We start from the raw sequence: 144,179 nt of genomic DNA, 5'->3' as shown, positions 1-144,179 counted from the left end.
CTGATTTCATCTTGACAGTCTGGGTAAATCGCCCCAGGCAACACTGTAACTCACTTCCTAACCTGTTGACTCCGAAGCTTGAGGAGCCTAAAGTAGCTCCTCAAGCCACTTTTGTATTATGTCTCCTGGTGGCAGCATTTCTCCCTCTGGAACTAAGAACTCTAGGCAGCAGAACATAATGTCACTGGAACAAGAAGCAAACATTTTGCTAGTGGGTCACTAGGGGTGATGGTGAGTGGTGCCACTTCCACTTCCACTCCTTGATTCCTGGATCTGTGAATCCTGGCTATGGGAGAAACAGTACCATATACTAGACGCTGATTCAGAGCATATACAGCCTTCTGGAGAAGACTTCAGTCCTATAAAGTATTGTCACCTAGTTGGCATTGTAACTGCAACTTCAAAAAGCCATTCCGCCATTCTATCAAGCCAGCTGCTTCAGGATGATAGGGAATACGGTTAAGACCAGTGAATTCCATGAGCATGAGCCCACTGCTGCAATTCTTTGGCTGGGAAGTGAGTTCCTTCATCAGAAGCAATGCTGTGTGGAATACCATGGCAGTGGATAAGGCATTCTGTGAGCCCAAAGATGGTAGTCTTGGTAGAAGAATTGCATGCAGGAAAGTCAAATCCATATCAGAAATAACTGTCTGTCCCAAGGATAAACCGCTGCCCCTTCCACGATGGAAGTAGTTCAATGTAATCGGCCTATCATTAGGTAGTAGTTCCACTCAAAACTAGCAGCCTTTTGTGTCACTCAATAAATGGGCCAGAGTAACACGCCCAAATGAGGAATGTGTTGCCTTGAAAATACAAATAAGCTCACTAGGTGTTGCACCTCTTTCATAGTTGTAGGAGAGGCGAGATGCAACAATTTATCCTTCACCTTAGAAGGAATATCTCAACAGGCCCCACACCACTGGAGTCCTAGAAATTTCACTGAGGCAGAAGGCCCCTGAATTTTAGTCAGATTTATTTCTCACCCCCGATATGCAAATGTCTCACCAAATAAGGCCAGAGTGGTTGCTACTTCTCACTCACTAGGTCCAATCAGCATAATGTCAGCAATGTAATGAACTGGTGTGATATCTTATAGAAGGGAAAAGCAATCAAGGCCTCTGTGAACAAGATTATGACATACAGCTGGAATGTCAATATACCCCTGAGGTAGGACAGTGAAGGCAAATTGCTTCTGGTGGGCCTTATGGGCAGCAATGGAGAAAAGGGCATTTGCCAGATCAATAGTTGCATACCAGGCACCAGAGGATGTGTTAATTTGCTCAAGCAATGAAACCACATTTACTATAACAGCTGCAATTGGAGTCGCCACTTGGTTAAGCTAATGATAATCCACTGTCATTCTCCAAGATCCACATCTTCTGCACAGGCCAAATAGGAGACCTGAATGGGAATGTGGTGGGAATCACCACCCTCCGTGTTTCAAGTCCTTAATTAACTATTTTCCTAGGTAGAGGCATTCTTAATGGCTTCCATTTGGCCTTTCCCACTGTAATAGCCCTCATCCCACAGGCCAGGGAACCAATTTGGGAATTCTGCCAGCTACTAAGAATATCTTTTCCAATTACGCATTCTAGCACTGGAGAAATGACCACAGGATGGATCCAGGGACTCACTGGACTCGCTATAAGTCAGACCTGAGATAAAACTCTATCAATTATCTGACACCTATAAGCCCCTAGTCTAATTGGAGGGCCACAATGATTTTTTTTTTTTTTTTTTTTGAGATGGAATCTTGTTTGTCGCCCAGGCTGGAGTGCAGTGGTACAATCTCAGCTGACTGCAACCTCCACCTCCCGGGTTCAAGTGATTCTCCTGCCTCACCCTCCCAAGTAGCTGGAACTACAGGTGCATGCCACTAGGCCCAGCTAATTTTTTGTGTTTTTAGTAGAGATGGGGTTTCACCATTTTGCTCAGGCAGGTCTTGATCTCCTGAACTCAAGTGATCCGCCTACCTTGGCCTCCCAAAGTACTGGGATTACAAGTGTGAGCCACCATGCCCAGCCCCACAGTGATATTTTGGCTCCCCTAAAATCAATGACAGTTCAGAACCAGTATCCAGTAGCCCCCCAAAACCCTGATTATTTATTTCTTCAGAGCACAGTTACCCTGCTAAAAGGCCAGAGGTTTCCTTGAGGAAGGTTAGGAGAAAGATTAACAGTATAAATTTTCAGCAGTATAGTGGGGTCCTTCCTCAAGTGGACCTGGCCTCCCTTTCATTCAAGGGGTTCTGGGTCTATAAACTAGCTTGAGTCTGGAAATTGATTGAAGGACCATGATTCTCTGTTTTTATAATTCAAATTGGACTTTTGTTCACCTGACCTGGAAGTTTTCTGCTTATACAGATCAAGTAAGAATGTAGTAGGCTTCCTGTCGATTTCACTTCTAGGAATACAATGATAAATTAGCCAATGCTAGAGCTCTACAGGTTTCAGACTATTCTGATTGCTGTTTTGCTTCTGCTGTCCATTACTAACCATGCCCACCTTGCCTTTGATGGTTAAGTGCTGCCACTTGGCCTCTGCCACCTCGGGATCCAATTATTCCCATTGCATTTAAGTTTTCCAGTTGAGTGGCTGTGGTTCCCACTGTAAGATCTGACATACAGAGAAGAGCAATCAAAGAGCTCTTCAAGGATGCTGGTGCTCCCTTCACAGATCTATTTCACAAGGAACTGGTGAAAGGTGTGTCTTCTGGACCCTCCCAGTTGGGATGAGTAGGTCCTTACTGACAAATCCAAATCCACTCTAACATTCCAATCTCCCTAAGCCTTGGGATCCTTCCTCTACATTAAACCAAGGGAGATCAGGCATTTCCAGCTCACTCACAGTGGGCCATCTTTCGATCCATGTTTCAGCTAACCAAGCAAATAAACTATTAGAACCCTTTCTTAACTCCCTGAGCTGCAACATTAAATGCAGAATCTCTGTTTAGTGGACCCATAGGAATGAGTTCAGCCTGATCCAACTTTATGGTCCTTCCTCCATTATCCCACACTCTTTTTTTTTTTATACTTTAAGTTCTAGGGTACATGTGCACAACGTGCAGGTTTGTTACATATGCATACATGTGTCATGTTGGTGTGCTGCACCCATTAACTCATCATTTACATTAGGTATATCTCCTAATGCTATCCCTCCCGCCTCCCCTCACCCCATGACAGGCCCCGGTGTGTGATGTTCCCCATCCTGTGTCCAAGTGTTCTCATTGTTCAATTCCCACCTATGAGTGAGAATACATGGTGTTTGGTTTTCTGTCCTTGTGATGGTTTGCTCAGAATGATGGTTTCCAGCTTCATCCATGTCTCTACAAAGGACATGAACTCATCATTTTTTATGGCTGCATAGTATTCCATAGTGTATATGTGCCACATTTTCTTTATCCAGTCTATCATTGATGGACATTTGGGTTGGTTCCAAGTCTTTGCTATTGTGAATAGTGCTGCAATAAACATACGTGTGCATGTGTCTTTATAGCAGCATGATTTATAATCCTTTGGGTATATACCCAGTAATGGGATGGCTGGGTTAAATGGTATTTCTAGTTCTAGATCCTTGAGGAATCGCCACACTGTCTTCCACAATGGTTGAACTAGTTTATAGTCCCACCAACAGTGTAAAAGTGTTCCTGTTTCTCCACATCCTCTCCAGCACCTGTTGTTTCCTGACTTTTTAATGATCACCATTCTAACTGGTGTGAGATGGTATCTCATTGTGGTTTTGACTTGCATTTCTCTGATGGCCAGTGATGATGAGCATTTTTTCATGTGTCTGTTGGCTGCATAAATGTCTTCTTTTCAGAAGTGTCTGTTCATGTCCTTCGCCCACTTTTCCATGGGGTTGTTTGATTTTTTCTTGTAAATTTGTTTAAGTTCTTTGTAGATTCTGGATATTAGCCCTTTGTCAGATGGGTAGATTGCAAAAATGTTCTCCCATTCTGTAGGTTGCCTGTTCACTCTGATGGTAGTTTCTTTTGCTGTGCAGAAGCTCTTTAGTTTAATTCGATCCCATTTGTCAATTTTGGCTTTTGTTGCCGTTGCTTTTGGTGTTTTAGTCATGAAGTCCTTGCCCATGCCTATGTCCTGAATGGTATTGCCTAGGTTTTCTTCTAGGGTTTTTATGGTTTTAAGTCTAAAATTTAATTCTTTAATCCAGCTTGAATTAATTTTTGTATAAGGTGTAAGGAAGGGATCCAGTTTCAGCTTTCTACATATGGCTAGCCAGTTTTCCCAGCATCATTTATTAAATAGGGAATCCTTTCTCCATTTCTTGTTTTTGTCAGGTGTGTCAAAGATCAGATAGTTGTAGATGTGTGGTATTATTTCTGAGGGCTCTGTTCTGTTCCATTGGTCTATATCTCTGTTTTGGTACCAGTACCATGCTGTTTTGGTTACTGTAGTCTTGCAGTATAGTTTGAAGTCAGGTGGCATGATGCCTCCAGCTTTGTTCTTTTTGCTTAGGATTGTCTTGGCAATGCAGGCTCTTTTTTGGTTCCATATGAACTTTAAAGTAGTTTTTTCCAATTCTGTGGAGAAAGTCATGGGTAGCTTGATGGGGATGGCATTGAATCTATAAATTACCTTGGGCAGTATGGCCATTTTCACGATATTGATTCTTCCTATCCATGAGCATGGAATGTTCTTCCATTTGTTTGTGTCCTCTTTTATTTCGTTCAGCAGTGGTTTGTAATTCTCCTTGAAGGGTCCTTCACATCCCTTGTAAGTTGGATTCCTAGGTATTTTATTCCTTTGAAGTAATTGTGAATGGGAGTTCACTCATGATTTGGCTCTCTGTTTGTCTGTTATTGGTGTATAGGAATGCTTGTGATTTTTGCACATTGATTTTGTATCCTGAGACTTTGCTGAAGTTGCTTATCAGCTTAAGGAGATTTTGGGCTGAGATGATTGGGTTTTCTAAATATACAACCATGTCATTTGGAAACAGGGACAATTTGACTTCCTCTTTTCCTAATTGAATACCCTTTATTGCTTTCTCCTGCCTGAGTGCCATGGCCAGAACTTCCAACACTATGTTGAATAGGAGTGGTGAGAGAGGGCATCCCTGTCTTGTGCCAGTTTTCAAAGGGAATGCTTCCAGTTTTTGCCCATTCAGTATGATATTGGCTGCATTATCCCACACTCTTAATATCCATTCCCATACCTGTTCCCTGGATTTCTGCTCATGTAAATTAGAAAACTCGAGTAGTTGGAGCCAGCATCCAGTAGCCCCCAAAAAGTCTGATTAGTATTTGGAGCATAGCATGCCTTCTCATGAGTCATACCCTGAACCTCACCTCTAAGGGCCTGTAGGAACTAGAGTCCAGTTAGAGTCCAGAGGCAAGGACAGGTGGTGGGGATGGGTCCTGAGGAGAACCAGCATTGTCTTTCCTGGCAGCTGCCTCAAGGGAGGACATCCCTGTTTCCCCGGGCAATGCAGGGTTAATCTTAAAGATGGAAAGGCTGGTACTGGAGTGCGTGGGTAAAAGTATGTTGCCACTACTGGGGGTGGGGATGCCATTTCCTCTGGCAAAAAAGGCTCATTAGAATTTAGGAGTTAGGTGTCCCTAGCTTCATCAGAGTCTCCCATATTCCCATCCCAACTTACAGGGTCCCATTCTTTCCCAATCAAAGCCCTCCCTTTGACAGTAGACACTTGGTGAGGCTGAGCATGAACCTTCCATTGCAGGTCAGCCACTTGCATAAGAGCTTGTGTCTGATTTTCAGCAATTTCAGCTCTTTGTCCACAGAAGAGAAGATTCTTACCCAGGGCACCCTGAGAAACTTTTTGGCTATGTATGTGTATCTAGAACCAGGAAATAGAATCCCTCAGCTCATCCTTTTCGTTCATCACTTTGCCCAGTGAACTTAGGAGCAACCAGCCAACTTCATTATATTCCTTGGTTCTCCACAAATGTTCAAAGGTATCATATATAGAGTCACTAAACTCCTTGCCTCTTAGGAACAGGGAATCAGAAATATCAAATGCATTTATTTTGCGTAACTCTAAACAGTTCAAGCTAAGGACTATTAGTGCTGTCCATACTATTAGAAATAGAGTCTTTAGCATTTGGGTCTAATCAGATTAGATATCCAACTCCAGAAACCCCAAAACCGACAAAGGAAATTTATGCTTAAAATTATGTTCCTCTAGAACCACTCCTGATACCAAAACCTGTATTAGGTTCTCCACAGGGACAGAACCAATAGGATATATGTGTGTATATATAAAGGAGTTTATCAGGAAGAATTGGCTCACAGGATTATAAAGCGAAGTCCCATGACTGTCTGTCTGCAAGCTGGAGAAACAGAAGCCGGGAGCGTGGCTCGGTCCAAGTTTGAAAGCTTCAAAACCAGGAAAGCCGACAGTGCAGCCCTCAGGCTGAGGCCTACGGCCCGAGAGCCTCCAGGAGGCTGCCGGTGCAGGTCCCAGAGTCCAAAGGCTGAAGAACCTGGAGTCTGATGTCCAAGGGCAGGAGGAGAGGAAGCAAGCATCCTGCAGAGGAAAAGAGAGCACCGGAGAGGACCCAGGAAGTTGTTTCTTCCCCTTTTCTGCCAGCTTTGTTCCAGCCACTCTGGCAGTTGATTGGATGGTGCCCACCCACACTGAGGGTGGGTCTTCCTCTCCCAGTCCAGGGACTCAAATGTCAACCTCCTCTGGCAACACCTTCACAGACATATCCAGGAACAATGCTTCCCCAGACATCCAGGCATCCCTCAGTCCATTCAAGTGGACACCTAGTACTAACCATCACAGTACCTAATTCTAAACTCATAATTCGGCTGGGCACGGTGACTCATGCCTGTAATCCCAACACCTTGGGAGGCCGACGCAGGTGGATCACCTGAGGTCAGGAGTTCAAGACCAGCCTGACCAACATGGTGAAACCTCGTCTCCACTAACAATACAAAAATTACCCAGCCTGTAATCCCAGCTACTCGGGAGGCTGAGGCAGGAGAATCGCTTGAACCCAGGAGGCAGAGGCTGCAGTGAGCCAAGATCGCGCCACTGCACTCCTGCCAGGGGGACAGAGCGAGACTCTTATCTCTAAATAAATAAATAAATTCAGAATTTGTACTTTTTCTTAGCAAGAACTCATGTTCATCTCCCCTTTCTTTCTCCCATGATGTAAACTTCAGGTTTCGCAAAATTTGGAACTTGATTTACACTGAACCTGAGAGAGAGGGGGTGGGGTGGAGGCTGATCACACAGGAACTGGTAGACTTCGATCTGGATTTTGACTTACTCTTGAGTGAGATCCGATATTACTGGAGGGTTTTAAGCAGAGTAGTGACATGATCTGAATTGTATCTTTAAAGGACCACTCTGACTGCTGGCATTGAGAAAGACTGTCTAAAGCAGCACTGTCCAGTTGAAATATAATGTGAGCCACATAGGTAATTTTAAATTTTCTAGTACCCACATTAGAAACTGCAAAAAAGGGACAGGTGAAATTAATTTTAGTCATGTCTTTTATTTAACCTGATATGTCCAAAATATTATTTCAACCTATAATCAATGTAAAAAATGATTGAACTATTATTATACATTCTTCTTTTCATACTGTCTTTAAAATCTAGTGACTTTTTTCCACTTACAGCACATCTTAATTTGGACTAGCCACATTTCAAGTGTCCAATAGCAACATGTGGCAAGTGGCTTTAACACAAGTCAAAAGCAATGTGCCCTGGCCCCCAATCTAGAAGGTTGGAGGCACTCCTTACCCCAGCCTCTGGGCTGGTGGAACACTGTGAGGGCAGTTTCCAAAACCCCAAAGGAGTTAAACCTCCTCTGAATGATGAGGGAACATCGTAGGCTCCAATTTGAAGTTTAATAGTGATAATGTCTGATCTGTATATAGCACTTTCTGTTCTAAGTGCTTTACATATGTTAAATCATTTAATCTTTTTTTTTTTTTAAATAGAGACAGGGTCTCACTATTTTGGCCATGCTGGTCTCGAACTTCTGGCCTCAAGCAATCCTCCTGCCTTGGCCTCCCAAAGCACTGGAATTATAGATGAAAAATTATCTGCTTTTAAAGGGCTCCCCGATTGAGTTATGCTCACTTGGATAGTTTTACAGTCAACTGGGACTTTAATTATATCTGCAAAATCCACTCATAGTAATGCCTAGATTAGAGCTTTAATTAATAACCAGGAGATAAGAATCTTAAGAATTCTGCCTAGAGTTTTTCATCAAAAATGTTAAGTCAACTTTCCACAGATATATAACCTATGTTCAGAAAAGCACCCAAATCACATCTGAATAGATTAATTTTCACACAGTAAACACACCCATATTAACTCCTACCTAGATCAAGACTTTTAAAAGTTCTTTATAAATTCTTTGGTAGGCTGCCTCTGATGGCCCACCAATTACCCTGCTTCCTGGTATTTATGCTATCTGCAATCCCTTACCCTTGAGTGTGCACTGGATTTACTGATTCACTTCTAATGAATAGAATGTGGCAGAAGTAATGAGATGTCACTTTCAAGGTTAAATTATAAAAAGACTGTGGCTTGGTTGCTCATTCTATCTCAGGTTGCTTGACCTGAGGGAAATCAGCTGCCATGTCATGAGGCAGCCCTGCAAAGAGACCCAAGTGACAAGGGACCAAGGTCTGCCTACAACTACATGAGGAAGCTTGAAAGTGGATCCCTCGCTTGGGTCTTCAGATGAACCCACTGCCCTATAGCTGGCAGCTTAACTACAACCTCATGAGAGATCTTGTGCCAGAAGTACCCAGCTAAGTTGTACCGAGATTCCTGACCCACCAAGATTATGAGATCACTGTTTTGGGGGTAATTTGTTATGTAGCAACAGCTAACTACTATTGAATTCTAGATTCAAATCCTTTATCATCTACAGCTATTGTAAATATGCTGTACTACTCTGTGGCTTGCTTTATCACTCTCTTGATAGTGTCTTTTATGAATAGAAGTTCCTAATTTTAACATTCAATTTAACTACCTTTTTCTTTATTATTCTTAGTGCTTCGATTTTGTTTTAGTAATCTTTGCCTACTCCAAAAAGGGAGCTTTTCTATATTCACATTTAGTGCTTGCCTTGGCAGCACATATACTAAAATTCTAAATTCACATTTATATATAAAATCCATTTGGAATTGATTTTTGTGTATTGTTTAAGGTAGGAATCAATGTAATGAATTTTTTCATTATTGAAATCTGATTGACTCTCCATTTATTGCAAAGGCAACTCTTTCTTTGTTGCACAGAAATTTCATATTTGTCATAAGTGACTAAATATGTGTGGGTTTTTTTCCCCTGAACGTCTTTCTATTCCATTGGTCTATTTGTCCTCCTTGCAACAATATTATACTAAGTGATTGCAGTTTTACTGTAAGTCTTGATATCCGATAATGTAAATCTTTTAATTTTGTTCTTCTTTTAAGATTGTCCTAGCTATTCTTGGTCTTTGCATGCCTATATAAACTTTAGAAACAGTTTCTCAATTTCTTCATAAACATATCCAAATAAAAACCTACAGTTATTTTGATTGGGTTGCATTGAAACTACAGATAAATTTAGGGATAAATGACATCTTTCCAATACTGAATATTCTTGGTTTATTAACATGGTATGCCTTTCCATTTATTTTACTTTTCTTCATCTGAATAATATTTTGTAGTTTTCAGTGGAGAGGTTTTGCATATATTTCATTAGATTTATTCCTAGATTTTTGATAGTTTTGATCCTTCTGTAAATGATATCATTAAAACATTTTCTATTAGTTTGTTGTTGGAATATAGGCATAAAGTTGATTTTCTTTATATTGACTGAGTATTCAGCAATCTTATTAAATTCATCTATTTATCCTAACAGGTTATTTGCTTATTCTTTAAAATTTTCTATGTACATAATCATGTCACCTGCTAATGATGAAAGTTTTATTTCTTCCATTCCAATCTTCATTCTATCTATCTATCTATCATCTATCTATCTATCTATCTTATTGGTCTGGCTAAGACCTTCAAAGCAATATAGTACATGACCAGGCACAGTGGCTAATGCCTGTAATCCCAGCACTTTGGAAGGCTGAGGTGGGAGGACCTCTTGAGCCCAGGAGTTCAAGACCAGCCTGGGCAACATGGAGAGACCCCCACCTCTATACAAAGTTTTAAAAATTAGCTGGGTGTGGTGGTGCACATTAAGGGCATTCTCTCCTATCCCTTTTTTTTTTTTCTTTTAACAGTACTTTGAGTTGCTGTTTTATCTCATTCTTTTTTTTTTTTTTTTTTTTTTTTTTGAGATGGAGTTTCACTCTTCTTGCCCAGGCTGGAGTACAATGGCGCGATCTCGGCTCACCGCAACCTCCGCCTCCCAGGTTCAAGTGATTCTCCTACCTCAGCCTCCCCAGTAGCTGGGACTAGAAGCATGCTCCACCACGCCCAGCTAATTTTATATTTTTTTAGTAGAGATGGGGTTTCTCCATGTTGGTCAGGCTGGTCTCAAACTCCTGACCTCAAGTGATCTGCCCTCCTCAGCCTCCCAAAGTGCTGGGATTACAAGCGTGAGCCACCGCGCCTGGCTTTTGTCTCTTATCTTAATAAGCTAAGAGTTCTTACTACAAATGACTATTAAATTTTATCAAAAAATGTTTTATATCTGTGGAGATTGTCCCACAGTTTTTCCTCATTTATTTTATTAAGTGGAAAACACTGATTTTCAAATGTTAAATGAATCTTGCATTCCTGGAATAAACTCCTTTTATGAAGAGGTCTTATTCCTTTCATATTTCACTGGATTCAATTAGCTAATTATTTTCTTCAGGGTTTTTATGATAGAGACTAGCATGTAATTTTCCTTTCTTTTAATGTCCTTACATTTTGGCATCAAGGTTATGCTAAACTCATAAAATAAGTTGGAAAGTGTTCCCTCTTTTTCTACTTTCCAGAAGTGTTTGGAGAAGAAAGGTGTATTTCTTCCTCAATTGTTTAAAATGATTCACTAATCTGGCCCTCAAGATTTTTTTTTGTAAGAAGGTATCTTTTTTATCACAAATTCAATTTCTTTAATAAATAGAAAGTCTGGTTAGTCCTATTTACTTTCTGTGTCAGTTCTGGCAATTTTTTTTTTTAAGGAAGTTGTTTCAGTAACTTTGGAGTTATTTATAATATCCTTTTTTATCTTTCTAATGTAAGATCTGTAGCAATATCTTACAAACATAAGATCTGTAGGAATATCTCATTTTTCATTTCTGATACAGGTGTTTTGTAGACAATATTTTTCATAATCTATTATTGGATCAACTGATGAATGGATAAAATGTGGTATATCCATAGAATGGAATATTATTTGGTCATAAAAAGGAATAAAGGATTGATACAACATGGATACATCTTGAAAACATTATACTAAAAGAAGCCAGTCACGAAGGACCACATAATGTATGATTCCATCTATCTGAAATGTCCAAAATAGGCAAATCTATAGAGACAGCAGATTAGTGGTTGCCTGGGGATGGTAGGTTTGGGAGATGGGAAGGAGTGGGTGTGAGTGCCAATGAGTATGGGGTTTATTTGGGGGATACTGAAAATGTTCTAAAATTGATAGTGGTGATGGTTGCACAACTCTGTGAATATATGAAAAACTACCAAATTTTATGGCATGTGAATTATATCTCCATAAAGCTGCTTAAACAAATCTATCATTGGACAGATTAGATCCTCCTTCAGTTTTGTTCAAAACAAGTTGGAAACTACCTAACTTATAAAAGGTGTTAATCATTCATTTTTTTTCAACCTCAATATCAATATTTCAATTATCCCTTTCACTGGTATCCCAGAGGCTTTTCATTCTGGAACAATGCACAATACTACAGCAAAACACTTTGATTGCAATAGTTCTCAGGAAGATAAACTCTACGAAATATTTCATATGAGAATATGCCTGTGTATCCTTAGAGAAGTCTTTACATATCTCCAGGGATACTATTACCTAGCCTGAAGACCACTCTACTAGGCTACACTGCCTCTCGGTATAGGCATGCTGGGGAGGATTGTGCCCTATTATCTGCTAGCTGTGTGAAAATGTATTCCATGGGAAGGCCCTTTGTAAGCCAGTTGGGATCAGCATTTGAGTTGCTGACCCAGACATGGGTACTTCTAAGGTACCCATGTCTGGGTCAACAACCGTAATCCCAGCACTTTAGAAGGCCGAGTGACAAGGTCATTTCCAGCCCAGGATGTGTCAAGAGATACAGTCAGACAAGCCTATGACATCTGGAAGCCATAACAATGTAGAAAACAACCCAGATAACCTTGGTTTCATTTGGTGACAGTGAACTAAACATTGTGTAGTTCTCTACCTGAGGCTGCCTGAATGATTTCTGGCAATTAAAGGTAGACTTATATAGCTGGAAAACTTGATCCCTTGTCTTTCCCCTTTTACTTTTTCGTGGGTGCATTTCATCTTTGTACCTTCCATGTCTGCTGGGTGTATAATTAGCATCCTGACATCTGAGCAGCAGTGCTTCTCAGCTAGCTTTATTTAGGGGTGGAAATATTTTTTGCTTTGGATAAACTGAGGTACTGCTTCCCCCCAAAAAACTTCCTTGTTATACTGGACATGACAGCCTTTTAACCCTTGAAACATATCAAGGACACAGAAATATCTGTGTCTAGATTGCAGTTGGAGTTACCCTGTCCTTTAAGATATACAGAAATTGGCTCAACCCCTGTCACTCTCATTCCATGGGCTATGTTAAGGTCAATGTCCTCTTCACAATTTTCTGAAAATAACTGGGAAACATTGGTTCATATAATCACCTCTGACTTCAGCTCCTGTGAACTGTATTAGTTTGGGGATTGTCTCACTCTCTTCCCTGCTGTCCTTTCTCCCCCCAGGTCAACCTAGTCATGGAATTTAGAACTTGTTCTCTTTTGGTGGTGTGCAGGGCTGGGGAGGGATCCCCAAGTCATATGTGTCTAGCAGACTTCAAAGAAAGTTAGGTAGAAAGTAGGGATTTAATTCCAGGTAATGCAGGCAACATAAAATTGAGTATCAGATATCTGTGTTCTTAAAAGTTTTCCCATTTTTCCTACCTGCATAGGGCTCCAGATTCCTGCCTGGGGCTTGGCTGTCTCCTCTCTGTTCTGATTCCCCTATACATTGCAAAAGCTAACATCCCAACTTTTTAGGCAGAGTAAATCTTTTTTCCAACCATTCCCATGGGTCTAGGTTTCTGTCTGCATATCATATGACACAAAACTAAAGCTTTAAAATTAGTACTTAAAAGGATTCACCCCATTAAAGTCACAGACAACCATTATCCTCCTTCCCACTTTTATTTCAGAGACTAGGGGTGGGTATTTTGTTTGTTTTTAATATTAATCAGGAAGAATTCCTAGGAAAACAAAGCACTGCATATTAACTGAATAACAGGATGACGGGGAAAACTGAACCAGTCAACACTATTTATTGAGTGCCTAATATGTTCCAGGCACCAAGCTAGGCACAGAGGGAAACAAAAGACACAGTTCTGCTCTTGGGAAGCTTACAATGCTAATGGGAAAGAGAAACATCGCCCACAGAAGCAAAATGAAAATAGTAAGTGCCAAGCACCAGGAAGGTCAGATGCAGGTGCTATAAGAGTAATATGCGGCCGGGCGCAGTGGATCATGCCTGTGTTCCCAGCACTTGGGAGGCTGAGGCAGGCGGATCACAAGGTCAGGAGATCAAGAACATCTTGGCCAACATGGTGAAACCCCGTCTCTACCAAAAATACAAAAATTAGTTGGGCATGGTAGTGCACACCTATAGTACCAGCTATATGGAGGCTGAGGCAGAAGAATCGCTTGAACCCAGGAGGCAGAGGTTGCAGGGAGCAGAGATCGCACCATTGCACTCTAGCCTGGCAACAGAGCGAGACTCCATCTCAAAAAAAAAAAAAAAAGAGTAATATGCTACCTAGTGGGGAGGCCAGGGAAGGTTTCCCTGAGGCTGTGGCTATAGGGCTGTGATCTGAAGGCCCAGGAAGGGTTAACTTGGGGAGAGGAGAAAGAGCATTCCAGGCAGAGGGAGCAGGCCTTGCAAAGGCTTTGCGACAACAGAAAGCCCTGACAAAGGACTGAAAGAAGACCCACGTGGCTAGGGCTGCAGAAGTGTAGAGGAAGATTAGATTGGGAAGGTGGGTAAGAAATGACCATTAAGTTTCAAGCAGGGGGAACGTGAGACTCAAATGTGCATTTTGAAAAAAACAAAACACACAGACTCAGACTGCAGTATGGAGAATGGGACTGGAATGTTACAAAGGCTTGAGAGCAGCTGCTAACTGCCTGTAGCACCCATGGGGAGACACGCAATTGTTAAGATTACTCAGAGCAGCATCTTATCTGTGTGTGTGTTTTAATGTAATTTTTAAACTAAATGAATACACACAAATGGTTTAAAATGTAAAATAGTGCTAATACTATTAGGCTTATAAAAAATAGCGGTCCCCTGACCATCTGTCCCCACCCCCTTGACCCTTCTGACCCCTTCTTCCACTCTTAACTATTCATCTGGTAGTCTCTCCTCCCCACCTTCTGCTTTTCAAAAACATACTATGCTTAGAGTACTATTTGTTTTTCACTTTTAGACATTGTTTACTTCCTACTAAGGAAGAAAATAATTTTGCAATCTTACCCGCCTCCCCGCTCTATTCTTATCCTGCCAAGAGGGAACATTCAGAGCATTACCAGCGCTTCCTTTTTAGTCTTCCCATGTAAGAAAAATACTGACTCATTCATTACCTGAAAAATCCATCAATCAGTAAGGACAGAACCAGCACATTTCACGATAAATTTATACCTTTGTTAGTAAAAAAGTACCTTCACTGTACATCTATCATGGACATATTTGAAGCAGTAAGGATTTTTACCCCTAAAGTAAAAACTACCAAATTTTTAAGTTGGCATAAGAGTATTCAAGGAAATCACAATATGTCCTACTTGCAAGACATAACAAAGTTATTTGCACTGGGAGGTGAAAATAATCTTCATAGGACTAATGTCTTGGGGAAGAAGCGTTAGCAAGGTCATGAGCTGATGATACTCCATATCATCTCCAGATAGAATACCAAGACAGGCCACTCCTATTCACTGCTGCTAGGAGTGTAAAAGAGCATGGAAACCAGTGGGCAATTCCTACCCAGAACCTCCAAAAAGAAGTCAGATTTTCACCCTCAGAGAAATCAGTTCTAAGGAAGGAAATACTCAGAGATACAAGGATTTATGCATAAGAATATTCATGATAGTATTATTTATAATAACGGAAAACAATCTCACTGCCTCCAAATAAAAAAACGGTTAAGTGATACTGTATCTATAGAATGCAATAATAGAAAATCATTAAATTCATGCTTTCAGAGAACACTTAATGCCGTGGGGAAATCCTCATAATATGCTAAATGAGAAAAACAGTTGAGGTCAGCCTACATGTAAAAATATACAGGTGTACATGTGTATAATATACACACATACAAACATAGGTAGAAGCACATACAAAATATCTAAACACACGCAAAACTTTTAAAACGCATAGAATAGACAGTTTTTTTCTCCCAATATGGTCTGCCACTCATATACCTCAGAATCACCTTGGGGGCTTATTAAAAATGCAAATTCTTGGGTATTACCCCAGACGTTTGAAAACAGAGCCTAAGTCTTTGAAAACAGAGCCTAAGGATCGCTGTCTACCTATACACCCTGAGTAATTCTCACCCACCCCTCAGTTTGGGGACCACTGGATCAGAAATAACAGCTCTCTGTGGGTGAAGGAATTACGAATAATTGTCTTCTTTTATTGCATCTTAAAAAAATTCTCTACCAAACATACGCTGCTTTTATAATTCAAAGTTCATTAAAAGTGCATTAATGAGGCATTAGTATTAAACAGAGCTGATTTAGGGTCTATCTGGGCAAGTGTAAACAACTTTGGAGAATTAGAACGTGCACTTCTTTTTTCTTGCGACGGAGTCTTGCTCTTTCACCCAGGCAGTGCAGTGGTGTGATCTCGGCTCACTACAACCTCCACCTCCTAGGTTCAAGCGATTCTTCTGCCTCAACCTCCCGAGTAGCTGGGATTATAGGTGCCCGCCACCATGCCCAGCTAATTTTTGTAGAGATGGGGTTTCACCACGTTGGCCAGGCTGGTCTCCAACTCCTGACCTCAAGTGATCCGCCCACCTCGGCCTCCCAAAGTGCTGGGATTACAGGTGAACCATGGTGCCTGGCCACAAGTGTGCATTTTTTAAAATCTAAAATACAGAATGAGACTCTGTCTCAAATAATAATAATAATAATAAAATAAAATCTAAAATAAGTAGGTATGTATGGATTCCTTATAATTGAGTCAGTTTAGGACAAAGGAAGTAATACATTAAGTGTAGACATGGAAATCATTACCTCAATAAATTCTGCAGGTAAAAAATATAAATAGAATAATTTTGCAACGTATGGAGAATGACATTTCTAAAGTTCCAAGATCTTCCTTGGCAAAAAGAGGATTCAGTAATCAAATAAATTTGGGACACAATACATATTATGGTCACCCTCCCCACTTAAGAGTCAAATCCTTGGGTAGATTACAGGTTCCGAGAAGTCCAATATAAACTTCTTTCTTAATTCTAGCTCCACAAATTCTTAGAATGTCTCTATCACTGAAAACAAATTCTAGCCCAGAAGAGGGTCTAGAAAAAGTTCTCATCATGGACTGATACTCTACACTTGACCCAACATATCGTTTCCACATTCCCATGGCCTCTGAGGGCTTAGCCCATATGTATTTATAGAGCCTGATTCTAAGGGCATGGCTCAAGTCAGCTACCAAGTAATGCTCAGGAACAGCAAAATTCGAGTGCCCATGATACAAGATTAGAACATGTGAAGCAACTACAGATTTACTTTTATCTACTGGTCTCTTTCACTAGGCTGTGTGCTTAGGGCTGGAATTTTGCCATTTGTCTATTCATTTATATACTACCAACACAATAAAGTCTGGCACTTACTTAGTACTCAGTGAATGGGGCACCACCAAAGAGGTGGTGTAAATTCTTTCTGGTAAGTTCAGTAATGAAATGGGCTAGTTTCATTACCATGCACCACCACACCTAGCTAATCTTTGTAATTTTAGTAGAGACGGGGGTTTAGCCACGTTGCCCAGGCTGGTCTCGAACTCCTGACCTCAAGCAATCCATCCACCTTGGCCTCCCCAAGTGCTGGGATTACAGGTGTGAGCCACTGCCCCTGGCCAAGATGGAGTCTTGCTATGTCTCTACGGACTTGAACCCCTGGACTCAAGTGATCCTCTCACCTCAGCCTCCTGAGTAGGTGGCACTACAGGCACACACCACTGCACTCAGCTCTAGGTGGACATTTCTAAGGATGCGGCAGTGACTAAGACATAATAATCTCTATCCTCAGGGGCTTCATGCATTAGAGATACTCATCTGAGCCATTCTAGTCCTAGAGTCCTAGCCTCTGGCACAAGTTTAGGTACATTAGATGTCTAATTAATGCTTATTTGAATTGAATTTAGAAACCATGGCATGCTTTATGCATGATCAAAATTTGGCACTTTTTGCGGGCAGAGTCTATAGTAAGACAGACCATTCTAGAGACTGCATCAGAATGATCATATCTTAAGTAACCAGACCTATTTTGATCATTGTTTTTTGCTTTTTTTTTTTTTTTTTTTTTTTGAGAGAGGGTCTTGCTCTGTTGCTCAGGCTGGAGTGCAATAGCATGATCATGGCTTACTGCAGCCTCAACCGCCCCAGGCTCCCACCTTGGCCTCCTGAGTAGCTGGGACCACAGGCACACCACCATGCCTGGCTAAGTTTTGTATTTTTTGTAATGATGGGGTTTCACCATGTTGTGCAGGCTGGTCTGGAACTCCTGGGCTCAAGCAATCCGCCTGCCTTGGCCTCCAAATGCTGGGATTACAGGCATGAGCCACTGCCCCCAGCCAATCATCACTACTTTGGAGTCTCCACAACTAGCCAGGAGTCAAAAAATTTGGCCAGAGAAGCCCCAGAACCCAGAGGAAATTGAACAGTACGTACTACAACAGTGTTTCTAAATATGTGTACTGTAAAGCTCTCTAGGTTCCTGAGATGTTAACAGGTAGTACCTGGTGAAATAGGACTGAGAAAGGGGTTCAACAGAGCTGACAGGCCTCTGTACTGCAGGATTTCTCAACACCTTCAAGCAATGTGCTATGCTCCTTATATATGTTGTCTTGTTTAACAATCTATGACATAGGTCTTACTGTTTTTCCCATTTTTGAAATGAACAAGCTGAAGAAACTCAGAGAGTGGGTTACCTGCTCCAGACCACACAGAGGTACTACCACATATCAGAGAATGGGACTCTGGGATCAGGTCTTTCTGGCATCAAACACTGGTTTATGATCATTTGAAGCAATACTGTTTTTAGTATGTTGATGGACACTACACCACTCCTAGGAGGACAGACAGCAATAATGTGTTTCCTAAACTGATTTGACTGAGGAGCCCCTCTGAGTGAATCAGCACTCAAGGCTAGCTTTCCATGGAGCATGTTTTAAGAAACATTGTGGGGCAAATAACGTTTATTAATAGGGACACGTCAATGAAACCTCAGTTTAACAGATAAGCATTTTTTACCTCCAGGTTCATAAGCTTCACTTGATGGCTCATTTCTTTTGAATGTTATTTGGTATGACACTGCAATTCTAACACATTCACTCTTTAGGATTTGACTTACCTAGTAATTCCACTCATTATGTCACTAATTTTGGTAAACTATATTCACATCAAGAGTATAAACTAACTTGCTGTGTATCTCAATGGGCCTGCAATTTGCATTTCGGGGTGAGATGATTCTTTATTGTATATGACTGACCAAAACTTTGCAGGACAGCTAACATCCCTTATCCCTGCTGACTAAATACCAGTAGTAGTAGTACCACCACTACCACCACCGTACTCAGTCACTGTGACAAGAAAACATACCCATAATTTCAAACCTGCTTCTAGAGGAGCAGTGTCACCCCAGCTGAGAACCATGGGTTAAGACCCAAATAGAAAGTTTAATAAAATGTTAAAATAAACACCTAGCCAAACCCTGCATTCAGTATTCCAGCAAAGCTATGGTCATGCTATCATCAATCCTGCCTGTCCAATGTCTCATGACATTTCTCCCTCTTCTGTTAGTAACACAAACAGATTCAATACAAACTGCCAAAATACCATTTTTAGCCACGAGGGCTGAGTCCTGTGCTCTTTGCCAATAGCAGCAATAAAGCTGGGCAGAAGCTAAGCCCAGGACTGCATGGAATATTGGCTATCTGTGGTAGTAGCACAAAATAAGATGTATACCTGAATAGTCTATCATTTTGACAAATCTGGACTTCAAAAAGGATGCTGGGGTTTTTTTCTCTTAAAAAGATTTATTATCAAAAAGCTTGCTCCCTTTAAATACTGAGCCAATTCATCAATGCAGCTCCATTCTTTTTAGGATTATTAGGGCCCAAATAATTTCAGACTAAAACAAGAAATAAAAAAACTGGACTATAGGTTCAGTAACATATTCACAGACATGTCAGTGTGCACTCAGGAACACTGGTTTCATTTCTTGATTGGAATGCTTATCACCATAAAATCTTCTGCTAGAGTCACTTCTTGGAGATCTAACACTGATTCAGCTTGCTTTTTTAGTTCTGCAATGCCATCTGTTTCTCCTTCTCTGGCCAAGGCAACTGGTTTGTACCTCTGACTGAAGTGAGTCAGAACCAGCCTCTTTGCACGGCACAACTTTGCAAATGTTGCTGCCATCTGTGGTGTGCTGTGGCCATGCTCCTTTGCTTTGTCCATCTGGGCATCATCCAGGGTTGCTTCGTGGATCAACAGGTCTGCTTCCAAGCACAGCTTTACTCCTCCATCACCCACAACCCCAGAGCAGTCACCCAATATGCAGATTTTTCTTCCAACAATAGGCTTTTTTAAGACATCTTGGGGAGAAATTGTAACCCCATTTTCCAGAACAACAGAAATTCCATTTTTCAGCTTCCCATAGGCAGGACCTGGTGGAACACCTAATGATGAAGGCAGATAACATTACATCATAGGAATGGAATTTATGACTTTTCAAGAGTCTATTTTAACAACATTGCAAATAGCTAATGGAAAAGGCATCCATAATTGTTATAAATGTTTTACTACTTGTGGAAAACTGGATTTATACATTTTTAAAATTTCAGTGTTGATTGATATTAGCAATGCCTTAGTACTTGAAACATTTCCCATGCATACATGTCAGACAAGTTTTAGTCTCCTAAGTATCACTAGGACCTTATCGTAGTCACTGTAACATTCTTGATTCTCTGCTGTGCACAGAAACAACAGTTTTTGAGAGTGCTTTATTTAATAAGCTCACCTTTGGGTAAAATTTGAGAGTGCATTTAAATAGTGATATAGTCAGGCTGGGTGCACTGGCTCATGCCTGTAATCCTAGCATTTTGCGAGGCCAAGGCAGGTGCAGTGGTGCACACCTGTAGTCCCAGCTATATGGGAGGCCAAGGCACAAGAATTGCTTTAACCCAGGGGGCAGAAGTTGCAGTGAGCGAGCTGAGATCACACCACTGCACTCCAGCCTGGACAACAGAGTGAGACTGCCTCAAAAAAAAAAAAAAAAAAAAAAGATATAATCAACACCTAGTCAAAACAAGTACCTACAAAGTAACTTAATAAAAAAATTGTTAGCAGGATTGTTTGTATTACAAGATCAAGGAGCATTTTTTCAGGCAATTGTACATTATTAGTCTTCTTGGCAGACAGGGGCAGTTCCACATTTATCAAAGTGGGCTTAAATCTCGTATTAATTTAAAGTAAGACCTGATCATCACTATGGACAATACTTACAAACTAGTATAGTATGACCACCAATTCCAACACAGATCATGTTTAAAGTTTCCAAATATAATAGTATTTCCACAGGCTTTCAGGTAATAAAAATATCCTTGGCCTAAGTCACTTTTCCTCATTATCTAGCATTTTGTTTTAGTTGAGGAAGAGATCACATAAATAAAAAAACAAACACACACAAAATGCCACTGTGCTTTTTACAGGCACTGCCACAGCATGCCTGTGAAGGCAGTGACACTGGAGATATAATGTACCTGGACTCTACCTCGCAAGAGGTGCTGAAAAGATCCCCTCATGCATGCTGGCTTAGCGCTTAGCATGGAGGAGGTGTGAAGCCTTAGATGGGCCCCAAGCCCACCTCTGTATGCTTGCTTTCAACTACGATGAACCCTGATATCTAAAACTGGTTGAGGCACAGGGTTTTGAATACCAAATTAATTTAATCAAGGTTAAATTAGTAAGCAAAGTAGATACAGAAGTAAACTCTGAAAGCACATGGTTGCAGTTGTAAGGTTAGGAACGATGGCAAAAATTCTCAGACCGAAGATGTCATCAAAAACACGTATCAAAGGGGAGACATGAAAAAATAAAGCCTGGACCTAAAACCACCACCACTACCACCCAAATCACCTTGCCAACCAAGATAGTATAAGGTGAAGACAGACTAAGAATGTGGATCCAGGGAGATGAAGACAGGATTCAAATGTATACTTGGCTTTTGCTCTAAATAGCATTTTTTGGCCCCATGGATTTTCCTTAATAAGCAAACTTTGGGCAAAGGGACTAAGTGGAGAAAGTGTCAGTTTTAGGCCTGGGATAGAGGAGTGGAAGCTTACTATGACACTTTTTTTTTTTTTTGAGACAGAGTTTCGCTTTGTCACCCAAGCTGGAGTATAGTAACACTATCTTGGCTTACTGCAGCCTTGACCTCCCAGGTTCAAGTGATCCTCCTGCCTCAGCCCCCCAAGTAGCTGGGACTACAGGCACATGCCACCACACCCAGTTACTTTTTGTATTTTTAGTAGAGATGGGGTTTCGCCATGTTGCCCAGGCTGGTCTTGAACTCCCGAACTCAAGTGATCCTCCCACCTCGGCCTCCCAAAGTGCTAGGATTACAGGCGTGAGCCACCACTCCTGGCCTTACTATGACACTTCTTATAGCTTCAGTCAACAGGAGCCCTATTGATGAGAAGGGGGGAAAAAACAAAAAACAAAAAAAACACTTACCAAGGTCTTTAAGTTTCTGTGCATTGAGTTTACCTGGGCGTTTCTTTTCCACGACTGAAAACCCAAATGAGGGAATTCTGTGAAAGAGGCGAAATGCTTTTACAACAAATTGTTCATCATCAAACAGAAGGTATGAGTTTTCTTCTGAGTCTAACAGGATAGTTCTTCCTTGTTCCTCTTTGGGAGGACTGTCTGCTCTATTCACATGCGCAAATTCTTTTAGTTCTTCTGCAGGACATTGATCCGCTGTAGGAACCAGTTCATGAACCACATAATGGAAGACCAGCTCCGTGTGAGAGAGTTCCATGGTTCGCCAGATAAAGTCCCGAAGCCCTACAGGGCCATAGATTTCAATAGGCTGTTTGGACACCATGGAGCCACTCTGCAGGCTGATTGTGCAGAGGAGCCCAGGAAGGCCAAAGAAATGGTCTCCATGAAGGTGTGTGATGAAGATCTTGGTAATTCTCCCTTTTGATTGAGATAGAGAAATACGTTTGGAAATTTTTCATTAACTAAAAACCCATACAAAGCTATTTGAAACAAGCCTAACAATTTACATTAAAAATAATAAATTGAATTTAAAAGTTCTACTTATCATCATAAACTTATTCATTTACATTTTGCTACATGATTCCAAAAACAAGAAGACAGGCTTTATTTCACCAGGTGGTTTTTTGTTTGTTTGTTTGTTTTTAATAGTTTTTTTTTTAAAGAGACAGGTCTTGCTCTGTCATCCAGGCTGGAGTGCAGTAGTGTGATCATAGCTCACTGCAGCCTTGACCTCCTGGACTCAAGTGATCCTACTGCCTCAGCCTCCCAAGTAGCTAGGACTACAGACCCTACCACTATGCCTGGTTTTTGTTTTTTTTTTTTTTTAATTTTGTAGAAATGAGGTCTTGCTATGTTGCCCAGGCTGGTCTCAAACTCCTGGCCTTAAGCAATTATCCCACCTTGGCCTCCCAAAGTGCTGGGATTACGGTGCCTAGCCCCACTAGATGGTTTCAATAAGATATAACATTTTTCATAAGACATCTTCATATTACATAGTTTTAGAGCTTTCAGAGTATTTTCATACATTTTCTGTCACATAAAAAAACAAGTAGGCCAGGCGCGGTGGCTCAACGCCTGTAATCCCAGCACTTTGGGAGACCGAGGCAGGAGGATCACCTGAGGTCGGGAGTTCGAGACCAGCCTGACCAACATAGAGAAACCCTATCTCTTCTAAACAAAAATACAAAATTAGCCAGTCGTGGTGGCGCATGCCTGTAATCCCAGCTACTCAGGAGGCTGAGGCAGCAGAATTACTTGAACCCAGGAGGCGGAGGTTGCGTGAGTCAAGACTGTGCCATTGCACTCCAGCCTGGGCAACAAGAGTGAAACTGTCTCAAAAAAAAAAAAAAAAAACCAAGTAAAATATACAAGTGTACCAAAATAATTCACTTAACTATTAAATAGATAGGCCTCAAGTATTAAAAGCATCTAGCAATTACATTGCCCCCTACTGCTCCCTCTGAGAAAAGCAAACATATATTCCAGGAAAACAAAATGTTCCACTGGCTCCAACTGACTGGACCAGTGCCTGAACCCAAAATTGCCTTTTAAGGACTCCCTATACTGGACAGCAATTAACCAATCAAGTCACGGCCTGCTTGTCTGGGTGAGGTGGAAGAAGATGGAGAAAAAGGAAGAAGGGTGAGGAAGGGAGGGGAAAAGGAGGAGGGAGAAGGGAGGTAGGAGAGGGAAAAAGATGAAGAACTGAGAAGAAAGGTGGGCAACAGATGGCAGAATGCAGGAAGGCCGATCCCCTAAGCTATTATGTAAGGGTACTTGGGTCCATTCTTCCTTTCAGTCTGAACTAACACAACAGCTTTTTCAGTGCATATTGGCTTAGGTTATAACTTGGTTTAGCCAATGGTAAACTGAATTTATTGCTGGAATATGGCAGGATGCCACATCAGCATTTTCTGAGACACACCACATGACATTTCAAAAGTAACAACAAAAATTAACACATTTCTAGTGCAAAAGAGGCTTCTGGTCCTTTGCTCAAGGCCCACCTATTTTAAACATTTGATGCTATAAAAGTACAGAAACAGTTTATTGATACCATAAAAGAACAGGAATAGTTTACTGTAATGTGATTTGTTCTATAACATCAAGTGTTCTCCAAGCAAGTCTTCCCAGAATTACTACATCCAAGCCCAGCCAGCAACAGAGAACAACAGATTGGCACAGGCTGATTGTGGACTTTGCGAATCCCCAGGAGGCACTCTAGAAGTTTCCTCGATATGCTCCTTTTTGCTGTTTTTTTACTGCCTGAATTCCTCATTTCCCCCGTCTCCCTGTCCGGGTTGCCAAGCCACCTCCATGTGTGACCTGAGGACTCTGCAGACAAAAAAACTACAGCAATAGGGCCAGGTGCAATGGCTCATGCCTGTAATCACAACACTTTGGGAGGCTGAGGTGGACGGATCACCTGAGGTCGGGAGTTTGAGACCAGTCTGATCAACTTGGAGAAACCCTGTCTCTACTAAAAATACAAAATTAGCTGGGTGTGATGGCACATGCCTGTAATCCCAGCTACTCAGGTGGCTGAGGCAGGAGAATCGCCTGAACCCAGGAGGTGGAGGTTGTGGTGAGCCGAGATCACGCCATTGCACTCCAGCCTGGGCAACAAGAGTGAAACTCCATCTCAAAAAAAAAAAAAAAGAACTATAGCAGTCACTGAGTCCAGATCCCCCAGTGGCCTAAAAACTACCAATATCTGACTTTCTGGGCCCTTTCCCTATCCACTCTAAAACAAAGCCAAACTGAACACCAAAACAACCTGTGAACTCGAAGTGAGGCAAATTAAGTGAAAAACTGCTTCCTACAGTTATCACAGTTTCAAGGAGACAAATACTTCATTTTTCAAGAAACCTGATTTCAAAGGGAGAAGGAATGGCAACCACAATTATCAAAGGTATGAGGAAGCTTTCAAATGAAGACACAAAAATGCCTGAGTTCCCTTTCCCTTGGGAACAAGGAAGTTATGGGGGAATATGTCATCCACAGAGGAGTGGAATATTGAGCATTCTCTAAAAATGAAGACAGAGGTATATTGACTGGATTTGGAAAAGCTGCAATATATTGTTTGTATACATTGCTCAGTTGAAAAAAAAAAGCAGGTTATGCCAAGAGCAGTATAATTCTATGTATGCAGAACTATACACACACACACACTCCCATACTATCACCATATCTATGTACATAGAAAATTCACCTATGAGGGGAGACTTGGACTTTTCTTATTTACACTTTTCTGTTTTGTTTGAATTTTTACAATAAGCATTTATACTTTTTATATCATTTAAAAAATCATGCTCTTATAATACTTTTAATAATCATTTCATGTGTACACATAAGTATAGGGTGTAGAATAATATACATGGAAGACTTGGAAGAGTAGGAGGGTGGCGGGGGGTGGGGGGGTGTGGTGAGGGATAATTAGTTACCTGATGGGTACAATGTACATTATTTGGTCATGAGTACATTAAATCCCAGACTTCACCACTATGTAATATATCCATTATCCCTAGAGGTAGTACAAGCTCAAAGGGTTTCAATGAATCAAATAATGATAGGTCCATAATAGGTTATGGAGAGAAATTAGTATGTACTGAGGGTGCTGCATTCCAGTTTGAGACTAGGGGCATCTGAAGTACTAGAGAGTCACAGGTAATGCTCTAGGATTACTATCTCACCTTCCTCTCTACGGCCAGAAATTTTTCTTTTTTTTTTTTTTTCGAGATGGAGTCTCACTCTGTTACCCAGGCTAGAGTGCAGTGGCACTATCTCGGCTCACCACAACCTCCGCCTCCTGGGTTCAAGCGATTCTCCTGCCTCAGCCTCCCAAGTAGCTGGGTTTACAGGCACCCGCCACCATGCCCAGCTAATTTTTGTATTTTCAGTAGAGATGGGGTTTCACCATGTTGGCCAGGCTGGTCTCAAACTCCTGACCTCGTGATCCACCTGCCTCGGCCTCCCAAAGTGCTGGGATTACAGGCATGAGCCACCATGCCCAGCCTCAGAAATTTTTTTTCTAAGCGTATAGAAATGTAGTAAACTAAACGTTCCTTTGGGCTTTTGGGGTTGTGTTTTTTTTGTTTTCTTTTGTTTTGTTTTGGGTTTTTTTGGCCAAGATTAGATTTATCAATTGTATGTATGAATGCATGCATTTATGTTTATTTATTTATTTGTTGAGACAGGGTCTTGCTCTGTCACCAGGCTGGAGTGCAGTGGCTCAATCATGGCTCACTGCAGCTTTGACCTCCTGGGCTCAAAGGATCCTCCTGCCTCAGCCTCCCACTGGGACCACATCTGGCTTTTTTATTTCTTGTAAAGATGGAGTCTCTTTATGTTGCCCAGCTTGGTCTCAAACTCCTGGCCTCAAGTGATCTTCCTGCCTTGACCTCCCAAAATGCTGGGATTACATGCATGAGCCACTGTGCCCAACTCCAACTGTTTATTTAAATCCTATATAGACTGGGCACAGTGGCTCACACCTGAATCCTAGCACTTTGGGAGGACAAGGCGGGTGGATTGCCTGAGCTCAGGAGTTTGACATCAGCCTGGGCAACATGGCAAAACCCCATCTCTATTAAAAATACAAAAAAAAAATTAGCCAGGTGTCATGGTACGTGCCTGTAATCTCAGCTACTCAGGAGGCTGAGGCATAAGAATCACTTCAACCTGGGAGGCAGAGGTTGTAATGAGCCGAGATCACACCACTGCACTCCAGCCTGAGCTACAGAGCAAGACTCTGTCTCAAAAAAAAACAAAAAACAGAAAATCATATATAAAGGAACTGTAAAATATACTTGTGGTGGATACTTTAGGTGATCCCTGTGGCCCCTACCTCCTGGTGTTCACGTCCTACAATCCCCTCTCCTTGAGTGTGGCCGGAACTTGTGACTTGCTTCTAACCAGCAGAATATGGCACAAGAATGCAATGCGATTACGTTATGGGACATAAGACTCCATCTTGCTAGCAGACTTACTCTAGAGTCTCCTTCTCCCATGCTGGCTATGAAGAAGCAAGCTACCATGAAGCAGAAACCTACAATGCAGAGAACTCAAGGAGCTCAGGGTGGACTGTCCTACCACTGTAAGGGTTCTGCCAACAACCTGAAAGAGCTGAGAAGCAGAATCTTCCCCAGTTGGGCCTCTGATGAAATTGTAACCCCAGCCAACACCTAGATTGCAGCCTAGTGAGACCCTGAAGCAGAAAACCTAGCTAAACCAGGCCCGAACTCCCTAACCTACAGTAACTAGGAGATAATAAATGCAAATAAGCCACTAAATTTATAATCTGTTATGCATTATTAGATAGTATCAGATAACTAACACAAGTATTAAATAAAAAGATGTATCCCCACAGCCAAACCTCTGGTACTCACACTTAACAATTTCTTGTTTCTATTTCAGTACACCTTGCCACCTCAACTCCTACTGTCTAAAATGTTAACTATCAAGTCTCTACTCTGGCCTGTGCCTGTCCAGAGGGCTCTCATGAAGGTTCTCATGAAAGGAATCTCTGTACGATCCAAGAAAAGCAAAGAATAGCACCTGAATTATCTCAAAGTTTCAACACAAGACAGTATATAATTACAGTTCAATTTTACCTACCTGAAGGCCATATGTCCCAAACAATATGCATTAGCTCCTTCCTCCAACAACTCTTTTCCTGACTTCTTCTCTAGGTCCAGGACATCACCATCAGTAACTTGTATTAATTCTTCACTTCCTCACACACTAGACATTCAGTGACCATCTCCTCTTGTTTCTACAAGTATCTCTTAAATTGAATCTCTCATCTCCATCTCTATACTTCAATATCCTCATTCTCTCTCTCTCACACACACACACACATATACACAGTGATGATATGGTTTGTGTCCCCACCCAAATCTCATCTTGAACTGTAGCTCCCATAATCCCTACATCATGGGAAGGACCCGGTGGGAAGTAATTGAATCATGGGAGCAGGTTTTCTCATGCTGTTCTCATGACAGTGAATAAGTCTCACGAGGTCTGATGGTTTGATAAAGGGGAGTTCCCCTGCACATGCTCTCTTGCCTGCCACCATGTAAGACATACCTTTGCCTTTGCCTTCCACCATGATTGTGGGGCCTCCCCAGCCTTGCGGAACTGCGATTAGTTCATTAAACCTCTTTTTTTTTAAAATAAATTACTCAGTCTTGGGTATTTCTTCATAGCAGTATGAAAATGGCCTGATACAGTAAATTGGTACTGGTAGAGTGGGATAATGCTATAAAGATACCTGAAAATGTGGAAATGACTTTGGAACTAGGTAGCAGGCAGAGGCTGGAACAGTTTGGAGGGCTCAAAAGGAGACAGGAAAATATGGGAAGGTTTAGAATTTCCTAGAGACTTGGAGGGCTCAGAAGACAGGAAGACATGGGAAAGTTTGGAATTTCCTGTTGAATGGTTTTGACCAAAAAGCCCAGGCTGAGGTAGTCTCAGATGGAGATGAGGAACTTATTGGGAACTGAAGCAAAGGGATTCTTGCTATGCTTTAGCAAAGAGACTGGCAGCATTGTGCCCCTGGCCTAGAGATCTGTGGAACTTTGAACTTGAGAGAGATGCTTTAGGGTATCTGGCAGAAGAAATTTCTAGGCAGCAAAGCATTCAAGAAGTAACTTGGGTGCTCTTAAAAGCATTCACTTTTATGTATTCACAAAGATATGGTTTGGAATTGGAACTTATGTTTAAAGGGAACCAGAGCATAAAAGTTCAGAAAATTTGCATCCTGATGATGTAACAGAAAAGAAAATCCTATTTTCTGAGCAGAAATTCAAGCTGGCTGCAGAAATTTATGTAAGTAATGAGGAGCCAAATGTTAGTCACCAAGACAATGGGGAAAATGTTGCCAGAGCATGTCAGAGGTCTTCACAGCAGCCCCTCCCATCACGTGCCCAGAGGCCTAGGAGGGAAAAATGGTTTCCTGGCCTGGGCCCAGGGCCTTGCTGCTTCGTGCAGTCTTGGGACTTGGTGCCCTGCATCCCAGTGTGGCTTAAAGGGGCCAAGGTACAGCTCAGGCGGTTACTTCAGAGACTGCAAGCCCCAAGCCTTAGCAGCTTAGATGTGGTGTTGGGCCTGTGGGTGCACAGAAGTCAAGAATTGAGGTTTGGGAACCTCCGCCTAGATTTCAGAGGATGTATGGAAACATCTGGATGTCCAGGCAGAAATCTTCTGCAGGGGTGGAGCCCTCACAAAGAACCTCTACTGGGGCAGTGTGGAAGGGAAATATGGGGTGTGAGCCCCCACACATAGCCACTGGGACACTGCTTAGTAGAGTTGTGAGAAGAGAGCTACTGTCCTCCAGAACCCATAATGGCAGCTCTATTGACAGCTTACACTGTGTGCATGGAAAAGCTGCAGACACTCAACACCAACCCATGAAAACAGCCAGGAAGTGGGCTATACCCTGTAAAGCCACAGGAGTAGAGCTGCCCAAGACAATGGGAACCCACCTCTTGCATCAGCATGCCCTGGATGTGAGACATGGAGTCAAAGGAGATCATTTCGGAGCTTTAAGATTTGACTGTCCTATTGGATTTTGGACTTGCGTGGGGCCTATAGCCCCTTTGTTTTGGCCAATTTCTCTCATTTGGAATGGGTATATTTACCCAATGCCTGTACCCCCATTGTATCTAAGAAGTAACTAACTTGCTTTTGATTTTACAGGTTCATAGGTAGAAGGGACTAGCCTTGTTTCAGATGAGACTTTGGACTGTGGGCTTTTAAATTAATGCTAAAATGAGTTAAGACTTTGGGGGACTATTGGGAAGGCATGATTGGTTTTGAAATGTGAGGACATAAGGTTCTGGAGGAGTCAGGGGTGGAATGATATGGTTTAGCTATGTCCCACCCAAATCTCATCTTGAATTGTAGCTCCCATTATCCCCACATGTCATGGGAGGGACCCAGTGGGAAGTAATTGAATCATGGGGGGCAGGTTCTCTCATGCTGTTCTCACGACAGTGAATAAGTCTCATGAGATCTGACGGGTTGATAAAGGGCGGTTCCCCTGCATATGCTTTCTTGCCTGCCACCATGTAAGACATGCCTTTGCTCTGCCTTTGCCTTCCACCATGATTGTGAGGCCTCCCCAGCCATGTGAACTGCGAGTCCATTAAACCTCTTTTTTGTTGTTGTTGTTGTTGTAATAAATTACCCAGTCTTGGGTATTTCTTCATAGCAGTATGAAAATGAACTGATACAAGTGAACTGCAATTGCCTTGGAACTGGTCTCCCTGATGCTATTCTCTCTCTCCCAATACATGTGCCATCAGAAAACTCTGTCCTAAAACGCAAACGAGATTGCATTATTCCCCCTTAAAAACATGAATGGTTCCTTTTTCCCAGTAGAACAATAAAGTCTAAATATCTTACTATGCTACAGAGGACTTCACAGTCAGCCCTCACCTTTTCAGCATTCTTAGTTCCATCTAGCCTAGCCAAGTACTCAATGCTCCCCAACATGCCAGTTCTTTCCTGGAAACTTCCTTACTTGTTGCTCACTTTGTTGTCTGTTCCCTCAATGTCCATCTCTACCTCTCTCTCAGAAAAACTTCTATGAATCTCTTGGATCCTAGCTCAACTGTTAACAATCTCTGGGATGCCTTCTATTAATGAATGGTCAGTTACTTCCCCCTCCTTTGTGCTCCAAAGTACTTAGAAAATACTTCCATTATTCTACTTATCACATTACATGATTGATTACTGTCCGTTTGCATGTCAGTTTCCATCACTGGACCAAGAGATCCCTGAACACTAGAAGTATCTTTCCTTTAGTCACCAAGTGCCAGGTACTGTGAAGAGTTGTAGGAATAATGACTTCAATACTATTTATCAAGACCTAATAAGTGAGAGGCACTGTGCTAAGTTGCTAAACGTCTTATCCATTCACTAAAGTAAGTTCCATGATCATTTATATACTTAGTAGATGCCTAGTTGAACAGATATAACTAGGCATCTACTAGGTATATAAATGATCATGGAACGTACTTTACAGTATAGGGAGATAAAGAACACAGAAACAAACTAAATAACATAATTTCAGATACTGATGATGCTAAGAAGTCAATAAAAATAGGACAAAGTAAAGGAATGACTGGGGTGAGAGAGGAACTACTTAATCCAGGAGGATTTGGGAAAGCCTCTGAGAAGATGGCATCTGAGCTAAGATTTAACTGAGAAAGAGGCAATCACACAGAGAATAAATGATTACATGTAATTCTCATAACACCCTTTCTAAGTAGACTTTTTATCCCCATTTTCAAGATCGGGAAAGTAAAGTTGAAGTTTGCTGATATGCTAAGGTCACAGGCCCAAGACACAGCCAGGACTAGAATCCAGGTCTGCCTGACTCTGAGCTGAAGCTTTTCACCATTGGACTGGCTATCTCCCAGGTGCTGGCCTCTGCTCACTCCATTCCCCCTGATTGAAATGCCCTTCTTCTCCTCAGCCCTGAAATTCCTCCTCCTCCTTTGACAAACCACAGGTCAACTTCTCTGAGAAGTTTACCCTGATAACCCCAAGAGGAAAACAGCATCTCCCTCCTCCAAACATTTCCTACCCTTTGCATCCTCTCATGAAAACTATCTCCTGGTGGAGGTAAGTATGTACACTGCTTCCTTGCTAAGGCAGTGTTCATCTAATATGCCTGGTGTATCCCATGACATTTCCCAAACCTCAAGCCTACATGAATCCTTGCTTTCAGCATCTACAGGATAAATGAAAAGCAAGTAAATAAGTAAATGAAGTTCAGTGGACGTGGCCAGATGCCTGCAGGCCTTCCAAGTCTCACCAGGGTCTAGCATTGAAGTGGGATGCAACCATCAGGGCTGTTTCTAAACAAAATGTCCAAGGAGAGCCAAGAAAATGAAGCAGAACAACAAAAAAATCTTAATGAGATAGCTGAAGGCACACTAACCTGCTTTAAGTTGGCTTTTCATAAGCTGTGTCTGTGTTCCCTCCCCACAGTCAAAGAGCCAGCACTCGCCTTCACACCGAAGGACCACAGCAGAGGCACCCCGGGTTGGAGATGGGTATGCTGCACCCGTCCCCAGAAATGTCACATCCATAGACATCTTCCACCCTGCAACAGAAAGATCATCTGGGGATTATTTCATATCACTGTACCAAAAACATATTCCTGTAATATTTATCTCTATTATTACTTTTTGGTTATTTAGAACAGTCTGGATTCTTGGTCTCTCATAGTATTCCACACATATCCACAGTAAGGTTTTAATAACTTGGCTAAAACTACAAGTTAACAAATCTTGTATAATTGTTCACACACCCAAACAAACAAAAATAACCAAACCCAGGCAATTAAAAACTGTAGCTGAATTCTAACTATATGATGTTCTCAAAAAGGCAAAACTATGGAGACAGTAAAAATCGTGCTTGCTAGTGATACAGGGTGAGAGAAGGAAGAATGAACAGGCAGAGCACAGGGGATGTTTAAGGCAGTGAAACGATTCTGTATGATACAGTAAGACAGACATATGTCATTATACATTGGTCAACTGTACACAGAATAAACACCACTAGAGTGAATGAGCTCTAATGTAAACTTTAGTTGACAGTGTATCTGTATCAATATTGGCTCAACAACTGTAACACATGTAGCACATTTTTCATTTTTTTTAATGAGCCCTTAAGCTTCTGAACATATACCGCATTAATGCAAGATGTTAATAAGGGGAAACTGAGGGGTGAGGGATAAGACAGTATATGGGAACACTCTGTACTTTCTACTTACTAATTTTTTTTAAAAAAATCCTTCTAATAAACACTAAACAACAACAACTCTAGTTGAGATACAGGGCAAGAGATGGTATTTAATGATACTCACCATATGGTGTCTCTGATGCCCATAATGATCAGCCCTTTCCCTTTCTCTGAACAATCATAACAGTAATGCTCTATTATGCTCTATAGTCATGCTGATATTTCACAATAATGCTGAACAAATGTCTCACTCCCTACATGACATGGTCCATGACTCACAAGGACTTGGGACTCTGCTATTTTAAGTGATCAGCAACAACCTGTTGAATGTGCAGGTTTATTCCAACTCCTGGCACTATTCCTTTCACTATTTCTAGGTACATCTGACATCACTGATATACTTCTGAGATGGAAGATATGTATCAAACAGAATATATTAGAATGAACTGAAATTTATACATAACTGATTATAGATTATCCACATTGATGGCAGGGAAGAAAACAAATAAGCTTAAGAAAAACTACTGTAAGAGAATTTGACTGACAGCTAGATATAAAATATACAAAAACTTCAGTAACTCTTCTCAGTCTTAGCAATAACAAGATAAAAACAGAAATGGGGGGAAAACCCATTCTAAGAGCAAAAACAAAATTACCAGAAATAAAGTTAGCAGGAAAGGAACAGCACCCAAAAGATTCACACGAATAAAAGATACACATTATGTCCCTGATAGGATGACTTGATATCACAGAGATGTTCATCCTTCCTAAGCTAATGTAGATGTATTTGGTGGAAATTCTATCAGACTTCCAGTGGGATTTATTTTGGAACAGAAACAATCCAAAAATCATATGGAAGGAAAAATAAATGTCTGAGAAGGGACGAGAAAATTCCAAAAAGCAGTGAGTGGTGACCTGCTTTTCTAGGTATTAACATTTACTACAGCAATCTGACATAATTAAAACAGAATAGGCCGGGCACGGTGGCTCATGCCTGTTATCCCAGCACTTTGGGAGGCTGAGGAGGGTGGATCACCTAAGGTCAGGAGTTTGAGAGCAGCCTGGCCAAGATGGTGAAACCCTGTCTCTACTAAAAATACAAAAATTAGTCGTGCATGCTGGCGCACACCTGTAGTCCCAGCTACTTCAGGAGGCTGAGGCAGCAGAATTGCTTGAACCTGGGAGGCGGCAGTCATAGTGAGCCAAGATTGCACAATTGCACTCCAGCCTGGGTGACAGAGTAAGACTCTGTCTCAACAAATACATACATACATACATACATACATACATACATACATACATACAAACAATAATATTGGCACAAAAATAGAGGTAAAAGGGAAGGGAAAGTTCAGAAATAAACCAGCTACCTATCGGAATCAATACAGTATATAACAAAGGTGTAAAAAGTGTGGTTTCTTTAATGAATGGCACTGACATAATTGGCTATTCTAGCAGAGAAAAAAGCAAAGAAAGATGCTCACTTTGCATTGTATATAAAAATACACTTCACGTAGTTAAGAAATTTAAATGTAAAAAATCCAATAACGTGTTCAAAAAAATTAGGAGAATGTTTATACATTTAACTGTGGAGATGGGAAGCCCTTATTGGCAAGACATAAAATCCAGAAATTTTAAAAACAGACATTTTCACTAAATAAAATCTTTTATATATATTGAGACTCATAAAGTCAAAGGACAAGAAAAAAAAACCTGAAAAAAAAAAGTTTGGACCCCCTTATGACAGGGGGTTAATGCTCCTAAAAAAAAAAAAGTTTATGCAAATGCATTCAAAATACAAAAATACTTGTGCAACAGAAAAACAGACAAAGGATATATATATATACACACACATATATATACATATATACACGTATATATATACATAAATATGTATATATATGAATCACAGAAGAAATCCAAATGGCCTATAAGCATGAAAAGGGTTCAAACAACTATCGTGTATCTATTTAAAAAATTTAAATTAATAAATAAAAGATAAGGGTTCAGTCTCCAGGTAGTTAGTGGAATGCAAAATAAAGAACAAAGAGGCTGGGTATGGTAGCTCATGCCTTCAATCCCAGCATTTTGGGAGGCTGGGGTGGGAGGATCACTTGAGCCCAGGAGTTTGAGACCAGCCTTGGCAACATAGTGAGACACTGTCTCTACAAAAAAATTAAAAAACAAAAATCAGCTGGACATGGAGGCATGTGCTTATAGTCCCAGCTTTTCAGGAGGCCAAGGCAGGAGGATCATTGGAACCTGGAAGGTTAAGGCTGCAGTGAGCTGTGATTTCACTGCTGCACTCCAGCCTGCGTGACAGAACAAGACCCACTCTCACAACAAACAAAAAGAGAGACCATTTACCACACATCAGCTGGCAGGCAAATATCAATAGAGCAATGCTAGTCAGTGCTAACCAGGATGACGGTAAATGGCTACTGTCACAAACTAATGGTGACGAAGTTATGAATTGCGATTAGGCTTTCGGAGAATAATTTGGAATATATATTACCAGTAATAATGATGCTGTTGATAATTATATGCTTTCACCCAGTAATCCCATTTTTGGTAATCTACCCAAATAATAAAGAGCTATGTAAAATGACGTGTATTGTGTTGCTCTCAAGATGGCTAAAATATGAAAGCAATCTAAAAATGTCAATAGGAAAATGGCTGAATATTTTATTGTACATTTGTGCTATTATTTAGTCTATCAACTATTTATTCTGCAGCTAATAGAGTCTTCTGTAACTACTGTTGTGGAGGGATGACAAGGAGAAAAGTTACAGATGGCTATGGTATGATCTCGCTTTTATAACAATACCCCAAACCCCTCCATTTATGTAAGACAGAGAAAGTCTGATGTGGGAGAGGATACACACCATCCTGTTAATATGGGTTATCTCAGGGGTAATTAAAGTGATGGGGTGGGGGCTGTGCGGGGGGTTAACTTTTCTTTTAAATTTATTGCATTATGTTTCAATGAATGGCATTTTATTTATTTTTTTTAATTTATATTTACTTAATGCTGATGATTTTTTTTTTTTTTTTGGAAATGTGTCATATGGCCAAACATGCTTCTCTAACTACACACTACCTAGTCTTCCCTTCCATTTTGGGAAACAGCCCCTCCCCATATTTCCTGCCCCCAACCCTCATACATAAGGTGGTGCATCTCTACCTTAAGCACAGCGTTGAGGTTATTGCTAACATCCCTTTCGTGTGTTACTCTACATTATCACCTCCAAGATCAAGTCTTCCTCTGATAAGAAAGGAGCTTTATTTGCAGAGGCTTCCTTATTGATTTGCAAGATAGGTAAGAATAAACAGAATGCAGAAAGTTAACATTTGTAAAGGCAAATTAACTGCAGAAGGAATAATAGAATATAATCACTTTGTCATCCCTAACAAATAATGGATTTAGATCAGTAGTACATAACCCCGGGGGCATATTAGAATCACCTGGAGAGCTTTTAAAACATATCAGTGAAGGTCAGGTATGGTGGCTCCTGCTTGTAAACTCAGCACTTTGGCAGGCTGAGGTGGCAGGATGGCTTGAGGCCAGGAATTCAAGAGCAGCCTGGGGAACGTGGCAAGACTCTGTCTCTATAAAAAAATTAGCCAGGCATGGTGGCATACACCTGTAGTCCCAAACAAAACAAAAAACCCTATCAATAATTGGGCTCCATCCCAGAACATTGAGATAGGAAATTCTGCAAGTGAGACATGTTTTAGTATTAAAAAATAAATAAATAAAATAAAAAGCCTTCTCCTGTGATCCTAACATGGAGTCCGATTTGAGAATCACTTAGTGAAAGGCTAACAGAGAACTGCAATGTATGGATCAGGTTGACCTAAACTCACTACTCAACTAATCAATCTTTTTAAAAAAAGTTTTATTCTGAAAAACTTCAGACACATACAGAAGTAGAGATTAGCCTAATGCAATGCCATACACCCATCATTGAACTTCAACAACTGTTAACTCATAGGCAATCATGTTTCATCTATACACACCACCCCCATTACTCCAAGAATACACTTGATAAGACAAACGGTGTGCTGTCTGATGGGAGTACACCATTAGGCAGCACGCATTGTCTAGCTGTCTCTCTTTCTGACGTTAACAGCCGCTAGTGATCATTGCCAGGATCCATTATTTCATTAGGGGTTGCCAAAAGGTGATATTCTCTCATTTCTTTTGCATGTATTTGCTGGCATTCCCTGGTCAATTGTTACCCTACGGTGCTACTTGTACATAAAAGGTCCACAAAGAGAGGCAAGATGCTATCTAACTCCTGGTGTGATACAATGTGAAAAACACAGTAATCCCCCATTAAGTTCTCTTGCCAAAAAATCGAACCTGACCTGAACAAGTCTGCAGGTCTAAATACCTGCTTATTAAAGGATACCAGAGATGGAAAAAGCAAAATCCTGGTTGTAGAAAACGTGAACCGTACAAATGACTTGTTCAAGTAAAATACAGGGAACAAAATAAAGAGCAAAAGATTAAGAGAGATCTAAGAGACATCAACCAAATATAACGTGTGTAGATTGTTTGGATACTGATTTGGACAAACTGGGTAAGAGGAGAGAGACAACTAGGAAAATGTAAATGCTGACTGGATAGTAGAGGGTAAAATGAAGTGCTAAGTACACTGATAATGGCTTTATGTTTTAAAAAGGTGTTATTGTGTTTTATAAACATGAACAAGGTAACAGATGGAATGGTACATTTCAGATTTGCTTTAAAATACTACATTGGGGGAGAGGGTAACAGATGAAACAGAATTGATCATGAATTGGGAGTTCAGTATACTATTCAATTTTCATATATGACTTGAAGGTTTCCATAATAATTTTAAAACAAATATAATGAAAACCCTCCAAATAGGTCGGGAAGTAATCAGAAATTATTTAATCAATGCTGCATGTTTTGGGACATGCACCATTCTAGGCACTAGGAATTAAATGCGAGCAAACCAGATTAGGTCCCTGTCTTCTTGGAAAAAAAAACAAAACAAAAACCCAGCTGCTTGCTTTCTCAAGACTGTGATCCACGTTCGGCGAAGTGCATATTCCAGTCGTGATCACAGTACTGTCATTTCACTCTGGGCCCGTGGATCTCGGTCCTGGCCGCAGATCACAATTCCCCGGTGATGATGGGGCATCAGCATTTGGAGGCTTCCCAAGCGATTCTACTGGTTGCCGGGTTGAGAACCCGCGCTCCTTCGTTTTCAGGCAGGCAGTGTCAACCCTGCAATCACCCTGTGGTGTGCCTAGGGCAGATATCGCTGTCCTCCATCTTAGAGCTGAAAGAACCGAGGCCGGGCGGCAGAGAGTAAGAGGCCAAGGCACAGGCAGGGCCAGAGGCCAGATTTCCGGCCTCTAGAGAGCCCAGGCTCCCCCACGAGACCGTGTTGGCCTCGAAAAAGGCTGGGTGGGCGGCGGCGCCGGGCGGCCGAGGCTCCGGCCCGCCGAGACTCCGGCCCGGGGCGGTGAACGAGGCGCGTCCTCGCTCCCGGGCGCTCCCCAGGCTTAGGTCCCCAGCGCCGGGCCGTGCCTGGTCGAGCCGGCGAGTCCCGAGGAAGCGCGCGCGCCCGCCCCCCTCTGGTATGCCCTACCGCACTCACCCTCTCCCCGAGGCCCGCGCCAGGAGCCGAGGGAGGCGCAGGCCCTCACCCTGGCCCAGCTGTCCGCGGGGCTACAATGCGCCCGGGCGGAAGTGCGCCGCCGGCCGGGTCCCGCGCGGCCGCTCTAGGATGTGAGGGAGGTCCGCGCTCGGTGGCGCCCGCGCGGGACCTGGCTCTGGGCGCGCTTCCGGGCTCCCCCCGGGCCGCGAGGGCAGTGATTGAGTTTCCCTCTTTCCCAGGTCGCTGTGTGTCAGGTGATGGCTATCGCCCTGAGGACCAGAGCGGGATAAACCAAAAGGGAAAAAGTTACTCTTCTTTTGTTTTCCGTGTAATATTTTCCACATAAGAGTGTTCGTCCTGATGTTTTGCTCATACATATGTGTCATTTTTGGTCTTTGGTTGGGATGAATCTTTACTGTCTTTCATCCACTAAGATCCTTTGCCTGACCATGCACCTTCATAACGCCCCGTCCATATTCCATTTTCCTACTCTAGGTTGGAATATTTGCTTAACATCTGAAGCTGATTGTGCCGTACTCACTCCAAGCCTTGGTGTTCTCTTAGGTAGCAGACGTGGGATTGAAAAACCCAGGCTGGCTGTATACAGAACGGGCACGTGGCGATTACAGACCACAGGGAAAAACTCCTTCAGTTTGAATAACAACTTTTAAAAAAAGTATTTCAAGCTCCTGTGTACTGCCAGATGCACTGATTTCGTGCTCAGCGTACTTGAGGTGGTCAAAATATCCAGCAGCTGGCCGGGCGCCGTGGCTCACACCTGTAATCCCATCACTTTGGGAGGCCAAGACGAGCAGATTGCCTGAGCTCAGGAGTTCGAGACCAACCTGGCCAACATGAAAAACCTCGTCTCTACTAAAAATACAAAAAAAAAAAAAAAAAAAATTAGCCGGTCATGGTGGCACACGCCTGTAGTCCCAGCTACTCGGGAGGCTGAGGCATGAGAATCGCTTGAACCCAGGAGGTGCAGGTTGCGGTGAGCCAAGATCGCACCACTGCATTCCAGCCTGGGCGACAGAGCGAGACTCTGTAAAAAAAAAAAAAAAAAAAAAAAAAAAAAAAAATCCAGCGGCTTCAAAATAGGAATTGGAGTGGTGTTTCTTGAAACTACCAGGACAGAGAGACTGCCACTTGTTTAAAAATCATTAACTGATCTACTTCTACTTATTGGGCTCTTTTAACCTTTATTCCAGTATTAATGGAGCTCTGACTTTGTGGATAGTATTATTTTGGGGGCTGAGAGATTTTAAAAATTTGTCATGGTCCCTGGTTTTGGGTTTTTGTTTGTTTGTTTGTTTGTTTGTTTGTGACAGGGTCTCACTCTATCACCCAGGTTGGAGCGCAGTGGCGCGATCTCAGCTCACTGCAACCTCTTCCTCCTGGACTCAATCAATCCTCCCACCTCGGCCTCCCAAGTATCAGTAGCTGGGACTACAGGACTACAACCTCCCAAGTAGCTGGCACTACAGGCAAGCCACCACACCCAGCTATTTTTTTTTTTTTTTTTTGTAAAGATGGGGTTTCACTGTGTTGCCCAGGCTGGTGTGAAACTCCTGAGGTCAAGCGATCCACCAGCCTCAGTGTCCCAAAGTGCTGGGATTACAGGCGCGAGCCACCGTGCCCTGCCGGTCCCTGGTTTTAAGGAGCCTACACTCAGTCAGGAAACAATCCACTTAAAAGGATATGGAAAAAGGGAGATCACTAGCTAAGAGATGAGTGAGGAAGAGGTAGGATTTGAGCTGAATCTTGTAGGATGCTGACACTTGAATTAATGTGGAAATAAAAAAAATAAAATGGACTTGGTCAAGTGGGGTCTAAATTAACAAAGCATTGAACACTGGAACTTGAACTTATCTCTCCTGACACTTGCCTAGCTAAAAGTTCCTTAAGAAGACACATAGCATTCTACAGCTTGGTCTTGATCACAATCAGCGAGGACAACAGTCCCCAACCTTTTTGGCACCAGGTACCAGTTTCATGGAAGACAATTTTTCCTTGGGGGCAGGGGGTGGGCATAGAGTTTTGGGATGAAACTGTTCCATCTCAGATCATCAGGCATTAGTTAGATTCTCATAAGGAGCATGCAACCCAGATCCCTCACATGTGCAGTTCACAATAGGGGTCACAGGTCTATGAGAATCTGATGCCCCAGCTGACCTGACAGGAGGCAGAGCTCAGGCAATAATGCTTGCTGGCCTGCCGCTCACCTTATGCTGTGTGGCCCAGTTCCTAACAGGCCACAGACCTTACTGGTTTGCAGCCCAGGGGTTTAAGACTCCTGAGCTAGGGATCTCCCAGAGCAGTATTCTCCATAGACCTGGCTAGGACTTATTTCTGCCCATCCATCAAAGCTTCCTACTCCCTTCTCAGAGGTTATCACACTTTTAGAGAATAGTGGATAGAACTGTTTGTTCATTTAAAAAATTTTCTATCATGGGAAATTTCAAACATATAAAAGTTGAGAAAATTATGAATGAACCTTTACATACAATCATCACTAAACTTCAACAGTTAGCAACATCTGATCCATCTTGTTGCACCTATAATTCCTCTGTATTAGTCCATTTGCATTGCTATAAAAAATACCTGAGACTGGGTAATTTATAAAGAAAAGAGGTTTATTTTGGCCCCCAGTTTTACAGGCTGTACAGAAAGTGGCTGCCGGCATCTGCTTCTGGTGAGGGCCTCAGGAAGTTTACAATCATGGCAAGGTAAAGAGGGAGCAGGCATGTCACATACTGAGGCAGCGAGGAGGAGGGGCAAGGCTTCTTTTAAGTAACCAGCTCCCCAGTGAACTAATAGAGAACTCAGTCATCACCAAGGGGATGGCACTAAGACATTCATGAGGGATGCACCCCCATGATCTGACACCTCCCTCTAGGCCCCACCTCCAACACTGGGGATCACATTTCAACATGAGATTTGGAGAGGACAACCATCCACAGTATCACCGTCTCTCTCCAAAGGCAACAACAACAACAAAAACAAAACCCTGGATTATTTTTTAGCAAATTCCAGGCAAAATATCATTTTATTCATAAATACCTCTATGAAGATTTAAGGACCCTTTAAAAAAATCTCATCACAATATAATGATGGTCGGCATTGTAGTATGTAAATATATATAAAAGATAAGGACTTTAAGAATAGAACCATAGGCCGGGCACGATGGCTCACGCCTGTAATCCCAGCACTTTGGGAGGCCGAGGCGGGCGGATCACGAGGTCAGGAGATCGAGACCATCCTGGCTAACACGGTGAAACCCCGTCTCTACTAAAAATACAAAAAATTAGCCGGGCGTGGTAGCGGGCGCCTGTAGTCCCAGCTACTCGGGAGGCTGAGGCAGGAGAATGGCGTGAACCCGGGAGGCGGAGCTTGCAGTGAGCCGAGATCGCGCCACTGGACTCCAGCCTGGGCGACAGAGCGAGACTCCATCTCAAAAAAAAAAAAAAAAAAAAGAATAGAACCATAATATCATTATATTATAAAAATAAGAAAATAATTCCTTAATATCATCAAATATGCAGTGACTGTTCAAATTTCCTAATTCTCTTATAACTTTTTTAATTTTTAAATTTTTTTATTTTTATGGGTCCATGGTAAGTATATATATTTATGAGGTACATGAAATATTTTGATACAGGCATACAATGGGTAATAATCACATCAGGGTAAATGGGATTTTCCCCTGTTCTGTAATGTTTTGTCATTACTTTCTTTTCTTTCTTTCTTTTTTTTTTTGAGACAAAGTCTCGCTCTTGTCCCCCGGTCTGGAGTGCAGTGGCATAATCTCGGCTCACTGTAACCTCTGCCTCCTGGGTTCAAGTGACTTTCCTGCCTCAACCTCCCAAGTAGCTGGGATTACAGGTGCGTACCACCATACCCAGCTAATTTTTTTGTACTCTAAGTAGAGACAAGGTTTCACCGTGTTGGCCAGGCTGGTCTTGAACTCCTGACCTCAGGTGATCCACCCGCCTCAGCCTCCCAAAGTGCTGGGATACAGGCGTGAGCCACCACGTCTGGCCGTCATTACTTTCAATGTCAAAAACCACAGTTACTTTTGCAGCAACCTAATAATTTACATTCCCACCAACAGTGTATACGGGTTCCTCTTTCTGCACATCCTTGCCAGCATTCATTATTGCCTTTCTTTGGGATAGAAGCAATTTGAACTGGGGTTAGATGATATCTTATTGTAGTTTTAATTTGCATTTCTCTGATGATCAATGATGTTGACCACCTTTTTATAGACCTCTTGACCATCTGTATATCTTCTTTTGAGAAAAGTCCTATTAAGACTTTTAGCTCATTTTTAATTGATTAGATTTTTTCCTGTAGAGTTGTTGAGTTCCTTATAAATTCTGGTTATTAATCCTCTGTCAGATGGGTAGTTTGCAAATATTTTCTCCCACTCTGTGGGTTCCTCTTCACTTTGTTGGTTGTTTCCTTTGCTGTGCCAGAAACTTTTTAACTTGATGTGATCTCATTTGTCCATTTTTTCTCTGGTCGCCTGTACTTTTTGGATATTACTCAAGAACTCTTTGTCCAGATCATTGTCCTGGAGAGTGTCCTCAGTGTTTTCTTTTAGTAGTTTCCCTAGTTCTATGTTGGGAGCCGAAAAGGCCAAAGGTATCGTGACCAACTCAGCATTCCACTGGAGGCTATATGATCAAACAGCAAACTGTTTATCATGAATGCAGGATGTGGGCAAACTCACACTGTGCCTGCCACCAGAAGGTTTGCTGAGGGTGGTCACTGCCTGGCACCGGGCTCCTTGAGGTTATCTACTGGGACATCTAGAGCCTATTGTTCGAGGAATGCAGTTTTGCAAGCCCACTGTGGACCGAGCACCTGACCTTTTCTGCCACCCCACTTCTCACTATCTCTTTTACCAATAAATACGAAGGGCTATAGTAAGTCTGGGTCCTTGTCCACTAGAAGCAAGGTGCCCCCGACCCCTTCTTCCAAACATACCTGTTTGTCTTTGTCTTTATTTGTCTTTGTCTTTATTCCTGCATTCACTCTCTTTGTTCAGTCCACCAGGGATCGAGGTCGGTAACAGTTCTAGGTCTTGAATCTAAGAACACAGTTTCAGTGTTATAATATTCTGCATTTGTCTGTGTACTTACTGTTACCAGTGAGTTTCCTACCTTCAGATGATATCTTTTTTTTTTTTTTTTTTTTGAGACAGGGTTTCACTCCCATTGCCCAGGCTGGAGTGTAATGGTGCTATCTCGGCTCACTGCTCTGCCTCCTGGGCTCAAGCGATTCTCCTGCCTCAGCTTCCCAAGTAGCTGGGACTACAGCTGCACACCACCACACCCAGCTAATTTTTGTATTTTTTGTAGAGACAGGGATTCACCATGTTGCCCAGGCTGGTCTCGAACTCCTGGGCTCAACCTCCCACCTCAGCCTCCCAAAGTGTTAGGATTACAGGTGTGAACCACCATGCCTGGCCCAGATGATATGTTATTCCTTGTTAACATCCTTTTCTTTCAGATTGAAGAATTCCCTTTAGCATTTCTTTTAGGACAGGTGCAGTATTGACAAAATTCCTCAGCTTTTGTTTTTCTGGAAAAATCTTTATTTCTCCATTTTTGAATATTTTCATTGGATACAATATTCTAGGATAAAAGTATTTTTCCTTCAGCACTTTAAATACATCATGCAATTCTCTCCTGGTCTGTAAGTTTTCCACAGAGAAATCTCCTGCCAGACATATTGGAGTTCTTTTATATGTTATTCTATTCATTTCAAGGAAGGAAGGAAGGAAAGAAAGAAGGACTCACTAGAGGGGCCCTACAGTTTATTTTAACTAACAGAAGAAATAATTAGCAAATTCGAAGCTGGGTCAACAGAAATTATGCAATCTAAAGAATAAAGAGAAAAAAGAATGAAGAAAGATAAATAAAACCTCAGAAAAATGTGGGTCATGGTTAGGCACACGAATGTTGGTGTATTGAGAATATCAGGAGAGGGAGAAAGAAGCAGAAGAAAAGAAATTATGGCTGAAATTTCTCCAAATTTATTGAAAAACAATAATCTCCACATCCTGAAGCTAACAAACTCCAAATAGGATAAATACAAAGAGACCTACAGACAGGCACATCATAATAAAAATGCTGAAAGGCAAAGACAAGGAGGAAATCTCGAACATAGCAAGTGGAAAATGACTCATCACTTACAAGATTAAGAGATGACTTCTCAGCAGAAACAATGAAAGCCAGAAGGCAGTAGGATAACATATTTAAAGTGCACAAAGAAAAAAAACCTGTCAACCAAGAATTTTATATCCAGCAAAGCTATCTTTCAAAAATGAAGATTAATAAAGTCTTTCTCAGATAAACAAAAACTGAGAGAATTGTTGCTAGCAGAACTGCTTTATAAGAAATACTAGGCTGAGTGTGGTGGCTTATGCCTCTAATCCCAGGATTTTGGGAAGCTGATATGGAAGGATTGCTTAAACCCAGGAGTTTGAGACCACCTTGGGCAACATAAGGAGACCTCTTCTCTACTAAAAAATAAAAATAAAAAAATAACTACACAAGCATGGTGGTGCACACCTGTAGTCCCAGCTACTTGGAAGGCTGAGGCAGGAGGATCACTTGAGCCTGGGAGGTTGAGGCTGCAGTTAGCTGTGACCACACCATTGTACTCCAGCTTGGGTGACAAAGTGAAACCCTGTTGGAAGAAACAAAAACAAAAAAGAAGCTGGGCACGGTGGCTCACACCTGTAATCCCAGCACTTTGGGAGGCCAAGGCAAGGAGATCACGAGATCAGGAGATCAAGACCATCCTGGCTAACATGGTGAAACCCCATCTCTACTAAAAATATATAAAAAAGTGGTGGCTCATGCCTGTAGTCCAAGCTACTCGGGAGGCTGAGGCAGGAGAATCGCTTGAACCCAGGAGGTGGAAGTTGCAGTGAGCCGAGATCGCGCTACTGCACGCCAGCCTGCATGGCAGAGCAAGACTCCATCTCAAAAACAAAAAAAGAAAAGAAAAAGAAAAAAGAAATACTAAAGGAATATCTTCAGGCTGAAAGCAAATGGCCTCCAGATGATAATTAAAATTCCCATGAACGAAAACCAAAATGCACTAGTAAAGGTGCACTCCTTGTAGCTGAATGGCAAGTTTTTTTCTGAAGGAAGTTCTAAGAAGCACAACCCTGTATCAATACACAAAATTCCTCCTCATTCCTTTTTACAGTTATCTAGTACTTGCTGTGTGATTTTGTATCATTTTATTCAGTCAGTCCTTTGGGTTGTTTCCAGTTTTGCTTTCTGCTTTTTGTTTTGTTTTGTTATCACAGTATGGTAACAAATAGTCTTGTTCATAAGTAATTTTTTATTTTTGCAAGTGTATCTTTGGCATAGATTTATACCAAGTGGGATGGATGGCTTAAAGGGTAAATACACATATAATTTTACTATATATTGCTAAAATTCCCTCCATGAGCATTGTGCCATTTTGACTTCCGTTAAGCAATTTATGAGAGTGCCTTTTTCCTCAGATCTTCATCGCCAATAATGTTGTCAAACTTTTGGATTTTTGCCAATCTAATATCTTAATGTAGTTTAAAATGGCATTTATCTTTGATAAGTGCGCTATGTTGAGTATGTTTTTTCATAAATTTAAGATCCATTTGCTTTTTTTTTTTTTTTTTTTTTTTTTTTTTGAGATGGAGTCTTGCTCTGTCACCCAGGCTGGAGTGCACTTGCATGATCTTGGCTCACTGCAACCTCCGCCTCCCAGGTTCAAGTGATTCTGCCGCCTCAACCTCCCAAGTAGCTGGGATTACAGGTGCACGCCACCAGGCCAGCTAATTTTTGTATTTTTAGTAGAGACGGGGTTTCACCATGTTGGCCAGGCTGGTCTTGAACTCCTGACCTCAAGTGATGCGCCTGCCTCAGCCTCCCAAAGTGCTAGGATTACAGGTGTGAGCCACTGCACCTGGCCCCATTTGTATTTTTTTCTGTGAACTTTTTGTGCATATCTTTTGGTCAGTTTTCTATTGTATTAGTGGCCTTTATCTTCTCTTTTTTTTGGTGCTTTCTATATATTAGGGATAATAACTCTTTTTTTTTTTTTTTTGTAACAGGGTCTCACTCTGTCACCCAGGCTGGAGTGCAGTGGTGTGATCATGGCTCACTGCAGCCTCGATCTCCCTGGACTCAAGTGATCCTCCCACCTCAGCCTCCCAAGTAGCTGGGACCACAGGTGTGTGCCACCACACCCAGCTAATTTTTGCATTTTTTGTAGAGACAGGGTTTTGCCATGTTTCCCAGGCTTGTCTCAAACTCCTGAGCTCAAGCAATCCCCCCACCTCGGCCTCCCAAAGTGCTGGGACTAAAGGTGTGAGCCACTGCGCGTGGCCAATAACTCTTTAACTATGAAATAAGTTGCACATCTTTTACCCAATTTTTCATTTGTCTTTTTTCATTGCTTAACCACATGGACTTTTCCGTCAAAATACAATTTAAATCTTGATTTTGTCCCATTGTATTTGAGTGACCTGGATCAGGTGGTCATTTAACTTTTCAGAGCCTCTTTTTTTTTATTGGTAGAATGAGGTTAATAATTGCTCTTTTTGCCTTAAACTTTTGCTATAAGGACTAAATGGTGCTTGTTGAAATGCTTTGTAATGTGTTATTCAAATTTAAGTCATTTCAAAGTGATACTTAACACATCTAATAGTATAATTTATACAGATAAGAGAAAGCTGCTTTCTCTTTTCTCCCTTGCTCTCTGCCTAGAGGTAATCTACATGTAATATAATAGTGGTCTCCTAGAATCAGTAAATGAACCTTGTCTACAGAGGTAATTAACATAGAATGAAGCGGGAAAATAGTGCCTTTGATTACAAATTAGTAAAAAAGTAGTAGGCAAGTTTTAGAGCCAACAAACTGCTAACATGGAAGGCTTCGTCACTATTTTTCTTTCAAATTATAGTCAGAAATTGTTGATCATTTGATTATGTGAAATCAAGCACTGCTTAAACCTATAGAGTAGAGAAAGAGCCCTGTACTGGTCCAAAGGTAATGATTAACCTCAATAGATTGTTCACAGTCAGTTACAGAGTCAGCTCCTTGTTCTACTCTTTACCCCCTTCTCACTATTGTGCTTGACTAGTCAAAAGAAAGAAAGAAAGAAAGAAGGAAAGAAAGAGAGAGAGGGAGGGAGGGAGGGAGGGAGGGAGGAAAGAAGGAAGGAAGGAAGGTAGGAAGGAAGGAAGGAAGGAAGGAAAGAGGGAAAGAAAGAAGGAAAGAAAGAAGGAAAGAAAGAGAGAAAGAGCCCTGGACTGGGTGAGAAAGAGATTTTGAGACTATATAAAATAAAAAACACAACTCCTGTCCTCATTTTGCGTAAAGTCTGGTTGAATGATCTAATATATACACCCTTATAAACAGCTAAGATCTTCTTCATTCGATGTCAGTTAGAATTATTGGTTACTAGAACAGAAGTTAATTTTGGCTAATTTAAGCAGACTGAAAGGAAACTGGATAATCCACAGAACTGACAGAAAACATGAGCTAATGGAGGCAGCAGGAACCACAGTCAACGTCTTGCCTCAGAGCCTTCTTAGGGCATTGCTATGGACACAACACCAGTAGATACTGGCCTCTGTTCTTGGTTGCCATGAGGTAGGGAGCAGACGGATCCTCCCCACACCAGCTTTGGCTTCTATAGAGGAGGACAGAACACCTTATCCCCTGCAACACCACACATAGTGAGAAATCACTCCAAAATAACAGAGTTGAATGTCAAGTGTCACCCAAAACGTGTCTAATACACACCTCAAACTTAACTGACCCAAACAGAACTTTTGCTTTCTTCACCTAAGCCTGCTTCTTCCTCAGTTCATTCTACATTGTGTGTGTGTGTGTGATAGTGGCACTTGGATTTCACTCAAATGAACTATTTCCATACCCTTCTTGATAGCATTTTTAAATACTATCCTTCCAAATCTGTAGTGACTCTTTTCTAAGTGAAATTGGGACAGATGATCTGTTACAATAGCTACAATTTTATTTTATTTACTTAATTATTTATTATTTTATTTATTATTTTTTTGAGATGGAGTTTTGTTCTTGCCACCCAGGCTGGAGTGCAATGGCGTGATTTCGGCTCACTGCAACCTGTGCCTCCCTGGTTCAAGCAATTCTCCTGCCTCAGCCTCCTGAGTAGCTGGGATTACAGGAGCCTGCCATCAATCCAGCTAGCTTTTGTATTTTTAGTAGAGACAGGGTTTCACCATGTTGACCAGGCTGGTCTCAAACTTCTGACCTCAGGTGATCCACCTGCCTTGGCCTCCCAAAGTGCTGGGATTACAGGCGTGAGCCACCATGCCCAGCCTATTTATTTATTTCTTGAGTCGTAATCTCACTCTGTTGTCCAGGCTGGAGTGCAGTGGTGCAATCTCGGCTCACTACAACCTTTGCCTCCTGGGTTCAAGCAATTCTCCTGCCTCAGCCTCCTGAGTAGCTGAGATTTCAGGCACCTGCCACCACACCTGCCTAATTTTTGTATTTTTAAGTAGAGATGAAGTTTCACCATGTTGGCCAGGGTGGTCTTGAATTCCTGACCTCAAGTGATCCGCCCGCTTTGGCCTCCCAAAGTGCTGGGATTTCAGGCACGAGCCACCGCGCCCCACCTGTAATTTGCTTTTAAGTATTTCAGTCTACTGATGTATTATTAAGTATTTGTCAATTAATTTAAGCTTTAATTTTAGGGGGTGGTCAGCCAATAAGAGTACTGGAGTGATTGCCTTAAATCAGGAAGAGCTGCACTGCAAAAGTAGCTACCACAAGACCTTCTGCTATTATTTTGATAGAAAACCAATGATTTGCAAATTAGCATACTGAATGTCAAAAAATGGATTTTATTGGTTTGTTAGCATGATGAATGTTAGAAAGAAGCTCTCATTGGTAAAATGCAGGGTATTCAATATAGGTAGATTGGCTGAAATAATTCAGAGATTTTCTCCACCCTTGGATTAACAAACTAAAGAATCTATTGAGATTATAGGTGCCTTGGAGTGGCACCTGAGCTTGGATTCCCTGGCTGTCTTGGGGAGAGCCTTTTCTGATTTCATGATGCCAAGTAGAGGGCATAAAAATCCTGCCTCTGGGTTGTTCTTCTCCTTGAGCGAACCTTTACTAAATTGAATCTCTCCCCACATTTCAAATGTTGAATCCATAAACCTCAATGTGACTGTATTTGGAGATGAGGTCTTTACAGAAGGAATTAAGGTTAAATCAAGTCATAAGGGTAGGGCCCGATTGAGGATTTGTGTCCTTAGTGCTGGAGTTCCAGCCTCCAGAACTGTGAAGAAATAATTTTTGTTTAAGCCACTCAGTTTCTGATATTTTGTTATGACAGCCTGAGTAGACTAAGAAGTATGAATTGTTTTGTGTCTGCTTATTTTTTAAATTATTTAGCTATTCTTCTTCTTTTTTTTTTTTTTTTTTTTTTTTTTTTGAGATGGAGTCTCACTCTGTAGCCCAGGCTGGAGTGCAGTGGTGCAATCTCAGCTCACTGCAAGCTCCGCCTCTCGGGTTCATACCATTTTCCTGCCTCAGCCTCCCAAGTAGCTGAGACTACAGGCGCCCACTACCACGCCCGGCTAATTTTTTGTATATTTAGTAGAGATGGGGTTTCACCATGTTGGCCAGGATGGTCTCGATCTCTTGACCTCGTGATCCACCTGCCTCGGCTTCCCAAAGTGCTGGGATTACAGGAGTGAGCTACCACACCCGGCCAGTTATTATTCTTATTATTTTTTGAGACGGGGTCTCACTCTGCCACCCAGAATAGAGTGCAGTGGCACAGTCTCCGCTCACTGCAGCCTTGACATCCCAGCCTCAAGCGATCCTCCCAATCCAGCCTCCCAAGTAGCTGGGTCCACAGGTGTATATAAACACACCTGGCTAATTTAATTTGTGTAGAGACAAGGTCTCACTATGTTGCCCAGACTGATCTCTAACTCCTAGGCTCAAGTGATTCCCCTGTTTCAGCCTCCCAAAGTGCTGGGATTATAGGTGTGAGTCATCATGCCTGGCCTGTGCCTGCTTATTAATGAATATTTGCTTAATGAATGTTTGTATACATGGCAGAATTTGGTCTGAGACTTGCTTTTATTACAACCTAGTAGTAAGGTTGTAGGGGGTAGCTAACCCTTACCCACCTCAAACCTCTTTGGTATTGTTATTGACTTGAAAGTACCTGTTTTGGGAGCATGTGTCCGAATTGGTTTAGGTTAGCTCACAACATGGTCTGGAGTTGAGACAGTATATCTGGAAGAAAGATCATATCAGAAAATCTAGAAAGTCTAATTACCTTACCAATAGCTCTAATAGTTTTAGTGTTTCTCATCTGCAAAACTACATCCTGAATCAACTGCTCTGTTAGTCTGGGTCATCCAAGAAGGAACATCTCAGTCAGGACTCACTGCAGCCTTGACCTGCTGGGCTCAAGCAATCCACCCTCCTCAGCCTCCCGAGTAGCTGGGACTACAGGGGCACACTACCATGCTGGCTAATTTTTTGTATCTTTTGTACAGATGAGGTCTCACTCTGTTGCCCAGGCTGGCCTCGAACTACTGAGCTCAAGAAATCCTCCCACATCAGCTTCGCAAAGTGCTAGGATTACAGGCATGAGCCACCATACCCAGCTGATATGCAAGTAATTTTTATGAGAAGAAATGTCTGTGAAGGTGGGGAGGGAGCCAGGAAGAGCCTGCAACAGCCTTCATAGCATCATACAGATCTGATCCCAAGTGAAAGAGAGGAAAGAAAGAGAGGTTGAGTGAAGAAGTGCCTTAGGTTGAAGGACAGTTCTGAGCTTGGCAAGGCCACGGGGCAGGGCTTGAGCTAAAGCTATGCATCAGAGGACTCTCCTGTCTTCCAGGAATAGGCCTGTCATACCATCCCTGCTGTGAGAAGTCACTGGCTAAGAGCAGCCCACAGGAGGCATGGCTTCCATGTGAAAGCCATGATGAATTTCAGAGCGCAGCAATTGGGGATGGTAGTTACTTATATTCCCAGCAGTTGGAGATCTGCAAGGTTGTAAGTGTAATTTTTAGATCAGCTTGAGAAGGAAAATCATTTGTTTTTGAAGTTGTATTCTATTCAGTTTAGACACAGACCAGGTGGTATTTGAGGTCCACACTGTTCAGGATTCAAGAACAGAGCAGTTGTATTTGGGGAAGGAGGTGCTGCTGACCCACTGCTCTTGCTGAGGTATCTGGGTGTTATTTGCTATAGAGGCAACGATAGGCCTTTATTGGTCTGGCTACCTATTTCAGCCTCCATGCAAGTTGGGGCCTGTCTTTCACCATGCCAGCCCTCCCAATAAAGAAGTATGATGGAGTTGTCAAAAAATGGTGTAGGCCGGCCGGGCACGGTGGCTCACGCCTGTAATCCCAGCACTTTGGGAGGCTGAGGTGGGAGAATCACCTGAACTCAGGAGGCAGAGGCTGCAATGAGCTGAGATCGCCCCACTGCACTCCAGCCTGTGTGACAGAGTGAGAACCTGTCTCAAAAAAAAAAAAAGAGGCGTAGGCTAGTTTTTCTCAACCTATCCCGGGAAAAGAAAGGGCCCTTTGATGAAGGTGATGGACTCTCTCCCTCCAAGAGACACAAGCATAGGATCATGTATTATTTCAGGGGCTTCGTGGACTCCTGGGAGCTATTCATGAATCCTGAGGCAAAAAAAGAACTTTTATCTGAGGGTCTCAGTAGGTATTTGTTATTATATAATTCCCCCCTTCATCACAAAATCAACATAGTCTCTCCTGATTTAGTATCTTAACATTAGGGTCTTGGTGTTTGCGTGTGAGAAGTGGGGAGAAGAAAAGGCGATAGAGAATTCCTTTAGTATCATAATTAAATCAAGTAAGGAGAGGAATAGGGTAGGAAGCTCAACAAAAGGGAATGAAAAGATGAGGAGCAAAACTAGTACTCCATATGCGAATTTAAGTCCAACAATACACTCCCAAGAGATCAAGTATTCTGGAGAGAGAGAGAAAGAGAGAGAGTGTGTGTTAAGGTTTATATTACCAAGTTTTAAAAGTGTCCTATACACAGAGCCTTTAAAAACAAGATCATAAAGCATTTTATGCGTAAGAAAATTTTACTAAGAAAATATAAGAACACACATCTCATTACAACATATCACAAAAGAGAAAAAATAATTCACATAATTCTGAAGTTTTTAGACTGATTCTTGGAACCATTTTTAACAAGTCAATCTGGTATAATATGTTCTATACAAGGCATTCCTCTTAAACTAGCATTCCCATAAGCAATTACTACAAGACTACCCATTCCATCATCTTATCAACACAAAGATGTGAAAGGCTAAGCAATGACTTGCGATACGTGGCTTCCTTGAAGTCAATAATTAGTGCTTGGTATGTTAACAAAGGGAACACAAAAATATCAACTGCAAAAGTACTGTTTTAATTTCAGTTAAATTTAAAGGTCATTAGACAAAGTATAATAAAACATTGGGCAGGCATTTTATATTGTCATATATTTAGCTAAACTAGGTCTTTTAAGAAAGTTCTTATTTCATACACATTTTTATATTACTACTTTCTAATTATTCTCACCTTTCAATGGAATATGTGTATACAATACATAGATATCACTTAAAATATACCTTATAATTGAATTGCAAATTGACAGGTGGATTCCTAAAGTGAATATTATATAAGCACAACTGAAATTTATTTGCACAGAAGTGTTAACAGTTGTTGATTCTGTGAAGATTACCCAATCAAAAGATGTTAGTGAATTGGCTACTGAGACTTTTTGGTGTAATTTATTAAATTCAACACCAAATCTTTAATGTTCGTGTCGAATACTTAAAATGCTGAAGACTAAATGAATAAGACGTCTATATTATATTTGAATTATAAATGGGAACAAAGTAAAAATCAGATGAACTGGTAAAAGACTAAGTGAGGCCGGGCGCGGTGGCTCACGCCTGTAATCCCAGCACTTTGGGAGGCCGAGGCGGGTGGATCATGAGGTCAGGAGATCGAGACCATCCTGGCTAACACGGTGAAACCCCGTCTCTACTAAAAATACAAAAAATTAGCTGGGCGAGGTGGCGGGCGCCTGTAGTCCAAGCTACTCGGAAGGCTGAGGCAGGAGAATGGCATAACCCGGGAGGTGGAGCTTGCAGTGAGCTGAGATTGTGCCACTGCACTCCAGCCTGGGAGACAGAGCAAGGCTCTGTCTCAAAGAAAAGAAAAAAAAAAAAAAAAAAAAAAGAATAAGTGAGAATTCTCATCTGAAGTAACAGTTCATGAAGGTATTAGATGAAATTGCCTACACAGAAGCCTTTCTTCACTGAGAGGGGTTTGAGCTAAAAACCCAGGCTCTGCCACACATCATAAGACCTTTGACAAGTCATTTAACCTCTCTGTGCCTCTGTCTCTGTCTGTAAATCAGGCACAGCAACAGAGGGTAAACAGAGGATTAAATATGTCAGATCCTTAGAACAGTGTCTGGTATACAGTAGGTATTAACCACAGACTTTAGTTTGTCATTATCGGCCCACTGTATATACCAAATGTGTTGGTGATAATCCAATGGCTGTATAGGAATCAACGATTTGCTAGAATATATACTTAAAACTAGGAAAGGAAAAATTACTTTTCTAGAACATAAAAGAAAATCCTGAAAACCACTGAATATATACCCACAAGTTTCCCCTAGTCTTAACATTAAAAAGTGTGCTGAATGGAGGAATAACTCCCAATTGCAAAGTTTTTATTTGGAAAAAACAAGATTCTATAGCCATATGAAAAGTTTGTTGACAAAATGCTGTTTACCAAAAGACACTAAGCATTCAAATCACTTGACTTAATGTGTCTATTTTATGCAACTGAACTATGAACATATTTCCATATTTACTTTTCTCTTTGAGATGCACAATTTTCCTTATTCAAGAAAGGAAAATAATGTTTTTAAAATCTAATCACTAATCTATCTAAGTAACTTCTGGCAAGAATAGGATTTGTAATATCAGTCATGTCTTAATTAGGCCCACCTGAACTTACTGAAATTTGAAATAAAACACTGAGTTTTTTCTCTGCTTACATTAAAAAAACTTATCCTGATTTCAGATGAGAAAGTTTTCTATGGTCAAATTGCTGTGAACTTTTTAAATATGAAGTATGTTACTTCAGCTCACCTGTAGAGAGTTTCATTTTAATAATTAGATGCACAAAGTGCAAATCACCAATCAGTTGAGAGCTATATGAATACATGGCACCTGAACACGTGTGGTCTTGTCTTGGATGGAAACAGGATGCTGGTGCCATTTCATTCTTAGGACTTCCCTTTAAATGGAAGCCCAGTAAAGAGCTATGGGTTTATATTAATGTTCTCGAGTATTACATAGGCTCACCAGAGCTGACCCCATTTTGGTGAATTCAACAGAACCCTGGAGATTTTTTTTTTTTTTTTGAGATGGAGGCTCGCTCTGTCGCCCAGGCTGGAGTGCAGCGGCGCGATCTCAGCTCACTGCAACCTCCACCTCCCGGGTTCACGCCTCAGACTCCCGAGTACCTGGGACTACAGGCGCCCGCCACCACGCCTGGCTAAGTTTTTGTATTTTTAGTAGAGACGGGGTTTCACCGTGTCAGCCAGGATGGTCTTGATCTCCTGACCTCGTGATCCGCCTGCCTTGGCCTCCCAAAGTGCTGGGATTATAGGCGTGAGCCACTGCGCCTGGCCATTCTGGAGCTTTTTAAGAGCATGAAGAAGTTTAAAAAAAAAAAAAAGAGACAACATAACACGTCAAAGAAGAGAGGAGAAAAGAATATTATAACCTCTGTCATAAAGCTAGCAGAAACAAACAAACCAAAAAAAAAGTATGAAAAAGTTATCCTTGAAGGATACTGACTGGGCTTGAGAAAAAAAAGCTATGGGAGCATTTGAAGTATTTTTCCCAAGGCAAGGCTTTCTTCACTCCGCCACCATCCCTTTTGGGTTTTCTGTTATCTGAGAGCCAGTAAATAATGCTTCATACTCCTTAATAATGATGTTTTGGTCTTAATTCATTGGCAACTCATTTGCAAAAATGTAAAATCCTATTTCTCCAGAGGCTGACAATTTACAGAAAAAGGACAAAGGATAAGGCAAGTCATTTCATAAGAAAACTAAGAGAAATAAATGTCCATTTGATAGCTAATCTTTTACAAATGAAAATTGGTTACTAGGTTTACTAAGTATGCTACAAATCTATAATTTAGAATTAAAGAGTATTCTAGTTTTTATGTTTTCAGAAAAATATGTTCAAAAATTCTCTATTAATTGTTGTTCTTGTAAACAGCCTGTAAAAACATAATAAAACTAGATGAAAACTATTCTGTGTAAGAACATCATTTCTGTTGATCTTTTTCATGTAACTTGAAGTATATGACACATAAACGCTAAAGAACTGCTCACTACATGCAGTATCCTGGAGCAATGCCTCTCAGCATGTTGTTCACTGTACCAGCAGCATAGGTATCACCTGGGAGCTTGTCAGAAACAGACATTCTTGGCTGGGTGCAGTGGCTCATGCCTGTAATTCCAGCACTTTGGGAGGCTGAGGTGGTTGGATCACTTGAGGTCAGGAGTTCGAGACCAGCCCAGGCAACGTGGCAAAACCCCCACTCTTCTAAAAATACAAAAATTAGCTGGGTGGTTGCATAGACTTGCGCCTATAGTCCCAGCTACTTAGGAGGCTGAGGCGGGAGGATCGTTTGAGCCCAGGAGGTGGAGGTTGCAGTGAGCCAAGATCACGCCACTCACTGCAGCCTGAGTGAGAAAGGAAAAAGGAAGAGACCTTGTCTAAAAAAAAAAAAAAAAAAAAAAAAAAAAAAAAAAAAAAAAAAAAGCAGAATCTGAGGCCCCACCCCAGGCCCTATGCATCAGCATCAGAATCTTGTTAGTTCTCCAAAAGATTCTGCTGCCTGCTTTAACGCAGTGATTGTGAGGGCAGAATCGGTGTGTCAGGGGTCCTCCTGAAGAGACACCAGCCAGGGCTCTGCCCCTGGGGGCCTGGAGGGAGGAGGAGCAATGGCACCTGCATTTTAAAGCTTCACAGTGATCTGAGGCAACTTCTTGGTTATGAATCCAAAAATTTTAAAATATTTTAACTAAAATCTTGGACTAAAACTTCTCATTGTCAATAAACCTTACCCTTGCTAGTAATCCAATTTGTTCCATACAACAGGTGGTGGTGGGAGATTAGAAACACATGTATTCTTATCTTTTCCTACTACTTACTGACACTCTAATCATCAGAATTTCTTCTCAATTCAAAATAAAAGATTCTCTATTGCTGTTATTCAAAATAATTACCTTCTTGCTAGGTAAAGTCTCATTGAAGGTAATGTTTTAATTTCTTTTTCAGCTTGATGCCATTCTGGCCTCCCCTGATTTCCTCAATGCTAATAGTCCTTCCTGTATTCTTAGCTTAAATATTAAGCAATTTTACTTTAATTTACATCCAATAATTGATACTTGTTGAAAGATTGGTAAATAACAATGAAAATTGGGAGCTTTTTAAAAAAATAGAATTGTTTTATTTAAGCAGGCTATATGCCATTTAGCCTATTTTTTTCCTTAAAATACTTAATAACTTCCATGAAGACTGTACCAGACATACTTAATAAGCAAACTTCATAGTAAAATTACTTTAATTCAGCATACGTTCCTGCCTTCAATAAACACTAAGCAAGAAACACGTTTATATTTATTATACTTCTTAGGTTGAACTAAAATCAAGATTTCACACAGAGAGTATGTTTAGGCATGATTTTGTTTTGATAAAGGGAACATGAAAAACAGAAGCCTCTCAGCCAGGTGCGGTGGTGCACACCTTTAGTCCAAGCTGCTCAGGAGGCTGAGGCAGGAGGAAAGCTTGAACCCAGGAGTTCCAGGCTGCAGTGCTCTATGACCCCCGCCTGTGAACAGCCACCACCCTCCAGCAAGGGTGACATAGCAAAACCCCATATCTAAAACAAACAAACCAAAACCCATAAATCTTTTGTCTTTAATTAAAAGAAAGGAATTGTGACCATATGTTATGAAAAAGACTTCTGACTTTACTAATCTGTTCAATGAATTAACCAACTGCATTTTCCCATACTCCAAATGGCAATGCCATTGCAACCATTTTAAAATTATTAAATTATATTCAGAATTATGATGAATTGGACCAGGTGTGGTGGCTCACGCCTGTAATCCCAGCACTTTGCGAGGCCAAAGTGGGTGGATCACCTGAAGTCAGGATTTTGAGACCAGCCTGGCCAACATGGTGAAACCCCGTCTCCACTAAAAATACAAAAATTAGCTGGGTGTGGTGGCGGGTGCCTGTAATCCCAGCTACTTGGGAGGCTAAGGCAGAAGAATCGCCTGAACCGAGGAGGCAGAGGTTGCAGAGATCATGCCACTGCACTCCAGACTGGGCAACAAGAGCGAGACTCTGTCTCAAAAAAAAAAAAAAAAAAAAAAAAAAAATTGGCCGGGCGCAGTGGCTCACGCCTGTAATCCCAGCACTTTGGAAGGCTGAGGTGGGCGGATCGCGAGGTCAGGAGATCGAGACCCTCCTGGCCAACATGGTGAAACCCCGTCTCTACTAAAAATACAAAAATTAGCGGGGCGTGGTGGCGTGTGCCTGTAGTCCCAGCTACTTGGGAGGCTGAGTGCAGGAGAATCGTTTGAACCTGGGAGGCAGAGGTTGCAGTGAGCTGAGATCACACCACTGCACTCCAGCCTGGTAACAGAGTGAGACTCTGTCTCAAAAAAAAAAAAAAAAAAAAAAAGAAAAGAAAGAATCAATTTGTATTCATAGGCAGAAGATGAAAAAAATGAAGTCTCTTTTTTCCTACAGAGCAATATCAAATACTGTGCATGCTCATATTATCGATGAATTATCTGTTGTTGTTACTATCCTAGAATGAGCATTTCAGTTTTCTTCCCTAAAAGCAAGCATGGTAGGCAGATACATTTTCCTTTAGAATTCTTCAATATGCAAGCCACACAAGAAAACTGTTCTGGATAGCCATTATTACCCATTTTACTGGGATTAAAAAAGGCATTTCCCGGATGAACACCAACCTTATTCATCCCCACTTAGCTCTAAATTAATTTTGGTGGTTTAAAAAAATTAAGTCTGCCTTCAATGGAGAAAGAGTTGTCACTACTAATGATATTCAAAGAAACAGTATCATAGTAACATTCCAAAATTATCTCAAGTAATAAAGAGCATCAGTTCTGGAATAAGGGCATAGTTTCTCCAGTTAAATATGACTCATTTTGATGTGAAGCATGACTAATTTAGATTTAAAAAGTCATGTGATGTTCCCATATGAGTTAGGTATCTTATACTCCCTCCTAGAATCATCTAGAAGTAACAAAAATATGTGTTTTTCATAAGCAAATCTAAATTTCTAGTTGGGCAATAAGATAGCATAACTGAAGCAATTAAATGCAAGATATTTATTAAATAAAAAGGTTACACTATGATTTTTATACACTGTTGAAAACAATGACTTTTATTTACTTAAAGCCAGCAGTAGTTCCCATTACTCTCATAATGTTATAGTTAAGGCTTGATTTATTTCCAGAAAATAAATAGGGTAAATTTTTAATATTTCCCTAGCTCTGTCTGCTATAGGGAATTTCAGAGTATGAAGCTAAGATGAAGCAGATATATAAGAACATTTTTAGATAATGACAATTCTTCCTTAAAATTTGGTGAAAATTTAGTTTCTTCTCAAAATTCTGTACTTCTATCCATAAAAGTAAATTTCTATTTTAGTAGCTCTGTAAGAACTAGGCCAGAGAAGAGTATTACCCATAATAGTAAATAGCAAATACTTTGGCAAGTCTGAATTAGAGTACAAGTGAAGACATTCACAAACACACTTTTTACATCTCCTGGATGTGGTATGGGCTGTATGTTAGAATTAAAGCATCACAACTATCTGATTGTAGGGTGCTGGTGGGCAATGCAATCAATCAACACGTCTACCCCAACAGATGTGGAGACGCATGGAAAAAATACATCAACCAAAGTGGTCAGGGAGAACAAAACACAGAAAACACCATAAAACTGAAGACATTATCTCTTCTTGTCTGAAAAAAGGGGTTCCCTGGAGCACAGAAAGTATTTATCGGGGAGTGCTTCTATTCTGTTATCACAGGAGGGCTTGATGCAGATTCTGGCCATTCATACACATCTGGCAGCAGGGAATCATATTCACTCCGCCATATTCTTTCTTTAACATATTTGGCCTTGTCTTCAGGTTCTGGGTATCGGAAAGCCATTTTATTAGCATATAGGTATTCTGTAACCTGAAAAATAAGTAAGGTTATTGTGTAGGCTCTGACTATTAACCTATTAGAGAGACAATGTACTATTATAACACAGGAAAATAAGTTTAGAAGAATGGCATTTTTCTTTTTTCACAATAAAAAATAACATTGCTTTGACTCCTTTCAAAACATTTGGAAACTATGGAAAGTTTAAAAGATCAAACACATTTAAGTTCTACTGTGTCATTCTAGTAAATACATTTAGATAACCTGCCCAGCCTATGTCATTCCTCCCAGTCTTGCTGAAAGAGTGGCCTTTCTAGAGGGGCACAGAGACTATTTCCTAATCATAGCCAACTTGACCAGGAAGAAAACCTAACCCAAGGTGAGAGAGAGGTTTCTGCTCTAGAATTTGGATTAAGAGGCATAGTAATTATTATAAATCAGGATTTAGACACTAGAACTATAAGGTCAGGTGAAGTCAGGGCTAGAACCTATACAGGGGAACTGACACCACTATCACTGAGTGCCAGGCACTTTCTATGTGTTTTACAAGGATACCTCCTTTACTCTCGACAAGAACCCCAGGAGATAAGTGCTATCATTATTCTCATTCTGCATATGAGGAATGAGAGGAGTTTAAGTAACTTGCCCAAAGTAGTTACTTGAGAGCTGTTTCAAACCCAAAGCATTCTGAGTCTAGATATTAGACCCTCAACAGTAAGCTCGACTACTCCCCACCAAAGGTGGCTTGAGTGAATTTCAAATTCTCCACCCAAGCCACACACCATGATTGGTGGTGAGAATAAGCCCTTGAGCCTCAGTTCTGATATAAAATGAGGAATGTGAAACACTTCCTCACAGGGTAGCACAGTGCCTCTCACACAGTAAAGTTCTGAAGTCATGGTTTTATTTATTTATTTATTTATTTAAGATGGAGCCTTGCTCTGTTATGGATTTATTTATTTATTTATTTGAGATGAAGCCTTGCTCTGTCACCCAGGCTGGAGTGCAGTGGCACGATCTCAGCTCACTGCAACCTCCATCTCCTGGGTTCAAGCGATTCTCCTGCCTCAGCCTCCCCAGTAGCTGGAACTACAGGCATGCAACACCATGCCTGGTAAATTTTTGTATGTGCAGTAGAGATGGGGTTTTGCCATGTTGGCTAGGCTGCTCCTGAACTCTTGACCTCAGGTGATCCGCCTGCCTCGGCCTACCTAAGTGCTAAGATTACAGGCATGAGCCACCATGCCCGGCAGGTTTTATTTTAACTTAAAAAAATGTAGTGACATATGGTAGAAAAAATTCAAACAATTATAAGATGTCGCTCTCCTCCTCTAATTCTCATTCCAAATGGTAACCATTATTAAAGTTTCATATTTCAACTTTCTAAAAGAAAAATCTCAGAATAAGATGGTTATTAAAAAATAATCCTTGGTACCAAGAACTCAATCTCAGTGTATTTTGTGATAGAAAATGTGTTCAATTGTTTTCTGTTCTATTATAGAAAACATATTTTACTAATATTTTATTATCACTGACTAGGAAAAAGTAGGGAAGGGCTAGATCCTCAGTGGCAGGTAACTGCAATAAAGATCTGAGGTTAAAAACCTAAGGGCTGGCTGGGCACGGTGGCTCACACCTGTGATCCCAGCACTTTGGGAGGCTGAGGCAGGTGGATCACCTGACGTCAGGAGTTTGAGACCAGGCTGGCCAACATGGTGAAACCCTGTCTCTACTAAAAATACAAAAATTAGTCAGGCGTGGTGGCGGGCACCTGTAATCCCAGCTACTCAGGAGGCTGAGGCAGGAGAATCACTTGAACTTGGGAGGCAGAGGTTGTGTTGAACTGAGATTGCACCACTTCACTCCAGCCTGGGCGACAGAGTTGACACTCCATCTCAAAAACAAACAAACAAACAAAAAACCTAAGGGCCAAATAAACATAACACATGTCATTAGTACAGTTTGTTGACCAAATTGCTCTTCTCAGTTTTTGTACTAAACAGGAAAAACAGGAATGATATAAAAAGACAGGCAGAGATTTTTGCTTCCAGGAGGATGGAATAAACACACTTTTCCTCATTCCTTCCGACCTTGGAGAGCTGAACACGTGGCCTGCCTGATGTGAGGGGCAGTGGGAGGTGTTCTGAAGCCAGTGAACAGCATAATTAACATAAATAAATAAATATAAATTTATAAATAAATGAATGAAGGAGAGAAAGCGGCAGACTAGACACAGAAACTCTCACTTGTGGCAGAGCATGGGAGGGAGAGTGAGGCAGTGGCCACCATGCATACAATAAGAAGTCAGCTAAAATTTTAAGGAACTGCCAAAGGTCAATGTGAGCTAGTGTTTTATTCTGGAACAACTGCAAGCTTTAGACATAAGGGGGGCTCACACTCACTGCAAATCTCTTTCCCACAGGCTGGTGTAACCACAGAAAAAGATTACGGGCAAGGCATGAGATTGGAGAAAGCTCCCCTTGGTCCTGGAGGCATGCAGGAGGTGACTGGTGGCTGTCAGAGGAGCACACACAGCCCTGCTCATAGAGCCAAAGGGGTGAATCAGTGGCTGTTTGGGGTGGGGACAGACACAAAGCTCTGCCTCCTCTACTCACCACTTCCTTATTTGCTCCTAAAAAGAAAAACCTATGCCACTGCAGACACAGCACACTCTCTACTCCTGTCTCTGGGGAAACACAGAGACATGAACCTGGGCCTCTGTTGCTATACTAATCCTAAGCAGAGGTCTCCTTCTATGACCTCATGTACTACCTCTCATTTGGACACACCAATTATTTCTCTCTCTTTTTTCTTTCTTAGAGACAGGGTCTTGCTCCGTCACCCACACTGGAGTGCAGTGGTATGATCATAGCTCACTGCAGCCTTGGCCTCCTGTGTTTAAGTGATCCTCCCATCCCCAGCCTCCTCAGTAGGTGGGACTACAGGCACATATCACTGTGCCCGGCTAATTTTTTTTTTTTTTTTGGTAGAGATGAGATCTTGCTTTGTTGTCCAGGGATGGTCTTAAACTTACAGCCTCAAGCCATCCTCCTGCCTTGGCCTTTGAAAGTGCTGTGATTACAGGAGTGAGCCACTCTGCCTGGCCCAGTAAACTCTTAACTGACTAAGATCTTCCAAAATCTCTCCCACCTGTAATATCATTCTATAAATTCTAAAGTTGGACTCTATCATCCTAGTTCTGGGCTCTAAAATCTTCAACTGTTTTGCAGTAGAAGGTAATCATACTCCTTAGCCTGGCATTTGTATATTTGTACAGCTGGCTTTAATATAACTTTCAAATTTTCTTCCATGCCATTTCCCTACCTGTTCCCCCAGGCTCAACTATTATTCCCTGAACATACCATCCTTTACCAATTCCCAATCTTTGCTTAGGTTACAGGCACCAAAATAATGTAATAATAAAATTAATAGTCAAAGCTGGCCACAGTGGCTCACATCTATAATCCCAGCACTTTGGGAGGCCAAGGTGGGCAGATCTCCTGAGCTCAGGAGTTTGAGACCAGTCTGGGCAACACTGCAAACCCCCATCTCTACCAAAAATGCAAAAAAAAATTAGTTGGACATGGTGGTACATGCCTGTGGTCCCAGCTACTTGGGAGGCCGAGGTGGGAAGATCGCTTGAGCCTGGGAGGCAGAGGTTGCAAGTGAGCTGAGATCACGTCGCTGCACTCCAACCTGGGTGACAGAGTAAAACTCTGCCTCAAAATAAATAAATAAATTTAATAGTCAAAATGATAAAATTTTATGATCAACTGTATGGAAGTTGAAATTGTGGCTGATAAATTCCACAGTCAATCCTAATGTTTAAGAAAAATCTTAGTAATCTAGAAATAGAAGACTACTTCTTTTAAAAAGTAGAAAATACTTATTTCAATCAAAAGCTAGCATCACATTTAATATTAACATACAAAGATGTTAGCCAGGTGTGGTGGCATGTGCCTCTAGCTACTCGGGAGGCTGTGGCAGAAGGATCACTTGAGCCTAGGAGTTTGAGATCAGCTTGGCAACATAGACTCTGTCTCTAAATTGAAAAAAAATACAAGAATACTCTTATCAACCTAATTGCTTAAGACTATTCTGCAGTTTCAGCTAATTTATAGTTAGAGAAAAACGGACTATGCATATTAAAAAAAGAAAAAATTACTTGCAGACAATTAAAAACTCAACAATTCCAAATGAAATGAAAAACTATTAAAATAAGATTGTTCAAAAAACTGGTCATCAAGTAAATTCATAAAAATGAATGTTTTCAAATTAGTATTATTCCTACCTTTTCCTATATATTAGAAATGATCAATCAGAAGATACTTGGAAAGAAAAAAAAGTCTTTGTTAGAAAAACAGAAATTTAAAAATATTTAGAAAAAAGTAAAAATGCCATATTCAGATGAAGAAAACAAAATTATACTGAAACACTTTTTAAAAAAGATCTTAATAAGTAAAGAGAGATAGTGATTGGAGAATACTCAATACTGAAAGACCCAACTTCACCAATTTATAAATGCAACAATTTCATACAAAGTTGCAGAGTTTTTTAAAATTAAAAAAGCAGATACAAAAACTTGTCCAGAAGAAAACAATTTAGAACAGTCAAGAAAACACTGAAAAAGCATAATGATGGGAAAGATAAAGTACTAAATGTTACATTATACACATTAGAAAATTTAAAACAGTGTCAGATAGTAAACAAAAATGGTCAGGAATAGAAATCCCAGGAACAGATTCAATTCCCAATTAACTGTAAACAACGGATGCATTAATCAATAAATAATGCTGGGGCAACTGGTTAACTACTCAGGAAAAAATGTTTCCCTTTCTCATATCATACATTAAAATAAATCCCAGAGAGATTAAAAAAGTTTTATTTTAGAAAATGCAAGTAGACAGTTATGATTTTGGAGTGACAGAAGGCATTAATATTCATAAAAGGTGAGGAGAGAATCCACAAAATAAACAAATAATTCCATAAAAAACTTTTAAAAGACATGTCAAACAATTCTATAAAGTTAAAACAAATGACAAATGGGAAAATATCTGCACCACAGCAAACAGTATATATACACTTAATATATATATATTAATTCTTCAATCTCACTAATAATGCCTTAATAATGAGAAACAATTTTACCTATTAAATATGCAAGATTAAAAAAATAATTATAAGTATTGGCAAAAGTGTGGAAAAAGATACACTCATATCTAATTGCTGCAATGTAAATCAGTACTTTTTCTGAAGAGCTCATTTGACAATATGCATCAGAAGCCTTAAAACACCTTAAAAACCTTTGTTCTTAAGCTTAGAATTTATCCCCCCCAAAAAAAACCATCACAGCCTGGGCGTGGTGGCTCACGCCTGTAATCCCAGCACTTTGAGAGGCCAGGGCAGGTGGATCACCTGAGGTCAGGAGTTCGAGACCAGCCTGACCAACATGGTGAAACCCCGTCTCTACTAAAAATACAAAAAATTAGCTGGGCATGGTGGTGGGCATCTGTAATCCCAGCTACTTGGGAGGCTGAGGCAGGAGAATTGTTTAAACCTGGGAGGCAGAGGTTGCAGTGAGCCGTGAGCTGAGATTCCGCCACTGCACTCAAGCCTGGGCGACAGAGCAAGACTCTGTCTCAAAAAAAAAAAAAAAAAAAAGAAACCATCACAAATACACACAAAGATTTATCTGTAAAGATAGATGTTCATTACGCTGTTATTTCTTTCTTTCTTTTTTTTTTTTGAGATGGAGTTTTGCTCTTGTGGCCCAGGCTGGAGTGCAATGGCACGATCTCGGCTCACTGCAACCTCCTTCTCCCAGGTTCAAGTGATTCTCCTGCCTCAGCCTCCAGAGTAGCTGGGATTACAGGTGCCCACCACCATGCCTGGCTAACTTTTTTTGTATTTTTAGTAGAGACGGGGTTTCACCATGTTGGCTGGGCTGGTCTCGAACTCCTGACCTCAGATGTTCCACCCGCTTCGGCCTCCCAAAGTGCTGGGATTACAGGTGTAAGCCACTGCGCCCAGCCTACAGTGTTATTTCTAACAATAAGAAGCTAAAAACTTAAATGTCCGAAAACAGAGAAATGATGAAACAAATTTTGAAAAAATAATAAAAAGAATGCCATGCAGCATTAGTGATCACATACATGAGAATTATTATTAAGTTACATGGAAAAGACTTACAATATATTAAGGGGAAAAAGTGCAGTAAGAAACCAATTATAAGAATGGGCACAGGCCAGGTGCTGGCTCATGCCAGTAATCCAAGCACTGTGGGAGTCCAAGGCAGGAGGATCGCTTCAGGCCAAGGGGTTAGAGACCAGCCTGGGCAACACAGGAAGACCCCTATCTCTATTCTTTAAAACAATTTTTCAAAAAGGCACAAGTGACTACATGCATGTGTGTATGCATGTATGTGTTTGCAAAGAAAAAAGACTAGAAGGCAACGAACCCAAAATAATCATGTGTGTTATATTCTGGTAGTAAGAATATGGGCCTAAAATTTCTTCTTTGCAGCCTTCTAAATGTTTCAGATTTATCTTAATAAACCTGTATTTCTTGTATAAGAAAATGTCATTAAAATTAATGTGAAGAAGTTTAAGTTATTACTTACTTTAATAGCAATGTTAATAGAAACTTCCTGAATATTAGCAAGTGGTGGGTAAAGTCTCCCTTGGGCTAGCTCTTCATCTGTCAATTGGCTTGTCAGGGCCTGAAGAGAAAAACAGCATTTTGCTTTTGTTTGTTTAAATAACAGAATAAGGACCCAGTAAAATGGAAAAAGCATTGGGGAAACAGAGAGTAATACAGGTAATATAATTCCTCTTATTTCTTGAAGGAATACACTTAAACCACTGCAGAAATTAAAACTGTTCATCACTAAACAATAAATAACCAGATTTAAAGACTTATTGATTATATTCTGCTTTATATTACACATGTAGAGCTTGGCTTAATTGCAATGGCTACTTTGAAAACAGACATTAATTGTATTAATGTGAGTTCTTCAGAAATACTTCAAAGTCTGGAGCTCCCATAGGCCAGCACTCCAAATAATACCAGTACTTGTCCATTAAAAACATGCAAGGAGTTATCTATGCTGTCACAATATATTCAGATATACAAATTGCAAGTATAGTCTAAGTGTTATTAAAATGAGAGGATTCAGTTTACAAAAATTTAAGTCATGATTAAAAAAATTAATTTTATGCATAAATAGGCAAATCATAAAAGTAATTTGAGTAACTTCCTTTTCATTAATAAGGCAGATTTAACCCATTCTCTCTCTGCCTTTAATTTTCAGATCTACTCATCTTTATAATTCATCCTTTATAAAATAAACAACATTTAAAACATTTACCTTTGCAGCTTCTAGGAAAACACTGTCACTAATATGCCGGGTGTTACAGAGAATAACAGCTAAAGCCACACCTAGAACACATTTTAAAGTTTACTAGTATGGTCACTTTTCAAATTATGAAAGAAGTAAATTCCTATATTCAGGCAAATAAATGGTAATCCATCCACATCGCAAACAGCTCCCCCCAAACAGAAAACAGCCAAGAAGAAACAGAAATCTGAGTTAAAATCAAACGATCTTTAATAATTCTTATTCGCTAAGTAATTTCAGAAATATCAAATGGCTTTTCTCAGTTTAGTTTTTACATTTATGAAAATGACAAATACATACAATTCATCAACGCTTGTTTTAACTCCAGTTCCCAGCCCACCTCTAACACTCCACTTCTTGCTCTACAGAAGCAATGACAATTTTTTTTAGCTGATTGTTTCTCTCTCTCACTCTTAAATAACTTATGTTTCTTGTGATTTTTTTTTCTCTCTCTCTCTCTTTTTTTTTCTTTTTTTTTTTTTTTGCCTTCTCTTATTGTGCTGATCTTGCATTTTCTGTTTTGGAGATCACTGACTCCTTCCTGTAGGAGTAAATATTTAGTGCTCTTTCATATTTTCAGCTTTCTTTCTTCTTCCCAATATAGTTAGAGCATAATTGTGGTTCAATCAATATTCAATGTTTATATCATGGTTACTTTTCCTTTTCTGCATAACTTTGTCTTTCCTGAAGTTAATAATTGTCCTTTTTCCTTTACTTTGATTTTTTAGTATTTAACATTGTTATTTCACCCTTGAACTCTCACTCAATTGTCTACATTTTCTTCTATTTTAGCTACTTTATATATTCTCGAATTTCCTGCTCTAGAATAAATCTGCTAAAGCTCCATTCTGGTCTGGTTGTCCCCCATTCCAGCTATGGAGCTGCCATCATAGAAAACCCCTTTATCATTACAGGCCTCTTTGCTTCTTTCTAAGTTGATTCCATTTCCCAAATTCAACTTTTCCTAGTTTATTACTCCCTCTTTTGGTAGGGTACATTCTCCCAAGGCTTTCTGAAGAACAGTGCATGGGAGATATATATTTTTTGAAATCTTGCATTTCTGAAAATGTGTTTGTTTACTTCTTTCTACTTATATTTGATAGTTTGTCTAGGTTTAGAATTCTGGCTTGGAAATATTTTTCCTTCAGAACTGTGAGGTATTATTCCAATACCATCTAGCTTCCAGTGCTGGTGAGAAGCATCAATCTGAGTTCAGAGCCTTTTCAGGTGATTGTTTTCGTTTAATCTCTGGATGCATGTAGGATCCCTTTAAAAAAAAATTTTTTTTGGCAACAGGGTCTCGCTCTGTCACTCAGGCTGGAGTACAGTGGCACAAGCTCACTGCAACCTCAACCTCCCTGGACTCAAGCGATCCTCCTACCTCAGCTTCCTGAGTAGCTGGGATTACAGGCATGTACCATCGCATCTGGCTAATTTTTTTATTTTTTGTAGAGACAGGGTTTTACTATGTTGCCCAGGCTGGTTTCAAACTTCTGGACTCACGCAATCCTCTTGCCTCAGCCTCCCAAAGTGCTGGGATTACAGGCATGAGCCACTGTGCCCAGCCAGATCCTTATTTTTATACCTAACGGTCTACAATTTCATAACACTGTGCTTTGATGTGCATTATTTTAATTCATCATGTTTAGCATTCAGTGAGTAGGCGCTTCCTATCTGAAAACACGAGTCTTTCAGTTTTGGGGAATGTTCATGAAGTCTTGAGGATTCACTTCCCTCCATTTTTCTGTTCTTGTTCCCTGACATTTATATTTTCTGATATTGTACCTCTTGGATTGGCTCTCTAATTTTCTTTATTTTCCTTCTCCTGTCCTTTGCTCTCTTTTTAGGTGACTTAACTCATTTTTTTCTTCTTTCTGCTATCAAACTTTATTTTTAGGAGCTTGTTTTGCTTTCTATTTTTTTAAAAAATAAAAATCTGTCTTTATAGGATATAATATTTTGTCCCCCTGAGGATATTGATAATTTTAAAAACTTTCCTTCTCTTCCCATTATCCTTGTTTTTTTTCCCCAAGATGTCTTTTTCTGTTTGTCTGCTTTGGTCTCTTTTATGAAAATCTTTAATAAAGAGACTTTCTTCAGATGACTAGTAATCTTCAAGCATTTCTCACATTTAAGAGTTAAGAACTAGAGAAAATGATTGGAAGCTATGAGCATGAGGGTGGGGTTTACCTCCTCTGAGCATCACCGCACATGCTTTTAAACTTCCTATTTTCTAGCACCTCTGTCCTCAACTATGTCTGGTGTCTCCCAGCCTAGAAACACTGTTTTACTCTATTCAAAGAATATCCCAACTGGCTTTGAGGAAGGGTAGTCACCAGATTACCTCATGACTGAGAAGATCACATGGTTAATAGCATTTTTTTAAGTAGAGAATGTGGTCCATTTAGATTTAATGTGGTTTTTACTTTTACTTTTAGTTTTTTTTTTTTCAAGTAATTGGGGCAGATTTAGCCCCCAAACATTTAGTCTCATCACTCTCATCTCATCTTGCCTTGCCTATGTTCCTTTTCCTCGTTTTTCTTGCTTTTCGGATTTTTGTTGTTTCATTTCATCCCAACATTACCTTTCCATAAACAGGAAGTCTTTGTAGTGTTTGAATGGTTATCCTAAAATTTATATCATGCATCTTTAACCACCAACATTCTACATTAAATTTTTTTTTGAGACAGGGTCTCGCTCTATTGCCCAGGCTACAGTGCTGTGGCACGACCAAAGCTTGCTGTAACCTCAAACTCCTAGGCTCAAGTGATCATCTGTCCTCAGTGTCTGGAGTAGCTGGGACTACAGGCACATGTCACCACACCTGGCTAAATTTTTTTTTTTTTTGTAGAGACAGAGTCTCCCTATGTTGCTAGGGCTAGTCTCAAACTCTTGGCCTCAAGTGATCCTCCCATCTTGACATCCCAAAGTGCTGGGATTATGGGTGTGAGCCAATGTCCCCAGCTCCACATTATAATTTTTAATTTACCTTCCTGTCAATCAATGTAAGTCCCACATAACAGCTTAACTCTATTTAACGGAGCTATTGTTGTTGTGCATTTTAATTCTCTCTCTATATATTTTTCAAAATCCCATGTGATGTTTGTTTCACTCTATATAAACAACATTCATTTTGTTGTACCCACCCACTTATTCATAACTTTCTTTGCTTTTCATTCCTTCCTACACCTTAGGGTTTCTATGTGGGATTATTTTCTTTTTCCCTAAGGAACAAAATTTCCTTTCCTTTAATATAAAAACAGTCTGCCAGGTGGTGAATCCCCGGTTTTTTGTTTTTCTGAAAAATGTCTTCATTTTGCTTTAATTCTTGAAGGATATTTTCACTGTGTAATGAATTCTAGGTTGGCAAGTATTTCCCATAAGCAACTTTAATAGGTCATTACCACTGCCTTCGTATCTTATTGTCACTGAGGAGTCTGCTGTCAGTCTAACGGTCGCTTCTTTGAAGGAAATCTTTTTGCTCTGACTGCTTTCATATTCTTCTCTTTGTGGTGATTCTGAAGCCTCACAATAATGTTCCTAGATGTAGATTTCTTTTTATGCATCCCACATGGGTTTCTGTGAGCTTTTTGAATATTGATTGTCAATCACCAGTTCTAAAAGAAAAAACTCAGCCATGAGGCCGGCACATGTTGCCTCTGCTTCATTCTCATTTCTTCTAGGACTTCAATTAAAGATCTATCAATGAAATGTATGTCCCTTACCTTTTTTTTTTTTTTTTTTGGTCTCTCTGTGCTGCATTCTGGATTGTTTCTTCTGAGATATTTTCCAGTTGATTAATTCTCTCTGGTCTAATCTGCCATAAGCCTCATTCACTCATTTTTTTTTTTTTTTTTTTTTGAGACAGGGTCTTGCTCTGTCACCCAGGCTGGAGTGCAGTGGCCCAATCATGACTCACTCCAGCCTTGACCTCCCAAGCTCGAGTGATCCTCCCATCTCAGCCTCCTGAATAGCTAGGACTACAGGCATATGCCACTATGCCTGGCTAATTTTTTTTTTTTTTTAATTTTATAGAGATGGGGGTCTCACTACGTTGCCAGGGCTGGTCTCAAACTCCTGGGCTCAAGCAATTCTTCCACCTTGGTCTCGCAAAGTGCTGGGATTACAGGCATGAGCCACTACACCCAGCTCACTCAGTTCTTATAGATTACTACATTTTTCAATTCTAGAATTTAGTGGTACTTGTCTTAAGTTTTCAAGATTGGCTTTTATCTCTATAAACATAATAAGCATATTTGTTTCATAGCATTTACGGTATATCCAGGGTTTCAGTGTGTCTGTTTTTCTTGTTTTCGCTGGTTTTGGCTTCTGTTGTTATGTCTCTTTATGTGCCTCATTATCTTTTTTTTATTTTTCTACTTAGGTTGTACTTGAAAATTTATAAAAATAATTTGAGGACTAGGATGCCATTATCTTATTTCAGAGAAATTTTTGTTTGCTTCTGCTGGGCACTTGTGGGCACTGGCAGTCCCGAACAGAGGCTTGAGGTTTTCTAAATCACCCATTGCTGCTGCAAACTATACCCCCAATCCAAGGTACAGCACTTTAGGGTTTCAGTCCAGAGTGGGAGGTAGTGCCAGACTCGGACATGGTGCCGATCTTGTCCACTTTCCATGAAAAGCACAGCTGTACCTCTTAGCCACTTTCTTCCTGGTCTATATTTCCACTGTAAAACTGGCTTCAAAAGCTTGTTCTGTGCATTTGTTCCCTCCCTAACCTTGGTCCAGAATTCTCCAATATTCCATTAGAGCCAATATCTTATCCCTTTGACCCTTTTAAAGTCTTAAAAAAAATTTTCATCCGGTTGTTATAGTTGCTCAACTAGGTCATTCAAATATTAACAGTTTTTTTTTAAGTTGCTTTATAAACGGACTTTCAGCCAATCCTCCTGTTTTTAGGCTCATTTCTGCCTCAAATGCCAGGTCATTTTATTTTATTTTTTTGAGACAGTCTCACTTTGTTGCCCAGGCTGGAGTGCACTGGCATGATGATGGCTCACTGCAGCCTGGACCTCCCAGGCTCATGCGATCCTTCCATCTCAGCCTCCTGACTAGCTGGGACTAGGGGTGTGCACCACTACACCTGGTTAATTTTTTTAATTTTTGGAAGAAACAAGGTCTCACTATGTTGCCCAGGCTGGTCTCAAACTCCTGGCCTCAAGCAATCCTCCTGCCTCGGCCTCCCAAAATGTTGGGATTACAGGCGAGAGCCACCATGCCTGGCCAGGTCATTTTTAATGTCTATATTTATGGTATCCATAGCTGTTATTTAAGTTAGGACTTTAAAGTGTTATATAAAAATAATCAACTGCTAAATTCCTTAATACTCAGATATGATATAAAAAATGGTTTTGCTGAATTTAGAACAACCATTCGACCCAGCAATCCTATTACTAGGTATATACTCAAAGGAATATAAATCATTCTACCATAAAGACACATCATGTGTATGTTCACTGCAGCACTATTCACAATAGTAAAGACATAGAATTAATCTAAATGCCCATCAATGGTAAACTGGATAAAGTAAATGTGGCACATATACACCATGTGTATAAATAAAAAAAAATACTATGCAGCCAAAAAAATGAATGAGATCACGTCCTTTGCAGTAACATGCATGGAGCTGGAGGCTATTATCCTAAGTGAACTAACACAGGAACAGAAAACCAAATGCCGTATGTTTTCACTTGCAAGTGGAGCTAAGTGATAAGAACTCATGGACACAAAGAAGGGAACAACAGACACTGGGGCCTACTTAAGGGTAGAGGGCGGGAAGAGGGTAAGGATCAAAAAACTACCTATCGGGTACCATGCTTATTACCCGGGTGATGAAATAATCTATACATGAAACCCCCTGCAACACACAATTTACCTATATAACAAACCTTCATATGTACCCCTGGAACTAAAAAAAAAGTTTAAAAAAATAGCTTTGTTAAAATCAGCAGAAAAGTATTTCCTTTCCTGCCCTCATGTCTTTTAGGCCATAGAAATGTTACTGAATAGAACACATTAATTTTGAACATTATCAAGTTCTAGAAAGAGATTATGGATGACAGGACAGTTTCTATTATAGAAGTTAGGTCTCAAGAGACATATAGGAAAACACGAGGGGCAAAAAAAAGGAGAAAAATATAGAAAAGTACCAGGATATTCACAGACTAAATACCCTCTTTACTTTGACAACAGTTATACATGCTTGCCTGATGCCAGCCTATATAAACTTGTCATATCTTAATTAGAGCCTGCTGTCAGCTAGTCAGGGAAAGACCTACCAGAAGAAAAAAGACACAAGTGCAAAAGAAAATCATACAAAATTCCTGTTTTACTCAACACAGTCTTGCTTAAAAGAAAGAGACAACTGAGGATCACCAGAAATTTATGGAAAATACAGCACAAAGGCAGAAACATTGAAAGGAATCCTAATAATTCTCCAGAAAAAGCTCAAAGAGTACTGTAACCGTTTTTGCTTTAAAAGTAGCTATTTAGAAAGAGCAATTCTAGAATAAAAAAGGTATTGGGAATAAAAATAAGTTGTTGAACTGAGGTAATGATAAACAATATTAAGCAATTATTATTAATTTCCTTTGGTGTGATACCAGTATACTGGGTGTATCTTAAAAAATAAGAACACCTGGCTGGGCGTGGTGGCTCACACCTGTAATCCCAGCACTTTGGGATGGGCAGAACACCTGAGGTCAGGAGTTCGAGACCAGCCTGGTCAACGTGGTGAAACCCCATCTCTACTAAAAATACAAAAATTAGCTGAGTGTGGTGGTGCATGCCTGTAGTCCCAGATACTTGGGAGGCTGAGGCAGGGGAACTGCTTGAACCTGGGAAATAAATCTATCAGTCACGATGGTAACCATCAGAACTCCCAGCAAATTATTGACAATGGTTCTGAGAAGTATGATTAAGGAGGTACACCAAGGGGAGATAGAAAGGGTTACATAATTTTGTGCCATTCTGTTCCTCTGCATTTTTACAAATCATGCAATATATTATTTCTATAATAAAAACAAATTTAATTAACAATATGAATAAATTTTCAGAGAAAGTGGAGCATGCTGAATTTGATGAATTCCTTGAGTTTCCTTGTACATTTATACCAAAATTCTGTAATACTGTTGCTCAGTTCAATCTCCCATTCCAAAGAATTCCATTAAGTATTTTTACATAATTAACTATTGCTCTATAACATAAATAATGGTGGCATTTACCTGGAAAAATATATACATTGTTTCCTTGACCTGGTGTAAAGACTCGCCCATCTGTAAGTTTCACTGGCCCAAATGGACTGCCACTGGCAAACAAACACCTGCCCTGTTAATAAAATGAAATAACTTCAATTTTGTTATTTTCTGTGGATGAGAAAATTGAGGTGAATTGATACAAAATCAAGTCCTGGAGTAAAATAGACCAATATATTACTTGGAAACAAGGCATAATATACTATATAACAATCTTTTCGTTACAATCCTTTTGTTAGAATGAGGTTTGTTTCATGTGTAGTATACATTCAATAAATAAATAATAAAGTTAAAAATCATTTATTACTAAAAATTTAAAAACCAGACACTTATTTTTAAGAAATTTAAGGCCAGGCACAGCAGCTTACACCTGCAGTCCCAGCACTTTGGGAGGCCAAGGTGGGCAGATCACTGGAGGCCAGGAGTTTGAGACGGCCTGGAACAGAGTGAAACCCCTATCTCTACAAAAAATACAAAAAATTAGCTGGGTGTGTTGGCCCATGCCTGTAATCTCAGCTACTCAGGAGCCTGAGGCGGGAGAATCACTTGAACCCAGGAGGCAGAGGTTGCAGTGAGCCGATAGCACGCCACTGCACTCCAGCCTGGGCAACAGAGCGAGACTCCATCTCAAAAAAAAAAAAGAAAAAGAAAAAAAAAGAAATTTAAAATGTAGACGGCCAATAAATACCATTCCATATTATAAAGACCAATATAAACACCGATGAATGAAGGGGAAATACCAAAACAAATGGCTGTCATTTACTATATATCCGCTAAAACTAATTACCAAGTGCTTTATATGTGTTAACTCAGTTAATTTTGCCATCATGAAAACTTCATCATCATCTCCATTTCACTAATTTTAAAAAATCAGAAAACTAAGGCTTTAATATTTTCAAATACTTTGTCAAAAGTCACACATCAAAACTGTAGTAGTTAAATCTTAATCTAGATTTTTTTGTAACTCCATAGCCACAGGTTTTCAATGATGCTATAATACCCAGCAGTAGGCAGTTTATAACACAGGCATGTGGCATGACCACAGTATCACTCCAGGAAAACAAATGGCCTGATGCCTTGTTAAAGAAGAATACTTCTCCAAATTTGTCACATCTATCCAATTTTGATACTATGCTCTATAATGGCATATAATAAACGTTACTGGCATATTCAGTATTTCTAAGAGAATTAATTGTGTTATTATTCTTTATAGCATTGTAGACCCTTGGCTTTAGTGGATTTAACATTCAAGATTTTGACTCCAGGTAATCTGAAGGTCAATAATGCAGAGTAACCACTACTTTTACAAGACATACTTTCCATTTCAAAATGATACAAGGTTTAAGAGTAGAAGCAAGCTAACTATGCTAGTAGGGCACAGCTGACTATCTTAGACTTGCAACTCTATATTGTTATATCATTTTCTACCTAGTCTATGGATAGCTATTACAATTATCTATCTGTTCTAAACATTACTTGTGACTAAAAATTTTGTTTCTTTGACGATTAAGGTTAGTTCATGGTTAATGTCATACATGTTATCACAATAAGTATGTAATTATTTTTCTGGCACCATTAATTTTAATAGTCTTATAAGGTAGATTATACAATATAGCACATCATGGAAAAAATGTTCTCATGGTATCAGTAAGTTTGGAAATTTAGAAAGATCTTGGGAATCTCTTCAATAATGACAAGATTCTATAGCAGTTCACGTTCTCCAGGTCACCATCCCTGCCTCCCTGCCCATTTAACCCAATAATTAATCCATGGCTTAAACGTGGCCAGGTTTTAATGATAATAGTATATTCTTATTCTGAAGTCCAACTTGGTCTATGTAAGCAGCTGGCAATTCAACTATGAAGATTTTTTTTTAGAGTATTTTTCTCGCTGAGCAGCAAATGGTGTTGGAGTAACACCTCCCTGGTGAAAACAAAACGGGACTAAAAATTTAACAGGTGACGACTAGTCAAAATTCTATGCCATTATTTCATGTAACACAAAGAAAGAATTTATGTAAAAGTAAACTATGACACCATGCTCTTTTTATTTATTTATTTTTGAGACAGGGTCTCATTCTGTTGCCCAGGCTGGAGTTCAGTGGCACGATCACAGCTCACTGCAGCCTCAACCTCCTGGGCTCAAGCAATCCTCCCACCTCAGCCTCCCAAGTAGCTAAGACCACAGGTGTGCGCCACCATGCTTGGTTAATTTTTAAATTTTTTATACAGACAGGGTTTCGCTACGTTGCCTAGGCTGGTCTCAAACTCATGGGCTCAAGCAATCCTTGATCTTAAAACTGATGAAATATAGTATATCAAACTAGTCTCCTTGGCGAATTTTTATTTATTCCAATAAAGTACATTTATTACAATAATATTTATACAAAAAACAAAATTCTTAAATGAGCAGTCTTCTGGTGATATACCACTACTACTCGAAACACTTAAATTTTTTATATTTTGGAAATGTCAACGATCCACGATGCATTTAATATATTTACCAAATAGTCATTGTAGAAGACTAAGATTTAATTTGGGGAACAATAACCATTAGTTTTAAGTAGTAAAACCTGGTGAAGAGGACAGGCAATCAAGCTAAAAGTAATAAAAAGATAAGACAGTATACTAAAGAGACTAATTTCTAAATATCTGTATGGTGATTTTGTGATTGATTTAGAAGAAGAGATTTCAATAATTATTATATCAATTGGAAACCAACAGTCATGAGAATTTATTTTGACTGAGTGGTCAAAAAGGTCAAAAAGGAATTTTGAGAGAATACATGTGTCAACATAAAGGTTGTTTTTTTGTTGGTTTTTTTTTTTTTGAGACAGTCTTGCTCTGTTGCCCAGGCTGGAGTGCAGTGGCACGATCTTGGCTCACACAGCCTCTGCCTCCTGGGTTCAGACTATTCTCCAGCCTCAGCCTCCTGAGTAGCTGGGACTACAGGTGTGAGCCACCACACCTGGCTAATTTTTTTGTATTTTTAGTAGAGACAGGGTTTCACCTGTATTCTTAGTTGGCCAGGCAGATCTTGAACTCCTGGCCTCAAGTGGTCTGCCCACCTTGGCATTCCAAAGTGCTGGGATTACAGGCATGAACCACTGTGCCTGGCCTACACAGTGTTTAACAATGGGAAAAAAAAAAAAGAATGCCAAATATATCAAGAGTATGAATATTAAGTTCAGGAAGTTCTGAGAGTTCTGCTTTGGCAATGATTTTCTGGGTTGTTTCATACCAAATTTTCCTCTGGTTACAATTTAAAAAACCAGATAAAATACATTTTTAAAAATTTTTGTAAGCAAGCAGAGACCTAACAAGATAGTGAGAGTTTGGTGTTGGGGAAGAGAGGTTTCCAAGATTCAAAAGAAGAGGGAAGCAAGATATATGAGCCTAGCATTTGAAGCTCTTCCCCTCAAGATGACTGCTGATTTCCAAATCAAAAGCTGTGACTGAGACCTGAATAGCAAAGCCACCCAAAGTCTCATGATGACAGAGAGGAAAATGGATGTTCAGGGACCATTAAGGATGAGAGGTGCTGATAAATACCTCAGGACTTTTGATGATTCATACCCAAAGGGGTGGATATCAGGAGAAAGGGCAAACTGGAAATACCCCAGGCCTCATGTGGACCACATCCTGACTGGATTATGGAGATCTACTTGAAAAAGTAAAGTCCCTTTCTCCAAAAATAACTTTATCCACAGCCTTAAATTATTGCTATAGTTCTTTTTCTACACTATCCATCACTCAATTAAGAAAAACAAAAACAGTCGGGGCGCAGTGGCTCATGCCTGTAATCCCAGCACTTTGGGAGGCCGAGGCGGGCGGATCACAAGGTCAGGAGATAGAGACCATCCGGGCTAACATGGTAAAACCCCATCTCTACTAAAAATACAAAAAAATTAGCCGGGCATGATGGCGGGCGCCCAGCTACTCGGGAGGCTGAGGCAGGAGAATGATGTGAACCTGGGAGGCAGAGTTTGCAGTGAGGTGAGATGACGCCACTGCACTCTAGTCTGGGCAACACAGTGACGCTTCATCTCAAAAAAAAAAAAAGAAAAAAAAAAGGACAAATTAGCCTTACAAACAAACCTGATAACCAAGACAGAACAAAAGATAGATAATAAAAATGAGTGAGATATTTGTTACCATCAGAAAATTTTAATTGCAATTCACATATTCAAGAAATTAGGTGGGGCACAGTGGCTCATGTCTGTAATCCCAGCACTTTGGGAGGCTGAGGCAGGGGATCACTTGAGGTCAGCAATTTGAGACCAGCCTGGCCAACAAAGCAAGACCTTGTCTCTACAAAAATAAAAATTAAAAAATTAGCTGGGTGTGGTGGTATTTGCCTGTAGTCCCAGCTACTGAAGAAGCTGAGGCAAGAGGATTACTTGAGCCAGGAATTGGAGTCTGCAGTGAGCTATGACTGTGCCACTACACTCCAGCCTGGGCAACCAAGAGAGACCCTGTTTAAAAAAAAAAAAAAAAAAAAATTAAATGACAAGATATAATTATTGTTCAAATTATGAGGTATAACAGTACTGTGGTATATATATATATATATATATATGGTTTTTTGGGGTTTTTTTTTGAGATGGAGTCTTGCTCTGTCACCCAGGCTGGAGTGCAGTGGTGCGCTCTCGGCTCAATGCAAGCTCCGCCTCGTGGGTTCACACCATTCTCCTGCCTCAGCCTCCCCAGCAGCTGGGACTAAAGGCACCCGCCACCACATCTGGCTAATCTTTTTTGTATTTTTAGTAGAGACGGGGTTTCACTGTGTTAGCCAGGATGGTCTCGATCTCCTGACCTCATGATCTGCCCACCTCAGCCTCCCAAAGTGCTGGGATTACAGGCGTGAGCCACCGTGCCCGGCCCTGTGGTTATATTTTTAAAAGAATCCTTAGCTTTTGAGAGATACACTGTAATACTTTTCTACTATAAAAAACGTTGTTTTAAAGGAGTGAAGATTAAAAAAATGTATCAGATTTATTACTTACTCTCAAGGATGTAGTCTAGCAATTATAGCTGCTAGACATCATTGTAAACAAGCCTTTAAAAATCACTTCCTAGAGCCACTTAGATCACTTACCACAACAATATAGAAAGTAATTGTGGAGATTACAACTACATCCTTACAGAATGGTAGGAAAAAAACCCAAATGTCAAGTGATTTATAGGCAGATATTTGTAATTGGGCTATAATCCCGTGGTAGTGTCAAAGATCTAAAAGTAGTGAATCTTAAACAGTTTGGATGTAAATAAAAATTTGTTCTCCACAGCGCCAGATGACTCAAAAAAAAAACAGCCTTAGAAAAGACAAACACTGATGGTGAAGATGCATTTGAAGAGAGTAAAAAGAAAAGTTTCATGAAATGTGAGTACAAGAAAGCAGTATTTAGAGATTGATTATTTCTACAGTACATGATTTTAAGTCTGTTACTAAATTAATAAATTACTATACAGATAAAACACAAATTCTACAAATGAAAAAATACAGCAACTAAAAGTAAGAACCTAACAACAGATGAGCACAGCTGAACAGAGAATCTGCAAACTGGAAAATAGGGCCAAAGGAAATCACCAGATTGAAACACAGAAAGCAAGAGAGATAGTAAATATAGAAAACAGTGTAAAAGATAAATGAGATATATCTCTAACCATATAATTAGAGTCCCATAAGATGAGAGAGACAATGTGGCCAAAGTAGAGATACTGGCTGATATTTTTTCAAAACAGAAAAAACAAAAACCAAAAACAGACATCAAGCCATAGATTCAGGAGCAGTATAATTCCCATGTGGAATAAATACAAAGAAAACCACGCATATGTCCGCCATAGTCAAACTGTTAAAAACCTAAGACAATGCTATATCATCAAAAAGAAAACAAAAGTCAGAAAACAGTAAAATGATATCTTCAAAATGCTCAAGTATTTACCAACTTTTACGTCTATGCAGAGTGAAAATATCCTTCAAAATGAAGGCAAAATAAATTACCAAGAGAATTCATTAGACCTACACTTAAATAAAGGAATTCTTCTGGTAGAAGGAAAATGATCCTAGGTAGAAGCACTTGCAGGAAGAATAGTGATAAATAAATTAAAGTGTAGGTAAATCTGAATAATTTTTGTAAAATATAACAATAATGTATTTTGAGTTTAAAATACATAGAAAATTAAAATTCACAACAATAGTGCAAACAGTGTGAGGGCATTACAGTGGAGTTATAAAGTACCTGTTTCCCATAATTGGTATAAGCAATAATTAATATCAGACTTTGATCACCCATAGATGCATGCTGTAATCTCTAGGGAAACCACTAGAACAATGGTGTAAGAATGTATAACTAATAAGCTAGTGGAGGGAAAATAATATACATATCAATTCATGTGATTATTAATACCTCTGTAAGTGTATATGCTTCTTCAGCCGTGCACTCTGCCTGTGCTGTAGGATTACTTAATGCAAATATTACAGGCCTTTCATTGATAGAGGCCATGGCTCTGATTACATCAGGAGTGAAAAGACGGCCAGCACCTGCAACTCCTGTAATAAGTAAGGGGGAAAAACAGCACTTCATTATAGGTATAAAAGCAATGCTTATCAATAGCATTTCTACAATAGGCCTACAATAATAAAAACACAGGTAATATCTCATTACAAAGATAGCACTATCTCAGCAATGCAAAATCTATGAGAACACAATCTCAAATCTGAAAAGAAAAAACAGTAAGATGCTGAAAGTTCTCACTTAAATATTTATTGTCTACTATACACATAGTAAATTATGGGAAATTTTATTCTTTTAACTTTTTGTTTTTTGAGACAGAGTCTCGCTCTGTCGCCCAGACTGGAGTGTAGTGGCACAATCTCAGCTCACTGCAACCTCTCCCTCCTGGGTTCAAGTGATTCTCGTGCCTCACCTTCCCAGGTAGCTGGGATTAAAGGTGTGTGCCACCACGCCCGGCTAATTTTTGTATTTTTAGTAGAGATGGGGTTTCGCCATGTTGGCCAGGCTAGTCTCAAACTCCTGACCTCAGGTGATCCGCCTGCCTCAGCCTCCCAGAGTGCTGGAATTACAGGTGTGAGCCACCATGCCCAACCAATTTTTAAAAAGAGTATATGACTATCTTCATCACTCTAATTGGGAAGATAAAACTTGCTACCACATGGATGAAACTTGACATTATGCTAAATAAAATTAGCCAGTCACAAAGAGAAAAATACCATGTCATTCCATTTATATGAGGTAGTTAAATTCATAGAGACAAAAAGTAGAATGGTGGTTGTTAGGGGGTGGGGAGTGGGGAAAATGGGGGGTTGTTTATTTTTATTTATTTATTTTTTGAGATGGAGTCTCACCCGCCGAGGCAGGTGGATCACCTGAGGTCAGGAGCTCGAGACCAGCCTGGTCAACATGGTGAAACCCCATCTCTACTAAAATTACAAAAATTAGCTGGGCGTGGTGGCGGGTACCTGTAATCCCAGCTACTTGGGAGGCTGGGGCAAGAGAATTGCTTGAACCCGGGAGGCGGAAGTTGCAGTGAGCCAACTCCAGCTTGAGTGACAGAGTGAGACTCTGTCTCAAAAAAAAAAAACAAAAAACAAGAAAACAAAAAAACTTACAGCTATATAGCAAATTAAATAGCTCCGCTTTTAAACACTTTTACATTTTCTGCTGAGAATGTAATGCCATGATGACATAGTCTGATGGCATCTATGCAATGCCTGATTCAAAACACACTCAAAGTTTTCAGCTTTGTTGCCCACGAAAACTTTGAGTCTGCATAGAATTTTCCTGGTAAAATCTGCAAATGGCTTTGGTTTTTTTCATGTTTTGAGTCCAACAGTCATACCAACTCTAAAAGCAAATCATGATCGACTACACAGTGTCTAGGACCTAAAAGTATAAAGCAACATCTGGTAACTGAATTTCATGCATGGTAACCAAAAAGTTATCACAGAAAACATTGTACATGCTGAAAGCTAGATAAAACTGCCAATTCATTTTTAGTAATCCTACATGGTAATTATGACTGGCAACATACAGTTAGGGAGTAAAATTATTTATCAGAAAAACTTTACCTACCGATTATAGTTGAAGGCTTCAGTATATTCACTGCATCTTCAAAAGTATCTGGTATGCTCTCTGGGGCTGAGTGAGTAAATGGTTCCTGATAACTATCTATTTTTGCTTTCCGTCCCTAAATTTTGAGATAAAATACAGTATTTTTTTAGTCAATGCATATTAAGGATGAAATAAAAAGACATCATTATGAGTAACACATTGTTTCTACAATAGAAATGTCTTTTCATTTTCATTTACTTTCCTCTTCAACCCATATCTTCCAACTCTATCTTCATCATGTCCATAAACTCAAATATAAAACAAAAATCAAATCTACCATTATTCCTAGAAACTTTCTAGTTCCTCTCAAAAACGCATTTACACTATGAGGTCTTCCTAAGTCCAATGTGGCACAAAAGCCTACAGTCCTTTATCTGGGGTAGATGAGTTTTGGAATTAAGAAATTTTCATATTTAATTTAATTTGATTGATTTATTTTGAAATGGGGTATCACTCTGTCGCCCAGACTTGAGTGCAGTGGCAGCCTCTACCTCCCCGGGCTCAGGTGATCCTCCCACCTCAGCCTCCAGAGTAGCTGGAACTATGGGCACACACCACCATGCCCGGCTGATTTTTTTGTAGAGATGGGGTTTTGCCATCTTGCCCAGGCTGGTCTCAAACTCCTGGGCTCAAGTGATCCGTCCACCTCAGCTTCCCAAAGTGGGAAGCTGAGCCACCACATGCATGAGCCACCACTCCTGGCTGAGAATTTTTCATATTTTAGAAATACAATATGGCGTATATCAAATATTACATATTCTCCCTCCCAACAGATACTCCACAACTGAACAAACTTATGAATAGTCACATCAAGTACAAAAGGTTAAGATTACAAAGAGCTTCTTATTAGTTTGAGTCAGGTTTCGCTTCTAGGTAAATTCAAGGCAATCAGATTGGTCACAAAAATAAATTTTGGAAAAAATTTTGGAATTTCAAAGCCTTTAGGATTTCAGAATTGCAGACAGACACCATGGACTTGCACTACCAAGAGTTCAGAAACAAGAGGAACAGGGAATTCTGGTTAAAGATGGCTGAATGAAGAAACATGCTTTCCTTTCCAAATCCCAGGTCAAAAACCATAAAAGTTAAATTTGTAGTAATGCCACAAAGCCAGAAGAGACACCACTGACAGACTAGAACAATGAAGAATTTCTCAAAGATTTAAGGCAGACAAAAATGTACTGAATGCAAAAACCAACTGAGAAGCTCATATTCTTATTTTGGTAAAAAAGAAGACTTCTGAAAAAGTGTGTTTCCATCAGAACTCCAAGATAACTCCAGATAAGAACCTGCAGGGGCTAGTAAAGCAGGACACTATCATCAATCGGCTGAGAAAACCAGGCTGAGCAAACAGTGACATAAGAAGCCACTGTTTTCAAAGTTTCAAAATGAAGGGCAGTGTTTAGGATCACCAGGAGACACTGGAAGCCTAATGCCCATAGGCCAAGCTACCTGCACACTGGAAAAGAAATATATAATCTGATGATGAATATGGAGATGGACAGGGTTCTCACTTTGTGCTAAGTAAACACATTGTAGCTACCAATACTGTGTTAGACCTGACCTACCAATATGCTAAAGAATCACAACATATTTGATGAAAACCAACATTACAAAAAGAAGTACCAAACTAACTGTGTACTAGTCAAAACATACATCCCCCAATAGCCTTCTAAATATGTGATGTTTTATCCTTGTGCCTTACATACTAGTAAATATGGTAGTTACAGCCTCTTTGGGAGGCAGCACAGTTTAATTATTCAGAGCACAGGCTTCACAGTCAGGATACTTGGTTTTGAATCCTACCTCCGTCACTTATAAGCTGATGACTTTGGAAAACTCCCTCGACCTTTTAAACTGTTTCTTCATTTGTAAAACTTCACAGGATTTTTTGAGATGATTAAAGGAGATAATACATGTAAAGTCTTATAACAATGTCTGGTATATAACTACTATTACATTTTAAATTACATGTAGTTTGAGCACTCAAGATTTTTCATTCACATACTTTAATTTTTCATTTTATTTTTTGTACTAATAGAATACTGGTTCTAATTAACAAGAAAAGATTTTAGAACTGGAACAAAGTACATTTAGATAGCTTGCTCCACAGACATAAATGCCAAGCGACAGCTATACCATTATATTTTAATGTGTACATACAAAAATATAACAGCATTGTGTACTGGATTGGTTTAACTATGGAACAGTTTACTTATATTCAATGTGTTACACAGAAGATATATGACATTCTTAAGCTAGTGAAAATGGTAATCAATGCTAACAAAGGTAGTCAGGCCCAAAGGTACTAAGTTAATCTGGGAGATAAGCTCTTTATTATCCATAAATTGGTTTCAGGAGCACATGCTTTTTTCCTGGGGATAGGGTCCACAGATTTTTATTAGATTTCTTCAGGGGATTATGATCTCCAAAGGGTTAATAATTTCTGCTCACGGCCAGGCACGGTAGCCTCGGGAGGCTCAGGCAGGAGAATTGCTTGAACCCAGGAGGCAGAAGTTGCAGCGAGGTGACATCGCACCACTGCACTCCAGCCTGGGTGACAGAGAGAGACTTCATCTCAAAAAAAAAATAATAATAATAATAAAATTAAAAGAATTTCTGCTCAAATATCAAAACTACTGCAATACTGCAATTTAATTAGGAAGTTCTCAGTTCCTATTAAAAACCTAGTTTTAGGAGTGTCAAACATGATCATACTTGTACAATGGCCATTTGATCTCTTAAGAGCAAGACAACAAAGCAAGAAAGAGTAAGTCTGATGCCAACATAGAGATTATTAATTCAATATGAAGCAGAAGTCTTTGTAAAAGACAACAAGACTAGGGACATCTGTTGAAAAGAGAGTGGAAGGTCCCAATTGGTATAATTTGGAGACTCCAATGAGAAACAAGATTTTAAGGAATAATATTTTAAAAATCCAACTAAAAATATAATACACTCTTTTGCTTCTCCAAATTTTAAATACCTTACCTTAACTAATAAACCATACTTGTCAAACATCCAGATTTTCTTTTGTGCCTCTTGTTCTGACAGGCCATTTTCTACCATAGACATAACTATAAGATTTGCAATTCCAAGAGCAGCCTGTTCAACAAAACATAAATTTTAATATATACTAGAGTACGATGCAATGCTTGAATTACTTTATATATGAAGATTATATGCCATAAGAAATATTTGGTTTATTTTTCCCTTACAAATCAAACAAAAATTCTTCGTGATATTCTCTCGAAACATATTTTAAATTACCTGTTTTACAGCAGAACTCTTGATTTCATATCCTCTACCTCAACAAAATTACAGGCTCATTATGCTCTTTCATAAACATCAATATTCTGCCCATTTTCTAATTCTATAAGAGAGGATAGGCTTAAGTTTCAAAAAGCCTACAAAACTTACCTCTCCTGCTCCAAGGAATAAGATTTTGTGTTCGGAGATTGGTTTACTAATAACTTTTTGTGCTGCAAGAAGACCTGCTAGAGCTACTGCAGCTGTCCCTGTAAGAAAAACAAAGATTTTTACAAATAAAAAATGGGCACATTAAAAATGTTTAAAAAGTAGGAATCAAAACCCTAAAGTTTTTTTGCTTTACCTTGAATATCATCATTGAAAGTACAATATTTTTCTCGGTACTTTCTCAAGAACCTGAATGCATTATGATTTCCAAAGTCTTCGAACTGAATGAGTGTGTTCCGGCCATATCTAAAAACAGCAAAACCCACAATAGTTGTGTTGAAAATAACACTATTAAACAGCTTTCCACCTAATATTCCCTATGATAGCATTCAAAAATAATGTATTATGTTAGTTCAATTAAGGCCATCTGAAAAATTTCAGAGCCTGTGAAAGACTAGATCCAAAATGTAGAAATTATTCAATAAAAAAAGTATGAGGTGTTTAAAAAGAAATGTGGCACAATGATAAACCCATGGGATATCAATCTATGTAAACTATTTTCAAGTGTCCAGGAGGACACTTCCTTTGACTCTGAACCTCAAAAAATATATATTTGATATGTATATTCTCATTACATTAATAGTTAAACAGCAACACAAGAAAGTATATATTAAATAAGAAATTGAAAAATAATTGCTATTTGAGTTCACTGACATTCAGAAAAAGAAGATGTTAATCGTCTAGGTGAGCTCAAGTAGTAAGGGAAGGCTTGAAAAGGAGGTGGGCCCTGAAAGAACAAAAAGTAAAGAGCTAGGAAGAAAAGCAGGCTGTTATTAGGGTGACCCTGAATTTTCAACAGTCTGGCTATATATTTCATGGTTTACATTAAGAGCTAAGGGAGAAATTGGTTAATGCAGGTTGGGACCAAATAAGGGAGGATCTCGAATGCTAAATTAGAGAAGAGGGACTTTCTTCTGCATCCCATGTAGAAACAGTGAAGGCTGCAGAGAAAGGAAAATATTCACGTATGACTCCCTTTAGGAAGGATAAACCTGCCAGTGATACGTAGCTCATATTGGTGTGGGGAGACGCGAGTGGCAGAAGCAACTAGGAGGCTACTATGATACGAAGATAAGAGATCTGAAGCAGAAGATGCAGGAAGCAAAAGGAGTAACTATGAACTATTAGGATGAATAGAAATTGATAAGGATCAACTGGGAAATGAGGAAGAAGCTGTTACAATGTGAAGGTAACGGGGTAACTAAGAAGGTACTATTTGGTTGTCCAAGATAGGAAAGTGAGAGGAAGAAGGAGAGATGGCAATTTCTGGGAAGATGTAACGTTCAGCTTTAGACTTGTTGACTTTGACTCTGAAAAGGAATTAATGTTTAAATATCTTCTACGTGCCAGCAATTTTAAAGGTAGGCCAGGGTTAGATCATTAAGGTAAAGAGTTTGACTTTATCCTATGGCAATAGGAAATCAATCAGAGATTTCAAGCAAAAGAATGACATAATGAAGCACACGTTTCAAAACAATTAATCTGGTATTAAGGTGGAGACGAACTGGAGAGGAGAGAAACTGGAGGAAGAATTAGAAAACTCCAGAAGAGAGATAAGGAGAGAGCAAGATTGCGGCAATGGAAAACAGGAGACATTTAAGTGGTAGTACCCACTGAATTTGAGGAATATCTGACTGCATGGGAGACTGATGGAGAAGGCAGAAGGGTCAAAGATAACACTAAGATCAAAGTTTTGGCAACAGGATGAATGTTACTGCCAATAATAGAAGCTGGGAATACAGAAGATAGGTTGTTTGGAAAGGAAAGGAGTTCAGTGTGGGATATGAATATGCACTCATAACAGAATATCCAGATGGAAGATTCTGATTATTAGAAATGCAGGCCTCACAAGAGCAGTGGAACTACAGATGGGTTTTTATGGGTTTAGTAGTAACATGCATAAAGGTCATAGTTGACATGGCTGAAAGAGAAGAGGACTAGGTAGTTATCCACATTTAGTAAGAGACAGCAAGAACCTGTGAAGATGACAAAAAAAAAAAAAAAAGAGAAAGGTGGGAGAAAGACCAAGTTAGGAGGAAGCTGTTTAGTAGTCAAGAGAAGAGAGAGTTTCAAGGACATAGAAGTGGGAAAACCTGAGTTGACGGTGCAAAGAGGTAGAGAAGTGGGAGGACCCAATGGTCAGAGAACTTAAAATACAAAAGCTGCACAAGAGCTTCAGTGGAATGGTGGGCGTGAGCCTGAAGGTCAAGGCTGAAAAAGGCACTGAGCAGTAAGCGTTTGATGGAAGCAGTGAGGGCAGACTTCCCTCAAACTGTCAGGTAACTCAAGAAAGCAAGGCAGACCATGGGTACCACCTCATATCGGCACATCTAATCAGGCAGAAACAGCCAGGCAGAACAAAGTTCTCAAAAATTTAATCGCCTCCTGCTTATCTACACAAGAAAGAAATAAAGGAAAACAAAACAAAACTTTGGTTCTTACCCCGCCCACCCCATTAAAGGTGCTTTCATATACTCAAACTTTTAAAAAATACCTGTCAGTAATAGCTTTCATAAACTCATCAATCAGGTCATCATACTGTTGTGTGCGATCTCGTTTCTGGTACAAGCCCATGTAAAATGGGTCTTTTAAGAGTGCCTACAAAATAAACCAAATGTAAAAATAAAATAATTTATATAATCAGTTTAAACACATACAATAAAAATTGCAAAATAAAAAATTACTAATACAATTTTTTAAACGTATTGCCCTACAAGAAACTTTATTTTTTCTTTTTTGAGACAGTCTCACTCTTGTCACCCAGGCTGGAGTGCAATGGTGTGATCTCGGCTCACTGCAACCTCTGTCTTTTGCATTCAAGTGATTCTCTTGCCTCAGCCTTGTAGCTGGGATTACAAGCGTGTGCCACCACGCCCAGCTAATTTTTTTTGTATTTTTAGTAGAGTCTGGGTTTCACCATGTTGGCCAGGCTGGTCTCGAACTCCTGACTTTTGGTGATCTGCCCGCCTCGGCCTTCCAAAGTCCTGGGATTACAGGTATGAGCCACCATGCCCAGCCCAAGAAACTTTTAATAGACTTAATTTACTATTATTTATATAAATATTAAAAGTGGAGTTTAAGAAAAAAAAATCTAATCATAAAACTTTCCCTTCTTAAATTATCATTTTCAAAAAAGGAATATTGTACACATTTTTAAAAATACAGGAGGAAGATAAAGGGGGAAAATGATGTTACTCACGATATTATCAGTTCCCACATCAATACACACTGGCAGGCATCTATCAGGCCGTATTCCTGCACAAGCTGTATACAAACAGAGTTTTCCTACTGGAATTCCCATTCCATAGACACCCAGATCTCCAAGACCCAGAATTCTCTCTCCATCAGTCACTACAACAGCCTTAATCACAAAAAAATGCAAATTAAAAGTTGTCAAAAATGGGGCACTAAAGAAAAGCATTTTTAAAAAGATTGATTCACTTCATATATATTTACTCTTTGCTCTTAAAAATAAAATTGTTTCTTGGCTAATTTCCAATGTAAACCAACCAAGCATACTTAAAATTCTAGGACTTCTGAGTATTATGAGACATTAACTAGATTTGATTTCCCTCTGACTTCGGTTTAGGAATAGAATTCTTCTGACTAGAGGACCAACTTAAATATCTTCAGAAAGATTAAATATGGCAGAGATGAACAAGATTCTGATGGAGAGATTACCATAAGAGAAAAATAAGAGTTTAGAAATAAACAGCATGGTACTCCAACACAATAACCTAGGCCAAACAAAAAAAACCTTAGCAACTGTGAAAAAGAAAAAGGTCTAGAACAAAAAAAATACCTACTTATAAGGAAGGTCTTAAGATGATACTGTGAGTTTAATTATTTGACCAAATTTTTGCTAGAGTCTTCAAACCAACGATCATTCAATGTTTATTTTGGAAAGGAGTATAAAGGCAGGTAAGATTATTGCCTACAATAAAATTTACAAAAGCCTACCCAAAGATCTTGAAATAAGTTATTACATTTTATTTTATGAAAGATAACTAAATAGGCCAGGGCTTATATTTGCTATATTTAACATTTTTATATTTGCTAAGGTTCTAAATCTTAGATTTAAAAGAAAAAAAGGCATAACCAAACTTCTCTAACACCATTCATAAACAAAAGTTTTTATGGCATTTTAATGTATTTTCTTTACCTAGAATAATATTAGTGAAATAGAAAAGGAGATTGAGAAGGCAGGAGACACCAGTGGTGCTGATACTGAGAGGGCTCACCTTGTATTCTAGCTCTAATTTCTTTCTCAGAGTCAAACTTTATACCAGTAGCCCATTTTATAACTACTACTATTATCATCACTTCAGCTGCAAAGCACTAAATCTGCATGTATATAAGTGCAAAATAAATGAGAGCAACAATGAAAAACTGTTCTTGGAGATTTAGAGGTAATTTACAAGAAAAGAGAAAACATTGTGAAAAGGAGGGTTGTGCTATTAGTACCTTAACATGATTTTCTGGCCAGTTATCCACAATTGATCTAACATGACCTCTGTCTGAGATCGAAATAAATAATCCCCTGCAACAGAACAAAAACACCTTTGCATTTCACAACAGCTTTGTTTCTAAGTTTTTGTTCATAATTGAAATATTTTGATATTTTAATAAAATATCAAGACATGGTATAATTTCCAAGCAGATTTAGCTAAGTCACACTGGTTTATTTTCAAACATTTTCAAGTACTTCAAACTGTAATTACTGTTCATAGCAGATGCAACAAAGATTATTGTTAAATGATACAGTCATTTTACCCAAGAAGAAATGTAACCACATCTCATGTTCAAATAAACTCAATACACCACCAGGAAAAAAAAAAAAAAAATCTAAAGCAAGCCACCAATGCAGGAGAGCAGTACAAGGCCAACTAAACTATTGTTAAAACTTACTGAAACTGAAAATTTGAAATTTGAAGGAGCAGGAAGGGAGAGAAGAAAATTACAGTAAAATCACACAAAAGATGAGACACCTGAAGTATCAGGAAAAAGTGAAGTTACTTTTACTTATTTAATATTATTTTTAATTGGCAAAAATTGGATATACAGTTGACCCTTGAACAATGTGTGTGTTAGAAAATCAAGTCAAAAATTTACATATGATTTTCCAAAAACTTAACTACTAATGGCCTATTACTGACCAGAAGCCTTACCAGTAACACACAGATTGACTAACAATTTTTTTTCTTTTTTGACTTGGAGTTTTGCTCTTTCACCCATGCTGCAGTGAAGTGGTACGATCTCGGCTCGCTGCAACCTCTGCCCCCCCACCGAGGGTTCAAGCAATTCTCCTGCCTCAGCCTCCAGAGTAGATGGGATTTTACATGCCCGCCACCACGCCTGGCTAGTTTTTGTATTTTTAGTAGAGACAGGGTTTCGCCATGTTGGCCAGGCTGGTCTCGAACTCCTGACCTCAAGTGATCCACCCGCTTCAGCCTCCCAAAGTGTTAGGATTAAAGGTATGAGTCACTGTGCCTGGCTGACTAACACTATTTTGTATGCCATATGAATTCTATACTGTCTTCTTACAATAAAGTAACCTAGAAAAAAGAAAATGTTATTAACAAAATCATAAACAGGAGGAGGAGGAGGAGGAGGGATTGGTCTTCCTGTCTCAGGGGTGGCAGAAGCACAGGAAAATCTGAGTATAAATGGACCTTCACACCTGTGTTGTTCAAGGGTCAACTGTATTTATCATGTATAACATGTTTTGAAATATGTATAAATTGTGGAATGGCTAACAAAAAGTCATTTTAGACACAGTATATTGTTACCTAATTCAGATAATCAATCCAGATTTCAAAAGAGAAAGCAAAGAAGGAAGGGAGAGAAGGAGGAAAAAAAGAAGAAACGCAGGTTCTAGAACACAGGTCAGGCAGACATGAGGGCCAGTGGATCCTCATTGCTGTCAAACTGATCTTACATTTAACTTTCTCATTGGTATCTTAAATTTGGCACTACTATTACAGTTCAAATCAGTTTAGTTCAGCAATTTCTCAATCTGGCTATATAATGGAATCATCTGATAAGCTTTAAAATGCCAGGGTCCCACCTCCAAAGATTCTGATTTAATTAGCTTAAAGTTTAGATCAATCAACCAACCAATCAAGATTTAATGACCATCTACAAAAACAAAATGAACAACAAAAAAAACCCATAGCACAATACATTGCATAAACAATATACAGTGTTTGCCCTCACACATAAGCCATGCTCTTCATGTTTCAAGTCAGTTCTCAACTCTGGGTATACATCAGAATTACACCAGGCTCTTTTGTGAAACTCCGAAGTCTAGACTAACTGAATCTGAATCTCTGGGGGTGGGGCTCAGGCATCAGTATTTCTAAGTTTCTCTCTATCTTTTAATCATGCTAATAAGAAACTATAAAATAGCTGAACAGCATGGTTATGTCACAGAAATGTTTTAGTTACAGTAATTGTTGGCAGCATCTAGGTTAGAACAGTCTGTTTCTCAGTGTCTTCCAGGGAACACCTGCAACACAATCACTGAGGGTGCTCACTAAAATCCGGACCTCCAGACCTTTTTTCTTTTTCATCAGAAATCTTGGGGATGGGGAGGAGAGGAAAGTTGGCAGAGATCAACATTTTGAGTAAGTCCCACAGGTACTTCTTACACACATTAAAGTTTGAAAGCCACTAGACAAGGCGACAGGAGACTGAATTTCTACACGTGGAAGAATGTGTTAATTGGGCATGGGGAAAATATTATAAGGATTGAGAAAAGTAATAATGGATTAGAGGAATAAGAAAACTCAGATTAAGTGAAAACAGCATATGTGTGTGTGTGTGTGTATATATATATATAATATTGCTTATAATTTTCCAAAGAACTGTCACATTGGTTTCTGCAATAGCTCTTTGATAGGTCCTGCTATTCCCATTTTACACATGAGGAAACACATTCATGGGGATCACGCGACTCATTCAAGAACTTGAGTCAGTCCTTGCCATTTCAGTACTCTTCCCACTTATAATGTTTGTAGGTGCTACAACTATTTGGAATGAAAATTCATTAAAAAAAGGAGAACAGGCCAGATGCAGTGGCTCACGCCTGTAAATCCCAGCACTTTGGGAGGCTGAGGCAGGCTGATCACTTGGAGTCAGGAGTTCAAGACCAGCCCAGCCAACATGGTGAAATCCCATCTCTACTAAAAATACAAAAATTAGCAGGCATGGTGGCATGCACCTGTAATTCCAGCTACTAGGGAGGCTGAGGCACAAGAATTACTTGAACCTGGGAGGCAGAGGTTGCAGTGAGCCAAGATCATACTGCTGCACTCCACTCCAGCCTGGGTGACAAAGTGAGACTCTGTCTCAAAAACAAAAACAAACAAATTAAAACTGATTAAAAAATGAGAAAAAAAAATCTCTTAATTTGACTTTATTGACAAAAATTTTAATGATAACTCTGGATAATCTCCCACCAGAATTAAGACTTTTTTTGGTGGGGGAGCAGGTTCCAGAAGTATGTATGTAATTCCTCTAACAATCACAATAATTTAAAGAAGATTAGAAATGAATTATGCTATTTTTACAAAGATAAAAGTTATGAATATGTTGGGATTTTGTTAATCTCTTTTAATCAAAATTACGTTTTTCTGAGGTGGGAAATGTGATTTGGCTAAGAAACATAAAATAGAAATGTAATGGGTGTTATGGAATGATATTTTCCTTATTCAATAATCATTTACAAGCTTTTTTTTAAACAAGCCTTACTTAGGTCTTCTAAAGATGTGTCCATACTGGGAGCAGGCAAGACCAACCGTTGGTGTATATACAATTGGCATTAAACTCTCAATGTCATCTTGCAGTATTCTATAAAACAATTTCTCATTTCTTTCTTGTATTCCCATTATGTAGATATATCTGAAATGAAGCACAGTAAATAATGTCTAAGTCAGCCTGCATTACATTAAAAGTCTTGGCTTATGAAAGTTAAACCTAAATGTCTAAAATTGAAATTGAGCCCCATTCTCACATCACATTCTAAAAAAAACCCAAAACCTTAGATTATTACTATTTAACACCCAGGACTAAAAATTAACAAAAATATGAGGGTACTTAAATAGTAGATGATGATGACGATGAAATAACAATAGAAACAATGTTTACTAAACCCTAACTGTGGGTCAGGCTCTGTAGAAGGCACTGGAAATGCAAAGATCACCATGAGGTCCTTACGCTTAAAGAATCAGTCTTCAAGGAGACTGACATATAAACAAGGAAGCAAAATAAAGTGGCATTAATTCAAACATTTGCTTAACACTATATGCCTGGCACTATTCTCCAGGGATATAAGAAGTTACCTATATTTTCAAGGAGTTTATAACCCAGGAGGGTTAGAAGCATTATGAGGTCTACATAGAGTGCAGAAGCAGCACAAAAAAGGCAATTGTCAATTGATGTCAATAAATATAGAAATAACTTGTTTTTAAATTTAGAGAACAGGGAAATATCAGCTTGAAAGCTTGAAAGTCAGTAATCATCTTGAATTAAATACGTCTAAAGCAGACTTATCTTTCCCCCTGACCTTGTTTCTTCTGCTATCACGTGACCAAATGTGAAACCCAGATTCCATTCTTGATTTATTCCTCTCCTACCCTCCCCAACACCAATCCTATAAATCACCAAGTCCTACAGAGTCTACCTGCTAAGTAGCTTTCAAATATATCCATTTGCTCCCTCCACCCTTGCACAGTACAAGCTACCATCATTTCTCAGCTGATTTACCTCAAAAGCCTTCTTACCAGTCTTTATAAATAAAATTTCCTCCTACGCTCCAATTCACTCTTCTCTTAAAAACCTAACTGTGATCATTTCTGTTCTCCTTAAGTCGCTTCCAAATAAATCATCGTAAAATAAGTCTCAAGATCCTAAAATAGTTAACAAAACCTCTGCCTACTTTTCAGCCTCATCTTCTTCATGTTGACTTACTTCAGCTCCTCAAATGCATCACAACTCAACCTGGACTTGCTGCGTTTGATGCACCATTTGCCTGCACTCTCTCTCCAGGTATAGTCCTATACACGTGCGCTCCAAATGCAGCTCAGGTGGCGTGCTCTCTGGGGGCCCTTTTCTGTCCACTCCCCTCCCCTATCATGTATACATACACGCTTTAGACTTTCCTGTTTTCAGGTCCCATGATAGCCTACTTCCCTCTGTTAACTCTCACTCCACTCCTTGACTTTCTGGCTTCCTCCAGTCTAGACAATACCATAAGTTAGAAATGATCACCTCATATACTTCTATAGTTCCAGGAACTATTAATAGCAATATGTGGCATATAACTGGTGTGCAAATATTTGGTGAATAAATGAGGAGAAGTGATCCCTTCAATTTTATTTTCTACATAGCTAATAGTGGAAGAAATGGTATCAATAGATAGAAATTAAAGGGAAGAAGACTTCTCTGCAGTACAGCGAAGTAAACAAACTGGGCTGCTAAAATGGAATGGATGGCTTTGTGAGATGGAAGTAATGTTAAGGAAAGAACAGATGACCTATGAGGCATGTGATAGAGGGAAGCTGTACAAGTCACGGATCTCCTCAATGTTACCACTTTCAATCTTTATTTCACTTTAGTCAGTCTTCTGTGTGCCTCAGTGATGGGCAGCACTCACCTAGGATCATTATAGCTCAGCAATGGTGAATGCCCTTATCCACTCTTGGATCACAATCCTCTACCATTTTGGGTAGCCATATGATGCCCTCACTTCGTCATCCTTCAGAGGGATCTCTAGCTCTTTGACTGCTTCATTTTCTTTCAATTCTATGGGCTCCCTTCAGGATCCTCTTTATTTCCTGCTCTGAATCCCAGGATCAAATCTCTCACTCTGAGCAAATCTCTCCCTGTCATTACTGTTTAGGAATCCCCACATGATTTATCACTGTACTACCCTTCCACAGTGTCTGCCTTTCCACCAGAGATAGTGAACTCTCTGAAGAGAAGGGCTGAGTGTTTTCATTTGTGGAGTTTCAAAGCTTAGAACAATGCCAGGCACATTAGCAGTCCTGAATATTAACTGAATGAATTTATGTAACACCTGCCTTTGCCAGCCCAGCAAACTCCAAGCCTGAATCAGTGTTACATTTCATTTTTTCTACGGAAAAATAACATTGCTGTGCAGAATGGCACCAATACAAACAAGATCTTGCCACCAGGCCATCAGGGTCTGCTCTCACCCCTTTAACCTGCTCTTGTTTAGCCTTTCTTTTTCTTTCTTTTTTTTTTTCTGAGACAGGGTCTCACTCTGTCACCCAGGCTGGAGTGCAGTGGTGCAATCATGGCTCACTGCAGCCTTGACCTCCTGGGCTTAAGTTATCCTCCTGCCTCAGTCTTCTGAGCTGCTGCAACTATAGGTATGCGACACCATGCCTGGCTTTTTTTTTTTTTGTAGAAACAGGGTCCCACTCTGTTGCCCAGGCTGGTCTGGAACTCCTGGGCTCAAGTGATCCTCCCGCCTTGACCTCCCAAAATGCTGGGATTACAGGCATGAGCCACCAAGCCTAGCTTTTGTTCAGCTTTATCTTATAGCCACATGGCTCTTCCAAGCATTTCTCACTCTCCTCACCAACTCTACTCAACCCTGGCCCTTCTAAATCTGAGCGATGACTTTCATATTCAATGTCATAAAGGAAAGCAAGATCATCAGTTAAGATTGAGAGTTCATTACTTCTGCTCAATCATCTCCATACTTATCCTTACTATCTGTATTTATGTTTATTCCAGCTTCAGAGAATGAGCTGTTCTTTGTTCTTGCTCAAGACCAGCCACTCTAACTCCGCATTTGACCCTATGCCTTTTTCCTTTCCCTAGACCTTGCTCTATCAATTATCCTTTCTCCTGGGCTCATTCCTCCTAACTACGAAGAAACATTAAATTTTCTTCCAGCTTGAAACATACTTAATCCCAAGTCTTGCTTTACTTATTATTTAATATCTTCCTTCCCTCCTTACCTGAACTTCTTGTAAGGGTAGTTTACATTTCCTCCCCCTCCATTCATTTTTCAATCTATCACAGTATCTCTTTTGCTCTATCACATCAAAGAAACCACTCTTACCAGTCACCAATAATCTCCTATACTTAACAAACTCAATTGATATGCTTAGTTCTATATGCAGACCGATCCCTCTACCCAGAATACTTTGCCTGCTACCTGTAACATCCTGTTTACAATTCAGCTTAGGCATCACTCCCTTCAGGAAGCTTTTATCTGACTCCCCAAGTTGAGCTAGATGCCCTCTGCGTGCTCTCAGAATATATCTGCTTGTACCTTTTTCCCATTGTACTGTACATTGTGGTCTAGAGACCAATAACAATCATAGCATAACTGTCTGTTGATGACTTTTAGAAGACAGGGCTATGAGTTACTGGGTTGGTCATATATATTAAGTTTGCTGCCTGGTGCAGTGGCTCAAGCCTGTAATCCCAGCACTTTGGGAGGCCAAGGCGGGCAGATTGCTTGAGTCCAGGAGTTCGAAACCAGCCTTGGCAATATGAGCAATATGGTGAAACCCCGTCTCTACTAAAAACTACAAAAATTAGCCGGGTGTGGTGGTGCACTCCTGTAATCCCAGCTACTTGAGAGGCTGAGGTAGGAGAACTGCTTGAGCCCGGGAGGCAGAGGTTGCAGTGAGCCGAAATTGTGCCACTGCACTCCAGCCTGGGCAACAGAGTGAGACCCTGTCTCAAAAAAAGAAAAGAAAAGAAAAGAAAAGAAAAGAAAAAGTCGAGGCGCAGTGGCTCATGCCTGTAATCCCAGCACTTTGGGAGGCTGAGGCGGGTGGATCACCTGAGGTCAGGAATTTGACACCAGCCTGGCCAATACGGTGAAACTCCATCTCTACTAAAAATACAAAAATTAGCCAGGCATGGTGGTGGGCGCCTGTAATCCCAACTACTCAGGAGGCTGAAGCAGGAGAACTGCTTGGACTTGGGAGGTGGAGACTGCAGTAAGCTGAGATCGCACCACTGCACTCCAGCCTGGGCAACAGAGCGAGATTCCATCTCAAAAAAAGAAACAAAAAAAGTTTGCCAGGGGTAGCTTTGGGTACACCTCTTTTTTATTCTCCAAAGTATCCTAGATTAGGTGATATAGTATATGGTCATCCTATCTATTACCCACTTTATAGCCTCAGTGGCTGGTACAGTGTCAAACACAAAGCAGGTGATCAATAAAAGTGTTGAATAAAATGAGTATGGTATCCTTTGCTTCTAATATTCCATTCAAACCTGAATTGCTCTGACTGTAAGCATAAAAACTAATTTGTTAAGTTTTACAATAGTGAATACTTGTGAAGTATTCACCGAAGTGAAAGAAACACAATCATTATAAAAGTAGTTAACTGACAAAACACAAACTTATATAAGATTGTGTATTTCTCATGCCATAATAACCATAATGCTCATAAGTTTTCTAACCAGAATACCAATAAAAAAAGAAACATCTAAGCAACTCTTACTTTTCCAAAGGGCTAGTCATTTTCTTCAAGTTTCTATGAAATCGTAAGGCTTGAATATCTTGTGTCTCTATTTTGGGAGGTAGAAGTCCTTGAAGACCAAGCATTTGTCGTTCTTGTAAAGTAAATGCCATTCCCTAAAGAGGAGAAATAAAAGGATTAAAAATTATTACTTACTGGGGTAGCAATGACATTGTTCTTCAAAATATAATTTAAATGCAAATTTGAAAAATCAATGACATATTATTTTTTCCCAGGCTTTCAAAACTTTGTAAGACTGATGTCAGTATTGGTCAGGGTGTGGAAAATAGTTATTCTCACAAACCACTGCTGGGAATATAAACTAGTTTAGGCCTTTGGAAGACAGTTTTAAAGTATTCTTAAATTTTTTATATACATATTATTCATCAAGCAATCTGACTTCCAGGGAGCCATTCTAGAGAAACATTCTTAACGGCATACAAAGGCATATACAAAAAGTTTAGTTGTAGCATTGTTTCTAGTTCTCTTGGCTATTACAAGCTAACAAAAAGCCCATTAACTATGAAAGAGTTAAGCATCCTACGGTATATTCATACCATGAAATATCATTAAAAGGGGATAGAAGAAATGATGCTTAAGAAAAAATTAATCTATGTCATAAGAAAATCTTTTTCAATTTCTGGTATTTGACTCTGGATTAAATTCTTCGAATCAAAGTAATGTCAATGAAAATGCTGGAGCAAGGCCTTTGGAAAATCTTTTCCTCCATAAAAGCAACAAGAACACTGAACAAATAACCAGAAGCAACTTCTTCAACATTCTGGAAATTTACCAAAGGAATGCAGCAATCAGGGAGCAGTTAGTCAGGAAAAATGGCTGGATTTCAGTAAGCAACAAGCTTTGTGAGTTTTAAATCGAAAACTAACACCTCACAATTACTATGAAAATCAGCAGCCTGGAAGCCACCAGGGCAGGAAGAAGGGGCTGGAGATTCTTCTAAGCCCCATTCCAGGAAAATGTCATTATTTGACCTGTCTGGTGATTCCCTGGAAGACCCCACCTGCAAGGCTATCTTCATTTGACCTAACTTGGCGCTCACCCCATCTGAAAAGCCATTTCCCCCAGAAGTGCTTGTTGAAAACAATCAGAGGCAATAATTTAGCATAGCAGCTGCCCAAAGCAGTGGATAGCAGTTGAGAAAAACAACAGGGTAACAAAAAGCTCACAAGGAAAAGCTAAAGAATGAGGTTGGAGCTTTCAAAAGCCGTGAGGTATTACCGGGACTCTAGAAGGTCACATACATGAGCTGTGGACACATCCAGGAAAGACCTGAAAAGACCCTAGCTCACACCTCTGGCTAACCTTGAGGCTCTGTGCAAGCAGGAAGTGAAGGCTTCTGGGTAGTTGTAAACTGCCTGGTTCAGTGCTGGAGGTATGCCGCAACATGCACACAGAGCCGCTTGGCAAAAAATGGGAAATTTACTAGTTCCAAGCATTTAAGTCTTTGTCTAATTATCAGCTGACCACAAAACTAACCAATCAGAGACTTCAGTGGGCATGTACAAGAATACAGACTTTATAAAGAATAGTTTGGAGGCCAGGCACGGTGGCTCATGCCTGTAATCCCAGCACTTTGGGAGGCCAAGGTGGGCAGATCACCTGAGGTCAGGAATTCGAGACCAGCTTGGCCAACATGGTGAAACCCTGTCTCTACTAAAAGTACAAAAATTAGCCGGGAGTGGTGGCATGTGCCTGTGGTCCCAGCTACTCGGGGGGCTGAGACAGGAGAATCGCTTGAACCTGGAAGGTGGAGGTTGCAGTGAGCCAAGATCATGCCCCTGTACTCCAGCCTAGGCAAAAGAGCGATACTCCATCTCAAAAAAAGAAAAGAATTAGTTTGGAAATATCACTAAACAAGCAAAAGTAGCAGCAATACAACAAACCCTGGGAGGAGTATTTGATTTCCTGAACTGCTACCTTATTTAAAATGTCCAGTTTTCAACAAAAAATCATGAAACTGTCCTTGAGGAAGCCTAAACATTGTACTTACTAAAGACTTTACATTCACATCTTTGAATACATTCAAAGACTTAAAAGACACCATGTCTAAAGAACTAAAGGAAAGTATGAGAATAATGTCCCACCAAATTGAGACTACCAACAAAGAAATTAAATGGAAATTCTGGGAATGAAAGTACTGCAAACCAAAAATAAAATTCTAAGGTCTCCCAACCACCTGAATGGACTTCCTCCTTGGCCAGGGCACTCTTAACATATAACCTGAAAAGGCTGGTTTAGGTTATGATGGCATGGGGGGTCAGACATGCCTCACTATACTCCTCCAGCATTAACATCAACACAGACCTTAAGCCTGATAAGAAACATTTACAATCTATTCTCTCTGAAGCCTGCCACCTGGAGGCTTCATCTGCATGAAGAAACTCTGGTCTCCAAAGCCTCCTATCATAATCCAGACATTTATTTCTATTGATAATAACTCAACCAACTGCCAATAAGAAAAAATTTAAACCTGCCTATAACCTGGAAGCCCCCACTTCGAGTTGTCCCACCTTTCTGGACTGAACCAATGTGTATCTTAAATGTATTTGATGTCTCATGTCTCCCTAAAATGTACAAAACCAAGCTGTGCCCCCACAACCTGGGTACATATTTTCAGGATCTCCTGGGGCTGTTTCACAGGCCATGGTCACTCATATTTGGCTCAGAATAAATCTCTTCAAATATTTTACAGAGTTTTAATCTTTTCATCAACAGTACAATAAATGAAAATAAAAAATTTACCAGAGGGGTTCAACAGTAGATTTGAGCAAGTGGGAAAGAATCAGCAAACTTAAAAATAGGTCACCCAAGATTATCTAGTCTAAGATAGAAAGAAAAAAGAATAAAGAAATATGAACTGCCAGGTGCGGTGGCTCACGCCTCTAATCCCAGCACTTTGGGAGGCTTAGGTGGGTGGTTCATGAGGTCAAAAGATCAAGACCATCCTGGCCAACATGGTAAAACCCCATCTCTACTAAAAATACAAAAATTAGCTAAGTGTGGTGGCATGTGCCTGTAGTCCCAGCTACTCGAGAGGCTGAGGCAGGAGAATTGCTTGAACCCGGGAGGCGGAGGCTGCAGTGAGCCGAGATCATGCCACCGCACTCCAGCCTGGTGACAGAGGGAGACTCTGTCTCAAAAAAAAGATGAACAGAATCTCAGAGACCTGTAAGACACCATCAAGTATGCCAACATATGCATAATGAAGTTTGAGGAGAGGAGAGAAAGAAGCAGAATAATATTTCAAGAGATAATGCCCCAAAACTTCCCAAATATAAGAAACATTAATCCACACATCCAGTAAGCTCAACAACTCCAAGTATGATAAACTCAAAAGAGATCTACGCCTAGACAAACAGAAAAACAAGTTTGCAGATGGAGCATAGTCTAAATGCATTACCATACTTCTCTAAAGAAATAATGTCGGCCAGGCGCAGTGGCTCATGCCTGTAATCCCAGCACTTTGGGAGGCTGAAGCAGGTGGATCACCTGAGGTCAGGAGTTTGAGACTAGCCTGACCAACATGGAGAAACTTCATCTCTACTAAAAATACAAAATTAGGCTGGGCGTGGTGGCTCACGCCTGTAATCCCAACACTGTGGGAGGTGGAGGCAGGCAGATCACAAGGTCAGGAGTTCTGAGACCAGCCTGGCCAATATGGTGAAACCCCATCTCTACTAAAAATACAAAAAAAAATAAGCCAGGTGTGGTGGCGGGTGCCTGTAGTCCCAGCTACTCGGGAAACTGAGGCAGGAGAATAGCTTCAACCCAGGAGGTGGAGGTTGCAGTGAGCCGAGATTGCACCACTGCACTCCAGCCTGGCTGACAGAGTGAGACTCTGTCTCAGAAAAAAAAAAAAAAAAAAAAAAAAAACAGAAGAAAGAAAACATAATCCAATTATATGCTGTCTGTAAGGGACACAAATAAGTGGAAAGTAAAAGGATGGAAAAAGATATACCACACAAATTGTAACCAAAAGAGAGCTAGAGTGGCTATACTAACAATAGACAAAACAGACTTTAAAATGAATGCTGCTACTACAGAGGACATTTTACAATGATGAAAGGGTGAATCTATTATGAAGATACAACTATTATAAATATAGACATACCTAACAACAGAGGTCCAGAATACATGAAGCAGAGCTAACAGAATTGAAGAAAGAAAGACAATTCAACAAGTTGGAGACTTTAATACCCACTTTCAATAATGGAGGAGACGCTAGACAATAATAAACATGTGTCTCATGTTTCTCCTTGTATGATTTTATTGAAGGCTGGGAAATACAAAGAAGGTAAAACCAAAACTGTCACTCTTGCGTCTTTTTTTCCAACTCTAGCAAAAGGGTAAAGGAAAAGGCTAAAACGTATGTTTAAATGAACTATGCAGTTCATTTAGAAGTGCTTTGGGCCAGGCACAAGTGGCTCATGCCTGTAATCCAAGTATTTTGGGAGGCCAGCGCGGATAGATTGCTTGAGCCCAGGAGTTCGAGACCAGCTAGGGCAGCATGGTGAAACGTCATCTCTACAAAAATACAAAAATTAGCCAGGTGTGGTGGCACATGCCTGTAGTACCAGGTACTCAGAGGCTGAGGTGGGAGGATCTCCTAAGCCTGGAAGGTCGAGGCTGCAGGGAGCCATGACTGTGCCACTATACTTCTGCCTGGGTGACAAAGTGAGATCCTGTCTCAAAAAAAAAAGTACACTTTGCCTATCCTTATTGCCAAAGATAAATGGAGTTGACTACACAAGGTTGCACTGCCTATTTCCTATTTAGATTTAAGGGACACTCAAAAGTGATTTATTTATAATGCAGAGTAAAAAATAAAATGATTAAATAATTTTATGTATAGATATTTATGTTAACAGTTGATTAAGTTCTTAAATTTGCTAGGCTGGTGTTAATAAGTGAAGCAAGCCTGTGATGATGACATTAGTTTAAAATGAATGGCTTGATTAGTTTAGTATTAAGCAGAAATGATCATCCTCTCATCTACTCTTCTCCTACTTTCTCCATCTCCCTTTGCCACTTCTCCCAAGTCTCCCTTTTTCTCATCTATGCAACAGCAATTCCCTCCCTCCCAATTTACATAGCAGAGGTGTACTTCCTCCAGCTGATCCTGAAAGACCCTGAACTATTTCACTTTAGGCACATGCAGTTTCTCCACATGAGTCAATATTGACACAAATCTCTTAAACAGACACTTGAACATTCAGGTAAACATGTTAGGGGACCAGTAAAGGTGCAAAGCTGGGAGTCTCATCAGCCACTGGAATTCCAAATCCAAAGGCTACTACACTATTATGCACCCATATATTTATTATACAGCTTATCAAACATTTTAGAGATATATTTATAGTATACTTTTCCCAGTGGTAAAATTGCATATAAAAGTATATGTTATAATCTTAAAAGTAAGTATACTTTTAAGAGAATCATGGCCAAATAAAAATAGATGATAGAGGCCAGGCACAGTGGCTCACGCCTGTAATCCCAGCACTTTGGGAGGCTAAGGCGGGTGGATCACCTGAGGTCAGGAGTTCGAGATCAGCCTGGACAACACGCTGAAACCCCGTCTCTACCAAAAATACAAAATTAGCCAGGCGTGGTGGCACATGCCTGTAATCCCAGCTACTTGGGATGCTGAGGCAGGAGAATCACTTGAACCTGGGAGCGGAGGATGTGGTGACCCAAAATTGCACCATTGCACTCCAGCCTGGGCAACAAGAGTAAATCTCTGTCTCACCAAAAAAAAAAAAAAAAAAAAAAAAAAGGTGATAGAATAATAGCAATGTGATTTTTAAATCTTTTATTAGTCATATTATTTGTGTAAATAACCAGAGGAAAATTCTAAATTTATTAAAGAACTAGCCGGGAGAAGTTAAAATATAAACAAATAAATTAACAAAACCCTCAGAGAACTAACAACCAGAAAACCAGAGTTCCAGATACAAAGCTTGAGCATGTCCTTAAATCTTAGGGATGGAATCTACAAAATAAAGGAGTTATTGATTCTCTTCTTTAACACTCCTTCTCGAATTAAGTTAATGGTTTGCATAGGTATTTACTATGTACTTAGCTCTTTTAGTTCTGGCAATCTATGGTTCATTATTCTAAATAGAGTCCATTAGGATATTTGAATTTGGCTGAAATAAATTAAGAATCTGTAGTAGAATCTCTTCACGATCTTACATCTTGAAAAGAATACTTGGTTTAAAAGAGATGTTTAGTAGTATTACGGGAGGAACTAGAAAAAGAAAAAAACGTAGATAGCAGGAGTTACTTGAGAATTACTAGGTTATATCAATAGTGTTCAGGTGTTTTTTTAAAAAAATTTCAGAAGGACTCCTATACCTTTAGCCCACTGGGTCATCAATAAAAATGTTGGCATCTCTCTTGCTAAGGCAGCCAACACAGAGGCAGGAAGAACAAAAGTGAAAAAAAAAATTGAGGGTCAGAGGCTATGTACATAGTTTAGAGTTGGCTCACCTTGTAATCAAACAATTGTACACTTTTACTGTTGTAATCATAATAAACCTCAGCCTGAATCCTTCCCAAATTTCTTGTTTGAGCACTCTACCCTATGGAAGCATTATTAAAGTGTAAAAGAAAGTATCACTTATATCTACCTCTAAAAGCTTTAAATCCACACTAAAAATGAATAGCCAATTCATTTGTTATATATTTTCTCATCTCTCTGATTCAACCAAATATTTATTTTCTGGTACTCATTTCATACTTTAAAGCACATTTTATCTGTATCTTTAAGCCTTGTACAATCTAATATAAGACATATCCTGAGAGTAACAGAAATAATCTAAGACTAAAACAACTCTTTAATAAAATCAGACTCTTTAATACTGATTTACGTTTGTAATGAGAAATGTAAGCTAGAAGGCAAACGATTCAGGAGATAGAATCCATTTACACACATTTATATGCAGGAGATAAAATGCATTCCCTTAACCTCAATACGGATAGGCACTATGTAGCCAGTGCCTCACTAGCACTCAAATGCTTGTTTAGACTTCTGAAAATGTGTTAATTGAGATGAACTTGCACTAAAAGGGCAAATTATAACTAAGTGGCAAGCTCTGTTCATCACAAATCCACAATTATTCACATCACATGTTCTATGGCTTATGTTGTTTTGCTATAGAAATTAGGTGTTAATACATAAATTTGAAATAAAATATACTCATTGTATTAGCCCATTCTCATGCTGCTATGACGAAATACCAAGACTGAGTAATTTATAAGAAAAGAGGTTTAACTGACTCACAGTTCCACATGGCTGGGGAGACCTCAGGAAACTTACAATTATGGTAGAAGGCCCCTCTACCCAGGGTGGCAGGAGAGAGAATGAGTGCTGAGCGAAGGGGGAAGTCCCTTATAAAGCCACCAGATCTTGTGAGAACTCACTCACTATCACAAGAACAGCATGGGGGAAACCACCCCCACAATTCAATTACCTCCACCTGGTCCTACCTTTGACACGTGGTAATTATTAAAATTCAAGATGAGATTTGGGTGGTGATGCAGAGCCAAATCATATCACTCAACTGAAAACTTTTTAATGTAATTTAAAATTGTTCTTGGCCGGGCATAGTGGCTCACGCCTGTAATCCCAGCACTTTGGGAGGCTGAGGTGGGCAGATCACGAGGTCAGCAGATCGAGACCACAGTGAAACACCATCTCTACTAAAAATACAAAAAATTAGCTGAGCACGGTGGCAGGCGCCTGTAGTCCCAGCTACTAGGGAGGCTGAGGCAGGAGAATGGCGTGAACCCAGAAGGCAGAGCTTGCAGTGAGCCGAGATCACGCCACTGCACTCCAGCCTGGGCAACAGAGCGAGACTCCATCTCAAAAAAAAAATAAATAAATAAATAAAATTATTCTTACTTTTTTCCTTCTTCCTCCCCCTATTCTTATTTTAAAAAAAAACTGCATCACTCAATTTTTAAGACTTTGTAAGATGAAATGGGCTTTGTAATGCAAGCCATGAGGAGTGGCTGTAAATACAGATGAAGCTTCACTTGCTCAAAAAATGATAAGAAAACACATAAATCAGTACATTGGGAAAGGAGGTGTGAATAGGGGTATTTCCTAACTTGTTTTACAAGAGTAGGTAACAAAACTCCTATATAATCCAAACTTATTTTCTGGAAACAAAACCTATGTTTAATTATCTGTGAAACTCCGAGCACCAATCATGTCAGATTTTGTTTTCCTATGTGCTCATCTGTTTATGCATTCATCCATCTACCCAGCATGTACTGAGGCTCTGTGTGTGCTAAGTACTCTGGGGTAAGATAATGAGGATACAGACTAAGATATAGTCATTGTCCTCAATGGAGGAATGAGATAATTCCAACTGAGTATGATACATGGTATCGACAGAAGTGAGCACAAGAATGCTCAAAGGACAGGGGAGTAACTCACCCAGTGTGGTGAGGAAGTAGGAAAAAGGGTCAGTGAAAACTTCCTAGAGCAGTGGTCCCCATCCTCTTTGGCACCAGTGACCAGTTTCATGGAAGACAATTTTTTTTGAGACAGGGGCTCACTCTGCCACCCAAGCTGCAGTGCAGTGGCACGATCTCACTGCAACCTCCACCTCCTGGGCTCAAGTGATCCTCCCACCTCAGCCTCCTGAGTAGCTGAAACTATAGGCATGCACCACAGTGCTTGGCTAATTTTTTTATATTTTTGGTAGAGACGAGTTCAGGCTGGTAGAGACCAGGCCAGGCTGGTCTCAAACTCCTGACCCCAAGCAATCCACCTCAGCCTCCCAAAGTGCTGGGACTACAGGTGTGAGCCACCACAGCCGGCTGAAGACAATTTTTCTTTTCATGTCTTAGTTGTTATTGAAGTCATTGATGATAGTTACATTTTCATGAGTTTTTATCTTGTTGACTCTATTTCAGGGGGTAGGGAAAGGTTTCAGGATGAAACTGTGCCACCTCAGATCATCAGGCATTAGATTCTCATAATTAGTGTGCAACCTAGATCCCTTGCATGCGCAGTTCACAATAGGGTTTGCACTCCTCTGACAGGAGGCAGAGCACAGGCGGTAATGCAAGCCATGAGGAGTGGCTGTAAATACAGATGAAGATTCACTTGCTCAACCACTGCTCACCTTCTGCTGTGTGGGAAAGGATGCAGAGCTGAATTTCAGAAAATTATGAGAAAAGTTAGCCAAATGAGCATGGGGAGAAAAGGAGAAATCCAATTTTATACTTGTATAGCCCTTTAAATGTTTCCAAATGCTACTACCTATATTATTTACATGAAAAAACTAAAGCCTAGAGAAGTTGAAGGGTTTGCCAAAGTTTCATGGCTAGTAAATGGTAAAGCCCAAATTAGCACCTAAACTCCTGCTTATAACCTAGCATAATGGTGTCCCACCTTTTAAAGTGTAAGAAATTTTGGCCAGGTATGGTGGCTCAAGCCTGTAACCCCAACAGTTTAGGAGGCCAAGGCAGGCAGATCACTTGAGCCCAGGAGTTCAAAACCAGCGTAGACAACATGGCAAGACCTCATCTCTACGAAAAAATACAAAAAGTAGCCAGGCGTGGTGGCACGTGCCTGTAGTCTCAGCTACTCGCGAAGGTGAGATGGGAAAATCACCTGAGCCCAGGGAGGTCAAGGCTGCAGTAAGCCGTGATAGTGTCATTGCACTCCAGCATGGGCAACAGAGTGAGAACCTGTCTCAAAAAAATAAAATAAAATGAAATAATACTAGGTTTCTACTTGGGATAATAAAAAAGTTCTGGAACCAGATAGTGGTGACGGTTGCACAACACTAAATGAATGTAATGTCACTTAATTGTATACTTTTAAATAGTTAAAATTGTCAATTTTATATTATGCTTCCTTTACCACAATAAAAAAGTTTTATAAACAAAGAGCAGGTATACCTTGAGTATACAGTGATTACAGACATACATTTAAAAAGATTCACAATTCAATACTGCCTTTAATTACTATTTTATTAATTACAGCAGCAACATATCCTTAAAGATAATATTTACAAAAATGTGAAAAGTTATTAAGTATACAATATTTGAAGCACAAACGAGATTTCTTTACATGGTAAGTTCCTGAGGAGTCTATAACCCATGAATTGGGAATCACTGGTCTATGTTCTTTAAACAAAAATAAACTCTTCCTGATGTTTAAGGGGTTTCCAGAAGCGGTCCTTCAATGATGTGACCATATAGATGCTATTCAATCTTAGGGATTTCAGAAGTCCAGAATGTTAGACATTCTTTTTTTTTCTTTTTCTTTTTCTTTCTTTTGAGATGGAGTTTCGCTCTTCTTGCCCAGGATGGCATGCAATGGCACGATCTCGGCTCACCCCACTCTCCACTTCCGGGTTCAAACGATTCTCCTGCCTCAGCCTCCCAAGTAGCTGGGTTTATAGGCATGCTCCACCACGCCCAGCTAATTATATATTTTTAGTAGAGATGGGGTTTCTCCGTGTTGGTCAGGCTGGTCTCGAACTCCCAACCTCAGGTGATCCGCCCACCTCAGCCTCCCAAAGTGCTGGGATTACAGGCATAAGCCACCATGTCCGGCCTAATTTTGTATTTTTAGTAGAGACGAAGTTTCTCCATGTTGGTCAGGCTGGTCTTGAACTCCTGACCTCTGGTGATCTGCCTGCCTCAGCCTCCCAAGGTGCTGGGATTACAGGAGTGAGCCACTGTGCCTGGCTGACATTATTTTCTTTAGGGAAGTATGGTAATGCACTTAGACTATGCTCCATCTGCAAACTTGTTTGCCACTCAATGTACTTTATAAATTTCTTATAATCTCTAAGTCCCCAGAATAGGTTTTAAATAAATTATTTCCATAAGGATAAAATATAAAATAAAACCAATATACTTATCAAATGCGCCCATAGCACTGTAAAAGATACACAGAAGTATTTGAACGGTCCCTGCCCAAAAGGAACCTGAAATATAGTCAAGAAGATATAAACTCAGGAAAATGTAACTACCATCAATGACTTCAATAACAGCTTAAACCATGAAAAGAGGCACAAAGCAACACCTATTGATTACTTGCCACAGGAACAGGAAGAAACTGCTATGGGGTTTCAGAGAAGGGAGTAATTACTCCAGTCCATGGTGGTGTAAAAAGGTTCTACAGGAGAACTGGATTTGAAATGAGGTGCATCTTAAAGAGCAAATGAGATTTGGAGAGGTCAGGCACAAACAAGAGAGGATCAGAATATCCTTCATTAAGCTTCATTTAACGCACTAACTGCTTGCTGAACTCATTCTGTGTCACGTACCAAGAATACAAAGGTGAGGTGCTCTGTGTGACCCATGGTCAAATTCCCCTTTGTAGGCCTGAAACCCCTCAAAACTTATCATAGGATAACAATTAACAATTAACTATTTTCCCTGATAGTGGGAAACAAACGGGACTGGCAAGTTTTTTATGACTGTTCTTTTAAAATAAGTCACACTTTTCATTTGAATTTACCTTTCCCCAAAAGGTAAATTTCATATATTGCAATAAACTCAATGTATCCTCTTGCAAGCTTCTTGTAAAAAAAATCTCTTCCCAGAACTTTTACTTACTATTTAATATTGCCACTAAAAAACACACAGGCACTTGTCCACCGAACCAAACATAGATGAAGGATGAAGTCGTGACTGGATCTCAATATTGCACGTCACTTTTGTCACAAGAGTACAATAAAGAGCCAGGAGTCTCTCTATTTTGAAGCAGTCATCTAATCATTCTAATTAATGGGCAAAATTTTTTGTGTGCAATGGTTTGTGTCCAAAAAGATAAGTGGAGGTGGGGTGATGTGGACTTTACATAAAGGTTCATTTCACAATTTTGACCCTACTTTCCAAGGGCCTAACTGATTAGCTCAGGGTGAGTACCTGATATGAGCTGGGGAAATGTAAATATCTCACATGTGGCCCAAAGTCCTGGCCAAAGCACTATTCCGGGATTTTTTAATTTTTAAAGCTAGAACTAGGAATCAAAGTCAATCCTTTTCTGGTGGTAAAAGTCATAAGGATGAAATTGAGGAGGTATAAAGCAACTACGATTTTGCCATGTGGAGAAGCGTGAAAATTTCATGTAAACAACTATCTCTGAACAACCTTAGCATAAAGCTACAAAAATATGTCACACCTTATCAGTCTTAAATATATCAAACTTTAATAAGAAGAGAGAAAATGTACATTGATATTAATGTTACTAACCTTGTTTGTTCTTGGGTTCAGCATAAGTGGCTTGCCTTTTTCTTTTATGTGCAAATGTCGACATGCCAAAGTACAAGTGGTGGAAACTACTCTTAACCGGGACAACATCTTTTCTTTCACCTGAAAAAAACAAAGCAAATAAACCACTGAAGAGAATCATATTATAGGCCTTCATGTCCATTGGGTATCAGTTTTCAAAACACATTTATGTTTCCACAGGCTGCAACAGTTTTAAAAAGGTAACAAGAGGCGAAGGTGAAAACTTACTTTTTCTGATAACACTCTTATGTTCTTGGGAAATAATCACTGCTACTCTTTAAGTACCACCTACTATGTATCAGACACTGCAAAAAACATTTAACCTCTTTCTAGTCACACAAGTGTGGCAAGGTATGCATCTCCCACTTGTAACAGAAACACATTAAGAGGTTAAGAAATAAGGTAACATAGTAAATAGCAAAGTGAGTTCCATTTTAATGAGTGAGAGTTTAGCTTGAAGGTGGAAAAGTAAATAATAAGAAAGTAGAGACACAGGAAGAAAAACTATCCTGATTCTTAATCTAGACCTAGAATTTTAATGGACTATGTTTAATGTTTAAATTTAACGTACTAGAATTTTTTGTCTTAGAAAACCTGTTATTTAATATAAACAAATCATATAAATTGGCTAGAAAACATATAAAGTAATTGTAATTACTTTATATAAAATAATGTATAAAATAATTGCATCCATCATAAACATGGACATTTTTAAAGAGAAAACTATACATTAAATCTAAAATATTTAGTGATAATAGAGTCTTCTACTTACCAATTATCTCACCAAAAATCAGAATTTGAAATGCCTATTTCTTTAAACATTACAAATCATTGCAATTATTACGCTGTTAAGTTTTTTAAAATGGATTTATATTTGTGGAGAAATCCATGATATGTGTGAGGGGGCAGCAAAACCATTTACATAAGGATTTTTTTTGAAGCTCATATACCATAAAAGTAACCATTTTAAACTGAACAATTCAGAGGCATTTCAAAAATTCTTTTTTTTTTTTTTTTTTGAGATGGAGTCTCGCTCTGTTGCCCAGGCTGGAGTGCAGTGGCATGATCTCAGCTCACTGCAAGCTCCACCTCCCGGGTTCACGCCATTCTCCTGCCTTGGCCTCCCGAGTAGCTGGGACTACACAGGCGCCCGCCACCACGCCTGGCTAATTTTTTTGTATTTTTATTTTTAGTATATAAGGGGTTTCACTGTGTTGTCCAGGATGGTCTCGATCTCCTGACCTCGTGATCTGCCTGCCTCGGCCTCCCAAAGTGCTGAGATTACAGGCGTGGGCCACCGCGCCCAGCCAAAAAGGGATGTTTTAAATGTGTTGCTTCATCACTTATTCCTGGACACTGAAACATCCAGTTTGCGAGTAACTTTGCTGAAGTTGTTTTCTGCCTCCCATACCACTTCCATCCATCAACCTTTGAAATCAAGTGTGATTTGATGTTTCAAGACCACTTGTATGAGGCTTAGAGTTTCATCAACACATCCATGTATGGATGGTAAGCCTGATATTAAATATGACGCAGTCAGGGTTAGAAGTCCTTCAACATTGCCAAGAATGTTTCACTCATATTAAATAGTCATAGATGTAATTAAACTGTAAATAATTAAAGCATGAAGGACATAAATGAAAAGAATGTGTGAATGATTTAAAAGGTTTCCTGTTCTTTGTCAAAAAAGTGGAAAACACTGTACAGGTAGCCAGGCCAAGATAGTAGGGATGGTTTTGTTCACAGCTTCAAAGAAGAAATTTAAGAATTAATTGTGGGCCTTAAGAAAACACTGACAAAGAATGTAGAAAATGGGAAGAGCAGAAAGAGTAAGAGGAAAAGGCAGCAGTAGAAAATCTTCAATGTATTGTTAAAAAAAGATTTAATTTCTGAATATGTTCTGTCAGTAGAACAAAACTACAAAATCACACGTAGGAGATTTGAGACCCTTTTAAGAAATATCTGAGCTGTTCAAAAGACAGTAAGACGGAAAAATAACCAGTAGCTGAGCCTACACAAACTTTTTGAGTCAAACACAAGCCAATTACTTCCTCAGTTACCAAGGCTAACTACTGGGGAGGCATCAAACTCTAACAAATTCCTGATGGCCTTTTCAGGGGAAAGGTAACACAAATTATTGAAATTATGTATTTTGCTCATCTGAATGGTCTTATTCATTAAGCAGGTGCTACATCATTATCCTCATCCTTTTTCATTGCTGGATTTTTATCATAGCTGTAATAGTGTAGCAGAAATAACCATGATGAAAAGTAAGTGTTCAGGTTTCTTTCTAGAAATTAATTTATGCTACCATTTTGATGCTTTAAGTTCAAAATACCATAAAATTACAATTTTGCATATACACTCTTTATTACTATTATTCTGTATATTTATGCTTATTATTTTATAATAAGTATTGAAGCAAATTTAAAGGTTTTTTTTTTTTTTTTTGAGATAGAGTCTTACCCAGTTCCCCAGGCTGGAGTGCAATGGCACGATCTTGGCTCGCTACAACCTCTGCCTCCGGGTTTCAAGTGATTCTCCTGCCCCAGCCTCCCAAGTAGCTGGGATTACAGGCATGCGCCACCATGCCCAGCTGATTTTTTGTATCTTTAGTAGAGACAGGGTTTCACCATGTTGGCCAGGCTGGTCTCGAACTCCTGACCTTGTGATCCGCCCACGTCGGCCTCCCAAAGTGTTGGGATTACAGGCGTGAGCCACTGCACCTGCCCTTAAAGAGTAATTTTTTGCTATACTTTTCACTTCATGACTCCACTGAATTGTTTTTCTTAGAATAAAAAAGCAGCATTATTTTGGGCCCATTTACAACGAAGGTCTAAAGCTGCAGATGATATAACTGCCACCTAGAAAATCTGAGACAATCAACTGAAAAAAATACTAGAACTAATAAGAAGACTTCAGCAAAGTGGCTGATTATATCAGCAATAATAAATTAAGATATGTAATAGGATAAAAGATTCTATTTACAATACTAATACAAATTATAATACACCAACACAGAAACTAACAGACATAAAGAAGTCCTAAATATATGGATAGAAATACCCATTTCTGGATGGGAATAGTCAACAGTAAACATTTCAGTTTCCCCTCAAACAATCCACAGTTCTAAGGCAATTCCAACAAAAATTCCAAGAATATTTACAGAGCTTAATTCTTTATTTTTTTAGAGACAAGGTCTCATTCTGAGCTCAGGCTAGAGTGCAGTGGCACAATCATAGCTCACTGCTGCCTTGAACTTTATGGAGCTTTAGACTCAGCTTAAATATATATTTGAAAGAGCACATGTGAGAAAATCCAAGAAATTCTGAAAAAGAATAGGTAGAAGGATTTGCCACTACAGTTAGCAAAACCTTTCAAACAGATTAAAGATATTAACATTTTTTCAAAAAGTAAAGAAACTGTAAAGAATTACGAGTCCAGGCCGGGTGCAGTGGCTCACCCCTATAATCCCAGCACTTTGGGAGGCCGAGGCAGGCAGATTGTTTGAGTTCAGCAGTTCGAGACCAGCATGATCAATATGGTGAAACTCCGTCTCTACCAAAAAAAAAAAACCCACACACACACAAATAAAATTAGCTGGGTGTGGTGGTGTACACCTGTGGTACTAGCTAAGGTGGGAAGACTGGATGAGTCTGCGAGGCAGAGCTGCAGTGAGCTGAGACTGTGCCATTGCACTCCAGCCTGGATGACAGAGTGAGACCCCATCTCAAAAAAAAAAAAAAAAAGAATTATAAGTCCAATTCCAGGTGGGCCTCCTGGTGTCATGGAGTAATGGGTCTGTGACCAGTGCCCCCCACAAATTTGTGTGATACTAGAGACACCATACATACACACCATCCTTCACTGTCTATGGCAACAAGAGTCTTCTGCTATCTTAGCCTCTTTGTGGGAGTGAATTCTTTTGGGGATCATGTGGAACCACATCTGTGCCATTTAAAAAATGCCACTCATGTCTATGGTATTCTAAACCTGCAAAGCTACCTCTGGGACTTTCCATGAAAAAGGCTTATTGGCTTAGGTGCTTATGGAATAAATTAATTGGCTGTATTTATGAGAAAATTTTGCAGAGACCTCTCATCTTTTCAGAGACCTATGAAAAGACACAAAAGGAATATAGCAAGCAGAATTCAGATTTAAAACAAAGTAAAACTCCTTTGTATGCTCAAACTGCCTGCTTTGGATCCCCTGTGGGATTTATAAAGAAGGCCACTCCACCTTGTAGTCTGGTAGTTCAGATTAACCTTCCTCGGTGTCTCCTCTGACATATTCAAACTCCCTCTTGAAAAAGCTTAAATTCTCTCTATTTGAAATAAGCTAGTTTAAAAATTGTTGGTAAAATAGGAATGTCTCAAAATTGTCAATATTAAATATAATTCAGACATTTTTGCCTTGGGTCTACTGGTTAGATTTACACAGTTTCTTCTATGTATTTTAAGGTCATCAAACTATTGCTCCTGAGATATTTTTAATATTTGTTTGATTTGTCTGAGCTTATGTTTTTGGTTTTGAGCCTTTAAATTCTGCAGTCTACACAGGTGACCATGGTGAGGCCCAGGTACATACGTTTATCTTCAGTACCTGGGCCACCAGCTGCAGGGCAGAGCCAGGCTCAATATGGCCCTGCCCTCCTGGTCCAGCAGTGCCTCCTGGCCACGCTAGAAGGGGTTGGGTCCTCCAGACGTAGTCGTAATAGCTCTGTCCAGAACTCTGTACCTGGTACATAGCAATTAAAATTGCTTCCTACTAGGTTTTATACTGGAAATTAGTAAGAGTCAAAATTGTAATATATGTAATTAAAACAACTAGATATAAAGAAAAACAATGCTTTTACAAGAAAGGCAGGATGTTTTTTGGTGAGGAAGGTTATAAGAAAGACAAAAGATGTGTTTTTTGTTGAAAAGAGGAATTCTGTCTAGTGTAGAGGTTATTTAAAGGTTTCATAATGAAGGAAAAAATGATATAGATAAAACTAAATGGATAAAACAAGTTGGGGAAGAAAAAAACCTGAAATAATTTTGTAAGTAGTTGTAAAAAATTTACAGAAATCTTATGTTGTGTGGTCAAAGCTGACTGAGATTGAATTTGTTTATAAGGTTTTACTAAAATTCACTTTAATAATAATACATTGAGGCCCTGCACAGTGGTGCATGCCTGGAATCCCACCACTTTGGGAGGCTGAGATGGGTGGATCACTTGAGCTCAGGAGTTCGAGACTAGCCTGGGCAACATAGTAAGACCTTGTCTCTACAAAAAGTACAAAAAAAGAAAAAAATAATAATATATTGAATTTGGTTTTCTCTTCTGAAGAAGATTTTTGTGTAGTATTAATAAAAAATAACAAAATATTATAGTTTGCCTTTTGAGTAAGCTGCAAAATAGAAGAAACATTCTGTTTGCATCATGCTGTCTTTATTAGGCCTTTTGATTTTTTTTTGGAAAATGGGGTTGCTTTTCTATCAAAGAGTGAGGATTATTGATTTTTGAAATCTCTTGATTTTTGAAATCACTTCAGCTAAATGAATATTATTTCATTTCATCACAGTGACCTTTGATACTATTTTTGATCAAGTGTTTTAAACCTTTGACATAATTAACAGGCTTCCCCAAATCAAATTTCAAATTCTAAATTACATCTTTTTGACCTTAAACTAACTCTTGGACATTCCAAAAGGGCCTGTGGAAGTCCAAGCGAAACATATTAGGCTTATTGGGCAGGTTAAATTATATGGGAAGCATTGCCAAATAAGAATAATGTTTAACCATTTCCTAGAATCCCATTAACATGAACAGGTTAATATGTGTTCCAAAACTGTATGAGATTCCTAGAAATCTGATACGTCTTAGGAAATGTTGTCAGTCATAATTCTAATGTTAAATTGTTATATGTCACAGAAATAACTAAATTTCCTTGTCAAATGTATCATTATTATTATGAACTCTTAACAAGTCTTTAACCATGGCCCATTTTTAAGTCTTCTTATCCGCAATAAATTGCTTTATTCTAATATGTCTTCAAAAAATCCCCCTTTATTATAAAGGATACAGATGAAGAGCCAGATAAAGAGATGTAGAGGGCAAGGCATTGGGGGCAAGGGGATGCAGGGTTTCCATGCCCTCTCTGGACAGGCCACTCTGCCAGCATCATGTGTTCAGCAACCCAGAAGCTCAGCAAATCTTGTCGTTCAAAAGTTTTATAGAGCTTAATGTCCAGGACCCCCTTCCCCAAAGCTCATGGATAGGGCTGAAAGTTCTAACCCTCTAATCACTTGGTCTTTCTAGTGATCAGCCATACCCTGAGGCTGCCTAGGGGCTCTACCCTAAGTCACCTCAGGTGACTAGCATACGCTCAGGTGTGATCAAAAGGGGATCATTATGACAAAAAACACTCCTATCTTTGGGGGGAGGGAATTAATGGATAAAAATATACAACTTGACAGAAGGAATAAGACCTAGTGTTAGATCAGTAAGGTGAATATAGTTGATAATAATCTACTGTACATTTAAAAATAGCTAAAAGAGAAGAACTGGAATGTTTCTAGTATAAATACAAATATTGAAAGTGATGGATATCCAGAATACACTGTCTTGATCTTTACAAATTATATGAATATATTAAATTATCACACGTACCCTGAAACTATGTACATCTATTATGCATCAGTTTAAAAAAAATTTTTTTTAAAGACACTCTTATCATTCAGGAAATCCAAGGGTTTGAGGAGCTCTGTGACAGAATCAGGACGATCAATATATTTAGTATAATACCACACTATTTAATACATTGTTATGACCCTGATACCCTTTATAGAGCTTCCTTCCTAAAGCATTAGAGTATGTATCATATTACCAGGTACATAAACCTAAATAGTGCTTTATTCTAATTATATTTACACACTTAGATTTTCCTTGAATCACAATTATAGTTATCACGAGTCTTAGACATCACCTAGTTTAAATATCTTAATTTAAATGAAAAAAAAAATAAAGCCCAGAGACAGAAATGGACATGTCCAATATCACTCAGCTTACTAGTGGTAGTCCAGGGTTTTTATTTTGTTTTCCCTTCCTGTTCCAAAATTTTCAGCCTCTAAGCCTTTGGTTCTGTTGTTTTTGTTTCATAAATGTATTCCCTCCCATTCCTTTCTAAATCCCATTTTTCAAGACAAAATTTCATTTCGTATATTTTCTTTTCATTTTTTTTTTTGAGACAGGGTCTTGCTCTGTTGCCTAGGCTAGAGTGCAGTGGCATGATCACAGCTCACTGCAGCCTCGACCTCGGGGGCTCAAGCGATCCTCCCACCTCAGCCTCTCAAGTAGCTGGGATGACAGGCATGTGCCATCATGCCCAGCTAATTTTTGTAGTTTTTTTTGTAGAGAAAGAGTTTCACCATTTTGCCCAGGGTGGTCTCCAACTCCTGGGCTCAAGTGATCTGCCAGCCTCAACCTCCCAAAGTGTTATGATTACAGGCGTGAGCCACTGAGCCTGGCCTCATTTCTTAATTAAGCAATTTATCCACCACCTAACTTCTTATATAGCTCTTTAGTTATCTATTTCTGATATTCCATTTTTTCACTTCAATTATTTTATGTCTATATTTCTATTTGGTTCTGTTTTATGGTCACCAGTTCATGCTTCATAACTTTAAATTCTGGCTTCATTAAATATTTATTTTAAAGACCTTTTCTAATGTCTTTAGTGCCTGGATATAAATTTTCAGTCTCTTTCATGGCATAATTTTTGTCTATAAGCTCACTTTGCAATCTTTGATGGTGGTCCCATACACGTTGTGTGTTGTGGAAACCAACCCTTGGAGGCAGTTTTAAGTTTGCCTCTATATGAGATCCTGAGGGTTTACAGGCTAAAACTAGCTTCTACATTAGTTTCTGTGTTAGATGGTTACATACCTCAGGTAGAATTCCAAAGCCAAATTCAAACAAGTTGAGGTTTAGGATTCTACTTATGGTGTGGGATGGATGGTTTAATTCTCGTCTCAACCTCAGTGAGGATACAGTCTTCATTTATGGAGAGAAAAGTGTTTCCCCATTCTCAGCTTCCCAAAATATGTCTAGTTTTGATTCTGAAGGTTGAACAGGCCCTGGGAACTCAGTTTCCATCTCCTGGCAAGCAATAAACACTTCAGATCCTAAGTAGTATTCATGTACTGTATTTGTTCCCTGTCTACCCATGGAACATTTGTCTTCAATCAAGCTCACTGCTATAGGTTCTTTCTTCACTCCTGCATGTGGAGATTTCTCTCTTGCTTTCAAACTTGGCTCTGTGTTGTTTCAATTTTACTTACCATCTCTGTATTTTTAGAGCAAGAAAGGGAGATTTCAACATGTGACTAATCGATCACTTTAAACTGGAAGTTGATTCAGTTTAAACATATATTATACTTATTTACTCATCTATTGAGCACCTACGTCAGGGCCGGAATGAGGCCTAGGGTTAGTATTGCTCTCATATTCTTACTTAACACTAAAGGAATCCATGTTTTTAGCTGCTGTGAAACTTACACCATCAGATTTGGTTTTCTTTTTTCTTTTTGAGACAGAGTCTTGCCGTCACACAGGCTGGAGTGCAGTGGCACGATCTCGGCTCACTGCAGCCTCCGTCTCCTGGATTCAAGTGATTCTCCTGCCTTAGCCTCCTGAGTAGCTGGGACTATAGGCATGCACCACCATGTCCGGCTAATTTTTTGTATTTTTGGTAGAGACGGGGTCTCTCTATGTTGCCCAGGCTGGTCTCAAACTCCTGGCCTCAATTGATCTGTCAGTCTTGGCCTCCCAAAGTGCTGAGATTACAGGTGTGAGCCACTGCGTCCAGCCAGATTTGGTTTTCTCTAGGTAAACATCAAAAGCATTAAACAGAATCTATTAAATCACCACCATGCAGTATTCTCTTAATGTTCTATTACCAGTAAGTTATAAAGTCCTAAATAAAGCTCTCCTTTGTGCTTTTTAAAAGAAATATGAACCTGAACAAAACCAAGAAAAAGAACTTGGCCAGGTGCAGTGGCTCACGCCTGTAATCCCAACACTTTGGGAGGCTGAGGTGAGCGGATCACTTGAGGTCAGGAGTTCAAGACCAGCCTAGCCAACATGGTGAAACCCCATCTCTACTAAAAATACAAAAATTAGCTGGGCAGGGTGGTACGTGCTTATAATCCCAGCTACTCAGGAGGCTGAGGCATGAGAATCCCTTGAACCTGGGAGGTGAAGGTTACAGTGAGCCGAGATCATGCCACTGCACTCCAGCCTGGGCAACGGAGTGAGACTCCATCTCAAAAAAAAAAAAAATCTAACTTACCCTTTCTCAATTTTAAATTAAAAAATAGACACATACCTTTATAGGCTTCCCAAGTTTTCCTTTTTTTTTAAATTTTAAATTTGTGTGGGTATATAGTATAAATATATATACACACACACATATATAGAACCAGCATTGTGTACTTATGAATTGTCTTTACTATCTGAATCTAATAATGGATATCTATTAAATGTGTACAATCTAGAAGAAACAGTGGTAGAGCCTGCTTTGAGCAAACTCCATTGATTTTATTTTTAAGAGAGAGAATTTGCTATATAAAAGAATTCTTCACTGGACTTCTTTAAATAGCAAGATTTTTCAGGCTATTTTTAAATTTTAAGTTACTCAAATTTGACTTTTATACATCTTTTCAGGATTATCTTGCATAAAAGGTCCATGTCACTTTATTTCCATTTATTATTATGCTGCAGAAAGTACCAGCAGTTGGCTTTAAAAGTACAAATTATATATACATGTTTCTACACTTTTAAAAATTATTAATCAGTATCATATGAATAATAATGTTAATTATAGCAGCACAGTGTTAAATATATATATATATACCAAGTAGCTTTCTCCCCAGAATCCCCAACATGGTGACAAAAGTATTATTAACAAAATTGGGATGGTTGATACTCTGCTAAGTGGCGAAAAAAAACCATTTAAATTTTATAAATTGTCATTTAAAAAAAGTTTTATATTTTTTTTTTTAGAGACAGTATCTCACTCTGTCACTCAGGCTGGAATACAGTTGTATAATCACAGCTAACTGCAGTCTTGAACTCCTGGGCTCAAGTGATTCACCTGCTTTAGCCTCCCAAGTAGTTGAGACTACAGGTACAAGCCATTGTGCCCGGCTAATTTTAATATTTTGTAGAGCTGGCGTTTGCTATGTTGCCCAGGCTGGTCTTGAACTCTTAGCCTCAAGCAATCGTCCGATCTCAGCCTGTGAGTTGCTGGGATTAGAGGCATGAGCCATCACACCCAGCTAAAAAGAAGTTCTAAAAGAATTCATCATATGTTCGTGTGGCTCTTCCAGGAGAGATAGCATTATTTACTACAGTTAAAACCTTGGTTCTGGCGTGGTGGCTCATGCCTGAAATCCCAGCACTTTGGGAGGCTGAGGCAGGCAGATCACCTGAGACCAGGAGTTCGGGATCAGACTGGCCAATATGGCAAAACCCTGTCTCTACTAAAAACACAAAAAATTAGCTGGGTGTGGTGACCGGCGCCTGCAATCCCAGCTACTCGGGAGGCTGAGGTGGGAGAATTACTTGAACCCGAGAGGCGGCGGCTGCAGTGAGCCGAGATTGCACCACTGCACTCCAGCCTGAGCAACAAGAGCGAAACTCCGTTTCAGACACACACACACACACACACACACACACACACACAAACACACACAAACTTTGGTGATTAGTACTGCAAGGTAGGCAAATCTAAAATGGTATGGAATACATTTTATTTTGAATCAAAGGCAATCCCCAAAAAATACATTTTGGAATCAGCAGTTAAGATCAGGTTGCTGATATACGAAATCTTCTATTTTCAACTCCAGTTAAAATCTTGCTCCTATCAAATAATGAATTTGGGCCTGGCGCAGTGGCTCACGCCTGTAATCCCAGCCCTTTGGGAGGCCAAGGCAGGTGGAACGTCAAGATTTCGAAGCCATCCTGATCAACACGGTGAAACCCAGTCTCTACTAAAAATACAAAAATTAGCCGGGCATGGTGGTGCGTGCCTGTAGTCCCAGCTACTCAGGAGGCTGAAGCAGGAGAATTGCTTGAACTCAGGAGGCAGAGGTTGCAGTGAGCCGAGATCACGCCACTGCACTCTAGCCTTATGACAGAATGAGGCTCTGTCTCAAAATAAACAAATAAATAAAATAATGAATTTGGCTTGTATATAAAGATAACACCATCTCTCAAATCTACCTCATATAAAACTGTGATGATCAAATGAGAGAATATACGCAAAAGAGTATTATAATTAAAGATAAAACATATATTATTCAAATTATTAGAGAACTTAATTTTATTAGCAAGTGATATAGTAAAATAAAATATAAAAGTAATTTTAATAGTGTCTTTAGTAGGCATAATTAAAAAAAAACTTAAGGAAAAAAACAATCTTTGCCGAAATCGGAACTTAGAACACTTACAGACAGAAACAGACAGGTGGGCTTAATATCTGCTGGAGACAAGACAGAACGAGGAAAACACACACCTAACTCCTTATGTTACACAAAGATGACAGAAGGAGAACTATAGGAGCGAGTGAAGTAAAAACAGGAAATAAAAGAAGGTGGGGATTCGAATTTTGAATAACTAAGTAAAATCAAGCTATTTACTGGAGAGTTTCTTTTTTTGTTTTTTAGACAGAGTCTTGCTCTGTCACCCAGGCTGGAGTGTAATGGCACAATCTTGGCTCACTGCAACCTCCACCTCCTGGGTCAAGCAATTCTCCTGCCTCAGCCTCCCGAGTAGCTAGCACTACAGGTGCCCACCACCATGCCCATTTACTTTTTTGTATTTTTAGCAGAGATGGGGTTTCACCATATCGGCCAGGCTGGTCTCAAACTCCTGATCTCAGGTGATCCGCCCACCTTGGCCTCCCAAAGTGCTGGGATTACAGGTGTGAGCCACCACACCCAGCCGGAGAGTTTCTTGAATACTGGAATATGCCCGTGGTTTCTTGCCCTGGTATGGTCACTGCCTTGCCCCTTCCATAAGTAAGCACAGACAAAAGAACTACCTCAAACAGGGAAGCAGTGGAACTCACCCTCTGGGTGGTATTTACAAACTGGACTGGGACTAAAGCTGTTAAGACATTGGCTGCTGGAGACTATTCTCCCTGGCCCCCTACCTGGGGGGAGAAGGAAATAGTCAACACCTGAGAAAGACTGTTCACAGGAGACCAAAACCCTAGACACTGTTCACTAGAAAGAGCTCATGACAGGGCAACAAGCACAGGCTTTGCGGTCAGACAGACTGGAGAGTGAATCTGGACTGGACTCAGCTAATTACCAGTTCAGAATCAGTTGTGTCACCCAGGCATTCCTGAATGATCTCTGAATTGTTGTTAGTTTAGGACATGTTTTTGACTGGTCTATGACCAAAGGAGGAAAAACTAACACAATGTAATATAGTTTTTCATAATATTAAATTTATTCTGCTTTTATGTTGTAACTATGACCTTCCTACCTTTGTGGTGGTAAAAATGTCCCTTTTTTAAGGAAAGGATCAGGACAGTAGATTGCAGTAGTTTTTTTGTTTGTTTTTTTGAGACAGAGTCTCAAAAATCACTGTCGCCCAGGCTGGAGTACAGTGGTGTGATCTCAGCTCACTGCAACCTCTGACTTCCAGGTTCAAGCGATTCTCCTGCCTCAGCCTACCGAGTAGCTGGGATTATAGGTGTGTGCTACCATGCCCAGCAAATTTTTGTATTTTTAGTAGAGACGGGGTTTCACCATGTTGGCCAGGCTGGTCTCGAACTCCTGACCTCAAGTGATCCATCCACCTCTGGCTCCCAAAGTGCTGGGATTACAGACATGAACCAATGCGCCCGACCAGATTGCAGTAGTGTTTAAGAAGATTCTCAACCTTGACAGAAATAAAAGTTGGAGATCTTACGTCTGGTCCCAATTGTCCCCCGCACATAACAGTTTTTTACTTGTTGGCAAAGTCCAAAAGTCTGGAAGCCATTGACTTAGATGTTTCATTTTTCTCATCAATAAAGTGGGGGAGGGGAAACTTGCAGAATTCTGTGTAGTAATGTTGATATATACACATTATTAATAGTGTCAAGCCTTTAGAGTTTTACAATAGCATCACTATAAAGAGCTTGACTACTTGATTTCAAAGTTTGCTTTAAAAACCCCATACGAAATAGTCTAGCAGAGTGGTCAAAGGGCAAGTTCTGGAGTCAAACTGCCTGGATTTAAATCCCGTGGCGAACACCTGTAATCCCCAGCACTTTGGGAGGCCAAGGTGGGTGGGTTGCTCGAGCTCAAGAGTTCCAGGTCAGCCCGGGCAACATGACAAAACCCCATCTCTACAAAAAATTTAAAAACTAGCTGGGGGTAGTGGCACACACCCGCAGTCCTGGCTACTTCGGAGGCTGAGGCAGGAGGATGGCTTGAGCATGGGAGGTTGAGGTTGCAGTGAACCATAACAGCACCACTGCACTCTAGCCTAGGTAAAAGTGAGACCCTCTCTCAAAAACAAAAACAAAACAAAATAAATCCTGGCTTTGCCATTTGCTAGCTCTGTGATGCTGAGTAAATCACAACCTCCCCAATTCGCATTTTCTCATCAGTAAAATGGGAACGTTAAACTAGAAGACCTATTTAATAGGTTGTTTTAAGATTTAAATTAGATAATCCATTAAGATGCTTATCACAATGCCCTCTAGGTGCTCTAGAAAGGCTAGTTATCATAAGCATTACTATTAGTAGTTGTAGACTAAGGTGGTCACAAGGTGCCTTCTAAATGCCTGCTTGTTTCTGCATCAACATCTTTTAATGATCAAATTAATATAAGAGGCTATAAGGATAATCATGATTAACATTTATTCAAAATATTTCAAATCAAATCTCAAAGTCAAGAATGAGAATCTGGATGGCATACAAATACAGGCAACATCAAATGTCATCCTAAACAAGTATATACAGAATATATTTTTTATCACTTTTGAAATTTGTACATATTGATCAAAGGAGGTATAATATGCCACCATAAAATCAAAATCGTAACTTTCAAATAAAAGTTAATTTCTAATAAAAGTTATCTTTTTATAAAGTCAATGTAATTTTTATTTAGTGTGAATTTTGTCCTGTAACATTAATCCTTAGTAAATATAGGTTTTAATGTTGTTTGTGTTTTAAAATATGGCTAGTTCACCGGGCATGGTGGCTCACTCCTGTAATCCCAGCACTTTGGGAGGCCGAAGGAGGTGGAGCACTTGAGGTCAGCAGTTCGAGACCAGCCTGAAAAACATGGTGAAACCCTGTCTCTACTCAAAATACACACACACACAAATTAGCCGGGCATGGTGGTGCATGCCTGTAGTCCCAGCTACTCAGAAGGCTGAGGCAGAAGAAGCGCTTGAACGCGGAAGGCGGAGGTTGCAGTGAGTGGAGATCGCAACACTGCACTCCAGCCTGGGCAACAGGAGCAAAACTCCGTCTTAAAGAGAATAAAATATGTCTAGTTTGTCTGAAATTCATCAAAATCAATTAGAGTTTTTAACTTAATATACAGATTATACATATATAGCTATAAGTTTTTAATTTTACAAAAGAAGTTCCCAAATGGTAAATGGGTTTTTTCCTTTATGAATATTTTGTTTTCATAAATATATTAAAAGACAAAAACATATAAACACCCTCTAAGGGTGTCACCCATAAGCAGTTCTCAGGAATAGCTACTAAGCATAAATATATTATTCTCAAGAGAATATTTCTACAGAAGCATAGCCCAACATTTCCTATTAATGCATGATAAAAGTCATATTAGGAGCTAGGCGCGGTCGCTAACGCCTGTAATCCCACCACTTTGGAAGGTCAAGGTGGGTAGATCACTTGAGGTCAGGAGTTCGAGACCAGCCTGGCCAATATGGTGAAACCCCTGTCTCTATTAAAATTACAAAAATTAGCTGCCCTCAGGTGATCCACCCACGTCGGCCTCCCAGAAGTGCTGGAATTACATGCGTGAGCCACCGCGAACGGCCTATATGTATGTTTTTAAAAACAACTGTTTCTCTCATCTAATTTACAGAATATTTGTAAATTGAAAATCAAAATTATGGGTACAACATCGCAATTAGCTTAACAACATGAGCAATGCTTAAGGAGCATACACGTTTAAGGGAGTGGGGGTGGAGGATGCAGCTATGAAGTTAGACCACTTGAGTTTGAATCTAGGCTTTGTCACGTTAAAACTGTTGTCTTAGGCAAGTTACTTAACCTACCTAAACCTTAGTTTCCTGGTTTGTAAACTGGAGGCAGTAACAGTATCAACCTCAAAGGGTTATTTTGAGATAATCCGTGAAGAAACTAGCGCTCTGCCTGTCACTAGCAATTAATACATGCTACTATTGTTATCGTTATCAACTGCAACACTAACAGAAATAGCAATGCTATTAACCTCTTTGCTTAGAGGTGATAGCCACAAGCATCAGGAAGGTAAATCCACAGACAGAAGATGATAAAACGTTTTGTAAGAAAGCACGTGATAATTTGATCATGCTTCTCACCACAAGCAACGTAAATTTTCTAGAATTATCTCTGGAACCAAAAAAGAAAGTCGAAACCTAGGACCACCTAGGTAACACCACATGCAGAGATAGTTATCGCCAGCGTGAAAGAAACACCTGCCAATCCCGGTCCACAGATGGCATTTCATAATAGACGGAATCGGTCCAATCTCAGAACTCTCCAGCCCGCAGCAAGTCTTTTTTTAAAGGGAGGAGCCACACACACAGCCTAACTCCTGCCGTTAACTCGGCCCGACTGAATAAAGGAGATAGACTCGCCAAAGGGTTTCCAGCCACAGAAGTCCTTTTGTGGAGGGGTGCAGAAAGAGCGAGAAAGAGATGCTGGCGTTTGGAGGCCCAGGGCCTCGCTCCCGGGCGAGAGCGGGGCGCCCAGGCACCAGCGGGCGGAGGAACCTGGAAATCGCGCGCCGGGTAGAGCCGCGGCCGCTGGAACCTGGGTCGCCGCGATGTAGCCGGTCCCTCGCCCTCAGCCCAGACTCCGCGGACCGTTTCCCTTCCCCCAGCCCCCACCTCCAGGCCGGCAGCGGCGGGGGCCGCACGCGCGGAGGCCGGAGACGCGGCAGCGCTGGGCTCTCGGGGCCGGGCCAGGGGAGGCCGGCGCCCGCTCCTCTCCCGGACCCCCGCCCGGGCCCCACCGCGCCGGGCCTTACCAGAGGTCTCGCGCCGCGACAGGTGGTACACCCGGCGGAGAGGCCGCGCCCTGCCGCCCGCCCTGGCGATGCTCAGCTCCCGCGCCGCCCGGCCCTCCCCTTCTGCGAGCCTCCCGGAGCCGCCGTCAGCTCAGGCTCACACTGGCGCGGGCGGCCCCACACCCAGAGGCGGCCCGAAGAGCGGCCGGGTGAGGGGAGGGCGCGAGGAGCCGGCCAGCCGCGGGGCCGGGAAGGCGTGGCCCACGGTGGAGACGGACGGGCTCGCGGGCCAATGGGAGGCAGGAACCGGCCGGAGGGGCGGGCTCCGTCTGGAGGCTTAGCTGCCGGCGCCGGGGTTCCTGTCCTCCGCGCCTTCCTCAACCCAGCTCCTGGAGGTTACGGTTCTGAGGCGGGGCGGGCGGCCTCGTGGACGCGATGCTGAGGATGTGAGAAGTGCAGTGCAGAGGAGGAGGTGGAGCTCCGCCGCTCCATGAAGGAAGCCGGGGCTGGCCGACCGCGCCCCCAGCACTCCTGGCCCGGGGGTCCCAGTCTCCGAACCCGCGGAGAACAGGGAAGCTGGGAGTTGGGGTCTGTCCTGCCTGAGCCACAGAGGAAGGGGGAGAACGGGAGGGCAGGAGACGGCAAAGGAAGGAGGAAGAGGACCCAGGAAATGCGAGGCTTCCGCACTTCAGCGACGCTTTCACTTTCCGAGCTGTTTTGTGTGCAAAGGACTTGCTCTTCTGCAGAATTCTTTGCCACTCCTCATGGCTGCTGGCAAGGTTATTGGCCTGCGGTGAATTTACCAATCACCTCCACTGTCACAGTCACCATAAATAGATGTTCAATGTTCTGCCTCAGAAAAGCACCGGAACACTTAATTGTCTTGTCCTTGAAAGCAGCAGGGACCGTGCCTTCCAACATCCCTACCCCCGCCCTCCCAACGGTTGTGACATGGGAGGATATTTCTTCACCCTTATTTCAGAAAATGTTATCACCCAAAACTCTTTACTATAATGAGCTTGTGTACTCTTAAAACAAGGCATGGTAATGACAATTTCAAAAATAAGATGTAAAATATAAAAAAAGAGGCAAGGCAGAATAAAATTAAAAGTGATGGAAATGTAGGATTGAGAAGATGGAGTGGAAGTAGGGAAGAGTGAATTGCTCCCTCCTAAACTCTGACAATTAAATAAAATCTGGGGCAATCGCCCCTCTCTGAACATTGAAGGGTGGGGCCTGTGAGGAGGAAACTCCAGTTAGGTGATAATCCAGAAGTGTGGTTGCTATAATAACCACCGCAGGCAAGGAGAGGTTATAAATATGCATGACCTAAAGTAACTCTGCTTGCCAGGAACTTACAAGATGCAGCAGGTTGGATGAAGGAAACTAAACATTACCAGTGTCTTTCTACATAAACGCTTCATTAGTAGAGGTGAAATTCTTTGTCTTTGAAAGACAGTTGTGGGGGTGTTGGGGGGTAGATGGGGAATGGGGAGATGTTGGTCAAAGGGTAAAAAGTTTCAGGAGTAAGTTTTAGAAATATCGCACAGCATGGTGACTATAGTTCATAATGTATATTTCGCAATGGCTGAAAGAGTAGATTTAAAATATTCTCACCAAAAAGAAATAAGTATGTAAGGTGATGGATATATTAGCCTAATTTGATCATTCCACAATGTATTGAAACATTACATTGTATCCCATTGCATTAAAGTATATACATTTTTTTTCTTTCGAGATGGAGTCTTGCTCTGTCGCCCAGGCTGGAGTGCAGTGGCGTGATCTTGACTCACCAAAACCTCCGCCTTGCAGGTTCAAACGATTCTTTTGACTCAGCCTCCCAAGTAGCTGGGATTACAGGCACCCGCCACCATGCCTAGCTGATTTTTGTGTTTTTAGTAGAGCCGGGGTTTCTCACCATGTTTCCCAGGCTAGTCTCGAATTTCTGGCCTCAAGTGATCTGCTTGCTTCGGCCTCCCAAAGTGCTGGGATTACAGGCATGAGTCACCCGCGCCCGACCATAATTATATACAATTGTTTGTCAATTTAAAGAATTTAAGGACAGTTTGTCCTACATTCGAATAATCCCAGATTGAAAGTTGTAGAGAGCTATCATGGAGGGAATTTATTTTGCTTAAATTGAAGTCAATTTATTCCTTATTAAATACCCGCTACCGTCAAGGAGGTAGACACTGCTGTTTTCTGGTCTGCTCTGACAACAATTTCTTTCCCCTTAGCCACTTACAGTGATTGGTCAAAGACTTCCTAATGAAAACAGAATTCCATCCTGGCTAACTCGGTGAAACCCCGTCTCTACTAAAAATACAAAAAATTAGCCGGGCTTGGTGGCGGGCGCCTGTAGTCCCAGCTACTCGGGAGGCTGAGGAAGGAGAATGGCGTGAACCCAGGAGGTGGAGCTTGCAGTGAGCTGAGATCGCGCCACTGCACTCCAGCCTGGGCGACAGAGCGAGACTCCGTCTCAAAAAAAAAAAAAAAAGAAAAGAAAAAGAAAACAGAACTAACTTTTTCTGCTACTGTGCACACACAGTCACCACAGAACACAATACTTCACCTTTAGTCACCAAAATGTGTGTGGGTTGCTCTTCACCAACAACCAGTTCTTCAGCTGTGACCTGGTGGGTGTCCTATAATTTAACTCAATTCTGATGCTATCTACCAGGAGATAGTGTCGCATCGCACAGGTTGAGGGCTCAGTCTCACAAGAGTGTCCCCCACTTCAGATGCCAGTCACAAGTCCCAGGTTGCCATTACCCTGTCACTGGGTTATATTAATTTGCTAGGATGGCTCACAAAACTCAAGGAAACATTTTACGTACATTACAAAGGATGTCATAAAGGACACAGATGAACAGCCAGATGGAAGAGATGCATGGGGCACAGTATGTGGCAAGGGGTGTGGAGCTTCCATGCCCTCTCTTGGCTTACCACCCTCCATATGCCTTCACGTGTTCAGCAATCAGGAAGCTCTTTGAACCCTATCCTTCTGAAGTTTTATGGAGGCTTCCTTACATAGGTGTGATTGATTACATCATTGACCATTGGAGATCAACTCAACCCTTATCTCCTCTTCCTTCCCAGGAGGTCAGGGGGCAGAGGATGGAGCTAAAAGTTCCAATCCTCTAATCACATGGTTGGTTCCCCTGGCAACCAGCCCCCATCCTGAGGCTATCTAGGAGCCCACCAAGAGTTGCCTCATTAGAACAAAAGATGCCCCTGTCACTCAGGAAATTCCAAGGGATTTAGAGGCTTTTTCTCAGGAACCAGGGCAGAGACCAAATATACATTCCTATTCTATCACAATGTCACAGGCTCCTTTTCCTTTACAATATAGTGACATATGGCTATTGAGTACTTGCAATGTGGCTATTTTAAGTTGAGATATACATTGGATTTGCAGACAGTGCAAAAACATGTAAAGAATGGAAATATCTTAATTTTATTCTGTATATTTTCGGTTCATGCAACATATTATTAAAATTATTTTTTAAACCTCTTTTACTTTTTAAATGTGGCTACAGAAAATTTAAAATTATATACGTAATTCCCATTTGTGGCTTGCACTCTATTTCAGTTGGATCATGCTGGTCTAAGGTGACCCTGTTAGAAACACATACAAGGAAGCTGACGGCCGGGGCTTCTGGAAAGGCTTTTTTTTAAAAAAAAGAACAGATTCAACTGGCATGTGTCTTTGGCTGTTTTGCTTCATCTCACTTTTTGCCACAGATGTGTAGTGGCATGGCACCCATCATTGGGCCATAAGATGACAAACAAGAGAATGAAGGCCTGCACTCTAAGGATGTCAGAGGAGTAGAAGAGCCTGGGTTCTTCTTCTCCAGTGCACACACATGCATGCTGGAAAAGTTAATATAGCAACCTAACATGTTCCTTTCATGTAACAGCTGCTGAGTGACATATTACATATATTGGGATCTGAGCAGTGAAAAGGCAGGAAAAAGACACATGTAATTGGAAAACATGAGTAATCATTAGTAGAAACATAGTGTCTAAACCTTCTGAAATTTCCCTCTGCTGGTTTCTACAGGCAAGAATTACACTGGCGGATATAACTCCTGGGTTAAATAAAGTAGTCATTACTCTGCAACTGGTTGTGAATTTTCTGCATGATCATCTTAAGCTTTGAAAAACACTGTGCTTTCTTGCATTTACCTTTTATCCCCTATCTGTCCAGCATTCTTGCTTGAAATTGAGCTATTTCATCTTTAAATGATACTATTTTGGGCTGAGTGAGGTGGCTCACTCCTGTAATCCCAGCACTTTAGGAGGCCAAGGTGGGTGGATTGCTTGAGCACAGGAGTTTGAGACCAGCCTGGGCAATATGGTGAAACCTCATCTTTACAAAAAAAAAAAAAAAATTAGCCAGGCCTGATGGTGCATGCCTGTAGTCTTAGCTACTTGGGAAGCTGAGGTGGGAGGATTGCTTGAGCCCAGGAGGCGGAGGTTGCACTGAGCTGAGGTCGCATCCCTGCACTCCAGCCTAGGTGACAGAGTGAGACCCTGTCTCCAAAAAAAAAAGCTACTTTGATCCAGTAATAGTTATAGTGAGACACTAAGATGTCTCATCAGTTAAAAGACCAAGGGGAATTATATACATCCATAGGTCTCCAGAAATAATGTAAGTGTGTAGTTATTTTTCAAGTATAGAGTTTTTAAAAATGAATGTTAAGGTCTAATATATAGTAGGTCAGGGCACACAGAATCAAAACAGTACTATGATTATCCTTACTACTATTATTACTAATCTACTACTAGTAGTTTATACTTGACATCCTCAATTTGACCTAATAAGAGTTAATGAGCTATTCTAAAGGAGAAAATATAAATGAAGATATTACGACAGGAACAAGATTTTTGTGCATTTTAACAGTAACTGTTAGAAATGATTTTTAGCTCCCAACAACAGAAAACCCAATTAGAGATGATTTATGCAAATATGGGCTTTTTCACAAAAATGTGAGGGTAGGATTTAAGGCTAAACATGGCTCAATCACTTTCTGGATAATCCTTGAGAGAAGGAAAGAATCTCTTCTAAATGCAGGGTCTCTCCAGTAAATGAAGATAAAACCTGACAATTTTTGACTAGAACTATGGTTGAGCAAGAAATATAACTCCAAGCAGAGTATAAGTTATCCATAAATTAGACATCCCAATTATAGATAATCAGGGAATGATAGAAGGAAGGTTATTTGGATTCCTATGGGGTGGGAGTGGAAGGCATGGAGGGGATGTTTGGAAATTATCTGGACAAATGCCTCAGTTCTTCAAATTTTTTTTTTTTTTTTGCTTTTGTTTTATTTTGTTCATTTACTTATTTACATCGAAAGAAAAAGCACACTTTGGGAGTGTGGAATACTTGAATTCTAGGGCTAGTTCTCACACTGTCTTAATAAGAGGCTGGATGTCTTTTTCTCCGGTTAGGTGGACACAATTAAACTTTCCCTACGTATCTCAAAGGGCATTGAAAAGAGGAATGAGACAAAAAATATGCAAGAGTTTTGCGAAGATTAAAAGGATACAGATGCAAAGTATTCTCATGCAGGCTGTCTGCCTGGCATATAGATGATGCTTGATAAATAATAATTACCATTCATTGAGTACTTACTATTTGCTAAGCGTTGCTCTAAGGCACCTAGTGTATTTTATTTATTTTTACTTTTTTTTTTTTTTGAGACAGGGTCTTGCTCCATTGCCCAGGCTGGAGTGCAGTGGTATGATCTTGGCTCACTACAACCTCTGCCTCCCAGGTTCAAGCAATTCTTCTGCCTCATCCTCCTGAGTAGCTGGGATTACAGGTGTGTGCCACCACACCTAGCTAATTATTGTAATTTTAGTAAAGACAGGGTTTTGCCATGTTGGCCAGGCTGGTCTTGAACTCCTGGCCTCAGGTGATCCACCCTTGGCCTCCCAAAGTGCCAGGATTGCAGGCATGAGCCACTGTACCCCGCCCACCTCATGTATATATTAAAATTATTTAATTGTCCTAACAATGCTATCAAGTAGGTATAATTATTTCTGTTTCTTTTTTTATTTTATTTTAGAGATGGTGGTGGGGGGGGGGTCTTGCCATGTTGCCCAGGCTGGTCTTGAACTCCTGAACTCAACGAATCCTCCCATCTTGGCCTCCCAAAGTATTGGGATTACTGGCATGAGCCACCGTGCCACTCCTGTTTTTGTTGTTTTTGTTGTTCAAGATAGAGTATTGCTCTGTCACCCACGCTGGAGTGCAGTGCCAATTGTAGCTCATTGCAGCCTTGATCTCCCAGGGTCAAGCAATCCTCCCGCCTCAGCCTCCCAAGTAGCTGGGACTACTGGCATGTACCACCACAACCAGCTAATGTTTTTTATTTTTAGTAGAGACAAGGTCTTGCTATGTTGTTCAGGCTGCTCCTGAACTCTTGATCTCAAGCTATTCTCCCACCTTGACCTCCCAGAGTGCTGAGATTACAGGCATGAGCCACTGTGCCCAGCTGGTAGGTATAATTATTATCCCCATTTTACATATGGGAAAACTGAGGACTTAGAGGTTGATTCATCCAAGGGTACCACTAATAAGTGGAAAGAGGATACAAACTACACTCTACAGACTGAATATTTTAAAATATGTTTATGTACAGTTCAGTGTCTTGGAAAGATTTGAAAGTAAGCTTGGAGCATTATGTCACCCCACTCCCCAACCTGGGAAAGCCTTCCCCGCTGTAAGCTGTCAATTAAAAACTGCTTCATAATTCAAGGACAAATTCTAATCTCAGCTCTTCAGTGAACACTGGTGTAATAGTATGTAAATGCACACTGGAATCACCAGGGAGCTTTAAACAAATTGATGCCTACGTTATACCAATAAAACAAGAATATTCCGATATGGGTCTCCAACACCCATGTTTCTTAATAGTTCTCATGTATTTCTGTTTTATATACTTTTTATACAACATATTAGAAACTCCATGAGAGTAGAGATTTATAAAAAGTATTTCTTCCTGTATTCCTAAGTCCTCACATATGATTGATACTTGATTAAAGGATAAAACTGTTTTATTGTGCAAATCACTCAGTGTTGACATCTAACGCAGGAGTTCTCACAGTGTGGTCCCAGGCCATCATCATCATCATCATTGAACTTGTTAGAAATGCAAATTCTCAGGCCCCACCCCACAGCCACTGAATCAGAAACTCCAGAGTTGGGGCCCAAGTGTCTTCCTTATAACAAGCTCTCCAAGTGATCCAGACACACACTTAAGCTTAAGAACCACTGTTTGATGTTGTACATTCATCAAGCATTCCTCAGGGCATAATTCATTTTCCTGTATTAAATTTCCTGCTGAGAAAAGGTAATTGGGAAATAGGAATGAAAAAGACACAACATTTACTTCATCATCAAGGAGTCTATATTACAATATGGAAACAAAGTATTTACTCATGTAAGTATTAAAACAGGCAGTATGTTATTAAATATTTACAGGTGAAGTGATACAATCATTATATTTCTAATGAGATTGTTGAGGTTGGATGAGGTTTTGTTGTTGTTGTTGTTTGCTTTTGTTTTTTGGTTTTTTTGAGATGGAATTTCACTCTTGTCACTGAGGCTGGAGTGCAGCGGCGCAATCTTGGTTCACTGTAACCACTGCCTCCCAGGTTCAAGCAATTCTCCTGCCTCAGCCTCCCGAGTAGCTGGGATTACAGGTGGGCACCACCACACCAGCTAATTTTTGTATTTTTAGTAGAGACGGGGTTTCACCATGTTGCCCAGGCTGGTCTTGAACTCCTGATCTCAGGTGATCCGCCCACGTTGGCCTCCCAAGTGCTGGGATTACAGGTGTGAGCCACTGCACCTGGCTCCAGATGAGGTCTTTATGGGGTTCATTATACTACATTTTCTACTTTTGGGTTTAACCAAGCATTTCATTATAAAAGTTTTTTTTTTTTTTTAAGTCACCATGTGAAGAATAAGCTCAAAGTGCTATAGTAGTTCAAAAGAAGTAGTAACTTCTTAAATTTGGATTACCTCAGAAAGCTTTGTGAAGAACATGGACATCAGAATGAGCCTTGCCTCAAGCAGAAAAGTCCCTTAAATAATATATTATCAGCTTGGTGCGGTGGCTCACACCTGTAATCCCAGGACTTTGGCAGGCCCAGCGGGGTGGATCACTTGAGGTCAGGAGTTTGAGACCAGCCTGGCCAATATGGTGAAACCCCTTCTCTACTAAAAATACAAAAATTAGCTGGGCATGGTGGTGCATGCCTATAATCCCAGCTACTCAGGAGGCTGAGGCAGGAGAATCTCTTGAACCCGGGAAGTGGAGGTTGCAATGAGCCGAGATCATGCCACTGTACTTCAGCCTGGGTGACAGAGCAAAACACCGTTTCAAAGTAAATAAATAAATACATAAATATAAATATGATCTACTAGAGATCCACAAACTATTATCTATAATTCCAAAATCCAAAAAGTTTTTTAAAAAATTTTGTCATTTTGGTAGTGCCAGAATTTATTTGGTGACAAATAAGAATTTGTCACAAGGCTGTCTATAGTCTTTATTTCCCCAACATAGTGTAAATATTTATTTATTTCTCTTCAAAAATGTGAATGTGTTAATAGGCACTGCTCTGGATCCCACAGTGGGTATTATGTAACATACAGTGTATGCTCCAAAAGTGTCTAAATTCTGAAGCCCAGCTGGCTCAAAGGGCATCATTCATTTGTGTGATCAAAAAGTGAAGCTCTTCTTGTGGTAAAAGAAATTAGGGAAAGGCTTTGTGTAGTTCTCAATTTCAATTTTCCAATTTCTTAATTAAATACTGCTTATTATAATGCCTGAAACCTAAGCTTATTGTGAATGAGAAACAATTATGACATTTTATTTGCTGTTGTGCACACAGAAATGACTCATTTGAGTTTTAAGAACTTAACCTTGGCTGGGCACGGTGACTCACACCTGTAATCCCAGCACTTTGGAGGACGAGGCGGGCAGACTACTTGAGCTCAGGAATTCAAGACAAGCCTGGGCAACATGGCAAAACCCTGTCTCTACTAAAAATAGAAAAATTAGCCAGGCGGAGTGGCACGTGCCTGTAGTCCCAACTACTTGGGAGGCTAAGGTGGGAGGATCGTTGGAGCCTGGGATGCAGAGGTTGCAGTGAGCTGAGATCACAGCATGCCACTGCATTCCAGCCTGGGCCATAGAGCGAGACCCTGCCTTAAAAAAAAAAAGAACTTAGTCTTTAAGGAAATATTTGTGATGACAGAAGTCACTAAAGTGGTTACCGTTAAGATAGGTTGGCTGGAAAGAGACATAAAGGAAATTTCTGGAGGCTGAAAACATTCTATCTTTCAGTCTGGGCAATGGCTACATAGATGTGTACATATATAAAAATTCATCATGTTTGAAATTTATGTACTTTATATACCTCACTGCATAAATTTTATATCCACCTCAATAAATATATAAAATAAGCCATTTGCATTGTGCATTGCTGTTTCTTTGGGAGTAAAGGTTCACTGCAACTCTGTTGTGAATTCAATATCTTCCTAATGGGCTTCCTCCTTGGTGTCTGATATTGAACTCTCCGAGAAAAAGGCAAGAGCCATCCTTGGCACTTTCTTGATTGCCCAGAATAAAGCTCACCAGGCCTTGTCAGTGTGGTCAAATGGCCTTGCAGACAATACAAACAATGCTGGGCCCAGAAAGAAGACACAAGCTCTTCTTGGAAGAAAGATGGATTATGACACAGAGGATCAGGTAAAACAAGGTGTCAAGGCCCAAATGAACATGAAACCAGAGGAGGAAATAGGTGTTCGGTTTGATTACGGAACAGAGGAAGGCAGGGATGTGGATTAGTTGTGTGAATTCTGTACTGGTGGAAATTGAGGCTGCTATTTTGGGCTTTGTTTTCAGTTCAGCCTATTCACCTGTGAACGGGGAGGAGCCTTAAAGTGGCAGTCTGCGGGCACACACCTGGCCATGTGACTTCCCTGTAAAACCCTTCCATTGGCAAAGTGTAAAGCTGTATATGTGCCAGTTATCTCAAGATGGGCATATATTCATCAGCTTTTCTTAAAGGAAGATGCCTGGAAAAACTTTTGTATCAGGTATCAGTTGCCATGAGAATGGAGCAGCCTTATCTCATCCCAGCACCATGATTCATTTTTATAAATTTATTATTATTATTATTATTATTGCAGCGGGGTCTTGTTCTGTTACCCAGGATGGAGTGCAGTGTCCCAATCATGGCTCACTGGAGCCTCGAACCCCTGGGCTGAAGCGATCCTCCCATCTCAGCTTCCTGAGTAGCCAGGACTCAGGCGCACACCACCATGCCTGGCTAATTTTTTTTTTTTTTTTTTTGGAGAGATGGGGTTTTGCCATGTTGCCCAGGCTGGTCTCTTACTCCTGAGCTCAAGGAATCTGCCCTCCTCAGCCTCCCAAAGTGCTGGGATTACAGGCATGAGTCACCCTCCCTGGCCAAAATCCATATTATTGAGATTTCAGAGACTTACAGAAGGTTATTATCTTTGTAATGAGAGTAGTATATGAGTAAGATTGTCGGTTTTATGTTGACACACTACCTACTGCAAAAGCAGATAGATTGTGCTACTCATATCTTTAGATTTGTATAACTCCATCTGCTTTAGAAGATATTAATAATGAATACTGACGGCACCACTGAGAATTATTCTCTAATAAATTAGGATCATTAAAAATGCAAACTCTAAAAATACAAGAGTAAGTAAACAGTAAAGGCATTTTTTTTTTTTTTTCCTAGACACACTGCAAAAACAAACCTCTTGTCAGCCTGGTCTGAAAGTGAGGCATAAAAGCATTTGGTGTAGGTAAGTATGATCATTAAGAAAAAATCATGTTTTCCCCAAATACAGTGAAGTGCTAACGGTGGTAATTACCTCCAAAAAAGTACTAACTATTCTTTATATAATTAAAATAAATACAACTTTTGAGTTGTCTAAAGAGTAAACTAGTGCCATAATAAGCAGTGTCTTCATTATCAAAATATTTTAAGATAAGTTCTAGAAATTTTTGTGAAGAGTAAAGAAGTTAACATGACAGGCTTATTAACAATAGAAGAACCTTTATTCCTTAAGGAATAATAGCATGTTGATATTTATGGATAATATTGCACTACATTTGATTTTCTCTTCGGGCTTTAGGTAACCTGGAGGGAGTAAAGCAAAAATTGACTAGCATCATGGCATGGTGGAAATACCCTCTTCTTTTATGAAAAGTAATTCAGTCTTGCTGAAGCCCCACCCCTAAAATCTTCCTGAGTTGTAGGCTGCTTATTATTACCTATTCTTAATCCTAGTCCTGGCTCCATCACTACCTAGAAGTCCTTATCTGAGGACTCCAGAAACAGCAATTCTGGCATCACTAGGCAGCTTGTCAGAAACAGCCACTCCAGGGCTGGGCGCGGTGGCTCACGCCTGTAATTCCAGTACTTTGGGAGGCCGACGCGGGCGGATCACGAGGTCAGGAGATCGAGACCGTCCTAGCTAACACGGTGAAACCCTGTCTCTAAAAAAAAAAAAAAAAAAAAAAAAATTTCTGGGCATGGCGGCGGACGCCTGCAGTCCCAGCTACTCGGGAGGCTGAGGCAGGAGAATCGCTTGAATTCGGGAGGCGGAAGTTGCGGTGAGCCGAGATTGCGCCACTGCACTCCAGCCTGAGCGGCAGAGCCAGACTCCGTCTCAAAAAAAAAAAAAAAAAAGAAAAGAAAAGAAAAGAAAAGAAAAGAAAAAAGAAAAAGCCACTCCAGGCTCACTGCATCAGGATTTGCACTGCAACAGCATGCCCAGGGCACAGTCATGTTTGAGAAATACGGAGGACCTCTGAAGTGCTCGATTCTGTGAACTCACACTGCTGTAAGCAGACTTGTTTCTAGATAGGGGATAATGAGAAGCCCATGGTATGCTCTTTACCTTCCAAAAGGTCCTGTGCCAAGACAAATGCACAGTTGTTCTTTTTCTTCCTACACTGAGAATATGCTATGCTTAAACCATGAGCATTACAATTTTACTGTTCCTTCCCTAGATGTGTAATAATGAACTAAGCACCAGATAGGATAGATACAGTTTTTGGTTGATGTCTGGGGAAAAAAAATCCCAAGAATATTTACCTTGATCACCCAAACAGTATTCCTGGTATCTTGAAGTTAATTCTACATAAATGTCTTTAATAGGCCCTGCAGGCTTCAAAGCTCTTAGACTATGTGGGTTTGAAAAGCTACCTCTGAGATTCTATCTCTTGGGGGCAGTACAGGGACATTTTTCTGTAAAGTGTTCATAATTTCTCTGGCCAAGAGAGCAGTTACAACAGGTACAGTCATTTAAGGACACCAAAATGGATAAATTGTGTTTGATTATCCAGTATCTTTTCCTGCTAAGCAACAAATGGTAAGTTCTTTTGTGCATGGGATATCAGAACCCTAAAAACAGCTTTGACATTGTACATTGAATCTTTCAAATATTTTACATGAACAAGATGTGGTCGAACCACAAAAGAAACCTCCTAGGTGTGCCTTTCCTGCCAAAGGTTTTTCTTTTTGAGACAAGGTTTCACTCTGTCACCCAAGCTGGAGTGCAGCGGCGTAATCTTGGCTCACTGCAACCTCCAGCTCCTGGGTTCAAGAATTCTTCTGCCTCATCCTCCCGAGTTGCTGGGATTACAGGCATGTGCCACCATGCCCAGCTAATTTTTTGTATTTTTATTAAAGATGATGTCTCACCATGTTGCCCAGGCTGGCCTGGAACTCCTGGGCTCAAGTGATCCGCCCACTTCAGCCTCCCAATGTGTTGGGATTACAGGTGTGAGCCACCATGCCTGGCCCCAGTAGTTTTTTACTTTAAACTTACTAGCCTTCTGATGTGCTTTCTGAATTGAATTGCCTCCCACAGCAAGCTGTGCTCCTGTGCTGAAGATCCTTCCAAATGTTCTTCTCATGGCCGTTAGTTACCTTAGGAATGTCTATGGGACTCCAAGACCTCTTTAGAGGTTTGACTCAATTCCAGTGTTTCACCTTGGGACTTGGCCATTTTGGGGTCTGCACCAGCCCCAGAAATTAACTGGGAGCATTCCTGATTAACAGGCATCCAAAGGAAAGTAGTATGTCCTTCCTTCCTTGCACTTGAACCACATGTTCTGCTTAAACCATGAGCAGTATAATTGTATTGCACTATTCACTAGATGTGTAGCAATGAACAAGGCAAGAGGTAGAAGGTTTCACTAAATAGGATAGAGGCAAAATCGCTGGCTGATATCTGGAAAAAAAATCCCAGAACAGGAATTGTACTTAGATTGTAAAACCAAAATTGTAAATAAGATTGTACAGGACATAGACTAAATGATTATTCCTAAATAACACTACTTTGCAAAAAGGATAATCTAGATTCCAGCTTATTAAGGCCATCAAATGGTGCAAATAGAATTTCTTGTTCATATCTTTGTGCCTGCAACTAAAAGATGATAGCCTAAAAACTTTATTCATAAAGTACTAGATCAAGGGTTCCTAAACTTTTTGGTGTGCTGGACACATCAGCGGTCTGATGAAGCCTACAGACTCCTCAGAATGTTTTATTAAATGCATAAAACAAAATACATAGAATAACCACAGAATCCAATTATACTGAAATAAAGTTACCAGAATAATTTTTTAACCCCCAAATTTCTGGTATAATAATATATATGCTACTTTTTAATGCATTAAATAACAGTGGCTCTAATAACTAGTAATAATGATATTTCAAAGTATTAGGTTGGTGCAAAAATAAATGTGGTTTTTGCTATTACTTTCAATGGCAAAAACCTCAATAAATTTGCACCAACCTAATATCTGCAACTACTGTAAAGTGACATAAAAAAATCTGTAATTTCGGCTGGGCATGGTGGCTCACGCCTGTAATCCAAGTACTTCGGGAGGCCGAGGTGGACAGATCACCTGAGGTCGGGGGTTCGAGACCAGTCTGACCAACATGGAGAAACCACGTCTCTACTAAAAAAATACAAAATTAGCCAGGTGTGGTGCCACATGCCTGTGATCCCAGATACTCGGGAGGCTGAGGCAGGAGAATTGCTTGAACCCGGGAGGCAGAGGTTGTGGTGAGCCGAGATCACGCCATTGCACTCCAGCCTGGGCAACAAGAGCGAAACTCTGTCTCAAAAAAAAAAAAATCTGTAGTTTTTGTTAATTCTAGCAGTTTGTTCCCTACATTGATAATTGAAGAAAATGTTAAATTCCAGTTAGAAATTAGTGTAAATAAATACAGATGCTCGTCAACCTCTGATGGGGCTATAACCTGATAAACCCATCATAAAAATATTGTTAAGTTGATAATACATTTAATTCACCTAACCTACTGAACATTATAGCTTAACTTCACTTACCTTCAGTTTGCTCAGAACACTTACATTAGCCTACATTTGGGCAATATCACCTAGCACAAAATCTTTTTTATTTTATTTTATTTTATTTTATTTTTGAGATGAAGTCTGGCTCTGTCACCCAGGCTGGAGTACAATGGCGTGATCTCAGCTCACTGCAATCTCCACCTCCCAGGTTCAAGCAATTCTCCCACCTCAGCCTCCCGAGTAGCTGGGATTACAGGTGTGTACCACTATGCCCGGCTACTTTTTGTATTTTTAGTAGAGACGGGGTTTCACCATGTTGGCCAGGCTGGTCTCAAACTCCTGACCTCAAGTGATCAACCTGCCTCGGCCTCCCAAAGTGCTGGGATTACAGACGTGAGCTACTGTGCCTGTCCACAAAGCCTATTTTATAATAATGTGTTGACTTTCTCATGCAATTTATTGAATATTGTACTGAAGTGAAAAATAGAATGGTTGTATGGATACTTGAAGAATGTTTTCTGCTGAATATGTATAACTATCCCACTATCATAAAGTTAAAAAATCTAAAGTCTCGGACTGTTTGTATATTTTTCCCAGTCCAAGTTCACATACCACCTTATGGTTAAGAACTCTTGTACCAGGCTATCAGTTTTTATCTAAGTTCAACTAGGAACCCTGTTTTATCTGTCAGCAATTTATGAGTTCAACTTGTGATCATGGAAAACAATTTCCTGTAGCAATTTCTTTTGTCAGATCCCCAATTTCAAGGTGAAGTGGGGACATTCTCCGTCAACAGGTGTTTTGTGATTTTCAGTAAACTCCACTCTTTCCATTTATTGAGCTTTGCCAGGGACAATGTTACATTCCCTGGGCTTTCTAGTTACTGGGTGAATCCACACTATGACACAAACGCAGGTTTAACTGATTAACATTGCAGAGGTTGCTTTCAAGTTGAAAACTGGCCAAATTTCCCAGCCTCCAACGTTTATAATTTAGGGAACTTGTCTTAGCTATCTTCTGTTCCACGCGAAGAGGGATTTGTTTATGTCTCACCTTGTGCCAGGGGCACATATTGTTAGGTCAAGAAAGTAATTTATTTCTGACATACTGACTTTCAGAATAATTGCTGTAGAATATGTTTTTGGAAGCCTCCCACAGAGAATTTTTTAAAAAGCAGTTTACAACTTTATTTTTGGTACAAAAATATATTTTAGCTTCTTTTGTGAAGAAAAATGACATATATGTGTGTATATATATACACACACATATATATACATATATACATACATATACACATATATATACATATGTATGCACATATATATATATGTATATTTTTTTTTTGAGACAGGGTCTCACTCTGTCACCCAGGCTGGAGTGCAGTGGCATGATCTGGGTTCACTGCAACCTCCGCCTCCCAGGTTCAAGCAATTCTCCTGCCTCAGCTTCCTGAGTAGCTGGTACTACAGGCATGCACCACCAAGCCCAGCTAATTTTTGTATTTTTAGTAGAGATGGGGTTTCACCATGTTGGTCAGGGTGGTCTGTGGTCTTGAACTCCTGACCTCAGGTGATCCGCCCGCCTTGGCCTCCCAAAGTGCTGGGATTACAGGCGTGAGCCACTGTGCCTGGCCCTTGTTTATATTTTATTTACATTCTCTGAATAGGCATTAGTGGGCAATAGTCATCTTCATGTAAGGTTGGGAAAGGAATAAGATTTCATTTTATGCCAGCTGTGAAAATATTTTTTTTTCTTTTTTTGAGACAGAGTCTCGCTCTGTCGCTCAGGCTGGAGTGAAGCGGCACGATCTTGGCTCAGTATAACCTGTGCCACCCAGGTTCAAGCAATTCTCATGCCTTAGCCTCCTGAGTAGCTGGGATTGCAAGCACGAACAACCACGCTGGCTGATTTTTTTGTATTTTTAGTAGAGATGGAGTTTCACCATGTTGGCCAGGCTGGTCTGGGACTCCTGACCTCAGGTGATCTGTCAGCCTCGGCCTCCCAAAGTACTGGGATTATAGGCGTGAGGCACCGCACCTGGCCTCAGTTGTGAAAATAATATTCAAAAGGCATTATGCCAACAGTGAGGAAAGGGAAATGGAACTGTTGTCGGGTCACAAACCCTGTGACTCTCAGCCCATTTTGTACTTATTGGGGCAGAAAGGAGAAGAAAATATGAGAAATAACATTCTGGGGCTCACTGTACTCCATCTAAATGGGGGAACTTAACTCACCTCCTTATGCCAAGCCATTTCCACAAGCAGCCTACAGACTCCTGTGAAAGCAGTCACATCTGCAGCTCAGGGAAGCTGGTTTCTATCCCCACAACTTTTTCAAAACTGCAAAATTTCCTCTTTTTTGGTGACATTCAAACCTTTTCTCAGTCCTCAACTTCCTGATTCTTTCAGCCAAATTTGGCCCAGCTGATCTTCCCTTCCTTCTGGAAACACTTTTTTTTTTTTTGAGGTGGGGTCTTGCTCTCCCTGTTGCCCAGGCTGTTGCCCAGGCTGGAGTGCAGTGGCTCCATCTT

General features: G+C 40.2%; 2 protein-coding genes and 1 long non-coding RNA gene across 4 annotated transcripts; 1 reads left to right on the top strand and 2 right to left on the bottom strand.

The window, feature by feature from the left end:
* Positions 1–17,671: 17,671 nt before the first annotated feature.
* On the bottom strand, positions 17,672–38,939 carry ELAC1 (elaC ribonuclease Z 1). The gene is made up of 4 exons (XM_034943723.3): positions 38,588–38,939; positions 32,146–32,310; positions 22,146–22,613; positions 17,672–20,089 (listed from the first exon to the last, which is right to left on the bottom strand). The coding sequence occupies exons 2-4, from the start codon at positions 32,300–32,302 to the stop codon at positions 19,623–19,625; spliced, it is 1,092 nt and encodes a 363-aa protein (XP_034799614.1). The 5' UTR covers positions 32,303–32,310; positions 38,588–38,939; the 3' UTR covers positions 17,672–19,622.
* On the top strand, positions 17,958–28,374 carry LOC117976800 (uncharacterized). Its single transcript, XR_008621900.1, has 3 exons — positions 17,958–18,069; positions 22,369–22,584; positions 27,612–28,374. It is a non-coding gene; the product is annotated as an uncharacterized LOC117976800 (long non-coding RNA).
* A 20,158-nt stretch (positions 38,940–59,097) lies between the features above and the next one.
* Positions 59,098–128,984, bottom strand: ME2 (malic enzyme 2). Of its 2 annotated transcripts, none has more exons than XM_034943720.3 (16): positions 127,281–128,984; positions 110,982–111,101; positions 98,715–98,848; positions 93,970–94,119; positions 90,682–90,757; positions 89,417–89,578; positions 88,712–88,815; positions 86,354–86,463; positions 86,161–86,258; positions 85,732–85,845; positions 82,702–82,816; positions 81,016–81,158; positions 74,577–74,679; positions 67,304–67,374; positions 66,557–66,655; positions 59,098–59,970 (listed from the first exon to the last, which is right to left on the bottom strand). In XM_034943720.3, the coding sequence occupies exons 2-16, from the start codon at positions 111,087–111,089 to the stop codon at positions 59,803–59,805; spliced, it is 1,755 nt and encodes a 584-aa protein (XP_034799611.1). In that variant the 5' UTR covers positions 111,090–111,101; positions 127,281–128,984; the 3' UTR covers positions 59,098–59,802. The 2 variants fall into 2 exon arrangements, with proteins under 2 accessions (XP_034799611.1, XP_054958463.1); XM_055102488.2 differs by lacking the exon at positions 59,098–59,970 and adding an exon at positions 63,474–63,653.
* Between the last annotated feature and the right edge of the window lie 15,195 nt (positions 128,985–144,179).

This window comes from Pan paniscus, chromosome 17, assembly GCF_029289425.2.
Source record: "Pan paniscus chromosome 17, NHGRI_mPanPan1-v2.0_pri, whole genome shotgun sequence".
Lineage (NCBI taxonomy): Eukaryota > Metazoa > Chordata > Mammalia > Primates > Hominidae > Pan > Pan paniscus.
Note: the sequence above shows the minus strand (reverse complement) of the source record. Positions and strands in the feature narration are given on the sequence as shown.

Bases quoted from the DNA above. Each gene is read 5' to 3' on its own strand.
- ME2 (XM_034943720.3), bottom strand. From the start codon at position 111,089: ATGTTGTCCCGGTTAAGAGTAGTTTCCACCACTTGTACTTTGGCATGT. The intron at 94,120-98,714 runs GTAAGAGTTGCT...GCTTCATTTCAG, and splicing joins ATGACTAGCCCTTTGGAAAA to ATATATCTACATAATGGGAA. The intron at 67,375-74,576 runs GTAAATGCCACC...AATGTGTTCTAG, and splicing joins CAATGTATATATTTTTCCAG to GTGTGGCTTTAGCTGTTATT.
- ELAC1 (XM_034943723.3), bottom strand. From the start codon at position 32,302: ATGTCTATGGATGTGACATTTCTGGGGACGGGTGCAGCATACCCATCT. The intron at 22,614-32,145 runs GTTAGTGTGCCT...CTCAATCAAAAG, and splicing joins GAAAAGCCAACTTAAAGCAG to GGAGAATTACCAAGATCTTC. The intron at 20,090-22,145 runs GTAAGTGTTTTT...CTTCATCATTAG, and splicing joins ACAGAAACTTAAAGACCTTG to GTGTTCCACCAGGTCCTGCC.